General features: G+C 39.3%; 4 protein-coding genes across 5 annotated transcripts; 2 read left to right on the forward strand and 2 right to left on the reverse strand.

Moving 5' to 3' along the window:
* Nucleotides 1-3,714: 3,714 nt before the first annotated feature.
* On the reverse strand, nt 3,715-45,009 carry ttyh3a (tweety family member 3a). 2 transcript variants are annotated; one of them, XM_079457436.1, is made up of 15 exons: nt 44,079-44,954; nt 33,776-33,945; nt 23,425-23,536; nt 22,893-23,113; nt 21,122-21,217; nt 20,158-20,230; nt 19,742-19,817; nt 17,244-17,299; nt 15,217-15,309; nt 14,659-14,751; nt 13,420-13,556; nt 10,484-10,657; nt 9,274-9,349; nt 8,394-8,490; nt 3,778-6,346 (listed from the first exon to the last, which is right to left on the reverse strand). In XM_079457436.1, exons 1-14 carry the CDS (start codon nt 44,202-44,204, stop codon nt 8,410-8,412), a joined length of 1,584 nt encoding a protein of 527 aa, XP_079313562.1. In that variant the 5' UTR covers nt 44,205-44,954; the 3' UTR covers nt 3,778-6,346; nt 8,394-8,409. The 2 variants fall into 2 exon arrangements, with proteins under 2 accessions (XP_079313563.1, XP_079313562.1); XM_079457437.1 differs by lacking the exon at nt 8,394-8,490 and having other exon boundaries at nt 3,715-6,346; nt 44,079-45,009.
* Nucleotides 45,010-46,328: 1,319 nt separating this feature from the next.
* On the forward strand, nt 46,329-54,071 carry snx8a (sorting nexin 8a). The gene is made up of 13 exons (XM_079457438.1): nt 46,329-46,468; nt 47,241-47,368; nt 47,506-47,635; nt 48,809-48,999; nt 49,683-49,803; nt 50,113-50,249; nt 50,698-50,778; nt 50,967-51,127; nt 51,419-51,548; nt 51,617-51,685; nt 51,974-52,123; nt 52,920-53,069; nt 53,163-54,071. The coding sequence occupies exons 1-13, from the start codon at nt 46,447-46,449 to the stop codon at nt 53,253-53,255; spliced, it is 1,563 nt and encodes a 520-aa protein (XP_079313564.1). The 5' UTR covers nt 46,329-46,446; the 3' UTR covers nt 53,256-54,071.
* nudt1 (nudix (nucleoside diphosphate linked moiety X)-type motif 1) lies at nt 53,482-56,046 on the reverse strand. The gene is made up of 4 exons (XM_079457440.1): nt 55,882-56,046; nt 55,360-55,516; nt 54,930-55,075; nt 53,482-54,835 (listed from the first exon to the last, which is right to left on the reverse strand). The coding sequence occupies exons 2-4, from the start codon at nt 55,509-55,511 to the stop codon at nt 54,663-54,665; spliced, it is 471 nt and encodes a 156-aa protein (XP_079313566.1). The 5' UTR covers nt 55,512-55,516; nt 55,882-56,046; the 3' UTR covers nt 53,482-54,662.
* mrm2 (mitochondrial rRNA methyltransferase 2) lies at nt 56,027-58,303 on the forward strand. Its single transcript, XM_079457439.1, has 2 exons — nt 56,027-56,703; nt 56,856-58,303. Exons 1-2 carry the CDS (start codon nt 56,424-56,426, stop codon nt 57,278-57,280), a joined length of 705 nt encoding a protein of 234 aa, XP_079313565.1. The 5' UTR covers nt 56,027-56,423; the 3' UTR covers nt 57,281-58,303.
* Nucleotides 58,304-144,179: the final 85,876 nt, after the last annotated feature.

The following is a 144,179-nucleotide window of genomic DNA, read 5'->3' on the forward strand; positions in this document are numbered from 1 at the left end:
ATGAGCCTACAGCCAGATATTTTAATCATGGTTTACAGATCTTAAGAAAAGCAAAGGTTTGTGCAAAAAGTTCTTCGTCGTTGCACAGACCTTAAAGGTTATATGTGATTTCACTTTCCAACGCTGTCATTTCCCGGATGATTTCCTGCAAGCTAGCATGAGCAGGTCTTTCCGACTGCTCGCAATGGAAAGTATCATCTTTTATTGAAAATTTAGTGCTGAATGACCATGAACACAGTACTTAATTGTATATGCCTGCCTATTCAGAAAAATGTTGCACTATTAAACCAGTTAGCCAAATATTTGTTTTGTTAAAGATTTTATTTCATGTCCTGATTTTGCACACTAACCTGTACTGTTCAAACTTATGGAAGGCAGTAAAGAATCCTGAATATGACTGGGAAATTCGGCCTCCCTGAGGTTGAGAATGCCTGAGGGAAAGTGATCGGTCGGTTAGTGCTTTTAAAAAGAAAGATGCAAAGAAGGATGCAAATAAGCAGCAAATGTTTTGAAGTTACAGATTTATCTCGGGGTTAACTGGATGATGCAATGACTGTCTAGTGTGTCTGTCTATCAACACACTGTAGTCTCTGTTGAGCAATTCAACCATTGGATCGCTTCACATCCTTCAAATGTAGGTGACAGGACTTAGTTATTACTATAAACAGACAACGGTTATGCTAAAGAACGGCTATGTTTGAATGTTATGACTATAATAAATAACCCTTTAACTGACTTTTCATGTGACAGCACAATTTGAGTCACAACATCCTGTTTTTGTACTTATTTTTCTTGTTGGTAACCGAACAACGGTGGTACCTATTCACTTGCATTGGTTTTGTGTCCATACAATAGATATCAGTGGGTACCACCTTTGTTTGGTTACCAACATTCTTCTAAATATCGTCTTTTGCGTTTCTAAGAAATAAATAAAGTTTAAATCGATCTGACTGGAGATCCAATGGTGCTTTAAAATAATTCATGTAATGTGAGGAAATTCGCTTGAATTTAAAATTGACTAGAAATTTAAATCCTTAAGCTCATTGGGGATTGTTGGGTAAAAGATTTATACATACAAATGCATTATAATAATATATATTATTAATTGTTATTTGCGTCTTTCACCATTCAAGGGATGTTTTACTTCCACTGGACACCAGAAGCCCTGAGCATCCTTTTACAGCACACGACTCATTTTAGGTTTTAAAGAACTCCACCGTCCTGCCCTCCAGCAAAATGCTGTTTTTATCTTCAGACTGCCTTCCTGCTGTTATTCTTTCTTGAGGAATTCTAGGGTATTCAGAGGCAGCGTGGTGCACTAATATAGGTTATACCTTGTTAACTTTCCCTTGTCCAACAGTGCTGCGCGGGGCAAAGAGTGCAGAGGTATATAAATCATGACGGTTCTGGGGAAGAGCCGACAAAACGGGTAAGAAAAGGGCGTAAGGCTTAGAAGAAGCATCCTTAGATGTTTGTGAATGGTGGGGCTATTGGAATACAGCATAGGGGTGGAATTAGAGAAGTTAACTGACAGCGATGGAGGAATGGCCAGTTCTCCACACCGTCCCTTATAAAGGCTAGAAAACAATAGGATCGAGCCATTCAAAGCGGCCTGCTCCATCATGCTGGTGTAGAATTGTGTTAAAAAAGAGCCACTGGGGTGTAAGGAATGTGTATGTAGTCTTGGTGAATACAGCTGCTCATCTATGGCCCTCAGCAAATCGCCCAACCTCCACGACTCCAAAATCTTCAGGATGCGCAAGGCCTCACACACTCACAAACTTTTTTGTGATGTGCACCTGAGATTAGAATTCGACAGAGATGTCATCTGCTCAGAAACCCCCAAAAGTTTCCAGACCGGCGTCATTTTTCAAGCAGACGGTTACTAATAAAAACACACAGGAACTGGCAACTACACCTACCATCAGATGAAACATTGATCTGTAAATAAGTGGAAATAAACGGTCACACAACCACAAAGCAAGAGAAACCTAAACTAAACATGCGGGCATCAAGCCCCATCTGATGAAAGAAAGACCACAGGGGGTCACAGGAGCCCGGCATCTCCCCCATTTCCATTCACTTAACCACTCAACTGCTTCGCTATGCATTCCACAGCACAACAATAGGGGCCAAACTCAATTTCCAAGAAACTAGGCTGCACAGAATCTTGTTATCTTGTAAGACGGTTGTTATCAAAAAATAGGTGTGACATTTTCTATTTGAGACAAGCCATGTTGTTTGATATGCATTGGAATATTGACACAACGCCCTCACCATCTCCAAAAATAAACTATTTACATGAACAATGGAGCGAGACAAACAGGGTGCGCACTGTGTAGAGGTCTTTCCATTTTATACTTGTGGTCGCAATTTGTTTTCCCTGATGTCCACGCTCTTCCCTTCCACACACAGACAGACAGACACAACACAAGCTTCAGAGAAGAGGCAGCTGCCTGGCTGACAGGAAAGGCGTTATGGTCCGTGTCTGTCCTGTTTGTGACACTGACCCCCTGACTGCCGTCCACCAGTGAGGTCACAAAAACAACACCGTGATATTCCCCTGATAGCACTCACTGCATCTGATTATCTTTTGACTAAAAATATATACTAGCGAAACAACCGATTAGAAATTATTTAGGATAACTTGAACTTTGTTACGTTTTCTGTGTGGCTATGATAAAACGTCCATCAATCGCACATGTTAGCAGAACAGAAGTCATTCCGAGTGCATGACTAATATTCACCCGAAGGTTCAAAATCTTGGCCTGTTTCTATGGAAAATGTTTTGCTGAATTTGCCGAGAATATTTTAGTGTGTTTTAAACACGAGGTTCAAAACTTTCCCACATTGAGGGAAAAACAAACAACTTTGAATTTGTTGGAAACTTTGGTTAGCTGTCAAACCAAATCACTAAAGCTAGTGTAACAGACTCAAACATTAAAGGCACATAAAAATCATTGTACACCTCAAAGTGAAGCCACTAAAGTTCACCTGAAATGTATGTTTGAAAGAATTTCAACAATGCAGATTTATATGTTCATGGCCTATAGGGTTTAGGATGAAATCATTGCTGACCACTATAAAGCGGTTGTGATGGAACCACAGGATTGTGAGGCTACGAACACAACAGATATAATTAGAAGAAGCAAAATATGCAAATCATTAAAAATTCAAGTATGCAATTTAAATCATTCAGCTAACCAGAAAACAGCCCTGCTTCGAGCCATTGCCAAACCTGAATGTTTTTTAAACGACACAATTGCGCCCTCTAGTGTCTGTGGTGTGGAACTGCTTTGTGGGAGCCCCTGGGAGAGATTTAAAGGAAAGAAAGCTTATATTAAGGCTTCTGTCCTTCTGAAACCCTGTAGCTCCATATTTCATAATCTTTGTTTTTGCAAACTAACCATTATTATAAGTCCTAACCTCACCCTTTATGTTTGTCACTGGGTGTTTGCAAACATCTAACCAATAAAAGTATTAAAAAGTGCTTGCCAACTTTGACAACACAGTATTTAATAATTTAAAAGTAGAGTGGTTTTTCCATTTCCTGTAAACAGAATAATATCGACGATATTAATTTTTGTTGCATACTATTGTATTCTGTATACATGTTACTTACCTTGAGACCATTTGCAAAGTAATGCAACGGAGTTTTTAAACACAATGAAACGTATACTCATATGCTGTATAAGACACAATAACACAGTACTAATAGGTCAAATCATGTTTCAAGCATGAAATAGTTTACATAATCTTATTAAAACGACATGTTTTGAATGGCGGCAATTTAATGTAATATAATAAAAACAACCATCAAAGTTTCAGTGACACCGCAGACAGAGGAATAATCTCAGAGATGAACACATATATCATTTAATGTTAAATTTAATCTGAAAACACGGAGATCAAGCTCATTAAAACCACAGGTTTTACATGTACAATATGTTAGTAACCGCAAATCATTCTAAAACATCTCAATAAAAGAAAAAAATCACTGAAATAATTCGCATGAAAAAGACAAAATATTTTTGTGCTTGCTAAGATTTCTAAAAAATATGCCACATGGACCGTAAATACAAATAAAAATGCAAGTAAAAAAGAGAAACATTGGAACTCGTACAACAAATTCATGTCCTCGACACAGGCCAATTTCTTTATGCAGACATTTGTTTTGTATGCTGTATGTATGTACATCAGTGTTTCAGAATGACATTTTCAAAGAGTGAATGCTGACATCAAAACAGGCTGCATCATCATCACAAACAGAGAAGTTTGAAGAAGGAGAAACATTTAGAAGATACAAGGAAGGTATAAAGTTGTCAGTCATTGGCACGTGAGGATAAAAACCCCGGCATTGATCACAAAAGCATCCATCAAGAAACCAATGCACAAGTCAGTTGCACACAACATGGTTTAAGTCCATGTTTTAAGGATGACCATGCCTTAGAGAAGTCAGTTTTAGATTATTTATACAATCCAAGCATCTTTTTACATAAACCTGCAAAGAATTCTCTTCTCTGTGAAGTTCTTGCTCCCATAACGTCACATTGGCATTTGCTTTTATTCCACGTCTGCATTTATACAGCATGCATGCATTCACGTAGGAATGAGTACACTGAATATTTTTGTACACGGAGCTTATTGACAGACGAAAAATCTTGTGGTGAGGACATGAACCGTTTTAGGTCTTTTGTACTTGACACGCTGGCAGTACAGATGTGTGGAAACAAGGGAGGAGTCACCCCTGAGGTGTGAACAAAGGCGAGATGTTTGACTTGCTGCCCGTGGCATGAGAACATTGCTATCCCAATGTGAGGTCGGAGAGCGGACACTAGATTCAGTTCACAACGTCCGAGAGAGGTCTTTTGAGGAGAACAGCACAACGCTCCAGCTGTAACCCTGATCAGATGCCAACTGTTGGCCTTGTCTCCTGTGCTCACAAAATAAGGTAATATTCCAAGTGACAGCGCATCACTTTCCGACTTCTTCAGGGAGGGTAAACTTTCCCCAACTTTGGGAAATAACGCAACTTGTGGCCGAGAGGCAAAAAGCCCAGGAAATTGAGTGATTTTTAACATCACACTCAATTACGGCTTAAGTTGCTAAAGCCCCTTCTATTTTGTTAGGGAAAAACAAAACAGACGCAGGAAATTAAGTCATCAGTCTCCACTGTCTGGGTTCACATGATGTTTCCAGTTCAACTGAAGAGCATTGCACGTAGAGTACAATGTACTTTCATTAGCATTTAGCACAATAGTGGCTTGAGCAGTCATTCAATGAAACACATACGCATTAAAACAAATCTAAGCTGGTCTCAGTTAAACCAAGGTTGAGCAGAATAAATGTAATGTCCCAGCATTCGATTAAGCCATTTCTGCTGTGTTTCGCATTTCATGGGTTTGAAAACATTTGGATGCAAACAGTAGATGTCCACATCATCATCATGGTTTTCCATTACTGGCAGTCAGGTTTGAGGCATTCGGCAGTCTTTAAGTGATTTGTTTAATGCAGTCCATGTGTATTAATAAAAACCTGAAATCCAAAAGCTGCATGGTATCTTTCATCCATCTCTCCTTGCACTTAAAGGCCTGCAAATGAAATGACAAAATCCAAACCATTTGCCTCCCGACGTGCTACAGTTCGAGGGTCAGACATACTCTATTCAAGTACATGAATGCAAAAGCTTTATGAGCCACTGTGTGCCTACGTCAGCATACTTGCATAGAGTATGTTCTGCCCTTATATAAACATACATAAGGACAATCGAAAATAAATCAGTTCTTCTATGGATATGTTACAGTAGACGCCACAGGTGTGAAGTATATGACAGGCCTGCCAGGCAGTGCATCCCGCATATGGCGAAGGTCACATTATGTCAGATGACCGGAGGACAGAGTCCACGCAGGAATGTAAAATGAAGGGCATTACACCCGTGGTCCAGTTCTGAAGTCCTCTGAACCTCCGGCAAGAGCACCATAATTGAGCAAGGGCAACACATGCATCGTTTAATGTATCTCTAGGCAATCGAAAGTTCATAGTCACTACAGATGGTCATGGGCAAACAGAGCCGAACGTAACCTTCGCTATCGCTCGTGAACTAGGTGCCTGTCTCTGGAACATTACTGTGACAGCAGTATTTACATAATGCAAGGACATCCTTTATCAGTTGGGCTGAAGAGCAAACTTCTAAGATCCTCATTTGAAGATGGATGGATGGGCCTGGGGTGAAACTATAGGAAACAAGATGCATGTGTGGTTTTGTAGTCATCTAGTTTGCAGAGGTGCTGCTGTTGGGGTCGGGCCGAGTGTTGGCCAGGTACTTGGCCCTCATGCTGGATGTGTACTGTGGGGAGACAAACATGGAGAAGAATGCATGTAATTGACTTATTGAGAAGTAGTAGCTATTTTATCACATAATGCAGGTAAGGGTGAACACGCTCACTGTAACAATACAACAACAGCACATTTACACCTGGAAATTACCAATATGTCAGGTGTCAACTTCAATTTGAACTCGTCTATGTCAGGATTTCATTGAGGGACGTGATTATGCTGTTTCAGGACACATTATTGTCCATCTCTGAATGTGGTTTGGTCACAAGATGCATTGGGGCGATTCACATTGTGTTTCACATTTTTTGCGCAAAAAGGGAGCGACACGGTCGCAACATGTTTCTAGGCGAGTCGGCACCGCACCGAGATAGAAATAGTTAAACTTTACAGAGTGCCGCGTGCGAGCACCGCGTGTAATGTCACTAGAGAAAGGACGCGGCTTGCGTTTTCCGCACGGTTTTAGATGTGAAACGTGAATCGGTTTTTAGACTACTTTAATACCTTTACTTAGCCCCATCCACACGTGATTGTATCAACAGCGAGCATGTGTAAATGAGACCTTAGTAATGAGTACAACAGACAACATAAATCATAACACATGACTATAACAGCAAACCCAGAATCATTCAGACAGCCTTTATGTTGTAGACACAGTTTTACTACGGAGAAAAACAAAAGCTAAACAATGGGCAGTCAAACATCACCACGCTTACTAAACCATTGAGAAGGTTTTTGATCAAGGAATATTCAATACATCTTAAAATCTCTCACAGCCAGATGCAGTGATCACAGTTTCCCACACACTATCCTGAACTGTACATAACCTCAGCAGATGTTTCACTGAACCCTGACATCTGCTCCTCAAAGACACAGGAACAGGCCTGTATGTGTGTTAAATGTGTCTCGGGTCATTCTGATAAGCCCTGATGAGTAGCACACAGTGTGAACGGCAAAACGAGGGAAAGCCATTTCCGCTGTATAAAAACAACATGACTCAAAGTCCATCGGGGGACTATGTAATGTATAAAAACAGCTTAAAAGGAAGAACAGATTATTTTTGTCTTCATCACACCCAACTGAAGCATTTTCTGTACTATAAAAGGACATACAGTATGAGAGTTAAATAAAGTATATGAATGAGATCTTTTGAGAGTTGAGTGCAATGAGGAGGGATTGAAGTGGCCTGACTCAAATGTTCTGCTGGTGCTGTCAAGTAGTCAACGGAAAGAAATGCTCTGAATTAAACTGCATGCAGGACCAAACCAGCTAAATGTACTGGGTCATGGTGATGCTTTATTTGAGCAGTTTAGACATAAGACTAGACCGATATCAATACTTGGAGTACTTTGTGCACTATGATTTACTACCAATAAAGTTAAAATGCAGATCATTTTCACAAGGGCTTGGTTAAATTGTGGCTCTATTCAAAACACTTAATGCGTAATCTTATAATATGTCTTAATCTACAAGACACATCGACAAAGCAAATTCAAAAAAATCTTTCAAAAGATATTTTTAAGACTGTCGGCATTTAGACAACATTGGCCCCCATCTTTCAATGAATAATGAAAGAAAGTCCATTTTTGGGGGAACCATTCCTTATATATAGAAATATCTCATTCCATATTTGTTCTGCTAAACACAAAGGAAGATATTTGGAAGAATGTCAGTAACCAAACAGATCTCAGCCCCCATTGACTCCCATAGTATTTGTTTTCCCCAAGATGGCATTAAATGGGGGATGAGATCTGTTTGGTTACCGACATTCTTCCAAATATCTTCCTTTGTGTTTAGCAGAACAAAGATATTTATACAGGTTTGAAACAATCTGAGGGTAAATGATGACAGAAATGTCATTTTTGGGTGAAGTATCCCTTTAAGTGCTAGTGGATGGAAATCAAGACCAGAAATACACACAACAAAAACACCAAAGGGAAGCATGTTTGGGTCAGAATGAGGTTAGTCTGGGGAAAAACTGTTCTTCCAGTTGCAAACTTTGCAACTATTTTTTGGGAGAGGGGGTCAGGCCACTATGTAGAAGTGGGGCGTTTGAGTACCTGATAGCAGAGGCTGTTACCAAAACGAGCGGCAACTCTCCGATGGCTTTAACTGCCAGCTGTGGCGGTTGGTACTGCCCGTGGAAGTCAAATACAACTGCGCGGGTTTGCAAAAAAAAAAAAGAAAACGACAACAAAGTGTAGAGCAGATACACATGACCGACACCAGCTGACGTGAAACACACATGCACCCCCACACACAAACCAAATAGATGGGTGAGATAAAACACATGACGCAAAGGTGAGGTGTGAGGGGGCTGATCAGCAAGCCAAGTTTTAAAGGGATAGTTCATCCAAAAATGATAATTCTGTCATCATTTACTCACCCTCAGGTTGTTCTAAACCTGTATACATTTATTTGTTCCAATAAACAGAGGATATTTGGAAGAATGTTAGCAATTTTCAGTTCTGGGACATCATCCACTACCATAGTGGTACTACCATCATTTGACTACCATTTAATTCTTCCTACTATGGTAGTCAATGATGTCCCGGAACTGAAAATTACTAACGTTCTTCCGAATATCTCTCGGTACAAAGTAATTTATACAGGTATGAGCGTGAATTTTCATTTTGGATGAACTATCCCTTTAAAGCCTCATTTACTTTTGTCTGATCAGTCTTGGCTTGAGGAGTCTACATTAGATGACTTTAGCTGTATTTGGATGGTTGACCTAAAGTCTCTGTAAGGACTTGCTATATACAGTGAGTATACTACAGGGGGCAGGTGATTCACACGCAATAAAATGAAATGTGTTGAGGTGACTTTTTAAGCACCCAGGGCTGTCAAAATGATTCTGTGATTTGTGCACTATACAGTGTTGGTGCCCAAGTGAGTGAGTGTTTATGTGTCTCTTATTGAGGGGTAACAGATACTTACAGATGGTGGAGGGGATTCTCTCTCAATGAGAGGGGTGTTCTCACAGCGAGGGTTCGGGAAGTTTGGATTCTGAGTCCTGTAAATGACACGGGTACCACAAACACATACTTTACAAACATCCAAAACCTTGCTGCGTTAATATTAGTCAACCATGTCTTTGTATTTGTTTGATTAAATAACAGAATGAGATTTCTAACATATTCCGAGCTGAGCCTTTGCTACACCTCATTTCCCCTCCACACCCCACCCGCCTGCAATCTGTTTCCCGTGTGCACCGGAGGGCCCTCACAGACAGCCACAGCTGGAGCGGGCAGCTGTTTTACCCCTGCAGGTTTAGAAACCTCTCAGAGGAGCCCTCATCCTCGACTCAAGACACTACACATATGGTGCAGTCTGTGTCAGAGCCAGCGCAGATGCAGAAAACATCCACCTGATCCCAGCGAACTAACAACATTCAGTTATAACATTTTAAAGCAGAAACAGGAAGGCACAGAGGTGAGAGAAATAGTGTTTCTTAAGAAAAATAATTGTATTTTTCGGGTATAAATGTATAAAAAAGTATTTTAAGTGCATGATGATAAATTTGAATAATTTGTCATTATTGTTATTATGCATTTAATAAATGAAAATAAAATTCAATAATTTATTATATCATAGAAATAATTTAGCTAAAATACATTTTAAACAATTATAATTATCATAAACATACATTACATAATATGTATTGTATAATAATATATAAATGTCTAATAACCACATCAGCATTAAAGGAATGGGTTACCCAAAAATACAAATTCTGATATAATTTACTCACCCTCTTGTCATTTTAAACCTGTTTGACTTTCTTCTGCAGAACAAAAAAGAAGATATTTGGAAATATTTTGTTATTAGCCCCCCATTTACTTGCATTGGTTTTGTTTCAATACAATAGAAGTGAATGGGGTCCAGTTCTGTTACCAACATTCTTTATAATATCTTCTTTTGTGTTCTGAAATGAAAAGAGGGTGAGTAAATGATGACATTTTTGGGTGATATATCACTTTTACAATAAAAATATAACTTCACTGTATTTATGCAATTAACGTCATTGTTTTGCCATTAAGAACCCATTAAATCCTCATTTAGTCTATTTCTCACCTGCACAGACACATTGACAAGTGTGTGTGTGTGTGTTGGTTGTTGATGGTGTGGCGGCGTGTGTAGAACTCACATGTACTCAGTGACGGGGGCATTGCTGAGAGCGTGTGCTCCTGCGGGGATGCTGGTCTCGCTGCCGTAGCTGCTGCCGCAGCTGTAGAGACTGGGCATGTGTACCCGATACAGATTCTCATGGTTCTGTCTTCCTCCATGAGCTATAGACTCTTCCTCGTTGTCCTCATCATTCCTGCACACATCATCATCAACACGGCTACTTATTCATTCATTTTAAAGATTGTTTCTTGGATGACTTCATCCAACATCTTGGCTGTAACCGGTTGCAGTTTAATGGACAATCCCTGGCGTGTCAAGTTCTCACACATCTCGATGTCACAAAACTGGTGAATTGCCTTGGAGTCCAAATGCGTGAAGAAGCGTGTCTGGGTGTTTCGCATTTCACTGTTACTCATGTAAATGACTTCCAGTTGTTTTGAAATGTCATGAAATAATGAAATATGTCTAATTATTAGCAACCTGATTCAATCGCACATTTTCACTTTTATAGCACTGTGCTGTACTGAGTACTATATCCAGCAGAGGGCGCTCTTTGCTTTGTAATGGCTGAGAACAAGCAACAACCCATTGGGCACAAAGAGAGACATGTGCTGCCCATTCTTCCCCTGATTGGTTTTAGCCACAAGGAAACCAGATAAACACATTTTCCCGTTTCCTTTTTAGAGCAAAGCCATACGATGTGACCAAAACAAGGTTTTTTTCCATGATTATGCTATAAATTTGACCTTTTATCAGACTTCCACCTGGGGTGGATCTCTCTGTATTCACGGAATCCATTATAAAGCAACAGAACAACACCACTGGAGACACAATGGACTCTATATGAAGTGCTTTCCCTTTAAGGACATTAAAGAGAAATATACCTATTTGTTTGTGAAACAGTGAGGGGAAATTGAATACGGATCTGTGGCGCTCCCTCGTGGGCACTGATAATACACATCAGGTGATAAATTGTCGAGTCTTTTTAGTTACAAAAACGAAAGGTTTACCCGAAATAAAGTTCAGTATTTGACTGCTGAAACGATCTAAAAGCATTTGATATTTGTGCCAGTCTCCAAGAGGTCACCAGCTCAATGTTAACATCTTCACTGTGAACATTTATTTTGTTTCATTTTTCGTATACTTGTAAATAAGGAAAACACTGAATGTACCTACAAAAAGTTATCAGTGCACCAACTTCAAATATCACAAAATATCTCCCCAAAGTGTTTAGCGCCACCCTTTTACTGCATGCCACAACTCGCTTGCATCCAGACTTTCAAATGCAGGAAATTATAATTATCTATAATAATGATGAGTTGGTTTGAATTGCTCTGTACCGTAAGCCTTCAAATGACATAACGGGCTTCATCTGAAGGTACAGCGAGGAATACTTAACTAAACCTGACACAAGCATGGCCTGAAAGAATACTGAGACTGTGAATTATTACAGTTTACGTAATTATAGAGATATAAGGTTCTCACACAGTTTAGAAAGAAGGGGATAAAGAAAAGCATTTACTCTCATTTAACTCTTGACCAATGGAGTGTGATGGGAATTATTTCTATTTACTGTACAAGGTATCTGTGTACTATGTACTGTACAATCCCTATTGTAACTACGACTCGGATTTTCATTATATATATATATATTATATATTCATTATATTTCATTATATATGCAGATTTCATTACAAGCTTTAATAAACATTAAGGGTTTCTCTTCTAGCACTTACTGAAACCTGGATCAAATCAGACGCTCTCCTATGATAACACTTTCTCCCACAGCCCACGCACATAAAGGAGAGGTGGATGAACCGGTCTACTAATCCCTAATGATTGGAAATTCAAGCAGCTAGCATCCGCATGTGACAACAGCCCCTTCGAGTCGCAGGCTGTAACTATCACCCACCCTGTTAAAATTGACGTCCTGGTCATTTATCGTCCCCCAGGTCAGCTTGGATATTTCTTGAAGGAGTTTGATGTACTTCTCTCATACTTCCCGGACGATGGTACTCCTCTGCTGGTACTTGGAGATTTCAACATCCACATTGAAAAACCACATGCTGATGACTTCAATAACCTGACTGCGTCGTTTGACCTCAAGCGAGCTCCCACTTCAGCAACCCACAAGTCTGGTAATCATCTGGATCTTATCTACAAACACCACTGTTCCACTTATCATGCCCAGGTTACCCCTACGCACACTTTCTCGCTCCCGCTTATCCTCAGAGGTCTCCTCCATGCTCACCTGAACAGCTCTCTCTACTGAATACGAACAGCGGCACCACCGACACTCTATGCTCTACTCTAACATCGTGCTTATGCCCACTTACACTAGACCAGCCTGCGCTAGCCCATCTGCCTCCTTGTTATCCGATGTTCTCCGAGAGCATCGCGTCAAGCTCAGATCTGCTGAGAGGAAGTGGCACAAATCAAATGATCCTTCTGACCTCTGCCTCTATCAGTCTCTCCTTTTCTTTCTCCGCTGATGCAACAGCTGATAAAAGTATTACCACTGAAAAATCACCAGCTTGCCCGACCCTTGTACCCTCTTTAAAACGTACATCGAGCAACGTATTGTGGAAAAGAAATCCTGGACGAAACTGGAACAATCTCCCTCATGCCACAAGATCAGCGGATTCTGGAGTTGTCTTTAAGAATCGGCTTAAAACACATCTGACCCATTAGTCTTCTACCTCTTTTCTTCTTTCATGCTTTTGGTTCATGTCTGTTAGCTTTGAAGCCAACTAAACTGTACACTAGTGTATTATGCTAATGTCTCTATTTTAAGGGAAACAGTTATTTATGATTGATTTTGTCCAATCACGTATTAATATGTGCATCTCGTTTTTATGTTAAATGTTTTGCCTTGTGAATAGTCATTCTCCATGAAATGTGCCTTTAGACATTATCTGCTATATTACAAAGCATGTTTTCCAGTTTGTTCCTCACCTTTTGCTATGCCACGTGTGCGGCACACTGCAGACGACAGAGGTGAACATGAGAGCCGTGATGAAAGAGAACAAAATCAGGTAGATCAGCCCCTCCAGTCCATCATAGCATACACCGGTCAATGCCTGTACATAGTCCTGAACAGAGACACACCGCATAAAAAACATTACAGCATGGCACAGAGATTTAAACCAGGACATAAACACAGCCTGCTAACCTGCCCCACCTCTGATGTAATAGATGTTAAACGCTATGGTTGTTTGGAAACTCAGTACTGTGCAATATAAATGGATTAAGGCCTTATACTTTATTTATATAGTGTGCATAGTATAAAGTGAAGATATGTAAACTTGAAGTATGCAATTTTGAACATGTCTTAAAATAATATTCAGTGCTCTCAGAGTCTCTATCCAAGAACTGCCTGCAGTAGACGGCACCATATGCTCTAGAGAAACAGGCATTTTAATAATACATGTCAACTGAACTGCAATCAACTTCACACATGCAGCCCTCCAAGAAACATGGCAGTATCGCCTTCCTGCAAATGACTGTCCTTATTAACAATGAAATTGCTCCATCTGTAATTACTCCCGGTGCTGTTCTGTATCTTCAGCACACACTCACATCCAGCCCAGATGTACGGCTCTGACAAAAAAGGGCTTGAACCGTAACGTGTGTTATTGCTTTTGCAGTACCAAAACACTATTAATAATGTATAATAGATTTCGGAAAGGCCATATTTTCTCCCTTCCTGTCTTGTTCTCAAGGGAAGGCTATACACTTTTTAGGACCACCCACGGAGCAGAACTTTTTCCCAAGACGTGAAGGGGAACTTTGTAATCTTGCTAAACTTGATTACATTTCCTTCATGTTGGTGAAGAGGAGAGGCTTTAGGCTGTAGAAGTACATCATATATGAGAAGAAATGATTGCTTGGTGCTGTCTATATGGGTTTAATAGACAGGGGTGCAGCTTTTAATGATTAAAAATCAAGCTGAAGCACAATGGGTAAAGAAAATAACTCTGCAAATAACTGCAATGTTATGTTTAAAACAGGGATGGCGATAGAGAGTCAAACGTTCCAGACTGCATCTTTAATGGTTTTAAATACAGACTGTCAGCAAATTATTGCTTGATTTAAACAAAGAATGAAACAAGCCATGCTCAGTTATTTTTACACAGTAGTTTTGCCAAATTATGGCAATGTGCACAAGATGGACTTTAAAACATTATTTCTTACCATGTGCAAACTGCGACAGTCTACAAGGGCTGTGAGCTGGTGCAGTCCGACTTCAGTGCTGTTTAAAGCTCCTTGAATTTGCTCAAGGTTCCTCTAAAATACACAAACAGGTTGCAAAACATTGAGCGCCATTCCTTTACTTTTAAACTGACTATTTAACACATCATTCTTTCTTTATGAGCCCAGCACAAACACATGCCAAACACAATCGTTTACATTCATTTCCTATAAAGGCTCTGTGATACGCAAGGTATAAATCTGCAGTGTTAAACAAGAGTAAAATATGTTTGTTGATTCAGTATTTTCTCTCAATGTCTTGTGTTTCAGGGGGGTACGGGTTTCTCTTTTCACATGTACAAACCGTCAGCCGCCATTTTGCCCCAGAACACACACAGAAGTTACACAATGACACTGAGGCCCAGAGGGACACACAGGGACAGATGCTACAAAAGAACTTGCAAGCTTTTGAATGCTTGTGCTTCAGGAATGTTGGGAAGTGGGACGTATACTGCACGCATGCCTTCACACACCCATGAATTGCGAAATACAAATGCTCACCTTTGTTTTGGGGTATTCTCTGACTGCAGAGCGCAGGAGTTCGGACACATCACCCTGCATTTCCACCAGTGCTTTGTGACCCCCAGATAGTTTCTACAAGACATAACAGACAAGTTACACATACACTTTTCATGTCTATTTTAACGGATACGTGTGGTGTTTCTGTAGTTCAAAGGCAGAATGATGTGTTTGATTTTCGATCTGTGTACACTGAAATGCATTTTCGCTCAGCAGCAAAAGCCAGGCTGGCTTCACAATTTTAAGCGATTGAACAAGTGAAGTGTTTGGTCCATTACAGCATTTCCAGATCTGGGTTCTTGAAAACATTAATATTTCAGATGCCAAATGGCTACCGTGTCTGCTTTGTCGTTCAACCGACCTACGGTTAAATGTAAAGTGACAGGCCAAAAAGTCCCAATGAAAGAACATGTTGTTATATGTGCAGTGCCTACAGGAGATTTAAGCCGATGGGATGTTACTCTTGTGACGGTGATGAAAATGAATCTGAACATGACACTCCGAGTGTGTTTTGTGACCGAGTGCAGGCGTAATACTGGCAGCAATGTCAAAAAACACAGAAACAATATACATAAGTTATGCTAACCTCTTTCCTCCAAGCACACATACATCTAGGAGACGTCTTTTTGGTTTGTCTAGTATGCATTTACATCTGCAAGACGTATTTTTCATGGATTGCTCATCTGCAACGTCTCATTGACGATTGTCAGACACTGTCAGATGTCATATAGACATCTAGATGATGTTTGTAAGACGTTTATGATTGACAATTTATGTTAAACTGCCTTTTCTAAGATGTTAAACAGATGTTCACACTACACAACTGCCTACAAAGGCATTAACAGCAAGACAGCTCACTGTGTGCCTGCAACTAATGTTTATTTTAATGAAGAAAAAAGTACTCGTTTCAGGTACTCCAACATTCCCCTTAAAACGTTCTTTAAAGTTTATGGGCGACATTTTAAGTCTAAAAGCAACATTCGCATGAGCTAATTGCTTTCCGAGATGCGAGTCGAGCTCAATTTCATCGGCATGCCGCATGAGAACCGGAGGAGGCCAATTTGGAGGCATCAGCTGACAGAGTGAACCATTCAATCTCCATATGGGCATTCGCCTTCATTTAAATGAAACGACATCAGGACAATGGAGCTGTCAGCGACATAATCCATCAATCATGATCAGTTAAGAGCTGTAAGGCCCTGAATTATGCACATGCATTATTCACATAAAGACTTAAAGAGTCTGACTCCATTAAGAACGGGGAGGGGTAGGAAGCCATAACAATCTGCAGATCCTTTTGAGTTGCTCTGAACGAGGACAGAATGCTAATGTACACGGACACTAAATAGTGGGCGGCACTTCACCCATAATGGAGTGTGTGGAGGAAATTGACCTAGTGAGCTCTGTGACTGTCTACTGTTTATACAGGGAGCATCCTAAGCGAAGTGAAACATATACGAGTCCATTGAGAAAGTTATAGTGATCAAAATCTGTCATCAATTACTCAACCTCTTGTTATTTCAAACCTTTATGACTTTTTTTCATCCTTTCACAATTTCTTCAAAATAAAAAGACATTTTGAAGGAAGTTGGTAACTGAACAGCACTGGTCCCCCTTAACTTAAATCCAATGCAAGTGAATGGGTGCCAGAACATTCTTCAGAATATCGTCTTTTGTGTTCTGCAGAAGAAAGTCATACAGGTTTGAAATGACAAGAGGGTGAGTAAATAATGCTAGAATTCGTAGATCACTTTAACTGTCCCTCACGCTCCACACGAACATCATCATGTTAAGACCACGGCACTCAACTAACATAGTGTTGGGTAGATCGTGTTACAGTATTTTATATTTTCCACGACGTTTTGAAACAACGTCTGCGTCAGAAGTGGACACTGAGTGTTAGTGGGAGTCTCTGTGTGTGAAGTGTGGGAGGCTTGGATGAAGGGTTTGGTAAATACTCAAAGGCATAAAGAGAATCATAGGGTGAAAGAGATCAAATCTATGATTACCTGCTGGAAGGGGTTGATCTGGCCAACACTGCATGTGAGGTAATACTGCAGAATATCTGTGAAGAGACAAGGCATTTTTTAGAGTTCAAGAGGCATGGCTTCACTGAAGTAGAGTTTATTGAACAGAAAGCATTCTACGGTACATCTAGAGAAGGCCCCCTCAAATAGGACATTGTTTTTCCAACGTACATCTTACTTTTACAACCTTTTTACTACACTGACAGGAATAACAAATCTGCGTTTTCTTCCTAGCCTCTTTACCTGAGGAACAGGATGAATATATTGTTTGATATCAGTTGTTGACCTTGGTTTTGAGGCACAACGTTGCCCACAGCACCCTGTAATAAAACTACATTTACAGTCACTTTTCATTCAGTTCGAAAATATTCTTCACCCAACCTATCTCCGTGCAGAAAAGATGCTAAAGATAAATAAATGATAACTATCGGTCTAAAACCCTTTTTCTTTTTCCATTTTGCATTGATTTAAAGAAATAATCTAAAAAGTCTGAATCAAGCATTATACAAACGTGGAAAAAATTAAGAGGCCATTTCAGAGACTGTTTTTTATTGTAAAATCGACTATTTATAGGTATGTATTTAGGTCAAATTATAATTTTTGTTTCATTCTGTGACCTGCAAACAATATTTCTCCCAAACTATGTATTAAAATGTTGTTTCGATCTGCATCTATTTGCAGGAGGAACAGGTGAAAATAACAGAAAAGGTGCTCTGTATTGTTTCAGATCTCAAGTACTCCAAAGAAAACAAGTTGATATTCACTTTTAAGCAATACAATATTTGTACATTTATCAAAAATGTGGAATGGTGTCTTATTTAACGGAGTCCACCATAATACACAAACAGTCCGAGTATTTTGAATTTGTCGTTCAACATATTCTCACAAGTTTCTCTGCGTTGCAAACAAACTCTTCACAAAATGCATTGTGAAACGGACAATAAATGGAGATATAAGAAGAATGATAATAGTATAGAAAAAGGAAACAACAAAGCTAATGATTTCAGCCTGTTAAACACGTTTGACCATGTTTAAATCTATCCATAATAAGACTCAAGTGCAGTACAGTCTTAAATCGGCCTGCAGTAAATCAAATCACTGACGTGTGAATGTAAAGACGTAGAGCACGACGCAGAGCCAGACTGTCATTCGAAAAAAGAAAATCCTTTCTATTTCTGCAAAGGAAATACTACTAATTCACACAGCCTACTGACAAACCTCCGCATGCCAACGCAGATGGAATCTTGGGTCGCGTCCACATGCTGGGGCTTGCGTAGAGGCGAGTCAAAAACAGACACATGCGTCAGACTGGTGGGTTTGGGGAGGAGTGATACTTTCATAATTATCATTACACAAATGCACAAGGTGGTGCTCACAGGGAAGAGTGGTCCTCGTAAACCCTGTATTAAACAAGCCTATTCTCTTCTCCTGTCCGACTGGCCTTTCTGAACGCCCCATAAACAGCGCAATTACGAAATTGACGATTGAAATAAACCGGATTGGGAATTATATCCATGGGTGACTGTATACAAAAGGACAACGTACTCATTTATAACACAGTAGTAAAGTTCATTGCTGTATTTAAATCTTGTAACAGTATTCCGCATTCGCATCTGTTATTAACTTTCAGTGAATGGATGCAACATCAAGCAATTGGTGAAGCCTGTATGAAACAGAAGGTGGAGCAGCCTTTAAAAAAATGATCTAATGGAGACGGATCTTCAAACAAAACACACGACGTTGTGAATACAAGCTGTAAATGATCCTGATTCATGATTCATCTTAAACCACACGGCACAAAAAAATGTTTTATTTCAATAGAAAGATGGATGCTATTTGTAAGCATAGAAATATCTAGAAATAATAAAACACAAATAGAAGCCTATTCTGAGGTTAAGCAGTACTGCTTAAGTGTAGGACAATGAAAGCCAGAGGGATCTCTTTGTCCGTAGTTTCCAACACAGATTTTAGTGCCACAGGTTGCATTACAGCACTAAATCTTATGTTGGAATGTAAAGGAGCATAATCTCCGTAAAACGTGTAACCAATTTAAGCATTTTCCAACACACATCATGATTCCTCTCTTTGCACCGTGACCGAACGAACAGAGGCTTGTGGACAAACGCTGATTCATAATGATTTAGAGAGAGCATCTGGCCTCCTGCGGATAATAAGGTCACATTGAAAAGGAACCGCTGCGTCGAGTGAGGCTGATAAAGTGAGGAAGTGAAAGCTCGACGTAGACGCATTTGCGGCATGCCGACAGGAAACTAAAGTCTTGACTGCTCATTCCAAGAGAACACACGTTCCTCTGCCACGAGGTGTTAAACACACAGTCTAAATTCTGCCAGACTCACACATGACTCAGGATAACACCTGCTACATAAAGCATCTTACTCACAGGTGGACGGAAATTATGCAATAACTGTGGGATTTCAAAGACGTCATTGGTGGTTTGTCATAACTGTGATAAAACATACCTTTCTTGATAAGTGTGTACTGCTCCGACACCTTTGTGATGTACATGTCAGGCGCCGCACAGAAATCACCGAAGCCCTAAAGGAAGATGGAGAGCAGCAAACGATGAATGTCAGACAACATAATACTTCTCCATGTTTCTCACGCTGTGCAATACTGACGCTTCGTGCTGTCAAAGTTACAGTATATAACACCAATTTATTTTATGTCAAATAAGCCAATCAAATCTGAGTTTCCATTACAAGTCACCTCACATGTATGTGCAAAATATAAGCCCAGCTTGGCCAGTGTTTTAATGAATGCTGCAGGTATGAGTTGAGAATGTGTGGGAGACATCACAGTGAAAGCTGGTCTGTAACCACACAAGCATCATCGCAATAATGGCCTGCCTCTGTACCGTTGCTATGGAGACACTCACCGAGGAGACAGACAGTTCCAGGCCCAGAGAGCCCCAGCTGATTACCAGCGCCAACACACCCAGAAAACACACCCTGAGAGAGACACAGATAATGATTATTCATGACTATAATTAACTCAACACAGTATCATCTTCTGCGAGGTTGAAAACCCTTCGCTGGGGAAAACCTTTTATACCATTTTACAAAAAAATTAAACATTCTCCATGACATCCATCAGCAATAAAACTCCAGATGAGATGAGAAGACTTTCTCAGATAAACACCAAGATGAAATGTTACGACTAACAGGGGTATTATGAAACGGCCTGAAGATAGAAATGAACTAAGCCTTAAAGATTTTCATGTAAAAATACAGCTAGGAAAATACGCTAAAGGGAATCTGTGACCGGCTGCAGCCCTTAATGTGAGTACATGCCCGAGGAAAACACACAACACATATCAAGCTGACAATGGCCAAAGAAACACACTGGCTGCATCTGTCCCAATGTGAATGACAGAATGTGACCCCACAATCACATGATCACCAAAAAAGTGTTTAAAATGATGAAAAAGCGTCTCTTATTAATATGCATAATACGTTAGTTTTGGATGTGTTGCTCAGGCACACTTAAAAGCACACTATTCTCTCCGGGGAGGATGAGGTAATGGTTTTGCTGTGACACAGCTGAATTTCACTTCCCAGAGGGGGAAACCGGAGAGAAAGACATATTACAATTCCTCAGCTCGAGCTAAAAACAGAAGAGGATAATAAAATGTAAATTTGAATGACATGGACAGTCAGGATTAATTTATCACAGTCTCATGTGGGGCGTCAAGTGTATAACTTCGCCGCAATGGATAAATCGGATTAGATCATACACTTTTATAATAAGTAGATAAAATATTGCTATTTTAGAGTTTCTCCAAGCATCAAAGCACTTTTTTAGTGTACTTCATATAATCGTAAGACAGACCCATATCTTACCCAATCAGAGTTCCTTTGGAGTTGCGGATGAGACCGAAAAGCACCAGCAGGCAAATCAGAACGTCAAACAGCAGCAGACCAAGATATCCCAACCACCTAAACACAACGACACAGAATGAATTAAACAACAGTTCCACAGAACCTTTATATATAATTGTTGGGATGCTTGATTCTGATTGGCCAGTCGTGACATTTGCAGCTTCGTAATTCCCAGATAAGAACCCCACAAATCTAACCATTTGTTAAGACAAATTAAAAAAAATATGTCTTTTAATAAAATATATGACATTGTTTTTACAAAAGATTAAACCAAATTGCATGTTCGTGAAATTTGAATGCAAACAGCTTTTCCTCGTGGAAGGTCTGCATTCTGTTAACATGGGCTAATAAAACATTTCTAATTCACATTTCATGTACAGTTTTTTTTCTCATGTGGCAAGAAGCCGTATAATAAGCGGGATAATGTACATGCAGCAGCCTGTTATCACGAGATAAGCCCCTTCAGTGTTGGGGCTTATTACTGCGATAACAACTGGCTTCCTGTGCATTATCCCTTACATAATATAAAACAACAATGTATAACAAAACACAGCAAAAATTATGACAACAGTCACTCATAACTTTTACTTGCAACTATAACATAGATGAACATCAAATATAATGCTTAAAGGTGCTGTGTGGGTTTTTTGGAAATATCTATTGACAGAAATGCAATATATTATACATAACGGTGCTTCATAGGTGTATAAAGACCTTACATAATGAAGCGTTGTGTTTTTATTATCTTAGAATGAACTATTTCCATCTACTACAAATACACCGTGGGTCTCCTTACATGGAATTCATCATGTTGTTTCTACAGCAGCCCTAAATGTACAAACTGCTCTACAGAGCGTCGAACGGGAGGGGCGGAGTGAGCCGTTGGTTGCCATTCGCAACTTCACCCCTAGATGCCGCTAAATTTAATCCACTGGACCTTTAAATGTTGTATATTAATTTTCTTACTAAATAAATGAATTTAAGTATTATAACATTCAAGGCTTTTTTAATTCACAGTGTAAATGTACATTGCAGTTAATGTACATACATTTTGTGAAGACAATGGTGGGGTGCTTGCTAATGCAAAACATAACTAGCTTTGTTACACAATGTTTCCTTACAGTCAAGATTGGCTTGTTGAAGAGAAATGTTGTGCTTTTCATGTTGTACTTGGCAGATGAAAATACCATAGGTTTTCACTAAAGGAGGAGCCTGGGCCATATCTAGGGACCAGAACATCATAGAGACTTGGGGGTGGAGCTTTTCAGAATTTTTGACCCGGAGCACCCTAGCAACAGTATGGCAAAGGACAGTAAATAACCTGCAACACTCTAGCATCAAAGCAGGAACTTTCGCATGAGCAAACACAACTCACTTTTAAAGAAAATCTAGTTTAACTACATGTTTTTGCAACTGTGCAAGTTTACCCTGCTTTGAAAAATACACAAGTTATTTTCACTTCTTTTTAAAGCTCTTGGGGGAACTAACAGATCCCACAGTGATATGAAAGGGGTAGAATGAACAGAATACTAATTTCCTCTTTCTCTAAGAGAGCTCTGTTCACGCCTGACTGAAATCCTCCCGACTCTTTTTTTCTTGTTATTTGCCAATGCAAGAAGAGTTTTAAACCTCCAGATGAACTAAAAACATTCTCAATAACAGGAACATATTTCTCAACCTTTATTTTCAGAGTTCAATTTCATCATGTGCCTGTCATTGCTCTGTAACGTACCTGTACCAGTCATATAGTTCGATCTTAACAGCCAGGTCCTCCAGGGAGATGCTGAGGTTGTTCCAGAAGGGAATCTCATCCATCTGACGGACCAGTTCGCCCCGTTGGTCCTGCAGCTTCTGAATGATGGACAGGTAGTCTGTGTGCGTTGCATACTGCTCTTTCAATAGCCGCAGATTCTCATCCACAGTCTTGCTATGAGCCGACGTACTGTCTGATACCTTCACACAAACATTTACAATGTAAGCATTTTTCATGAGCTACAGATCTTAAAGCATAATTTATGTGGGTGTGTGAACATTTCAGTAAATAGTGCATGTAGCTTTGGTGAATCAAATCTGATGCGAGAAGGCCTGTGTGGTGCACAACTGAACTCCAACACAGCTCTTTGGGTTTAACAAATCTTGAAGAGATATGTATTTATTTGTACACATAACTTTTAGAGGACCTCCAGGAGCAGATTTGTGTACCGTGTTCTAGAAGTGATGGAGTGAGATGCGGTTTAATGGTTATGTCGGGACAATTATCTCACCAGTCTGTGCACTCCTGCCACTGTGCGGTTGGCATGACGGAGGGAGTAGGTAAGCCGATTCACCCCATCACAGGTCTCGCCGTTCCCGTAGAAACCAACAGCAATGCCAGCGCTGTAAGGAGACAAAGAGACTGGGCATGAGAATGAGGAGAGTGGCGATGGAAGTGCTTTAGATGAGTCTTTGTAACTGTGAAAAAGGTCCGTAATGTCCTGAACCCCACATACAGCCGATGTCATAGTGGAGCCACACAGGAATGAACCGATTTAAAAATACGGAGATATCAGTTTCCTTTATTACCAACATTATGATTTGGGAAATTCCATACAATGTCAACCTTAAGATGAAAAAAGGTTTTGACCACCCTGATGGGTCATATGTCAATATTTGGTGGGCTCTATTAAAATTTTCAAATCACTTTTTTGTTTATAAAGCATCATTTTCCATAATCAGGTATGTGAACTGTCACATCCATAATGGAATTGTCACATCCACAACAGAATTGTCACAGCCATAACGGTCCACATTCCTTATAAATGGGAAGATGAAAATGTAAAGAGCCCTTATCCATTTGTTGAGTATTATTGCTTCTGGTTTGTACATATTCATTTACAAGAATCCTACAAAAGGTGTGTTCTTTTTTTGTCACATACATAACACATAGACTGATATTTTCCTGATGTCTGGATTCGATCTCAAAGAAAATACAAACCAAACCATGCTAAGTTGAACGACTTAATTCCTCTTTACAGTAAAACAAAAAACAAACTCAGTTTGAAGTGGAAAAAGAACAAACTTATCTTTGCATTTACACGGACCCTTTTAGTCCACTTAGTCCTGATCGTCTCTTCATTCATTCTTTTGAAATCAAGTTTTCTTGAATATTACTTGAAACGACTAAACACTGTATTACAACCTCTGTATGTGGATACACATTAGATTATAGACAGAACTGAGTGCTGCTGCTCATTCACTTTGAAACACACAGCACGCGCACGCTATACATTTACTAAATTAATGTGCTGCCTTTGAATACTACCACAAGGTCATTTTGTACTTCAATGTTAATACGATTTTTTAGTCCTACACAAATCAAAATGCTTGCCTATGGCACCAAAAGCACTGTGGTCTAATTCTATATGTGTGTGTACACTGTGCATACGTTTGTGTGAAAGAACCCAAGCAAAAGACTGTGGTTAGTTAATCGATAGCACTGTGGGAAACCCAACACTACTCTGTCAGTGTGTTTGGCTGCTGTACAAGAGCTGGGAGAAAAGAGAGGAAAACAAATCGATTGCGCTAACAGCTTTAACCAACCTGCCTGAGAATCAGGTCACATCAAACATGTGCTGCCCTACAAACCCACTGGGGCCATTCACAACATTGTACTCCCTACTGAGGACCACACGCAGCTTCTGTACTTGAAACAGTAGATGGCGTGGACAAAATGGACAAATGTCGCAAACAAGTCATACCCCTTTACAAACTGTAGCCTCGCCACTAGAGTTTGCAAGAAACTTGTCGCGGGTCAAGTGATTCTTTGACACTGTACCTTTAAGACGGCGGACTACCTAACAAGACACCTTTGCGACGGATGTCATTTCCACCCGCTTCAGCGGGAATCGGTCACACTCCCGGCAATAATATGTTATCTTGTCCTGTATTTAAAGGCTATTTTTTATATATCATCCCGCAGCCCGCACGCAAACACGAGTGTCTTGCTGCCCACACCCAAAACATTCCCTAGCATATATTTTATTTATTAATGAAGTCATCGACTTGTCGAAGTCGATGCGACATTATTCACATAATAGTCGACTTTAAAAAATCTGAGGTCGCTCAACCCCTACTCAACACCAGGTGGCACAATAGTGTCGAGAGGGCGAGTTTCCCCTCCCTCCCTCTCTCTCTTTCTCTCTCTGTCTATGTCATCCATTGTAAATCCTTCAAGAGCAGCTACAATCAGTGCCTCCCCACTTACAAGGGTTCTGCGGCTAAACAAAGAGCTATTCACCGCCAGGCAGACCCCGCAGCTCTCAGCTAGAGTACATGCATTAAAGACGCATTCCATGAGCTGACCAGACTGAACCTTGCGATGTGTGCACCCAAGCGCTGGCTGGAGCCTACATGTTAAGATTTCACAATTATGTGTGGATGGTTCAAAGACCCATTGTCAGCGGCTCTTAAAGGGAGTGAGTCACTTAATTTGAATTGAGTGCCGGCCGCTCAAACTAGCTTTAAACCAAGTGTAAACAAGCTGTTAGTCTTGTTCTTTCTGTGCATGCGCTGCGCTGCGATGCTCAACTGGGGCGTGCTGCGACACGAGCATGCAGATAAGAGAACAGATGTCACCTTGCCGTACCCTGAGGCCGAGGTCATGTGACCCATTAGAGTGGTCTCATAGGAGTTCCCAGCATGCCTACTCCAATGCAAATTTGGTGGATAATCTGCAGGAACACATTTACATAAAGGGCTCTACCACACGATAAACACTCATGTAAGCATGATATGAACTAAATGATCAGAGAGAGGGAGGAGAGATACAAACTAATTTCTTGATTACTACACAACCTATACATACAGTGCTTTAACATTTTTACCTTTCTCGTCTTTTTGTTTAAAATGTGTACACAAGTGGCCAAAATTGACCAACTTCAGACAATTGACACCTTTCCTCGCCTCTCTGAAACGCAAGTTTTTTTTAATCGCTCTGAAAAGCGAAGTGAGCTATGATTGGCCAGTTAACCGGTGTGTAGTGATTGGTCGAATTGTATTTGGAACATCAGGTTCCAAAGCAATTGTACTAACAGGTATGCTGATCTTACTTGCGTATACATTTGACTTTTTGCAATTTAACGTGTCTAATACACGCATGGGCAACTTATAACATACCAAAGACACAGAAAAACATGTATTCGTGCCATTTGACCCCTGTAAAAATACATTATTATAGATTGAAGTATTAAAAAACTTGAGGCATATGCGGAAGCTTACTTCTGAGAGGAATTTAAAGAGGTTTGGGAAAAAAGTTCATAAAGACAGCTCAGGAGAATGACTACACAAACTTTAATAACAGATAATAGTTTCAGTCAGTGAATGCTTTTGTTGCCAAACAATTTTGTTGAATAAATACCTTGAAAGTTAGTTTTTTCTATTTTGTACCATACACCTCGTATTTTGATTGTTTAATATAACCTAAGGGAGCATTAAAAGCAAATATTGCACAACAACACCACCCGGCCGTGACATCACTTTGAGCCACTGTTGTTTTGTAATATTTTAATATTTTAGTGTCAACATTTATTACAGTTTCATTCATTTCATTTGACTACATTTTGTTTTTTATTGATCACCTAGCAGCACCTTATTTTTATGTGTCTCTAATTTTATGTATAACGCTTCTGAAATATTGCAATGACACACAACAATACCAATAAAGTAGATATACTGTATAGATATACAGAAACACACAATGCCTTCAAGAAAGTATTTGTAAGTATGAAGGGGAGGCGCAATAATGAAGGAATTACATTTCCCAATTCGGCCAGTTTGGGGAAACAAATTCGTAGTGCAGGGTCTTTTAAATGAACTTTCAGGTGCTGTTCCATTATGAGTTTAATTTTCCTTGGAGGTTAAAATTGCGAAAACCCATTTCCTTGGAAGCTTAATTTTAAAACAACAAAATAGGAGTAGGTTATAGGAAAGCCTGCCATATTGGAGGAAAAGCAATAAAACTCAAAGACAACAGAAGGAAAAAGAGGCTAGCAGTGAAGCTCATTGGGTCATACATAAAACTGAACGCTGACAGCTCAGATAATAGGTAGACCGAGAAACGGTCTCTGGCCGTGGGTCAACATATGACCCAAGGTCAGATGAATGGTTCACTGCGAATGGTACATTACAGATAACTCAGACAGTTATTCTGTCTCTGTTATTGGCCACCGCTGTTTAATACATCCGGCACATTGATTCAGGTCCGTACAGGTATACTGACAACAAGATCCCTCATGTAATGACGCAGACTTCAGGTGCCTAACATACAGCGTACAAAATGAGCTGTGATTGTTGTTCAATGTGAATGAGGTTAAATACTCCTCAGAGAATAACACTTCATTGACTAGACACATCACGCTGAGCACTTTAGCAGGGCCGATCTCATTTCTCATGCTACCCATCCCCCTGAAGAAAAGCATCCCGGGTCAGAGGGGATTTGGTTAAGTGGAGTGTCACATGGTTATGATGAAATGGGTTTGGTCACTTTATATGCCTGTAAAGTGAGCAGCCTTTGGTGTTTTTTGATGTTCCTATGATCTCTTCTCAAGTGAAGTAGGCAGGGGGAATGTGTCGTCTCTCTTTCGAGGCTGGGATGTCTATTGACTCCACTACTGCTGTTTCCTGCACAACAGGAAACAGAAAAGCTTCTGTAGATGGATACTTTGACACAGGTTCCTGTAATAAAGTTGAAACTTACATCGGTGTAAATTGGTGCAACAAAGTGCAGCAAAGTAGATTCAAATCTGTTCTGTGATTCAAAAGGCTGCAGGTCAATCCTTGAGCTATTACTGTCCTTGAGTAACACATGACCTCAAAGATGCTTCAGGGAAACTGCTTAACATCTGGGAAGGTCGCAGAAACAAATTCCAAAAGCTCCAGTCACTATTTATTTTGGGTTCATTTAAAACTATCTACAATGAGATTAAAAGTTATTAAGTTATATATACACTACATGGTTGACCATTCTGGGACCCCTTCTAATACTACTGTAAATCCAAATAATCCGACACCATATAATGCCATATTAAATAACTTTGTCTCCATCTTTGTTGCAACAGTTTTGGAAAAGCCTTTGGAAGAGTCATTGATAGGTTTGGGTGATGAGTGTTTGGCTCAAAGGTGTTCAGCTGGGTTTTGATCTGGGTTTTATGCAGACCAGTCAAGTTCTTCCACACTAGACTGAATCAATCATTTCTTTTTGAATATTGTGCTTTGTGCACAGAGACATTGTCATGCTGGGATAGAAAAGAGCCCTGCCCAAAAAGTAGAAGCACTCAATTCTCTAGAATGTCATTATTCTCACAGAATAGACTTTCGTCCATACAGCGTATGAGGTACAGCTGGACAAATTTATGAAATTGTAATTGTAAAAATGTCATGATATTCCCCATATAATTCCCCAGTGAACAGCGGATGAGCTGAGGAGTGATGCTATCAGAGACTTCGAAGTGGCGTCAATGTCAAGTCAAGAGCTGATTACAATAACCACAGTTAAGGTTTCAGAGACTTGTTTGGATTTCCATAATCTTTATTTATGCAGTGCTACAGTTAAAAGGGAATCATTTTGAGGTTACTGGAGGAACTGAAGGTTAAAATTATATCGTCATACTGGTAACAGGAAGCATGATCAAATTAGTCAAAATGTTAGACAAATACGCAATCGGCAGTGTGCAAGATAAATATTGTTCCTGTTATAAGACTTTAGATATTTGACCTGTGGAATAAGTTTCATTTTAACATGCAAACACAAATTGAATCAAAGAAAAGCATTTCAGACGTCAGGAATGTTTTTTTTAATGTAACATCGCAGTTTGTTCTTAATTCTTCAAGCGTTTGACTACTACATGCAATATGGTAGCTATACCCTTTGTCGATATACAATGCTCAACAATAGCGCTACAGTAAAAATGTGCTCTGAAGCAGACTTCGGAAATTTGAAGTTCACTCATGCATTTTGGATCTTTCGGGCTGCTTTACACCAAATGCAATAATATTACACAGACTGGGTGCTCTTTAATCATTTATACATATAAACCCTCATGATGGAATGTACAGTTTATAGTTGTTAACCGTCACTTCTCTGTCCTCTCATAAATCATTAATGATGGACATGTGATTTCACATCTTAACTGCACTTCATTTTGTAAAACATTCTCATGCTTTCTGGTTTCAACACGAGTGCTTCTGTATTCCTTCAAATGCATCCACCGAGACTTCTTGTAAGCTCTCAAAAACACTTGCTTCCTTCAGCAGTTCTCAAGAGATAACACTAGCAAATTTGCTTCCAAGAAAGAATCAAAATTGCACAACCTTACAATTCCATTGCAACGCATGTAACACTAAATCTGATGACATACGTTTCCTTTCTCAGGTTCAGATTACAAATGGTAAACATTATAAGAGTTTCTTGTTAAACCGTCAGGACGTCTACCTCCATAGAGTCCAAAGCCATACAGTTCACAGGAAGAATGCCATCAGTTCATTTCCTCCTTATACAGTTCCTCCTCATCCTCCTCCTCATGCTCAAATGATGAGCAAACCTAAATTGAATCTTCACGCTTTTTTTAAGGGTTTTCTGTGCTGGTTATGTGTGTGAAGAAATCTGAACATTTACACGGAACAATTTTGAATGCAGAAAAACATATTACCTGAAGGTTAAAATAATATCGTCATATTGGTAACAGAAAGCATGATCAAATTAGCCGAAAAATTTAATAAACAAATACGCAAGCGGCAGTGTGCAAGACATTGTTCCTGTTATAAGTCTTTAGATATTTGACCTGTGGCATAAGTTTCATTTTAACATGCAAAAACTAATTTAATAGAAGAAAAGCATTTCAGACCTCAGGCATGTTTCGTGTATAAAGTATTTCTTTAATGTAGCATCGCAGTTTGTTCTTAGGACTAGAGTACATGCAATATGCTAGTTATACCGTTTGTCAATATACAATGCTCAACAATACGGATGTAACGATTCATCGTGTTATCAAGATTAATAAAGTATAATGGGGAAACAGATGGGGAACAATAATCTTATGTTAACTTTTTATTACTTCGGTCAACTTTTAGACCAAAAAAAAAAGAACAAATACAGTATATAATAATATATTTCCTAATATTATTGAGTTTTGCATCATTTTGTTAGGCCTAATCCTGCAATAGACTGAGTGCGCCGAGTGTTTGTTGCATATGACTTATCTTTTAAAGAATAAGGATTTGTATATGCCACTCGGGAACAGGGCACAACGAAAAACATTGCTGATAGTAGAATTAATATTTTAAATTGATGACACACTATTTCATTTTGTTAGTGTCTGTACATTAATTTCACTATTTGACCCAAGATGAAGCAAATACACAATACATTTCTTGCATTATTAAAGCTACACTTGCCAGAATTATTTAAATGATGCGCCATCCCCGATGTGAACATCTTAAGTTTGTTCTCTAACGCTCACACCCCATGGAGAAAATGTTCCTTTGGAGAAGGTTATTCAATAATTTGGTCTTCTTTTCAACCATAGTTTGTTTTTCGTTTTCCAATCCTCCCATGTTGTCTGTTCCATATGACGAATTCAGATGAAAACCCCTCTAAGTTCGTAAAATGACTTTTCGTTAAAACAAGCCTTTTTGATCATGCTATTTTTTCTTTTACTACCAGCAAAACCAGATATTTCAGAATGGGCAGAGTGTGGTATTTAGTGGGTTTTGAAGCCAAATGATTTGAGTAGGCTAACGTATACTATGTGTGGAAAGCATTCACTTAACATCATCTTTTAGAGGGTTTTGCATCTGAGCTCTTCACAGCCTATGTAGCCGCCCACCACGTGCGCAGAATCAGATTGGCAAGCGAAACACGAGCAGAATGTTTTTAATGCGAACGGCAAACGCAATAAGAACTTTAATTTATCTTCAAAGTGAACTATTGTCACATACTGATTTGATATGAAATCAAGCAATTCAAATTTGAAGCAGTATCAAGCCCTTTATCCCAACCTTGAAAGCACCGCATTAAAAACCAATCATTTTTCAGGATTTCCAGTATAAAAAATGATAAAGGACCAATTTTGATTTCGTGTTGGCTATAAAGAGCATTATGAAGTGACAGCCGCCATTCCTGTGTGTTTCAGCCATGTCTTTGTACTCTTTGACTTTGTACTTCACCTCAGCTCGAGAAAAAGGACCAAGGGCAAGATTTACAGCTCAGTGTGTAACTCACAGAGACCATAAAGTTCACACCTGTCATTTCGGCCAACAGCTAAACTATGAATGTACACAGAGAACCACATAAAAACACAGCATGCGTTCCAGCAGTCCCCCCTCCACAAGCTTCCGAACGCACGTTAGCATGAACTGAACATGAGGAGCAGTCATGAGATGCAGGGGGGGGTGTGTTGTGGTAAAGGGTGGTGGTCTTTTTTTGAGTCTCAATGGTCTATAATGTCAGGAACCGCAAGGTAGGGATTGCCGGGAAAGGTGCTGCTATAGCAACTGTCTTTACTTGCCACAGGATGTCGGGGCGGACAATAGCCGAGCCCAAATTCCCAGCAAATTCCTTTCGTTCGCATTGTCCTCCTGTCTCGCTCTAAACATCATCATAAACAACAGCATTAACAATTCAATATGTATGTTTAAGGGATTTGCGTGTATTAAGATAGTCTAATTAAAATCTTTAATGGATTTGAATGCACTTTAAACTAAGACAACAGCACTGTGGTTGTGGTCGATTCAGAAGACGACAAAGGGGAAAATAGTTAAAGGGACAAAATTGCTGTGATCACTCAGGTATTGTATTTCGAAGAATGGTTCTTGGCCACCATTGACTACCATAGTAGGAAAAATGGTATTTTACCCCGGGATAATCTGCGATCAAAAACAGCTTTCCTTTTCTCTGAAAGAGTTCTGCTCGTACAACGGACTTAAACAAAACAAATCCTCTCCAGCGATGAGGTTTACTTGTCAACTTCTATCTTTTGCAATGTCCTATGCTGTGATTAACACACAGACAGCTCGTCTGCCAATATCTGATTCGCGCTCTAATGACTCATTTGAACCGATTCATTTTATTAAATGGTTGAAACAACAGAGATAACACTGAATTCACATTCTGAATCCATCAAGTGTGCTAGGGCCCTTTAGCAAAAGGGGATAGTAAGATTTAGTCTAAATCGACAGTAAAATATATATTATAATAGTTAATCGTTTTTATTGATATACTGATAAAATAATCAAGTTCTGGGAAATAAAAACCAAGGAAGGCCAAAATACCACTTTTTTGCAAAGAGGGCAAGAATAAGGAAAATGAGAGTGACGGGTAATATCTGTGTCACGTTATTTCATACCCCATTGGAAAAGGCTGTAAAACAAAAAAATAACACCTGAACAACATGAATAGTTTTTGCATTTATATTGGATTTATTGTCAGTATTGGATTCGCAGTTCAAGTCGTCACCTACCACCGAAAACCGATTTTTTCCCAGGAAAACTCCAAACCGTTCTGGAGCACCACCGACTAGCATTGTCATTTTTGCTACTATGGTAGTCAATGGAAGAACTGTTTGGTAACAAGTACTTTAAATACTTTCAATTTTAGGTTGAAAGGTTCCTTCAGGAACTACTCCGTTACTATAAAAACAGTTAAGGACAGAATACTTTAGTCTTGAGTATTGACTTGCTCATGCACAAACTCACTTGATTCCTGCACTTGTCATTGGCGACACGCTCGGAATAGAAAACACTTGTAATAGCTAAAGACACAGTCAATGTTTGTCCTCAGCAAATGTCAAAAAGCGATCAAAAGAGCTCCTCCTGTGATTCAACAGAGAAGTGTGGATTGAGCCACAGGGAATTCTCAAAAGCACATTTTCTCAATTTGCTTTCAAAATCCAATCTCATGCCTACCAAATGCTGCCCACCAATGTGATACAGACAAGGCATCCAAATGATCTTGACTTGATTTACGAAGTTTACTCCAAATAATTAAAACCAAGACAGTTAATCGTGATTGATGGTCCAGCAGCAAAAGACTGCATTGTAACTCAATTTGGGCAATGCGTTGGACCAAGCTTTTATTTTGTGCGAACTATAGTTATAATTTAATACGGGTAATTTGAAATGCTTTGAAACACTCTAGAAAAATACTAGAAGTATTACACTAACATTAGCTCTTGCAAACTCATATAAGGTTACAGGTGGAGTTAAACCCACCTGAATTAAACCAGCGGTAGCGGGGGTGTTAATTCAGCATTTAAAAGCTCAAGGCAGCCTCGGAACACTCCTACTACATAAAGATTATTGCAGAAATTAAACCCTTCCCACAATGCACCACCACGGTTACACTTCAACAAGCAGAATGGCTTTTGGCTGCGGGGTAACATTTGATAAAAGCAATTCATTGGGGAACAAACTGCATGAGCTCGTAGACGGATCACAGCGGTATAGATCTCAAACAAAACAAGTGACTACATGCGTGGTCCTCAGCCGGAACGAGAGTCTGATAAAGCGGTTACAAGGAACAATGTGACAAGCTCAAAACAAGATACCCATTAGCTGGAAATAGAAAGACATGTCCAGACTCACCTGCAGATGAGAGTGGCGATGATGACACACCAGGCGGTGCAGCAGCAGTCTGCGTTCGGCTGTTCCTCACTCTTCTTACGACGACAACAGAGCCAGCACGAGTAGAAGAGGAGGAAGATGAGGTCCAAGGCCAAGCATGCCAAAGCTATGCCACCCAGTAACAAGATGGACTGCAAGAGACAAGACAAAAAGCTAATTTGTTACACACATGATGCAGAAGAATGCAAAATATTTATTTCTATCAACTTAAACTTTGTTTTGATTATTGAATGGGACTGGACAACGAATGCTGACTACAAGCCGACAGCTCAAACAAATGAACATTACTTTCACATCTACCCACATTATACAATCATAAGATGTTAAACAATAAGCAGTGACTGCCTCCACATCTTCAGATAATGATGTATTTTGTTTCGATTTATTAGTGCTTTTACTGTTAAATATGACATAAACTGTAAAATACCAGAATACTAATTCCGCAGTCAAACTAGACCAGGGGTCTTCAACGTGGTGCCCGTGCCCGTTGACAAATCTGTGACTATACCGATCAGCCAAGTGGTACGAAGTTCATTTTTAGTAAGTGTTATAAGCTTTAATATATTCAAGTGCAAGTATATCTGAAAGAAAACTGAATTTGGTTCTATGAGTGTAAAAATAAGGCTTCACATGTTTAAAGTTTGAAAGTATGTTATCAACAATTAGCCCTCTAGAGGATTTTAGATATTTTGGAAACCCTCGCTTACAAAAAGGTTGGAGACCCCTGAACTATACTTTTAGAATACGTACGTTTTACGCACATCCCTATATTTATTGGTAGAAATCTGAAAAACCTTTGATAAATTGCGTTTATTATTGTTGTATTTTTTTTAAAGCTGTATTGTAAAAAATTGGATAGATTGAGCACTGGCATATCGATCTTTTATTGGTCACAAGTCATGATACTAATATGCAGGTCAGAGTTCACCAAACTTGACCTTTGAAACGCAGCGAAATGCTAACTTGTTTAAAAGGTTGTGCTTATGATCTATTGCATTTGAATACATATGAAGGGAAGTCAAAGGAACAAAAGTCTAGTGTGACTACGACGTAAAACAAACATCATAATGGGTTGGGTACCCAGGGAATTTCTGCGCTGCCTCAGACTCTCGCCAAAATTATGTTGGGTGTCTTAACAAATACACTGCTTGTATTCTGTCATTTGTAACTGTCAGTAATACATAACAGAATTGTTAGGTGACCATGATTCTTCCTTATGTAAGATCTTTATACACCTCTGAAGACATTGTTTTCTTTATATTACGTTGCGCTTGCTTCAATATAGCCTCCGAAATATTACACATTGGACCTATAACAAGGAGAATAGCGAACAGAGTTTAAACAGAGTCTTCCACTGAAGCTCCCATGTGTCAAATAACCTGTAGGGGAAGTTTGCTGTATAATGGGGTCAAAGCTATTCTCGGTTAAGAGCCACACTTAACTCTGACAATCTTGTTGTGACAACCACACTGGGATTAGGTACTTTAAGATCGTCTGGACTCAAATTCTTCTTCTTTAAAAAAAAACCCCGACCCAATTCCTCCCCCTTCATTACCAGTTGAAGAGGTCAAACAGAAAGACTCATGATGGGCTTGGCCTGGTATCCAGTCGGTTAATCTCTATGGACCCAATGAACGCATGCAGGCATTTCAAATCTCCCAAATCGCATCGTTTCCATACGGCTTTCAAGCCAAGCCAAGCTGTCAGTCAAACTCACAGCGTGTGATCACAGTAAAGCTGGGAAAACTATTGTGTTGGGTAAATAGGCTGAAGCAGAATGCTTTGCCCAGCAAGTCAGACTGGACGGACAGGCAGATCTTAAAAGCACAGTCGGGCTAGAGGCATAAGCCAAAACATGACTAAACTGCATTTTCAGTATAAGAGGGTGTTTCTTTTTTGGCCACACTATTAGCAAACTTATTCTAACACTCACCAATTATAATTTTAAGATATCAAGCTTAATGCAACCAAACAACAACTCAAACCCAACAACTGTTCAGTTCACCGCTTAAGAGAGATGCTTCACTTTTTCTAAGGTCTACCAGGAAAGAGGCAACATGGTAACTTGGTAACCTCAGGAGTTAGCACACTTAAAAGTCAATCTTTAACTCACCTGCTGTAAAAATAAATATTTAAATCCCTGTCCTGTTTGCCTTGCTATTCAATGACGAGAACATGTTCATCATTTCATTCTTTACTGACATTTTTGCGTGACAGAGAAAAATAGAAAATCTATACCACAGGCGAATGGTTGCCAGAGATCTAATTTTAGAAACGATTATGCCTTCTGCTGTATGGACTTGAAAACGAACAAAGCACAATGTCCACTATTGACAGTGGCACATCAAGAGAAAAGAATCTTTGCTGATATTCTCATTAGATTTATGATGCAGTCGTGTGATTTGCTTCTGACTGAAGAAATAACAAATTTTTGGGTTAAGTGCTTCTTGGAGGTGCATCGAGAATAAAATAACAAAACATTATTGACAATTATCCAAGCAGCACATCACATAAACATGAACCAAAAGCATACTGATGCAGTTATGTGTTAAAATGTCAACAGTAATCCAACATTATGTATTATTTTTTATTATTAATATTTCAACATTATTCCAAAACAGTTCAATGAATAATCTTAACAAACTCAAAATCACAAGCCAATGTCACTTCATCCCCCATTGCATCTATTAGAACAATGGGCCCAAGTGAGACGTGATCTGCTCAATTGAGGTGTGAATTATGTTGAAGATGGAGGATGTGGAAATCTATGACTTGCCGCCAAGCCTATCTGGGAAAGTGGCCAGTAAGCGCTCTTGATATAATTAATCAGTGCTTAAATACCCTCATTTACAAAGAATAACATCTCTTGGAATACATAGCTGACCATCTCTGATGTGTTTAGAGAAAGTTAATAACAAAGTCTTTAGGCCCATCAAATCATTATAGTATTTCTACAAAATCTCCTTCACCGCTATAATAAAATGAATTAACTGCAACAGTGATACATCCAAATGAAAATTATTGAACGATCTGGAAACATAAACACGGAAACCTGAACCAAAACCAGATAATAGCCATTTTGAGATCAGCCTTTGTTTGGAAAAAAATCTAGCAATCATTTTCTATAAATGATACAATTACATATCATTGAGTCCCACCAATGTTTTGAAACGACTGTTCATTAAAACAAGTTAAAATGACATTGTTTCTCATAGTTTACCCTTCGCCATACAATTCATATATTGCAACACATCAATAACTTAAAATCTGATTGGTTCTTGCATGTCTTGTAGAGAAATATAATTTGACAACTAGTCGAAAAACATACGAGAACCAATGAGATTAAAAGCTACCGGCACGTCACAATAATTTCATATTTTAATTAGGGTTGCTAATTAAAAAAAATGTATTACGATTTATTTGCCCATTGATGAGATCACAATTATTTAACACGATTACTCATTGAATTTGGAAACAAAGTAATTAAATGGAGAAATCATTCATAAATAACTTCCAATTTAACTCTGGATTCAACTTCATTTAACAGATAAAATACAATATTAATGAATACATTCAACTAAAATACAATAAAACAATTCTTGCAAAATGGAATGATTAAGGCGAGGACCTCAATTATTCTGTTTGAAAGCCAAAATTGAAACTGAAAAACGATTACGATAAATTGCACATAGATTTTAAATTGAGCTCAATACATTCTAAATAATCGATCTCACAAAGAACACATAGGTTCAATTCAAAATCTACTAACCTACTAGCAATTTGGATTACTTTTAACCTGTGCATGTACATTAAGTAGTGCTGTCAATCGAATAAAAAACAATCTGATTAATCACACATTTATCACGATTAATCGCATATAAAATTAATGTTTTTAAACATAATTTATTGTTACATTCACTTATTTCAAATTTAATCTCTAAATGAATGTAGAAACAACAGATTTCTTTAACAACATCATTTTATTTATGAAAGGCAAAATTCTGATATTAGTAGGTACTGAAACAGATGTCTCCTTTAAATTGATTATTTTTTCTTTATTTTGACATTAATTATAGTCCTTCAACATTTAAGTACAGTATAACAGAGCTCTCATGTCCAACAGGTATGAAATATACAGATATTCAAGTTCTCAAACCCAAACAGTTTTAAATGGTTAATTATACATTCAATACAGAAGAATTCTCATTAAAGCTACAAAATACATTGAATTCCTATTTTCTTTTTTTCTTTGATTAACATTAGGGACAGGAGCCACAGCAGTAGGTTTAAGAATGCGGCCCAATTAAGAGCTGTCTGTCTACGCAGATCTGACGCCTCTCCCATTTTCACAACGCTGCATTCATTTAGGATTTTCAATGCTCCAGTCTGCGACTAAAACGCTTCCAAAAGGCAATCGTTTTTATATAACGTGCAAGGTAAAATTTCACAGGGTCGCGTAAAACGATTTTAACATTTAATGTGATTTATGAGTGGTGAATAACGCGCTTGTGATAGGTGCAGGAAAGAGCGAGCAGAGAGCTTGTGCACTCCCTCTGTCTCCAAACTAAAGTGTGTGTTTGACTTCATTCGGTATTGCGCAAACTGAGTGGCATTAAAGCAACACGGGACAGAGTACTCCATATGCTTTTAAAACACTCTCAAGGAACATTGATGTCATATTCCGATTGTTGAAAAGGTAAATTGTAAGTTGCGACCAACAGAGAAAGTGGATCGCACAAGTACGACCACTGGGAAATATTAGTCCAGAGCCCTGTTACATGAATACGAGCGTGATTATACAATGCAACAACGCTAGACAAAGAATGACAAAACAAACGTATTCTGCGTTAAATATTTTAAAGTGTCAATCTGAATAAAATGTATCACAGGCATTAACGCTAGGCTTAACGTGGACAGCCCAAATATTAAGTGACATATTTTTGTAAAACATTCGGTGTTAAAGTGAAAAATTTAAAGTTGGTACTTTGTTGGTACCCGTAACAACTACTTAAACATTGTTTAACAGAACTTGTTAATTTGAACTGATTCCAGTCACACAAACACATAGCTGGCATGTGCTAAATCAGCACGCCCATGTTCCTGTGCTTCCTGCGAGAACCCGTGCCAAAGAGGTCAATGTAATTACCCAAATTTCTATTCTGCCACGTTTCTCCACTGCCACCAACAGATTTGAGGCACGAAAAGACCCAGACTCAGCCTTTCTAAACACACTGTAATCTTCAGCAGATTATCTTAATGCATCTCCTCTTTCCATTCGCTGAACAAGATCCCAACATGAGAGAAACCCTTAAGGGCATTACCACTACCCAAGATCAACATCGGCATTTCAAACACAAGGTCACTGTGCTATCGTGCTCCTGGCTGTAGGCCATTTTTCTGATATTTGAAAAATATGTTCCACCCTTTATCCTGTCACGTTACAATTAAAGGAAGTATACTACATACACAAACGCTTTCAGGGCTTGACTGAACAGTGCATCTCTCCTAAATCAACCGCCTCTCTTGAGGCTATTCATTACTCAAAAGATTAGTAAAATGAATCCTGATTTGTTAAGTGACCGTTTAAGTTCATTGCTGTCTGCGAAACACTTTATTCTCCGATATGAACTGCGAGGTTCTTTAACTGAATGTGGGCCAGCAGTCGAACAGAGAGACTGTTTCATTCGGTCTGACAGCATCTGAAGCACAAGAGATCATTTGTGGAATTAGACCTTTGCAAGACTGATCAAGGACTGATCAGCATGAAGCATCAGCGAATTACATTCATTGGAAAACCACACAAGAAACGTGACAATCGTGTGTAACTTTGATCCTCGTTGTAGTGTTATTTTCACAAATCATATAAAAATCTCATGTAAAAAACCTAATATTATCCAAAAACATGATTGAATTCTCCTCAGGGAGCCATAGGGAAAAATGTGAGGCTCTTTCCTTTGCGACTGGAACAGCGAATGGGGACAAATCTGGGTCAGACATTTCTTTGGGACACCAGCAGTAATCTGGGGAGGAGCAAGGACTCACTTTCAAAGACAGTGTTACAAGCAATTCAGCCTTTGAAGCCAAACGGGATAGCAATAAACGTTGCCACACACATACACAGGAAATCGGTAGTTAACAACCAACTGTAAACTACAGAAGTAAAGCCTCAGCAATAACAGTCAACATTTGGAGTTGAATGAAAATCTAAACATTGATATTTCACAAAAGCTTGATTCAGACCATTTCACGAACAACTCCAACGCAACTCCTCGATAACCAGACCGTCATGTGATTCATTTCTTGGCCGTGTGCCACGGAAAGATAGACAGCTTGTGTTTCCTGCCTGGCCTGATGACAGGACAACCTCGTCGGTCTGTGTCGCTTTACGCAAACAGCCTGACAAAACAGATTAGCAGCATCCCCGCTCTCACTTCCTGTGCGTCGAGTGACATATCCGTGAATAACACACAGATGTGGCCAAAATAATTCAACGGCACTGCTAGAATGAACAAAACTGGAAAGGTTTCCAGCACTCCCCACACAACATGACAAGGCCAGTCACGAATTTCTCTAGCCTCCCCCACAGGAGCTTGTGTAGTGGGTGTGGGAGTGGGAAAGCATGTAGTTGTTTCTCAGATTTTCATCTCAGACTGTGCTCTCAAGCCCACATTCCCACAACTAGAAGACAGACATTTTAACCATTGAGGCTCTTCTGTAATACTTTTAATAATGACACAAAGACTTCAGAATTCAAAGAAAAATAATTCAAGTTTTCATGCTTTTAGTTCATCTATATACTAATACCGAAAGGGTGACAAAATGTACTTTTTGCATTTAAAGTCACCAAGAAGCAGTACATAGCTTCAAGCAGAAAAAAAAAAAAATTTGCCATGTTTTAATGAAAACACTTCTCTTGGTGCCTCAGATTGAACATCCTCATAGAATTCAACCCAACGCCAAACACAGCAAACACAAAACTGTGCTCTATTTGAGCTATAACATAGCCATGTTTTTTTTACCAAAACAATATTGATAATGAACTCATGGCAGTCTACCCAATGGCAGAACACAAGTTGGCCTTGTATGCACTTCTCATCGGCTGGCCGGTTGTCTTCACCCAAACAAACTTGTAGCTCCAGTCTCATCCATCATCCCGCTGACTGGACCTCCCTTTCTGAGACTGGCTTTGATCCACGACGCCTTTGTGAGAAGCACTGCTCAAACTCCCAGTCTCAGACTTAGTAAAACACGCCAGTCATGCTTTTCTCAATGCAATTTCCATTAATAATCCATGACGAGGGCTTGGGGATGGGAAAGGGTAGGGTTTGGAATATCAGGCATTGACTTTGCATGCTTGTTTTAGGTTCACAAACCTAATAATGACAAGATAAATTAAAATTTAAGGTCCAATATATGTCTTCATTACATAATGAAGCGTTATGTTTTTATGACCTTAGAATTAGCTATTTCTATCTAGATACACCACGGGTCCCCTTACATGGAATTCTCAATGGCCTCAACGGACAAATTGCTCTACAAAGCGCGTTTCCCAATATAGCCCATCTCTTTCGGCAAAGATGCAAATACGTGACCACATCTTTGTTCTGTGTCAGCCACCGTAGTGCTTGGAAAAGGAGGGGTGGAGTGAGCCGCAGGTTGCAATTCACATCCTCACCATTAGATATTGCTAAATTTCATACACCGGACCTTTAAATGTAGGATTTAAAGTAGGACAAAAATTTAAACTGAGACATCAGGAGTGAGCTCAACTCCTATCTAGGGGTCAACCAATATGTCATCTCCAGTTAATTCAAATACTGTGAATAAGCACCATTCAGTGAAGAGCAGGTGTCCACTCTCCCCCATCCTCAGCTGTGCTGTCTGTTTTCATACACTATGTGCAGTCTGACCCCAGAACAAATGCTACGGACAACAGTCTGCTCATACAAGCTGTCTGTGCATCACGGACTCCGCTTCTCTGTCATTTCCAAATGTGTCTGACTACATGGTTATGTGTGTGACACAAAACCTCGTAAGCATTAGATGAGTCAAACTCTGTGAAATTATCATTTCAGAAAATGGATTCAATCTTATCTTAGACATTAACACTTGTCAGTTAATGACAGTCAGTGAAGCAACCTGTTGGCATTTTAAACCTGCGTGCTTTTTCTTTCTTCAGCAAAACACAAAAGAAGATATTTAGAAAAATGTTGGTAAACAAAAAACATCGGCCCCCCATCGACTTCTAATGTATGGACACAAAACCTATGCAAGTCAATGGGGACCAACGGTTTTCTGTTACCAACATCTTCTGTTTTTTGAAGAAAACAACCAGCTATTTTATTGTATGATCTAATAAATGCATAAAGGCATGACTACTGTAGGCACAGACTAAATTATAAAGTAAAATCAAGTGGTTAAGAGTCAGTCTTTGTGGAAAGAGTGGGAAGTCAATAAGTGACAATGTGTGAGACAAATACAATGTCTATATAACTGATATAATGGCATCCAACAGGGGAAACAGAGACCATACCACAACTGTAAAAACAAAAATTTGTAATGAATCTGTTCTGTTTCTACAATGCTGTGTTTAAGACATTCTTTCTTTTCGTGCTGGTTTGAAAGTCACCAGTTAAACAATTTGTAGTTAGCTGACAAACTATCTAAGCTTTATGACCATACAGACTCGAATTCTTCAGCTTTAAACTCCGTCTCAGCGGTCTTCATCAGCAGCTTTCAGTACTCCTGTACCTATTTTTTGTCTAGATTAGGAATACCACCCAAGTATTCTCACCCTGTCTTAATTTCCTTTTTTTCTGGGTGGTAATAATGAGGACCACCGTAGAGACTCATGAATACCATGTGTGCCATGTGGCGCTTTTTCTGACACGGTTGGGCGCCACCTGCCAACTACTGTGTCTAAATAAACACCCGTTCCTGCCTTGATCTAGTTCTTCAAGACATTTGGAAGTCTCACCAAAACGTGAACACACAACAAAACAAACACACCAACAAAACATCCAAGTGTTCCTCTTCATGATCCTGTGGCATTTCAGAAAACTGGTGTTAAAGAAAGCAGAAACGCCACTTTTAACAATGTTGACTTAAATGTAATGCACAAAGGTAGAATAGGGCCGAACATTTATAAAAACTACACTAGATGCACATGTTTTGTCCGATATCCAACTGCAAAACTAGGCCAACTGTGCTTCATTTATGATTAGGCGTCACTTTACAAAAACATAACAAAAAATACTATAGAGGTGATTATGACCACACCATCTATGTACCGTACACACATAACTGAACCAAGCGAACACCTCATTCTTTGATAAGAAAATGTCTCAATTTAGCACATCAATGAACTATGTTACCCACCATTAACTGAAAACGGTACACACACATTATCATTAAAATACATTGAATGTTCCCCTAATCTGAGTAGCAAAATGTTTTGTGCCTCACACGTTCTTCTAAACCGACTCATTAGTTTCATTCTTATCAAAAATGTGTCATTCAAAACATGCGGGTTGCATTTGCCTGGGCTGATTGTAGAAGACAGGTACAATTCATTCCCGGCTCAAAAAGTGAGCCACAGTAAGGCCATCTCAGACTGCCAAACGTGCTTTAAGGAGCTTAAATTAAAGGTACTGTCACTGGGCTTTTGGCAGTCTTTGGCTCGTAGGGCATCTGTTGTCTGTAATAATGAAAGTCAAAGGGTGCTCAGAAGCTTGCCTTTACCAGCCACGCCTGGATGTTTTCACTGGAGAGACGCAAAAACTAACAATAACAATTATGAAGCCATCATAAAAGTTGATAGATCTTTATAACCCCATTAAATAACCGAGTCACTTTTATGACACAAAGAAATGTGCAAAGAGAAACAAAAAGTGTGTAATTCACAAGATAAACTAACCGCCCTGAGTATACAGACGAAAGATTATGAACCACCAGCTCCATCCCATTGATTTAAACCATTACAAAACATCTCTATGTAGTGCGTTTTGATCCTTATTCCAGTTAGATCTAATGGTACCAGCTACCAGATAACATCCCACCAACAGAAGTAGAGACTCCAAGGCCATTATACAGTAGTTCATTTAAAGCTATTAGAATATATACGCACAGACACAAAAACGTGATGTTAGATAAGGTGGTAGATAAAAGACGAAGATTATACACACGAATGAATGTATATTTCCAACATTTAGCGTCAGCATGTACATGGGTTACTCTGTATAGCGCTATAAGAGCACACATTTACCTGCTGGTACGATGAATCCTCCGGACGAAAGTCACTACTGGTTTGCTCAAACCGAAGGTTAAAGTGAGGCAGTCTGTGAAGCAGGTTCACCCACCACGGAGGAGAGTAATTCACGACGGCTGCCATGATCTTTTTATGGCCAAAACACACCAAACATACGAAAACTAAAGCAGGAAGTTGACAACTTACTCGAGGTTTTTACAATCTGACACCTAAAATCCGTATTTCACGCATGGCGTGATCGAGTAGACGCACTGAAATAAAAGTAAAAAACGATTGTTTTTAAATAAAACTAGATTGGCATACAGCTAGTTCTTTAGAGCAAAATGAGCGGATAAAATAGATCTCGTTCCCTATGCACAACACCGGCTGTCGTAAACACCAGCGTAACGTGCATTTCAGATCATCCGCGAGCTACTTCCTCCTCTCTCTCTCTCTCTCTCTCTCTCTCTCCAAGCCAACCGCCTATTGTTTGGATGCACTAAACTGCACGCATGAACACCGTAATCCTGAGATCTGCATGCGTTCAGAGCTAAATCCTTAAGAGGCGAGACACACACCCCGGCTGTTTAGTCAATGTATTTCCTTTGCTTGATGTCAGTCGTTTAACGATATTAATGTCAAGGGCTCGCTCTGCGGTTCCGTCATTCCCACGGAGGAAATCCACAGTTCCTTTGTCCCTATTAGTCCTTAATGACCGTGGAAGGTATATGTGAAGTCGAAATGTCCGTGCGTGGGTCACCGGACGCCACGCAACTCCTCCCTGCGGAGAAAACTCGATGAGATGAGGTGCGATCCGGTGCGAGGGTTGATTTAGCGAGCAACGATGATGCCCACCGAAACAAACCCACGTTGATAGAGGAGGTTTCTTGCAACAGGAGCCAACTATTGAAATACTGACCTCTAGTGGTTAGATACAATGTTGCATCGCACTCCAATACACGAGGCCTACTGTACTTATAGACAACACAGTGAATTCCTTTCGTGAAGCTAAACTGAAAATGTATGCTTACTTTTACATTTACATTTAGTCATTTAGCAGACGCTTTTATCCAAAGCGACATACAAAGAGTTCGGGGAGCAATAAGCGATATGTCTACAAAGAGCAATAGGTGCTAATACTAGTTTCTACAAAAGCTAGACCACTACCTGTTGAGAGAAGAGGGTTAGTGTACGATTTTTCTTTCATTTGTCTGTTAAGTATTCGCCGAAGAGGTGTGTTTTAAGTAGTTTTTTGAAGGTTGTGAGAGATGCGGTTGACCGGACCGTATTGGGAAGAATTTTCCACCAGGAAGGAGTTGTGAAGTAGAATGAGGGGGAAAGGGATTTAGTGCCCTTATGAGAAGGCATCACAAGGCGCTCGTTTGCTGAATGCAGGGTTCTTGATGGGCTGTAGGAGTGTAATAGGGTGTGAAAGTACGCCGGCGCAGATCCAGTGATAGTCCTGTATGCAAACATCAGTGTCTATACAGTATTTTCTATGGTTTGCTGCGCATGGTTAATTCTGTCGATGGGGTGGTTATGCGAGGAAAGCGGTGTCTTTGGCTTTCGTGTTGCGCACACTCACATTTATAATTCACCAAAAGCTTCAGCCCCTGGCCTAACCTCACAAGAAACTGAAGTTGTCTTGCCGGGGTGTGTTTCAATGAACACGATTTACTCCTTATGTGTAGAATCATCACGGTAATTATAGTAGTCCTTACAATATGAGAAATTTAACTTTTATAAGGACACAGTAACTGATAGGAAATTTTGGAAATGGACGAGATCCACTGGAGGAACTATAGATGGGGATTATATTTTTAACCACATATTTGCTCGTGCTTGTGATGATATTACCAGAAACTTTTCAGTTCCACATTTTCAACAAAAGTCAATACTGCGTTACGTGCATTTAATAAAGTCTTACGTCATAAAAATGTAGTTTAAAAACATTAAAAACTGTGTGGTTGTGTGCATGTTTATCTTTTTGTATTAAGTAAACTATTGAATAAACTAAAAGGAAGTACAATTATAAAAAAGAGAAGTAGGAAAAGAAGTACAAATTAGTTAAAGGGTTCCAAAATATTCCCCTAACTGCCAAAACAATATTTAGTTGCACGTTATATTAGGCTAAATATTCATTTCTAAAAGAAAGTTGTGGAAACAATTTTCAAAGGCAATTTTATCCACCTTTGACCTTCCAACAACAGTCTGTGATAGAAAGATGCGTTTTAGGGTTCAGAGATCATGCTGAACCTGAAACTCCTCCCACAAACTGAACCACGTGTCTCCACATACAACTCGAAGAAGGAAATTCCTTCGTTTTCTTTTTTTTCTGCAGGAAATCACATGGAGGTGCCATCGCACTCACATGACAGTCTGAACTATGGAAGGGGACATCAACGAAGGCAAGTGGAATGCATTTTTTAAGATAGTTTTTCGCCCTTTTAATTGTTTTGTCTGCTTATTGTTTACTTTCGTCTCGACCTGCTGATGCTTTTTAAAGAAATGTCGCTTTACTAGAAAAACGCGCTCCTTTAATGAAAAATCACTTCATTTTGAACGTTTCGAGTCTGTTTCTTTTTATTTGCTGTTTTCGCCTGTTGACTAAGAACAGTTAATCTGTTTAAATTTGTCACCAGACACGGAAACTGGACGGTTTTAAACGCGAATGCAATAATATCGATAACAACATATTGCATCGATTTTGTGAGAACTTTCACTATTTATTATTCCACGCGTCGTTCATGCCTTGCATAGCCTATATTCTTTCCTATATGCTTATCGTTGCCACTATCTCCATAGATAACGTCAGTCGAGAAGACAAGACTTGTTTTTAAACCAATCAAATCACTTTGATCGTGAATATATTTACATTTTGTCCTGATGCTCAGTCGAAATATTGCGCGTATTGCGCAATCAGCCATTCTGCATTCGATGTGTTGAAAATGAAAATAAGTTCTTTATTCTCTGTTGATCACAATAAACAATTATATTTAAAGTTTAGTTATCTATACAATAGCCTCTAAATACCACAAATGTGGTAATCATTCAGTCTCATATATATATATATATATATATAGTATTATCATGATATTACTATTTGTACACAATCATTGTCAATAAATACAAGCCATAATTCAAGCATGTAGTGAATCTTAATCTCTGATGGTACAATAGGGTCAGTCCCCTCATACTATCGTGAAGTACACCAGGCAATCTGCAGCAGAACTGATGAAAGGGTGCAGATCAGTGTATTCCAGAGACTTCTGAGCGGAACCGCACTCTCCATCACTGTTCAGAAACAGGTGAGCTTCAACAGTCCAAGACTCGTATGTGCGGCGGCACCAGACATTGCAATTATTTCAATGACATAAATAATATGAATCAATTTCACTTTGTTGTTGATTTCCTGACTTTTATTGAATTTACATTCATGTTCTAGATAACTGAACATGTGAACAGTGCTGATGGATTCCTCAATAAAGTGTCACTGTATAAAGGCTTGGCTCTGATTGCGTTGGCTCAGCAAGGAAAGCCACCGAGTCCCAAACTGTTGGAGAATTTCATACAAGGTAGGCTAAGGCAGACACATTCCTCAGCTGACCATAAATGTGTATCTTAAAAAGGTGTCATTTTAAAGTCATTAACCCCGGTTACTAGTCATAAAATTGTTATCTATATATGTTTCACGTGATCCCAAACTGATTTAAATGCAGGGCACATTTAAGTGTCACCATCTGTTTGCCGGGATACACATGAATAAAGCTTTGAGAGTTCTTTCTCACCGTTCAGTATGCAAAATTCAACACTTTTACATAATCTATTTTATTCACTGTGCCAAGACAATAGACAACTGTACAATCATTTCTGACTAAACCCTGAATTTATATTTCTGACGTGAGATGCAATACGCAACCTTGGGAGAATGTGAAACTATATGTTTCTTTCATTTCAGAGCAATGTAGGATTAAATCCTATTTAAAGGGACAGTTCACATAAAAACAAAAATTTACTCACACTCAAGTTCTTTCAAATCTGTATGAAAGTCTTTTTTCTGTTGAACACAAAGTAAGATATTTGGAAGAATGCTTGTAACCAAACACTTCTTGGGCACTGTTGACTACTATGGTTGGAAAAGAAACAGTTTGCCCCAGTAAAGTTTAGATTTTCCACATTCTTCAAAATATCTTCTTTGTGTTCAACAGAACAAAGAAAATTATACAGGTTTAAAACAACTTGGAGGTGAGTAAATTATAACAGAAATTTCATTTTTGAGTAAACTATCCCCATAATCATTTTTATTCTTGACTTGAATGATGGTTGACTTTGCACTTTAATAGTAACGTTTCCTGTTTTCTCCTCTAAGCATGAATACGTTTCCTGTCCCATCTCATGCCAACTGCCACCTCAGTGGACATATGTTTGTGTTCCACCAAACAAAACAATAGTTTCTGGTTAGACTCTGCTGAGATAGCTCTTTATGTGTTTTGCATAGTCATGTTGTTTTAGCCAAACCCAAACCAAAGTTTTTTTAGACATTGTTCTTTACTTGTTCCTTTATCAAATTGATTGCTGACCCATGTGGAGGGAGCAAAAACATATCATGTTTATTTTTCATTTCAGTATACATCATATATTAAATATGTACATTAAAGACCTTCCAAGTTTGATGCCATAACTTTCTTTATAATCTGTTGAATTTAGTTGTCATGCCTCTCTGTTGTTTGTGTAACATTTCTTTTTAGAGCTCCCGAAGCCTAAGCTGGGAGAACCAAAGGAGCTGCAGAGTCTGAGGATGCAGCTGGTTCAGGAGAATCCTTTAATCTTGTCTTTGACTCTGGCAGAGCTGCTGATGAAGGACACCATCAACGTTGAGCTCATTCCCGAGAAGAAGGGATTGTTTCTTAAACATGTGGAATATCAGGTGACCAGTGAGGTGAGTGAGCAGAGAGAATTCAAGCTGGAGTGTTTACTTTTTGCACCACTAGTGTGAACAAATGACATTGCAAAAATAAAGATCTTTCCAGCAGTTTGCCCAAACACTCCTCCGTCCTGTGTCCTAAAAACATTACCTGCTTATGTAACATCTAGTAAATCATTGCAACCAAACAAGGACTTCCACCAGCTTTACCAGCTAAAAAACAATGTAACAAAGATCCATAAAAGGGAAGGAAGGAGGCAGGAACCGGTGAACATTCAACAAACTTTAATCAAATAAAACAAACAATAACACGGAAGTAAAGGACCGGCAGCCACCTCACGGTCGACTGCCGGCCCCAAGAACATAAACACAAACTCGTCAACAGTCCTGCCTCTCGTCCTCTTAAGCTCCCGATCTCCTCCGTGAGATATGCAGGACCGGTGCGCGCACAACTATCACTCACGCCACCGGCCCCGCCTGACGTCTTTCATCCCACCTTCCTCACCACAAACAACAACGGTTAGGTCAAAACATGCACTTTTAGTGTAGACACTAACAAAAGAAAGATCAAATATGTACCAGTTTTAAACAGGGTTAAGAAAGCATTTAGTCACTGGACGCGTAAGGCATGTTTTAGCATGTCATTGCACTGGTTTTAGTTGCATTCTTGATATTTACGTCTTATATGTACTTTGCAGCGTTTTAAAGTATCGGTCTACAGACGCTACAGTGATTTTGACGTCTTCCATGAGCTTCTGCTGCAGAGATATGCTTACAGAATCGTGCCTGCACTACCTCCCAAAAGAGTGTTGAAAGGAGGTATGGCCTTATTTTATGCACTGTAAAATCTCAGACTGTTTATGCTGGTAATGAAACCTGTAGATTATAGTGTAAGTCAAATTGAACAATAGTGGGACGTTCCATAATTTCTGGAAAAACACCAAAAAAAACAATCACACTTCTGCCAAGGAGTAAACTTCTCTTTTTTTGTAAACCTCAGCAAGTTCAAGTTGTACTTTCATAGTAACTCAGTGTCGGTATCAAAAAGTCCCTCGTTGTGTTTTAATTATAGAAAAACAATGTTTTGTTGTTTCTGGAATTTTTCTCTGTTCTTTGGCGCTGCTGCAGTGCTGACCTCTGTGTCAGAACGGGAGTTCATTGAGGGGCGAAGACGGGCTCTGGCCAGGTTTCTGAATCTTGTGGCACGGCACCCATTCTTCTCTGAGGATGAGCTTGTCAGGACGTTCTTCACTTTCAGTGGCTCGGTGTGAATCTTCACTTTTTAATTTTCCTAATCCTAATGTGTCTCAACAAGATTAAAAAGATTAAATGTAATGTAATGTAATCTTTTACTCAACTACTTGTCATTTCAAACCTGTATGACTTTCTTACTTCTGCACAACACAGAAGAAGATATTTTGAAGAATGTCGGTAACCAAAAAACGGCAATACCCATTCCCTTGCATTGGTTTTGTGTCTATACAGAAGTCATTCTTTCAAATGTTCTTTTGTGTCCACGGAAGAAAGAAAATTATGAAGGTTTGAAATGTCAGGAGGGTGAGTAAATGACTACAGAATTTCAATTTTTGGGTGAATTATCACTTTAAATATATGAGAAGAGAATGCTTTTGAGTTTTGTGGCATTTGCAATACAGACATTCTTCAGGTTCATCAAGAGTTTATATATTTATTTTCCATATTTGTTCTCCACAGGATGTCCAAACTAAACTTCGAGATGCGTGCAAAAAGTTGGGTGATGAGTTTATGACATGCAGTTATTCAACGCAGGCCAAGGTTTGAATCACATATATTTAAATTTTATGTCGACCAGTTATAATTCAACAGTAACACAAAAGCAGTGCAAGCCTGCTATACATCACCACAAATTTTTCAACCAATCAAATTTGAGAATTATACATATTGTTATGTATAATGACACATTACCACATTGTGTTTACTTGTCTGTATGGTGACTTCTGCAGGATTACCTCCCAGCTGATATCCAGGCTCAGTTTTCATCCAGCCGGGAACTGATCAGAAATATCCATAGCAGTTTTCAGAAGTTACGGGACAGGGCAGAGAAAATGGCCGAGCGCTCGAAGGAGAACGCCACAGATCTGCAGATGTTTGGGAAGGAACTGAGGTACCAGCCTATCCTGAGTGTTGTGTCTGCTACTCTGCTTACAGTGTCTCTCTTGTTTTGAGCCTATTTCTTGAATATAAACTCTTAAGTGTCCAGATCGCTTCTTATAGCTCCTGGGATCTTAATGTACATTTACTTAAATACATTTTCTCTCGCATAAAAATGTGCATAACATCAACGTTGTTACAACAGTCAAACCAAAACATATTTTGCATTGGCTGGAAGAATCAAATTGATCTTTATGAGTTGCCATAGCTTTGGTCTTTTAGCTTTCGTTTCTTATTTCTCCAGCTGCCTGGGATCAGATGAGACATCTGTGCCTGTCCTGGCATCCGGCAAGAGTCCCTGGGTCGCTCTCAAACAAGCTGTCAAAGGGCTCTCTGTCGAGTTCTCACTTCTGTCTGAAAAAGCTGTGGAACAGGTAACAGACGCCCACATGAAATTCTTGCACGCTGCTTTGCAGGAGCTGAATTTATTTATTTAAAACAGGGTAGAAGAGAGGAAGACGATGTGGTGGAAAAACTCAATCTGTTCCTGGACCTGCTGCAGTCGTACAAGGTGAGTGTACTTAAACATTTCTTCCGAGGTGAAAATACCTTTTTTTAATGTTGTTTATACTCTGTCTAGGTAGAGTTTTTATTATGCTGTAAAAAACCATGTGCACACACATTGAACACACACACTGATAAAATTTATAGCTTGAATGCACTGAAAGCTGCTTTGGACAAACTGATTCGTCTTTAAAAGCAGGCTATTTTAAAAGTGGTCCAAAAATCTTCTGATGCCAGACAATATGTTAGTGTAATGGAGCTGCTATAGCAGATTTGTTTTTGATTTGTGGTACAGGACTTGTGTGAACGGCACGAGAAGGGGGTCTTGCATGAGCACCAGCGAGCACTTCAGAAATACGGCGTGATGAAGAGGCAAATGATGAGCGCCACGGTGCAGCCTAAAGAGCAGGTTTCTGTAGAACAGCTGGAGTCCCGCATCGTTCAGGTCAGTCCTCAAATACACACCTACACACACACACACTACAAAGAGCTACAACAGCTCACCAAGTTGTGTTTCGTGCCGGCAATTGAAGTTATGGGCTTGAAACTAAAGCCCTTGAGCAAGATTTGTATCCCTAATATCCCTCTGGAGAGGCCTCTGAAATAACATATCTAGCTGTGACGGGATAAAAGAAGTAAAAACATTTACATGACCAGAAAGCAGCAGCGACTGTGACATATGTCATGCTTGGTAGCCCCGCCCACGGTGAAGTTAGAGTGATCCAAACCCAGCATCAACTAACTCTAAATTAAACATCAAATGTTCTGATTGGCTGGACATTTGTGGCGCATCACACTGCTTTAAATTATTACAATAAATTATATTGACAAATTCACATCTTGGCCGGCTAGGACACACTGTATGGCTTTAACAACCAGCTGTATAAACAAAGCTCTTGTTGGACACATTTAACAGACAGTCAGTAATTTCATCACCGCAACTCATATGACGTCTTATAATGAAAAACAATTTGTTTACTAAATTTTAGTTTTCATAGCCAAGTATTGGCAACATTGCATGTTTTATACTTTGTCCTTTCTTCTGACTATACGGTAAATGTCTGAACAGCTTGCCAAAACATTTTAAGATGCATTAACATTTAACCTTCAGAAAACGTGTTATCATCCTCTCTGTTTCATCATGAGCGAAAGCAGTTTTACAAGCTCTTCATGTAGTAGTTATAGCTCACAACAGGGATGATGATAGCGAAAAGAAATTCACTTTCATATCTGACTCACAGCAAGAGAATGCCATTCAAGCCATGGAGCTGCGCAACTACTTTTCCCTGTTCTGCCTGCACCAGGAGAGCCAGCTCATATTCACATACCTGCCCATCACGTCTCACATCCTGGGGTCATTTGTCAACTCCCAGGTGCAAGGACACAAAGAGGTGAGCTTATCTTTTCCTTTTATATTCAGTTAGGCTTTGACTAGTAAGAGAGTCATTTAAGTGTGTGCCAATGACTTTTGCTTTTTGACCTAGATGGGTGAGGTCTGGCAAGATCTTCATTCCAAGCTAAAGTGTCTTTTTGGGGACAGTAACGGACTTCAGACTCCACCTCTGAGCCCCAAATAGCGCCAGTCTTTGTGTTTTTGCAATGAAGAATGAATGAAGAAACGAAAAATCTAAGCTGATGTTGTTTTAAAGCACCTCCATGCATTGCAAAGAGCTAGGGGAAACTGATTCTCTTTAAATAGATATGTGAAGAGAGACTTTGTTTATTTTCTACACTTATGACCAAGCTGACACTAAAATATGACTATTGCTGCTAATATAGATAAGAAGGATGAACATTGTATTTCTGACATTGTTTTTACTGTTTATGTATACAAATTTGTATTGCAGACAGAATAACAGATGGAAAATGATAGATGCTTTCTAACAGTTGGTCTATTAAAAATAAACGTGCAGAGACTTTAATAGTAGCCCTCACCAGAAGTGTGTGTCAAACATTGAACGGACAGCTGAATTATGTAGATATTTTGTTTGGCTTTGACACCGAGATGGTTTTGCCAGACTAAGATTATCTATTTTTCGTCCTTTTTGTTCAAATCATCAGACTTGCACTTAATGTGACTGCAGTTTTGTTTTCACATTTCATTTTATAGTCATTTATAAGTTAAAAAAATGCTTAATAGTTCTGCCAAATGTGAAAGGTATTTTGAAATCAAACTTTAATGCTTGTTATCTCATAATTTTGATTATGAGACATTAACCTGGTTTTCGCAGACTATGGAATTTTCAGACTGCTGCTTAGCTACTATGAATTGTTTCCTTGAAAAATTAACATAATGCTTTTTTTATTTTTAATACACAACCCTGTTGAAATTGTTTTTCATGCACTTTTTGTCTTCATTGTTTAATTTTCTATTAAACACCTGAACAGAATTTATTATAGTTGTTAATTTATGCTTTTATGTTTACCAGTTTTAATCAAGAAAGATGATGGCCAAATTCCCCATTTAGAAACTGTTGATGTTAACATTCTATTCTCTCATTCATCAAATCCGCCATCTGCTGGCGCAATTGGGAATTGCATGTTCCCCTCATCTCTATTCTATTCTAGCAGTTGTGTTACACTGCACTCTCATTTATATTTGACAGGATATTACAGAGACATTTTAAATGTGTTCAATATGCTGCAAAATGGACAAATGTAATAAGTCTAAACACCAAATGGAATCCTATTTAGTTTCTCCAAAATTGTATTGAACATTTTAAGGGTAGTTAAAGTTGAACAAACTGGTATATGTGTGTGAACTATTGTGGGTTAAACCGCTGTAGGAATGGGGAACAAACAAACTTGTAAAAAGCAAAACAAGTAAAAACTTAACACATCATAACAATACAGATCAGAGGTTTTTTCTCTTAACCAAAATAATGCATCACAATAATGAAGGGCACCATTTATGTTTGCAAACCAGACTGTTGTATTATTTCCACTGATACAGTGGCAATATCCATTCATAGTGTGACATCTGATCAAAAGTTTTCCACTTCCTCCAGTTTATGCTCCACTATGACATCATGACCCTGGAATTTAAAATATCCCAGGAACTTCCGTTTCTGAAATATTAACGGGAACCACAAGACATCATCTGCCCACATCTGGCAGAAAGGTATTTGATCAATGTCAAACCACTGAGGTCTCATCTCTGAAATAGAAAACAAACGAATTCAATGGTATGCTATAAGGTCAAGGTACGCGTCACACAAACTGGATTAGAAAGTAATGCCGAGCTGTATTACCGTCTGATTCTGTTGGCACTCCTTTATAGCTGTCAGCTCTGAAAATGTGAACATCCAGCAGTTCTGTTTCCCCAATAAACTCAAATTTGATATTTCCAATCTTGTGGAGGATGTCAACGGTGAGACCACTTTCCTCCAGCAGTTCCCTGACAAATAAAATGGGATTTTGTTTCAGACGGAAACCAATAAAAGAAGGAGAGATTGAACATGACAAATTGCTGACAACGTTATAGAGTTCCACAGACGAGTAAATAATATCAACATTCCCACCCATTACAAGGTTAAAGACTTCATCTTGTGGATGGTTTTCTGGAAATATACACTGGGGAATAACAACGGCAGTTTAAAATGCTTAACAATATCATTTAATATTTTATTGTGACAACTGAAAACAAGACATTTTGCTTTTCTATTTCACTGTTAAACTTACCGTCTCGCAGCTTGCTCTATGGCCTCTCCTGGCTGGACTTTACCTCCGAACCCGTTCCATTTGCCCACTCCAAACCCTCTTTTCTTCATACCCAGTAAAACCCGGCTGGGCTCCACCACCAGCACCAGGGTCAGCAGTTTAGAAGTAAACATCACCCCTATACAAGAGTAAAAAAATATCTATCTTGTTGTTCATATATTGCATTTTGTAGTCTATAAAACTGAATGTAACGTTTACATTTATGCATTTAAAGCATCTTACAGGGCATTTAAATCAATACATTTTTTATCAGTAACGTTATGTGTATTCCCTGGGATGAAACCAATGACCTTTGCGCTGATGCTACAAGCTACAACAGCACGAAACGTATATAGTATAAATCATGTATTTTGTGATAATGTATGTATCACTCCAGTATTAGAAAAATGTTTGCTCTACATAATACATGGCAGATGCAGAATAATCAATGTCCAATATCAGCACACATATAAAGCAACACAGTTATGGTATCGATCTGCTTACTTGGTCCAAAGAAAACCGGTTAAGAAATATATACAGTATACAATTAGATGTTAGTCGATATCAACCAGGAAGGCTTCTTCCCGCGTGTTGCTCGGCGTAAGACAGTCACATGGCGTTATGAACGACAACAATGAAGCTAATCACCATAGTGATTGACATCCATATGCAGATTGTAGCAAACTACATCCAACATATGCCTTACAGATCAGCGGAACGTCATAAACTCCGCCCGGTCGACGCCGGTGTGCGCCGGTGAAATGATCTCGACTGAAATTGTAAGCGAAAGGACTAAACACAGAAACTCTGTCAAGAAAGCGCATTGATATCAATTAAGCCCCAAAACAAACACTCGTGTAAATACCAATATTTATAATGAATTAATAAAAAACTCGTTTCTAATGGAAAAACTTATTTTCGCCCGGGCTGCGTAAAGTTCGCGCGGTTTGGTTGTCTAAAGCACACCGCAGACGCGGTGCCCGTGTGTTTTCCTCTACTCGCCTAAACTCTGCAATTTGTTGCTCCCACGTAGCAAGTCTTTCTACATGATGGGGAAATGTATACAGAAGTCGTGTGTTCACGTCTCAGCGGCGTGTCTTAAAAAAAAGACCCCGGCAGAAAAACGCTGGCTGGCGCGGCAGCTCAGTGACCCTTTCGTCAAAGCTGCGCACTCTCAAGATTACCGCTGCAGAAGTGCTTTTAAACTCATCGAGATAGATGACAAATACAGAATACTGAAACCTGGCTTGAGTATCGTCGATTGTGGCGCTGCACCTGGTGCGTGGAGCCAAGTTGCAGTCCAGAGAGTCAATTCAACCGGGGAAAGTAAGTGATGTGTGCTTTAGCAACATATGTATGTAAGCAGAGTCTTGGAATGCTGTTAAAGTTAGTCTTGATGTGCCATCCGTGATGGTTTGCTTTGAAACACTTGAAAGTCAAACACTTGAAAGTCAACATCACACCTTTGTCCTTTCCAGGTGCAGAACTTCCTAAAGGAAGTGTCATAGGTATAGACTTACTACGCATAGCCCCTTTGGATGGAACCCAGTTCCTGTGCAGTCATGACATTATGGACCCTTCGACTCACATGGAGCTGGAAAGGCTCCTCCCTGAAGCTCAGGCCGACGTCATCCTCAGTGACATGGCCCCCAATGCCAGCGGGCTCAGGGAACTGGATCATGAGAACCTAGTCACCATGTGTCTCTCAATGCTGGACTTGGCAGAGAGGGTTCTGCGCCCTGGTGGCTCTTTGGTCTGTAAATACTGGGATGGCTATCTGGCCCATAACCTTCAGCAAAGACTTTCTCTCATGTTTAAGGATGTTAGAACTGTAAAACCAAAAGCAAGTAGGAAGGAGTCGGCAGAGCTGTATTTTCTGGCGAGGATGTTCAAAAGGAGATAAAGCCTCTCTTTAGATAATAAAAACTATTGCTTGACCAGAAATCGCTGGTTTTTGTTCATATGAAACACCGGCCTCGTCCGTATGCAGAATAAATAGATCTCTGCGTTTATGGGACGGTAAGATGTTTGGAGGCTCTGAAATCAGATATGCATATCAGGGTGTACTCACATCTTTCAAAGATTTTGATAAAGAAATGATTGCGTGCATTTAAATTACTTTATTGTAATTCTATATTTACAGTGTATTTTGAAATACCTCCTTCGTCGAAGAAGCACAGAGAAAACAGTAATAAAAGGCAAAACGTTAACTCATTTGTTTGATGGATTAGATTCATTTATAAGCTTATTGAAGTCGGTATGTTTTAGGGAAGATATACATGTTACCAGTGGATGGCGCTCTTGAGTCGTCTGTCTGAAAACATCAGTGGGTTCTGAAGTGAACCTCACAGGCTCAGATACCAAACAGTGTGAAGAGACAGCGTGGACATGCTGTTATAAGGAACATTGCTTCCCAGCTGTTTTAAAGTTTAGTGTTTGGGAGTCCTGCATTGCGAGTTTGTAACCTTAAAACATTGCTTATTTGACATTTATTTTGTGTTCTATTAACCGGAAAGTGAAATTGTTTGCATGATGCAATGCAATGCTAAATCCGTTTTCCAAGTGTGTAAAAAGATGCAATCGTTCTCTCATTAGAAGCCAAGGAGCTGCAGAGAGGATGGATAAGTGTCTTGTGAGCATGACTAATGAGAGGCCTTTGCCCCTTAAGCAAAGCAGATATTAGCCTCACACGTTATTAATCCAGACACTTCGGTTTCTACAGTCCAGATATAAATGACATCCGGCGCACGTAGTCATTTTTAGAGCTTTTACATCAAGGAGTCTTTAGTAATATTTAGAATAAATGTTTCATTGAGATTTATAGAGTTCATCCTTTTAATAAACACTGGGGTCCAAAAGTCTGACATCACAAGTAAAAATGATATCCCCTCTTCGGTTATACCAATCTGATTAAAAAGGTGCACTGAAAATGAGTGCCCCTGTTGCTAATTCTTTTTTCAACATGATCTGAGAACGTTACAAAGAGCTTATTGTAACATCAATAGGGAATGTTATATCATTCGTACAAAGAGGTTAACAAATTTGCTTATTTAGTGACCAGAACACTATATGTCAATTTTCCTTTTTAGGTTATACTTTTTGACTTTTTTTTATAATTAGTGTAGACAGTTTTTTATGACAATATAATGAACACACGGGAATCACTAAATGTCCTTAATAAACTGAGACAATAATGTTCAGTACTGGACTGCTGTAAAATTTGTGAGACTCAAACGCACCTAGATTAATTCTGCCCACAGTTCTAATGCTTTCATATTTGACTGACCTACAGAATGTACTGTACAATATGGAAATTCTGAAACGTTTTAATCTGAGTGCCTGTGTCAGCAACATGTTTCATGTGTGCTGGCTTGGGTCAATTTGAATACCGTGGTTTTATATAATCACATATTTTAGAAAAAGTAGACTCGGCGAACAAGCCGGTCCTGCATCAATGAGATGTCAGAAGAGTCTTGAGAATTCATTAAAGTAGATTAGGGATTCATTTGAGAGCTTAGTTTTTATGCGCTTTTTAACAGTTGTAAGAGTGGAAAGTATCTTCAGGGATTCAAGCATATTGAATGATATGGAAATACACCAAAAGGCTTTTGTGGTCCCAAAGTTTTGCCAGAATTTTCAAAGTGTTTTTTAGGGTTTATTGCTTTTAACTAAAGAGTGTCAGGTTTAAGTGTCAACTTCTTAAAGCTCAGTGCTCAGACACTTAAAGTTCCACACATTTTAACATATTTAAGTATATAGGGGATCCTAAATAACAAATATATTAGGAAAACTTCTTTCAAACTTTACCCCTTACAGATATATGCATCATCCAGTTAAGAATGTCTTTAAAAAAGTACATTTGAATTGAGAAACACAAAGCAGAATTGAATGCAGGGAAGCAAGACTGAAATGAAATGTAAAATATCTGCTTCAAGTGTCGTTTTTTCTCAGTTGTTTGGACATTACAATCCATTCTAATATCCAAATGTTCAGGCTACAAAAGACTAGCATTACAGTTACCTTTGACATGATAAATGTGACCCTGGACAACAAAACCTTTTTTTATGGGTCCGATTTTTGAAATTGAGATTTTTACACCATCTGAAAGCTGAATAATTAAGGTTTCTAGTGATGTATGGGCTGTTAGGATAGGGTTATATCTGGCGGCGATACAGCCGTTTAAAACTGGAATCTGAGGGTGCAAAAAATCCAAATATTGAGAAAAATGCCTTTGAAGTCGTTATTCAGAGGCAATGTAACAGGCCATCCATTCACAAAAATAAAGTTTTGATCTATAAAGGGTAGGAAATGTACAAAATATCTTCATGGAACATGATCTTTACTGAATATCCTAATGATTTTTGGCATAAAAGAAAAAAAAGATAATTTTGACCCATACAATGTATTTTGGGTTTATTAAAAATGCAAATTTTGTATATTTGGATATTTTGTCTATAGACACAAATTACAGTGCTTTCAACGTTTTATCAGTGTGTGTGTTTCCTGGCATGCAATACTTTACCAAGTGAACCACAGGTACACAGTTTTTCTTTAACTGAGAAATATGACACTCTTAGGTAATATTCTTACAGTATTGTTCGATGAGCGGAAACACACGAATGTCTGAATGATGAATGTCTGCTGAGTTTCAAGTTTAGATTTTGTTTTAGTTTGGCCAAGGTTATAGCGTTGGCCTCAGTCAGGATTTGAAACCTGTGCTCTGAATACACATTTAAGAAAATCAAGAACTTGAAATGTTCTGTCTAGACAAGAGGCTACAATCTCTCGGGAGACCGAGACTTTACCTCGAAAAGTCTGATAAATGCCATCATCTAGTGAAACTAAAATGGACACTAAAAGGCTATGTCTACATTCCCAGTGTTGTACCAATGCAGCTGAAGATGCTATAACACCCAAACACAAGCTTTGAGTGTCTTATTTGCTTTTACAAAACAGATACCATAAGGTAAAGATATTATATTTTCATTTAGAATGTACCCTGCTTGACATGTTAACAGTAAGATAATCCTGCTTGGTGAAGACGTCATAGCTGTGCTGTATCATAAATAAGCAAGGATATTGACCAATCAGCATCAAGGACTGAATGTAAATTTGATAAGAACTTAAATTATATCGAATCAGTAGCAAATTGACAGTCAGTGGTCATTTCCTGGTATTGTATGCTAAATAGATTCATTTTAAATGATCAGCGCTTATTGTTTTAGAAGTGATGACCTTAGCTTGGAAAATATGTTGAATCACCTTTAATGAATTCCTAGTTGGTTAAATCTAATGATGTATTTATTTAACACCTTCATCAAACATGAGTTGGACTTATTCATTTCCTCTGTTGTATGACTGTGCTGAATTTCTTTGAATTTTGTTCAATACATTTCCTTTTTCCTCATTCCAGTTCAAACCTGTTGAGAGGTGCGGTCATTTCAAATGAAATGACACTTATAAATTAAAATGGACCCAGTCATTCAAAATTTTACCAATCTTGCCAATTTGTGGAAAACACATCAAATCGGTGCTCTTCACTATTTGTATCATTTGATTCTCTATTTAACTGGGACAAGCCTGTTTGATCCATGGAACAAAACATTTGCTTCTGTAGCTGGTCCTAGTGGAACTTCTGCACCAAATTCCTCATGCGTCTTAATATATTCAATTAACCAACCCGTTCTCATCAACCTGCGTATAAATAACACGACTTTACACTTTCAAACTGCATATAATGCAAACGCCAAAGCCCAATTTTGCATGCATGGGATACGCCAATCCTTTCCATTAAGTTCAGTGTGGAGCAGATGCGTCCAAATACCACGCTTCATCTCAACGGCAGTGACGTCACCAGCGATGCTCGGTTCGCTCAGTTCACCTTATGCGCGCCATCTTTAAACAGGTGAGTAAGGGCAGCACACTTTGTAAAGGTTTTCGGTAAGTAAATTATAATTAAGGTTAATTATTTTTGTGTTTCTGCATCACGTTACATAGTGCCATGTGTCAAAAAAAATAGGTAAGTAAATTATAATTTGCGTATTCTTTATACGCAGTTTGAAAGTGTAAAGTCGTATTCTTTATACGCAGTTTGAAAGTGTAAAGTCGTGTTCTTTATACGCAGGTTGATGAGAACGGTTGCATTAGCATACTGCCCGGTTAACCTAAAGTCCGTGTTGCAGACTGATTAGATCCCAAAATTTGGGTTTTTGAAGTCTAATAAAGGCATGAAATCTAATATGTAAATCTGTTATGGAAGAATTTGCATGGATTTTTTAAATTGAGAAAAGTACTGCACGGTGGGTGTTCCATTATAGCCCTGGATGTGACCCAAACAAAGGCCACACAAAGAGACGTCTCTTATTCTGAAATGACCGTATACTCCCACCAGTTCCCTTCTTTAATGTTTTGATCACATTTTATAGTTCTCCCATGGTAATGAATGCTATTATATATTCGTATTTAATCAAGCAATTCCCTGGCAGTTGCCTTGCTGTTTCGCACAGGTGAGAATTGCACTCTTCAATATTAAATGAATCTGTTCCAAAAGCATTCCAGAGGGATGGTGCACTGTCAGGTTAATTTACTTTTGTTAGGACAGCTGGTGGCTTGTATAAATATCAGTCAATTAAATGTAAGAAAATTATATAAAGTACTTGCTCAAATTTAATTAGGAGATTGAAGGATCAACTTTTTAATCTTGAGGCTTTGGGCAAAGAATGCAAAACAAACCCGGGGGAAATAAAGTAAACTTGCTAAAAAACTTTAGGTGCTTTTGGATACAGATATTAGTTGTATTGGATGGACTGCAAATGTAGATATGCTGAGCGTTGCTTTATATGAAGTCTGAAGCTGCAGTGGCTGACAATGAACCATTCAGATATGAACAGACAGATACTTGCAGCTTCCACTGCTGAACGAACACAAATCTGTCATCTGTGGAGCTGGAGGAAAGAGCTTAGAATGAGTTTGCTTCTTATACAGGTTTGTCATAAAGTCTTTTCGAATGGGAAATGAAAACCAAAGCGAGATTATTTTAAAAGCGTTTCGAATAACTGAATGACACGGACATGGTCATTCATAACAGAAAACGTGATGTTTTTCATTGCAATGATTTAAAGGTTCGTATAGAATGGTTTTAAACTAGAGTACATACATTTAAATGTTTTTGTGATTTCAAGCAAATCTTTGTGCACTATTTGTGCTGGAATTTCAGAAAAGACTATGTTTTTGGATCAACAGGCGGTTCAAAATAAATGGCTGTACTAACCCAAAACTAAGGCCTTCTTCGGCCTGAAGAAATGAGAAATGAAGCATGAGCGTGAATATTCATTTCTTCACAGGCTTTAGCTTGCTAGAGATGCGTTCAGGTGGGTTTCTGCCCGTGAAGAGCTTTTAAATTGTGAAGAGGTTTTCTAATGAAGCTTCTGGCTTCCCCAAGATTGTGAAAGTGCTGCCGGCATTAATGCTTGGTCATAGAACAGAATACATCCAAAATAATCGAGTGTGTGTCCAGATCTATTCTCCTTCAGAATGCGATAATATATGCAACACCATACAATCGCCGACCTCTATTACAACTCTGTGACCTCTATGCATATGAACATGGGCCAAATGTCATCCGTAACAATCCATCAATCCTTTTCCATGCAATTTTAGAGAAGATAAAGGCAAAAGTGAGCACACGCATTCAATTGTCAATGACTTTAATTCATAGATTGATAGTCGTTCATCTTGTTCATGATGTATTATGTAATGCTGCAATTTGAATACGTAAAGGCTAACCTCTCCATAATGTAAATTTGAGGAAAAAGAAGAGAACCGAAATGAAGACAAGGATGCTTGTGAAAATGGAATAACATCTTACTTTAACTGATAATACATCCCATTTGTGATGATTTCATCATCACAGCCCATCAATAAACGTATGGCCTTGTTTGATGGTCAACAAACCAGTGACATGTCCAACAGTATTTGAATGAATCAGATTGGATGGTTCATGGTTGGTACGATCCTGCTGTAGCCATAGAAAAAGTTATTTGGACTACATATTTGACTACATAAACGATATTTTTCCATTACATTGTGAATCAGTATTGTATACTGCGTGTCAGCAGAACTGGCATTTTCTGTGCCCAAATATATGAACATACCCAATCAGATAGCTGCTTTCTGACTAAACATTAAATGGCTTATAGAAGTGGTTGAAAAACCTCCTTTAACATTTGATGGTTCAACAACTCACAAACTTCAGGGTCCTCCAGTTCCTCTTATGGTTTAATTAACCTGTGCAGGAATAGGTGTGTGCAGGTGCATGAGATCAGGAAACAGAGCCGCTGGTGGGGAACAGATAAATGTCAGTTCCCCACAGAAATGAGAAGAGAGGGCAGAGTGGCATGAGACAGACAGATGGTAGAAAAGCTCATTCTGGGAAGTCTTTATTTAACTTCTAACCTGTCAAGCAGGTGGAACTCATCTTTACTAAAGGTGAGAATTAAATGTTTTTGTTAGTTGTGCAGTTGTTTACAACGATGAACCACAGGGCAAGAAGTTCATTTAAAAAGTGTTCAAAGTAAAGCTTCTGCTTCTTTTTTAAGAATATATAGTGAAGAAGGTTAAAGTCCCCATCACACCTCTTTGATATCATCGTGTCAAATGTTAATGTCAGTCTGCCAGAAGCATTCAGACAAACTTGGAGTTTTCCAACCTCCTGAAAGAAAGGACAGATTGATCAACCACAAGCACTTTTTAAAGTCACCCATGTAGGGCTGTTAAACGATTAATCGAATCCAGAGAAAAAGTTTGTGTTTACTTATATAATATACATGTAAGTGTACTGTGCATATTAATTTTGTACTGTGTATACCTGTATATATTTATAGAAAAATATATCTTTATAATTTGAATAAATAACTACATGAAAATATTTCCTATACATGCACGTGTACGTATATATGTTTGTAAATACAAAATATATGCACAATACACATAATGTATTATGTGAACACAAACTATTATTTTGATGCAGTCAATCGTGAACAGCCAAATCAAACATCAAATATGGATGTGAATATTAACCCTACTTATAAATAATATGCATATATTTAATATTTATATCATTTATTTTTGTTAATATTTTGATGAATATATTATAGACAAAATAATAATACAAGGAATTTATTTATCAACTATTTTCTAATTTGTATTACATTTATATTTAGTATTGTATTTATATTGATCAATTTAATGAAATGTAGATCTAGAAAATTACATTTTTAGAAATAGTTCATAATGACAGCAATAACAATATACAAATCTGAAAAAATGTATATACAATATAAAGCCCTTTCCCCGTGCCAGACAGTTGCGCGTGTATGATTATATCTTTTAATATTTCACTGAAGCATGCCAGAGTTCATCACCCTTACGCTCGCATTTAATTTCAATAAATGATCCCTGAATTCATACCCCACAGAGTCCAACACATCCACTTAGCACCTCTAGTTCTGGCTGAATACTCCTCTGGGTTGCTTAAGGAGTCCAGATGAAGGCTGGGGAGTCTTTTTATAAGCACATGGTCATTAATCTTTCTAAAAATGCTGAAGGCATGGTTTGACACACCGCTGTACTCAGTTCCATAGGGGTCCTACAGAGGGGGAGCTGGGTTTGTCACACACTGAAGCCATGATACCTCCTGCTTTCAGTTAGGGGGTCTGGCTGTTTATTCAGAACACCTGCTGGATCCTCTAACATCTCCAGAAGAGTAATCTCACTGCAGTTCTCATTCTCACGACAAGTTCAACCTCACCTGAGGAGTGAGTGTTCAGCTACCAGCAGGGCCCAAAGACAAGACTTTCTGGTGAAGTGTCTTTTTTCCATGATGGATAACAGTGGGAAATATGCATGAAAGGACAATAAAGCTATGTTTGGGCCAAATGTTTGGGTTTTGAGTTATAAAACCTTTGTTGTTGCTTTTTTTACAAAAACATCTCATGATCTTTCATAATACTGCAGCTTTTAATAAGAAAGATTCCTATCAACTGATCAAAACAATGCATATATTGCAAATAATGCGAACACAAGCAAAATACCACTGTAAGCTCCAAAGCTTATTGAAATAGAGTTTTGAATATTAATGCCTATAACTATAGTTATATTATTTTGTTCAAACCGCTGTAGGCTTACTAAAAAGAAAAAAGTAATCTGAGTTGCAATTTCAGTTAATAAGCTTGTTTATAATAAATGTCATTTTTCAGGTACAAGGTTTTTGTAAAGTCCAACTGCCGCAGGCAATACATTAATATATAAAAACTGCATGTCACAACTCTAGGAACATGATGTGATTATAGTACATTCAATCGGTGGAAGTCAGATACCTACGAGCTCAAAACAATCATTTATTTCAAAACCTGAGTCTCAACCAGGGGTTATCTGCTCTTATCGGTTTTTGAGTATATAAAAGTCAGAGCATTCTATTACTTTGGTGGTGGGTATCTGCCAAAACGGATAAAAAAAAGAAAAAGAATGAAAGATCATCATTATTCTTTCTAGCGGGATAACATGATAGGACGACTGACATGTTCCTCATCAGACTGCCTGACATTTATCATGTTGAGATATGTTGTCTATAATAGTTCATTTTTCAATTAGGATTAAGTTGAACTATTGAACATGTCAGTGTTGAAAATGTTCGTGTCTGTAGGAGAACAGGCAAAGATATTATCTCCGACAGCAAGGTTGAGGATGAGAATGAAAAATGGAAATAAACTGACCCAGTATATGTCATATTTAAGATCATGGGCAGTACACAGTGTATTTTTTACTTTACAAGTAAGTAGTGGTTTTGTTTAAAGGCAGATAAACCTGGACCTGGAACACGAAAGGTATGAACATATACATTCTGTAAAAGAAATTTACAGAATTTACATCATCTAGCCATCAATGTTGTCTTATTACAAATAACCCATTTTCCCAATTTGGATATGGTTAAGTTAAATCTATACTGCAACTGCGATTTTTGTATAAAACGAAGCCTGTGCATGTGTGTGTATGTTTGGTCATGGATTGTACTTTTTGGAAAACCAGTCTTTCATTAATATTAATGTCCCAACTTTGATCGTAACCCATTTAAGCAAATTAGCAAAAAATATAAAAGTTGCTTAAATGGAAAAATGTCTGACTTCATATCGCATGAAAATGAGTGTTTGGTTGGAGGCACTACACTTTAGCCAGTGTGTCTCAACAGGCAATAAACTACAGTAGTGATATTGAAAGCCTGTCAGTTAGCAGCAACATGAAACATGGAGTTGTGTGTTGGGGACAGATATTTTCTAGTGATTGACATCATGTGACCAGGCAGATTCTTACTTTCATTATAGCCCAAACTAAGCCGGAAGGGTCAAATATCATCTGTCGTCAATGTCTTGGGTCATAGGCTGATGAGGCTGATCAATTGAAGTAGGTAAAAGCTTTTTGTTCTGAATTTAGATTTTTTATGGAAACTGCACTTCTACGTTACATGGTTAACATGTTGAAATGTATGTTGCTCTGTTCAATAGATTGAACTCAATTTTTTTCTGTGACACTGAGTTTGAAGTCTTAATTGTGCGGAAATGGCTATATTTACTTTGGAGTTTCTCAAAGCCCATGAGGCACAATTACTGTAGAATCCATATTCTTTTGCCAGACAGCTTTTGCTTTTCGCTTTTTTTACAGTGGCAGGGATGTCATTCAGACCCTCTGAGTAAGTGAGGTTCTAGCCTGACTGACGCTGTTTGGAGACTATAGCTGGTTCGATATACACTGGATGAGCGATCAAGGCAGGCCTGGGTTTAGTGCACCAATTAGACTTTGAGAAACAAACTTCACAAGCAGAAAATTGGAGCACTTATAGGGAATGCCAGTGATCTGATCTAACATTTATTTATTCTGCAGTCAAACAAAAGCCTTCAATTTGACAATGGAAGCCACCAAAACATCGTAAAATATCTATATTATAAAACTAAAACTTAAAAGAACACTTCCTAAACGCACTGTGATTGAAAATATTTAGGGGCTATTAACATTCAGACATAATAATATCCGAAGAAATGTTGGTATTGTTACAAAATTGAGGGTTGGTGCATTAAAATTGCTTTAGCAAACATAACAATAATAATAATTTCAGTCTAGGACCAAAATAAGACCAGTTCAATTGAAGGTGATAAATGAATGCAAACAGACTCTTGATCAAAAACCATAATTAAATGAATGTGCTAGTGAATCTATATAATTTGCTTCCATGCAACAATATATAAATAGTAATTGCATTTATAGGAGACACTTCATTAAATAATAAATTAAATAAGCAATTCTTGACTAAATTAACAAATTAAACTATAATTTAAATAAATAAAGCAATAATGAATGAAGAAAAGCTGTTTTGGATTTGTGTAATTGTTGGCAATAAATGCAGCATCCATCTATAGGTTGTATGACGGATAGTTCAACCAGAGATGAAAATTATGTCTGAATTACTCACCCAAAGTTGTTCCTGTTTGGTTGAACACATAGAAAGACTTCCATTGTAGAAATAATTATTGAAAAATGTTTGTTCTGTTGAACACACACACAAAAATAAATAAATAAATACAGTTTTTTTATTGTCAAATGTTCTGGGGCATAGTTAAGTGGCAGCCATTGATGCCCCAGAACTGCCAGTTGCTAACATTCTATCAAATGTCTTCCTTTGTGTTCAATTGCTCAAAGAAGTTTATACAGGTTAATACTGTATAACAACTTGAGGGTGAATTTTTGGGTGAACTATCCCTTTAAAACATGTCCGTCTAGCGCGTGTTTACACAGAACATCAATGGAAAAAGTAGCGCAGTGGAATAGGCTAGATAAACGTGTTCTCAGGCGTGCTTGAGTTCTGGCTCAGCTGTGAAGGCACATCAGCATCTGACAGCTTAATCTCTGACCATCTGTATAAAAGATTTTTTATGAAAAGTGCCCTGTACACTGAAAAGGGCAGTTGCATGATTCTAAAAACGATGTCGTCTACTTTTGTAACAAAAGCTCAATGGCCATGAGACAGAATATCCCTAAGGATTATGAAAAGATATTAGTGTTGACATCTGATCTAAATATGTCTGCTTGGTGATTTGAAAAACGTGATTGGTGTGTTTTGCAATAAAGAAATGTGCACGGGCCTAATGTAGATAACTAAATGCAATTTCCTTTTCCAAAATGCAAGATGACCCAAAATTGCAGAAGAACTCATTCCCAGTTGTTCTATTGTTTATTTTTTGTTCTGAAGTTCACCTGAGAATTTTTTGTTTCACACTCATTTCATGTCTGAGTATGTCTTATAGGCCAATCATACTTCTTGTTTGGGAAATCAAGTATGTCGAAGGCAAAATAATTTAAATTCCTTATGATAATATTTTGTGGGGTCAAAGCAAGTTATTTTCTATGTCAAGACATTAGTATTGTCAGTATAGCAACAGATGTGAAATGTGTTTTTTTCCTGAACAACAAAAGGATCTCTGATGGTCTCCAGATTGTTGTCCCTCGTTCATTCTGAGCATGTCTTCATGAATATGCATTTTGGTAATTAGTCCTAATTGAACACAAAAATGAGAAAGGAAAAACATCTCAAATGGTTCACTTCTCACAGGATAGTCCCCAAGGCACAGCTAAGCTTGTTGACAGGTTATCTTTATTTGGCCTGATTAATTTGACAGTAAAAAAAATGTTGACTGCATTTCTGTATTTCTAGATCTAGGAAAAAAATAGTTTTCCATAAATAATTATGAGACAATGCCTACAAATCCTATGACTAGTCTTTGACTGCCATTATAATGATACCCGCTTCACTCCGCTAGTGAGCACACTTTTAGTAATGTCTTATTATTACACTACTTTATTCTAATTGGTCAGCCATTGCCTTTTGCACTTTTATATGATTAAACTAAAAGAATAGTACATTACCATCTCAATAAAGCAATCTAGCTGTCATAGGTAAAGTCTGTCATCGCCATGCAAAGTGTTGTTGACCTGTTCCAACTGATCATTAGACGATGATTGAACAAATAAATTTGGTAATTTTTAGATAATGTTTCTATAACCTACATGAGTGTAACTCGGGGTCAGAATATTATGCCAAAGAATGTAACAACATGTGTGTATTGTCACAAGCTTAATACACGCCATTTCTAGACCCCGCATATGGCTAGATTTAATTTCCTAATTACAGCGCATCTATTAAAGCAGGAAAGATAATTCCACTTCCCCCATGACACTGACGTTAGTAGATAATCGTCCGGGTTTATGGATTTTCAACTGCGATTCAGTGTTAAAAACAGGCACGCAGTTGTGTCTGTCATTTCTGCGGTTTCTGGGGAAGGGCTGATGAGCTCTCAGAGACATTGCAGGGGAATCTGTGTAAATGAATTATGTATGCTGTTGCCTCCTGATAGGCCAAGCCAGACAAGAGTCGAGCAAGTAATTCAAAGGCTCTCTTTCTGTTGAAGCATGAAAGCAAAAGATAATTAGTGCCAGTGTCTGGAATAAACATGATAAAAGTTAAACCAGGAGTGGGCAAACATTTAGTAAGAAAGAATTCTGCATGAAACAATATTGACAAGGCTTTCAGATTTTTCATGCACCGACTGCAGAATGAACAGCTGTCTGAGAGAAATCAATAAACTGGGCGCTCATTTGTCTCAGGTAGGCCCGCTAACCATGAGAATGTTTTGAAGTGATTAGCCTATCTTGTCTTAAAGGACCTGACCTTTTATTGACAGTGGTTCATTAAACAACACTCTTTGAATACAATGCATAGGTTACTCATCTTGCGTCCTGAGCATCATTTGCTGGAATGAAGTGGGAATTGTTTGTTGATCGTATAAACGAGCCGTGAAAGCAATTCTATATGTTGTGTTTTTCATTGAATTGGGTTTTTTCTGCTTCTGTCTTTGATGACAGGATATTGGAGCGTTATTACGACTGGGACGTTCATTCAAGGTTTTTCAAAAGATTCGCACAGCTTTTGTTGGAGAACAATAATTATCTTGTATATTCCAGTGTTCTCTTTGATGACTCTTCACAGAATGCCCCTGAATATTTTGCCAGTGTTCCTTAAATACCCAGTCCAAAATACCCTTCCTCCACACAATTTTCATTGTAAAGGTCTCTGTCCTGGATCTGATCAGGCCACAAATGGGCATGAAAGGAATTGTTCAAAAGATAATTTACTCACCCCTAATTTACTCACCCCTGTTATCATCCAAGATGTTTAAGTATTTTTTTCTTTAGTCGAAATTAAATTAAGGTTTTTGATGAAAACACTCCAGGACTATTCTTCCTGTAGTGGACTTCAATGGACTCCAAACGGTTGAAGGTCAAAATTTCAGTTTCAGTGCAGCTTCAAAGGGCTTTAAACGATACCAGACGATGAATAATTTTCTAAAAGAAAATAAAAATGTATATGCTTAATAAACACTAATGCTCGCCTTGCTCCGTTCTGCAAAGCGCGTTCACGATTTCACGTATTACGTTATTACATTGAAAATGTCACGCTTAACTTAGGCGGAAGCTAACGGGCCTCTTTGCACCAGCCGTACAATTTGTTGTAACCAAGGGCTTTGCAGGCCTGTTGTTTGTAACTGCACCATCTGGTCACAAAGTTCTGCTCTCCATTAGTAATCCTTCAAATGTTTAAGTTCAGATTTTTCACTTGCATGCACTCATATTTCATTTATAGAATGTGTCTTACTACTATTTGACAGAATTGAAGGGCTTCGATTTACATTTAGTCATCTAGTAGATGCTTTTATTCAAAGCGACTTACAGATGAGGTAAACAATGGAAGCAATTGGAATCAATTTTTTTTCTCTTACATTTTCTTTTTATTATTTTTGAAAATATTTTGAAGAGAACATTTTTTTTTGAAGAGGAAAATAAATGTTTTTTAAAGAGAAAAAAAAAGTCTCAGTTTAAGATATTAAACTGTGTACTTTCCGATGCCTGAACTCTGGATAAACACTTAATTATTATTTTGCCCTCGTTGAATCCTCAACGGAATTCTTTAGCTTTCATACCTGTGCCAGAAATGAACAGCATTTAGTGTCAAGTTTATGATGAATGCTTTAGGGCAATCCTGTGAAAATGTCAACCTTACCATGAAAAAATTTTGTTTTTATCAATGGTTTTTACTATGGTAACAGCACAGATAACATTTGGTGATTCAAGTACCCATGTGAGATCTCTCTTCAAATTTGTAAAGCATTTGTTTTATTTTTAGTGCATGATTTTTCATAGTCAGGTAAGAGCTACATATTCCTCATAAATGGACACATGAAGTCCAGTAGCTATTTCATGTTCTATACAAAGGCATCCATTTTCCATTAATTGGGTATTATTGCTTCAGGATTGTACATTTTATTTAACGGAAATCCTACAAAGTTTGTCGTCTTCCAAAAAACACATCGTTTTTTGTCACATCCATAACTCATGTTTAATGTTCATGTTTAGACTCCATCAACAACGGATTAGTAAAATATAAACAGATGGTTCAATATATTCGTAACAAATTCGTTCTCTGAGCATTTTTATGTCACGTCCATAACTCAAAATGTCACGTCCATGACGTCCTCTCTCATATTGTTAGTCACCCACCAGGGCACACCGGCCTAGATGTTAAATGCATCTAAAGCAATGTTTAAAAGTAAGAAAGGAAAAAATGCTTCATTGGAGCTGTTGGCAAAAAGATATATTATAAAGAAGACACAAATATCTGTAATGTAATTTCCAGTGAACATTAGGTGTCTATGGCAGCAAACACACAGGAAGGAACTCATGGAATGAAGTGAGTTAATCACAAGGTGGAGACATTTTGTCCATATTATTGATGTGACACAAATCAAAAGCAGAACCGTTTTAATTATGGCAGTTCTCTTCTTTATTCAGTGGTAAAAGTTGCAATGACTGTGCAGTGATTTGAATGAAATTCTTTAATGCTTTAACAGTGCGCAAAAAACCCTTTGAGATTTTCAGATCCAATCTTTGGGTCTGAGCGTTCGCTATTTTGCATGCAATTAAATCAGGGGCAGTTTCAGAAAGGAGGTTAAGTGAAAACTTTGAGAATGTAAAATATGTCAAACCAGAGAAAGCGGGGTAACTCAAGCCCGTTTCTAAAAGAGAGGAAGCTTATTCTCAGAGTTAATAACCATAGTAACTTATTCTTACCTGGTCAGGAGCAGGTTTTCTTTGGTAAACCCAGAATATTTCGACCTCCTCTCATTTTTAAGCGCAAGTGGTGTACCTGATTCATTCATTCATTAATACAGTCATTCATTGCACACAGTTTGATCATACAGAGACCATCTCAGTGACTAAAAGGTAGTTTGCTTTTATAGAGGACCCTGTATGTGAAGAGGCTGCATTAATTCATAGAGATGTACTTTGATTTCAGCCGAGCAATTTTGGACCCGATTGGAATTTTGTCATTTCCCTGTGCAACTTTTCTTTAAAGTGAATTCGATAGAGCAAATATCATCATCCATCCTAACATGGCTGTGTATCAGAGCATATTCTTTCTCTTCCCTCACAAATGGTAGTTTTCGACGGAGGATAAGAAATTAGATTAGATTCAACTTTATTGTCATTACCCATGTACAAGTACAGGGAAACGAAATTTAGTTTTGTCTAATCAGAAGTGCAATATCAGCAAGTGCAGGATATGCAGTGGTTGCATAAGCGCAGGATTTTTTTTTATTATGGAAGTAGTTTACAGATGGGTATGTACAATGAACATAATATACAGGTGGCTATTACTATAAGCATGAAGTTTGCAGATGTGTATATACAATGATAAGTTATAGTAGTTATAAAAGTAGTGCAATGGATAGAGTACTACAAATAAATCATGGACAAAAGCTATATAACTGCAGTGGAGAAGTTATTGCATATTTAGTTGAAGTACCGGAGTGCAAAGATGCATGTGAAAACAGTAGGTACTGCAATGAAAAGTCAGCAGTGCAAATGAGCATACTGGTAGTGCAAATGAACATACTGTATATGTTATGTGTAGACAGTCCAGTAGAGCACTGAACAGGCCAGTAGTGCAAATAACAAGACTTTGCCAGGTGTGCAGTGAGGGGGGAGAGGAGAGTGAAGCGGTACATGAGGGCAGTGGGATCAGCGAGGGTCAGAGTTCAAGAAGGAGACAGCTCTGTGAAAACAGCTGATCTTCAGTCTGCTGTACATAGGCCGGAGGCACCCGAAACGCCTGCCGGAGGGCAGTAGAGAAAACAGTCTTTGGGCGGGATGAGAGGAGTCCTTAAGAATACTGCGAGGTCTTTGCAGACAGCTTTTCCTCTGGATGTCCTCAATGGCTGGAAGTCAAATCCCTGTGATGCGCTGGCGGGTTTTCACCACCCACTGCAGTGCCTTGCGCTCGGCAACAGAGCAGCTTCCATACCATACCGTGACACAGTTGTATCGTAACCGAAATACAGACAAATGCAGGAATGCAGCGATAATGGTAATAAACAATTAATCCGGACATGCAGCAGTTCCTACCCCTCTGATCAGTCTAAGAAGTGTCCTATATACCATGATATCACACATGCATCACTAGAGCAATGATGATGAGTGAGAGCATGATAATTTTTTTATTATTTCTGTTGTTTCATTCATTTATTAATTCATTAACTGATTAATGTGTACATTTATATATGAATTCATTTAAACAAGTCATTTTCAGCACATTAGAAAACATGCCACGCTCTCAAGCGCTTTCTGCCACCATTTTGCTTTTTTTGGTGCCGTTGCCATGGTGAATCGTAATATCGGACCTCCATTGATCATGGCTTGTCGTAGTTGAGTTGACAGAACTAACTCATTTCAGCTGTTCTGAAACAAAAAACTCAAATTTTCTCATTTCTAAGTGAACCAACTCTGAGTTCAAGGTATAACCTAGAGTTGGTTGAATCTCCTTATTGAAACGGGCCCCTGATCCGTTCGTCCATAGAGTTGTCGATATCCGGCATATCTTTATTGGTTGAGTTAGCATTGAAAGGAGAAGATGGACAACTGGAAATTTCCCCTCGTCTCATGTCGTTCACGACATCTTGCCACAACAGCTGCACAGGGCACATGAGAGAACATGTGACAGTAATGTTACGCAGTCACGAATGCACCGCATTTAAAACAGCTGACTCTTTCACTATTTACTACATGGATGTGAATGGATGAGAAAAGAGTGAGTGAACCAATCAGATGGTGTGTGAGTGTGCTGTATAGAATTACAGATCTGTCGAACTTTTGGGTTTTTAATTGTCGATGAAAGAACAAGAACCACGAGTTGATTTTTCAGAAAACTGGGCTTGTTAAAAAACGAATAACAGCTCTCTTGCAACGATAAATATTGAATGCTTTATCTCATTGCGGAAAGTCACAGCAAATCCATGTCTGTCTAGATTAGGCCTCAACCGTGTACTCACAAATTCATTTTTCTCAGCCTGTCAACAAATTAAAGATAAATAACATGATGACAATATGCCGAAGTGGTGTGAGAGCAAAACTTGCTTATCATAATTGTACACCTGTTTTCTTGTTTTGGAAAAACACAGTTTGTAATTATTTGTCTTGTTTAATCTAAATTCTGCCAAATGTTTGGAATAGGGTTTGTCCATATTCAGAGAAACGTTTGTTTAATGTAAACACAGAATCCATTAGTGTCAGTTCACAACACACGCTCAGCTGGGCCCTCCTTCCAATCCATCATTGCACAGACTGTGCTGAATGGATTACTGACACAAATTCACTCAAACTTTTGCATATGTACATGTATTATTGACATGCAAGTGCAAGTTTAGACACTATACTAAAACATTTTCTTTATCACGTCTTGATCTTGCATTCCAGTTAAAGTATTTGAACATGCATAAAATTAACATAGAAATACAAACTTGTTTTCAGCGAATTTATCTTGAAATTAGTTTTTTTTTACTTACCACTTTGGATGATTGTTTATTATTCATTTTTTGTATTTATAGAACAATTTTGTGAGCGGTGTTTACAGGCATGTTCCAGAAATTCTCGCGCGTTCCAGGTGCATGCAGCTTTTTTTCAGCCGAGACATTGCAAATTGACTATCATCTTGAAAATAGAATGAAATGTCAACAGTGATCAGTACGATCTTGGATTATGATAGAATTGCATTAATATGGAGAATAGCACATGCAGAATTATGTTTTGCAGCCCAGTGGCTCACACAGCCGCAAAAGCACCCGTGGTCCTGCACTTCAAATGGTAAATTGTTTTTGTTTTTTAAATGCCTTGTCAAATATAATATTGTAGGTGGGATTTGATGGATGTTTTTCTTTGGACTTTACAGCTGAAAATGAAGCAGCACAATCCGTGACAAAATTGAAATGAGCTTAGCCTACATCACAGCACAAAATGTGCAATCCAAGCGCAAAATTGCTAAAGACCAAATCATTAGGATGGTGGTTGAAGCCAGGCTGAACAAATACATTCTCATTGCTACTGCGAAGCGCACAGGTGTTTCTGGAAGCTTATCTCAAGCATGATGTGATTGAAAATGTAAAGATGGAAAAGTGGTTAAATCCCATCACATAAACTTCATGTCCCGCAACGCTTTGTGTTGGAATCCACCATCTGTGCTTGTTTCTCATGTGGCATGAAATGATCAATTTTTTTGTAGGTTTATAGATTCATGTTGGGGGATCTGGGGGCAAAGTCAGTATAACAAAATATAGAAAAATAATTGTACTGTGTAAATGTTCAATTTTTCTAAATGTCCAAATAATAAATATCTAACACTGTCCCATGATATGAACATATTTAAAACTTTAACAATGTGATATCATGTGAACTTCAAAAATAGAAGTACAGCAAATGATTTCCAAATCTGCTCTTTTGATGACTCATTCAGATAAAAACATTCAGATTTATTTTTTAATCCTGTATGGTTTTTGTCTGGTCATTTCCCCTCAGTCTTTTGAAGGCTTTGAAGTCATGCCCAAGAGGGTAAAGGATGTGCTGGAAAATAATGATGGCCATACAATATATTGACACTTCGGGCCCAAATGGACATTTTCACTCAGTTGTGTACTCACTTTTGTTGCCAGCGGTTTAGACATTAATGGCGTGTGTGTTGAATTATTTTGAGGGGACAGCAAATTTACACTATTATACAAGCTGTACACTCACTATTTTAGATTGTAGCAAAGTGTCATTTCTTCAGTGTTGTCATATGAAAAGGTATAATAAAATATTTAACAAAATGTGAGAGGCGTACTCACTTTTGTGAGATACTGTATGTGCACTCCCAAATTAAAAAGATAATATAGTATTTACTATAGTAAACTGCAGTAAAAGTTCTAGATAGTGTAGTATGTTTTATCTTACAATAGGATACATAAAAGTTTGTCAATTTACTATAATTAATACTACAGAATATTATGGCTTACTAATAATACTACACATACTACACATTGTATAATTGCTGCATCATAATTGCTAATATTTGTTGCTATAATATAAAGTATTCACGTGGACTGCCACAAAATGTGCAAATTATATTCTGGTGACGATAATTAAATTGAATTCACATTTATTTGCATAACCCATTTTCTACAATGCATATTGTTTAGAAGCAGCTTTACAGAAAAAGTTTTTTTTCTATGTTACCAACAATCTTGAATAATCGTAATATGTGATGATATCAGAAAGCTTGGTGGTAAGGTAGTGGTATACAGTAAAATATTATGTTTACAGTTTGCAAAATAAACATTCCTTTTAAAGTACTGAGACCGTGCTAAAAGATTTCTATATATGTTTTGTATGACGATCCAGAACTGGTCATCTGGAGTCCTTGGACAGAAGGTGCACGTTGAAAGAATATATTAAAATCCTAATGTATCCTACACCACAGTCCCCTGCAATACCACTATAGCTACGGCTCACTGTTTGGGAAGCACGACCCTTAAGTCTTTCACCATTTTTTATTCCAAAAAAATGACCATCCCCTGTTAAATGCTAGACCATTCAAGTGTTCAAGTTGATAATTGACATTTTATTCCCTAAATGGATTCTCAGAATGGCAATAAACTGGTGACTTTCCCGTGGCTCAGTGGTTAGAGCATGGCGCTAGAAACGCCAAGGTCATGGATTGGATCCCAGGGGATTGCACATAGTCAGAAACAAAATATATAGTACAATGCAATGTAAGCCTCTTTGGATAAAAGCGCCTGCCAAATGCATGAATGTAAATTGTTACACACTGCCAACTCCTTCATTTACTCACCATCACATTGTTCACAGATCTAACAAAGAAATAGTTCAATATCTTGTTCCAGATAAAAAAAGCCAACCAACTTTCAAGTGTCGTTTTATTTCTATAATTAGCTGCAACTTGCTTGAACCTTTTACCAGCAGCAGACATGCCTTTCTCTGTCTCAGTAACTGCTGCTCTACATGCTGGGCTGCTTTTTTACTTTATATTGTAAAAGCTCCATGTAAGCGCACTGTACTTGTTGTAGCTCCCTTTATTTCCATGCATCAGCGATGGTTGTGTTTATAATGTGTCTGCTGATGCCTATGTTAGGCATCAGCAGACACAGCAGGCACTTAGTAATAAAGCAGGATGGTCTGCATGGACTACGTGCGCACAGACATCATTAAACAAAAATTACCTGCACTAAGCAGGTACTGATAACACCAGTTGCACCCTCAGCACCATTGAACTCATCATAAAAGTTCAAGAAACTTCTCCTCATTAGGAACATTTACATGGTTTGAATGAAAAATGATGTGGCATGCATAGAATGTTAAAGGGATGGTTCATCCAAAAATGAAAATGCGGTCATCATTTACTCACCTCACCCTCAAGTTATACCAACCTGTAAAAATGTCTTTCTGTTGAACACAAAATAAGATATTTTGAAGAAAGTGGGAAAGCAAACAGTTCTGTGACACCTTTCACTGCCGTAGTTTTATTCTTTAGTATGGCAGTCAATGGTGCCCCAGAACATTTTGGTTGCAAACATTCTTCCAAATATCTTTGTTCAGCAGTAATGCAATTTATACAGGTTTAAAGCAAGTAGATGGTGAGTAAACAACAAATTGACGGAATGGGTGAACTATCGCATTAAAGTAGTAAACTAGTTACTTCTGCCTATACATTGCTGCATCTGTTTGAATCCTAAAATAGCAGGCTACTTATTTATCTTTCCATTGGTTTACTGGAAACTCAATTCATAAATCTTTATTATAGGATTACTGTTGTGAATCAGGGCAAATTAAAGTCATAGTTCACCCAAAAATGAAATAATTTACTCACCGTCTTTTCATTTCAAACCTTTATGACTTTATTTCTCTTGCAGAACACAAAAAAAGATATTTTAAAGAATGTTGTTAACCGAACAGCACCGGTCCCCATTCAGTTCTTTTGTATGGACACAAAACCAACGCAAGTGAAGGGGGCCAGTTAACAACATTCTTCAAAATATCTTCTTTGGTGTTTTGCGGTAGAAAGAAAGTCATATAGGTTCGAAATGACAAGAGGGTGAGTAAATGATTTCATTTTTGGGTGTACTATCACTTTAAGAAGACTATGATCTATGATAACATTGATCTTTCATATACTTTCTCAATCATTTTGCACATTTTTATTAAAAAACTTTGCTCTGATCTGCATTTATTTCTGTCCACTCATAGGTTATTTCCTGCATGGTGTTAAGACTTACAATAACAGCTGTTTATCTATGTTATAACAACCTGAAGCTTGTCTTCTGCCTCTTGGTGGCTACACCCTTAACTATTTATAGCTCTCGCCTCTGAGGATGTGTCTGAGCATTGAAAGCGGTATTTGTCTCCAGGTTTGATTTGATGAAATTGAGCATGAGCCATGGTGTTTCATTTTCACTTTCTTAGCTCAATCAGGATATGTTTGTTTCAAAGTCAATATCCATTCAGCTGATTGTGCGCAACACTCCCGCCACAAATAAAGAGCTTTTTGCGTGCCGCGTGTTTCCGTCGGATCACAGATGAATGATGCCTTTTAACCATTTGGATCCGTGATATCATTTTTTCTAGATCTCATTAGAATCTTAATCGGTTCGTATCTTGTGACTTTCAAGGGAACGTTTAGCCTGTTTGTATAGCCCGGACGCGTAGAGGTTATAAATTAGCTTGTTTTTCCCGTTATTTTTAACGGGCGTGTTATGCTGATAAAGTCGGTCTAGACTCGTTTTGCTATCAAATGTTTGGCACGGGAATCAATTTATGAATTCTCTTAGCAAATTGCACTTCGGCAGACCTCCGCAGCAGGCTTGATTGCGAGGGCTATATCCTAATTATTGCTCACAGTTAAATAACCTAATGTCAGCGAGGTGCCGGGAGTTGTCAAAGGATACAATTAAGAGAAGAGTATTTATACGTTTCCTCACATCTGACATAACCCTGTGATTAAATATAAGCCGTGAAGAAGAGCAATGAATGTGAAATGCAGTCGAATCAACTATCCATTTTTTTTCGCTTCAAGCTAAGGTTTTAATAAGAAGAAAACACGTATTCCTGATGCTGTGAAGTGGAGGACTCAGTTCATGCATGTGTCACTTTTAATTGTACAACTGAGTCTCAGAAAGAAAGTCTGTCTGTGTCCATTGCCAGAGATGGGAATTCAGTGTCACATTCATATGTGAAGGTCCACTTTGCTCCATGACCAAAAACAACTTGAGTTCTTTAGATTTGCATACACACGGCTCCTGCTTGAATTGAGTTACCAGAATGGAAATATGCAGGTGTCTTGGAGTTATGAGGCAGCATGTAGCAGAGTCTGGGAACAGATTGCTTCAGCGGGTCTAAAGCGGATTAGAGTTAATTAAAGGGATGTTCCTACTTGTCATATCCATGGATCCACTTTCTATTTACATACTAATGCTGAAAGTGGGTGAGGGAGGTGAGTGAACCAACATCACATTGCAGTGCGTTAACAGATGGTTTTGAATGGTTTTGCACTTCATCGATGTAAATGACGTCTGATCACATGTTTGGGCAGTGTTTTTCATTTAACGTGTACTGTCGTCTTCGGATCACAATGCTCCGAACTTCACAGAAGAGGCCAAAATGGAGTAATACAGTATGCTTGTTGTGTTATTGTCATGACCACGGGGGTGAGACACGGACAGAGGACCCAGGTGCAGACAGTGGGTAAATGGGGTTAACAGAAGACTTTAATATGAAAGATGAAACAAAACCCACGAGGGGGTAACAGAACACAACATGGTAATATAATGACAAGACAGAACAGGACTAAAACTAACTACACTTAAACAAGACTTAAATAAACTCTTGACACGATCTACAAATAACTAAACTAACACAACACAGGAACTAACCCAACAACCACAATGAACCGGCACAAGACAGAAGACACAAGGGCATTAAATAAGGGACCAAATTAATAGGGGAACAGGTGTAGGGCATGAATCAATAACAAGGTAACGAGAGGATGGGAACAGAGACGAGACCGAAGAGAGCATATGGAAGGACATAACTGCCTCTCTCCACACAAGACATGACACTCTGTCATGATCCTGCCACTAAACCAAGAGAGACATGACATGATGCGGCAGAATCATGACAGTTATAGGTGCTACATTAAGTTGCCAGTCTTAGTGAAGTTATAAGTGAAGTTCTTCTTTAAAAAGTAATGAAACATATCTAGACACATTGAATTCTTTGATATTCATGCATTGCATTTGTAAAATTAGTAATAGTTTCATCTTAATATTCTTAAGAGAACTAGTTTTCAGACAGAAGGCATCATAACATCACACCTAACAACCTAAAACAAAGTCTAGTGAACTTTTGAAATAAACAACCGGTTATTTGATTACCACTGTTCCTTTGTAGAAAAAAGGAACAGCAGATTTACAAATTCAATTAAATGCAAACCTACACACACAAGACTGAAGGACATAAGAGGCTTTGAAGAATATGGAGTCTTCACGAACTGACCAAAGTAGAAAACCACCGCATTTGGACATGCTTTGATGACTTGTTACCACTGTATATTGCCTTTGAAACCAATTTTGAAGGTTTTGCACACAGCCTCATTTCAAAGCCTCATTTCCTTTCACTCTTTTCTGAGACGCTTTGCGCAAATCTGCTTCGGCCAATTAGCGCAGACCGTCATTTTCACAACGATGCTTTGTTTTCAGAGGAGATGTTTTGAATATATTTGCATTTCACAAATTGCCCTTTTTTACATTACAGGGTGAAAATAAGAACGGGTGCTCTGTTAAATGTAAGTCTATTTCAGACGACAGTCACCCAATGCCCTTTATTTTAATGTTCCTGCCATAAAACCCCATTATTAAACTCCGATTGTGTAGAGACGAAGTCAATTAACTTCCGCCAATATGCATTCTGAGTGAGACCTTTCTGGCTGTTAATTAGATATTGTTGTTGTTAATGTTGCCGGTGAAAGATGACACGAGAGACATCAGAGGGAACAATTTTGAGTAATTGTGAGTATCAAATGCGCCTTCTGCTTTCTGTTTGTATCATCCAAAGGTATAGCCACTGTTCCTCTGTACACACCGTTTCAGTTTTGAGCTCAGCACGTATTTAACAGACATATTTGCTTACAATATTTGCTTATTGACTTTCTCAGAAGCAGTAATAAAGGACATATTTTCAAATGCAGAAATGCATTCATTGAGATTTGTTATTATATTCATCAACCAATTAGAAGTGTGGACAGAAACAGTTTCGTGTGTTTGAAATATTATTACACAATGCTATGAATTTCCATTATTCTGATTGGTCAAATGCATTCGTTTTCGTTAAGATATTTCTTCCAATATAGACAAAATATCTCATCGTTCAGTATTGTATTTTCCATACATAAATGAATAAATAAAATAAATGGATTGTTCAATTCATTATAGTTTTTTTCTGATATTTACTAGGGCTGCATGATAAATCTCAAGTTAAACACAACATTTCGTAATGTAAATATAAATCAATTTGTTTAGAGGGATTGCATGACTCAGTGACTGAAATGTTTGAGTTTGAGACGCTTATAATGTGAATTTACATTACATTTACATTTAGGCATTTGGCAGACGCTTTAATCCGGTGACTGAAACCTGAGTGAACTACTTCATTCACTACATTTTCACTCTTTTTAACCCACAATGCACTTTTTCTGAGTGTACATTAATGTAAGTTTACTCATTCACTATTTCCCATGATACAACATGAGACGGCCGCTTGACTAGAATCAGCTTGAGGACAGTTAATGCCACGAATGTATGATTATAAAAACGTGTTTGTTCTTGTTGACAGTTTTTTTTTTATACTTTTAAATAATATGCAGATTAAATGAATGAGCTAAAGTTGTGTTTTATTAGTGCAATAAACTTGACAAATAAAGTGAAAATCAATTTGAGTATTGTATAAAACAATCCAAGGTGTTATATAAGCGAATCGTTGTGCTCATGATGAATGTCTGCGACAGTACTGTCAGAAGCAGGCTATATACTGTACGTCAGTGTCCGAAATCACTCACTCATTTTCATTCACTTCTTCCCCATATGGTGGACTCAAATGTCATTCCCTAAATAGGGAATAGTAAACGAGGGAGCAGTTTCAGACATATGTCTTCTGCTGCATGTCTGTAGTTTCTCTGCAAGAGCGCCCTCTGTCTTTCAGATGCAGCAGCATTTAACCGTACTTCCCTGACAAACTGCTCAAAAGAATAGTGGACAAAGGCCAAATTGTGTGAGGTTTATTTACGATTTATCGTGCAGCCCCATTATAAATACTACTTGTACAATCAGTCAACCATTATCATAATGAAAATAAAGAAAATTTCTGGTTTAAAGTCCTGATCAGATTGTAATAACTGCGCAACAATAACCAAGTATTGGTTGGTATCTGATCTATTTTAAATCGATGAAGCACAATATTGTTACATGAAAGCCTTTTTTTCACAAGTGTTGCTATAAATATAAGTAGATAGAATTGTGGTTCTCATCAATATCTGATCTGTGTCCAGAATACGATAATTGGTTAGCAGAGTATAAAACACACAGTCTGGTTCTGAATGATCTCTTGAAGATTAGTTTTAATGAGTACAATTAATTGTGTTTTCAAGACCTCCAGTTAATGAGCTTTAATGGTGGTTATAAAGAAAAAAAACCCCACTCATTTATCAGAAACATACATTTTAAAACATTAACCAAGTCATTCATTCTTGAAAGTTGTTCACTGTCTATAATTTCCTTTTGGTTGTGGTTTATTTTATCAATTGAAAAGAAAAAAATGACTCTCAAAGGGCCAGTTATAAGATCTTGCTATCGTAGCCCTTCATTAAAATGTGGTTTTCTATGCCGTACGCAGTAATAGCGGAGATATTCCATTAGTAGCCTTACTGAATAATGCATACTGTGTTTCTGTGCTTTGTTGCCCTATACTGAAGGAGATTGTTATTGTACTGTATGTAAGATTATATATAGAGTTTTTTACTTGGGAAGGGCACAGTGTCCTAGCGTGGCTGTTTAATCTCTCACTTTGAAACTGTTTCACCCAAGGGTGGCTAACTGAAAAGGGCTTCCTAGGCCCCCGGGAACAATCACTCATTGCATGGAGGTGATGAAATGTTTTTTCATTTCATTTTTCAGGAGAAGTGATTTTGTGCATTGATGTATGATAGAATTCAATGTAAGGGATTCTGCTCATCTGTATAGTTTCTCACATTTCCCAATAATTATTATTCTTCAAACTGTAGTGACACTGTAACATGTTTATTTATCTATTATCTATTTATTTACAATTTTTTCAAACAATGACACACATTGTTGTTACAAAGCTTTGCGTTAACATAAAGAAAAACTTGCGACTGCATGATCCTTTCATTCTTTCACATCCCTCCTCCCCATTCTACATTTCCCTGCTTCTTTCTGGATGGACTCCTGCAGTTGGCCTTTGCAAATGGCCCTGAAGCTTTACAAAAGCCAAGTTAAAGCTCAACTTGCTGTATTCAATGGGTGCCGAACAGAGACCAGGCTATTATTCCACCTATTCCCTGCCTTTGAATTTGGTGACCTATTCCAGTGAAAGGCAATTTCAATAAAGGTCATACACATGACTAGGTAAAGGAGAAATGCCCATGAGGCAAGGTTTGCAAAGTCTTTTATCTTTTTATTGTTGTGAAGCAAAAATCATCTTTGGGTGACATAAGAGGTTGGGTGCCATAAGAGGTTGTATTAGGTGTTACCAGAATGTAGCAAAAATATATGGACATCATATTGCACGTCACAACAAAACTTACTGGCCAGTGTGTGATGTTTGATAAGTTTGCATTTGTGAAGTCTAGTGATTATTATGTGGCTGGTGGTGATCTGTTGGAAAAAATAAGCCTTTCACACGTGAATACTGTATCTGTGCAAAGTGGTGACCTCTGCGTGATATGGGTTAAGCTAGGTTAAGCTTGTTTGCTGGTCTCCCTGGCTTGTCTGTTTGTTGGTTTATTAGGGTTTTGAAAACCAGCCTGGCCAGACCGGGGGAACATTTACAACCAGCTATATGAAAAAAAGCGTGAAAATCTGTTTTTGAACACTTTGTTTAACTTTTTAGTTTGAAAGATTTGCAAAACAATGCCATTCCTCATTTTTACACCCATGCCATCTTTCTGTGAGGTCTTTTGGTTTCCTGATTGGGTTTTTTAAAATGTTTTTTCAGTTGACATATTTTTGAAACAACATTCTTTGGAAAATCACTGTTATGAGAAGCATGTTAACCAGCAGGTTAGAAAATACATGTTTTCTTTCCATTCCAACAGGCATGAAAATTTTATTGTATTATAAATAAAGGACCATCATCCCCTTTTTATGAACATGAACTGTACTTACATCAGAATTAGTATTAAGAACAGTATTCAAAACAGTTGCAGCTTGCAATGAAAGTTATTAAACATAATATCTGTCATAAATATTTGAGGAGATTGACATCTGGTTGAGAGTCCATCTGTTCGGCAGACAATGTGCCACCGAGCTCTCTGGTTCTTTCCCTCATGTAAAATGCATTCAGGCGTCTGTTGCTGCCATTGAATTAAGACCCAGAATGGATTTTAGTACACCCTCTGAAACTTCTCTGTGAACAGCAGCCTTCTTTTACTGGACTGTTCGAGTGATGGTGTTTTCATGTTTAGGTTTTCTGCCAGCACAGCACTTTGACCTAAAACTGCATTGGCTTGGAAGTGGAAAACCATTATTGAGGCTTGTTGCCATTGTTGCTGTGGTGCTTGTGTAAATGTTTTCAATGCTGATATTAATTCTCCTTCTGTTTCAACGCTGATTATTACCTAGTTTTTGCAAATCTTTTATTCAGACCAAAATACAATGACATAACAGAGTATGGAGTGAATGCATTTCCCTCCCATAAAATAAAATAGCACTTTACAAAATTGTACAAAATATCAGCACTTTTGCAACGCTGACAAGACAATTAAATTAAATAGACTGTTGTATTAAATTGATACAGATTAGGTCTGTCACAATATTAGATTTTCATTACATGATTATCGTGACCAAAATAATTCACTATAGCAATATATGTGACACTGGATCACAAAACCAGTCATAAGTGTCACAGGGACATTTTTAATAAAAGCCAAAAAAACATTATACATTTTTCTTTTATGTCAAAAATAATTAGGATATTAAGTAAAAATTATGTTCCATTAATATATTTTTTACATTTCCTTCTGTAAATATATAAAAACTTTATTTTTGTGAGTGGATGACCTACTACAAGTCCATATTTTGATTATTATATATTTTTTGCACCCTCAGATCCCAGAGTTTTAAACTATTATATCTCCGCCAGATATTTTCCTATCCTAACAACCCATACACCAAAAGAAAGCTTGAAAAATTTACCCATAAGACTGGTTTTGTTGTCCAGGGTCACATATATTGAAATAATAAGGTTCTGTTAAATTTGTTAAATTCTTACTTAATTTTACTTTTAGCCAATGAATCATTCTTGAAATTTGACAGGGGGTGAGAGGTAGATGTAACCACTTATGGCAAAATGATAAATGGGTGCAAAACTGCCTACTATGTCAACTATGTCGTAGTGTCAACCAGACACTAACGCTGAATTGTGCAGTTTTAACATGCAATCAACAATCATGGTAATTGATAAAGTTATTGTCAATACCAGTATATTGTGACACATGATTCAGGTATTCCATTTGTAATTTATACTGCATGTCTTGTAATATGCTTTGATCTTTCCAAGGTTCTGATGGATCACGTTACTTTATTCTCCAAATATCGGTATTAGTCATCTGGGACCAGAGCGACCCTTCAAACATTTATAGATCGCAATTAATTGATGAGTTATTTGTCTGGAAGTAAAGGCTCATTAGTGTCATGAACTGCTCCGGGACAGGCAGGTTAGATCCAAATGCAGCTTTATTACAAAGAATGGTCCAACAGGCAGAGGTCAAATAACAGCGTCAGCAATGTAAGGGAATATCCAGAATCAGAATCAGTAGCAAGCAGAGTTCGAGGCAGGCTGCAGATAATCACAGTTAACATAAACAATCCAAGATGATACACGGTAGAAAACAAACACAGGGAAACGCTCGGAAATGCAGTGTGAGACTAAACAAAACTTCCCAGTGTGTGAATGAGTGAACATGGTATAAATAGACTGAGATTAATGGGGTGATGAGACACAGGTGAATGCAATCAGTGAGAATGAGTCCGGGCAGTGAGTTATGGGAAATGTAGTTCGTGAGTGAGTGAATAGTCTGATGTGGAGTGCCCTCTGGTGGTTCTCAAGGGCACTCCTGTTGGTGACCGTTACATAGCTCCCCTTTAAGGAGCGGATTCCAGACGCTCTTAAAATTGTCCAGGAGGGAGGAGGAGCGGAGGCGGCCCGGTGGCGGGATGGAAGGCCAGGACCGTGGAGCGCAAGAAAACCTGGAGACTGAGGTGGAGCAGGCGACCAGGGCGGAGCAGGCTGAGCAGGCTGAGCTGGCTGAGCAGGCGACCCTTCAGGCAGCCAGTGAGGAGACGACCCTTCAGGGAGACCAGGCAGACCTGGCGGTTCAGGGGTATTGAGCGGATCCGACGGTTCAGGAACCGGGTCAGGAACAGGGGTGGATTTGCACATCTTGTCCGAAGACACAGGCTTGGAGTTGGCCATCTTGTCCGAAGACACAGGCGTGGAGAAGGCCATCTTGTCCGAAGACACAGGCGTGGAGAAGGCCATCTTGTCCGAAGACACAGGCGTGGAGAAGGCCATCTTGTCCGAAGACACGGGCCTGGAGACGGCAATCTTGTCCGAAGACACGGACCTGGAGACGGCAATCTTGTCCGAAGACACGGGCCTGCAGACGGCAATCTTGTCCGAAGACACGGGCCTGGAGACGGCAATCTTGTCCGAAGACACAGGCGTGGCGGTAGCCAAATTGGATGAGGCCAATGTGTGTGCAGCCCACACACACATTATAGCTGTGACCATTATAATCAGTGCCTCCTCCTCAGGCACAGGAACAGATTCAGGCTTTTGAACAGATTCAGACTGGGGAACAGGAACAGATTCAGGCTCGGGAAAAGGCTCAGACTGTGGAAGGGCCGACATGACAGAGCCAGACTTTGGAAGGGCAGTGGCCATCTTGTCTAGGGGCTCTGGCTGGGCAGACGTGGCGTGCGCAGGCTCTTGCTGGGCAGATGTGGCGTGCGCAGGCTCTTAACATAAACAATCCAAGATGATACAGGGTAGACAACAAACACAGAGAACCGCTCGGAAAGGCAGTGTGAGACAAGACAAAACTTCCCAGTGTGTGAATGAGTGAACAAGGTATAAATAGACTGAGATTAATGGGGTGATGAGACACAGGTGAATGCAATCAGTGAGAATGAGTCCGGGCAGTGAGTTATGGGAAATGTAGTTTGTGAGTGAGTGAATAGTCTGATGTGGAGTGCCCTCTGGTGCTTCTCAAGGGCACTCCAGCTCGTGACCGTTATAATAAGCAAGTTGCAGGAAGATGATTCCATTGAAGTTGTTCTGCATACCAAGACATTTTAGACAGGTAAGTCTATTCCTCCTTTAATTTGTTTAATTACTGTCCTGTTGCATAACGTAATATGAAAAATTTTAAATATTACACTACATGTACCATAATTATTCTTGTGCTGTTGTTCCATCCCCCTTCCTGCATCCAGGAGCTCGCCTTCGTACAGCGGTATCTCTCTTTTATAAATTTGATCAAAGTAAATAATTTTCGAAGATACGACATATGCAATACTACTGTATAGGTACTCAAGATTAATATGAGATTTGTCGAAACTGTGTGTGTTACCAAATCTTGAGTCTGCAGAAACGTTGTTAAAGGGGTCGTTCACACAAAAATGAAAATGTTGCCTTTTTCACTCATCCTCATGTAAGACTTTCTTCTTCTGAACACAAAATATATTTTGAAGAACGTTAGTAACCAACATTGACCAACATTTCTCAAAATATCTTTATGGTTTCCACTGTAAAAAGATTTGAAGGACATGAGGGTGAGTAGATGTTGACAACATTAAAATTTTTGGGTGAACTATGCCTTAATCGCATTGATTTTTCATGTCCGTTATTCCCCAGCACAGTGTGTGATCTTGTGGTATTAAAGAGCTTTCTGTTTAACCACAGTGTTGAAAACACAATCCACAAACAACACGTCACCTTGTTTCCCCACACTGAAATCTACAGTACTTTTAAAACATGTCAACTCCTTCAAAGCCTGCTTGTTTTGAGCCGAGTTGTTTACACTGTCATATATTTTCTTTATTTCTCCTTGAGAGTCGTCGGAAAGAACATCTGAGATCATCTCACCAGAAGTGTTCTACACCTCTACAGACGACGTTCGCAATTTTATTTTCAGCATGTAGACATATGGATGATTCCCAGCAAGTCCTTCACTGCATATGTTAGGAAGTGAAAGAAAACAATGTGTTGGCAAAGTATGTTAAATCGCGCTATTTAACAAGCATCCATCATTTACTTACCTACTGCTAAAAGACAGCTTGTCCGCATGGAACGCCTCGGCAGTTAGGCTGGGATAGCTTTCACAGCTTACATGTTATTGTTGTTGGCAGGCTAATGCATTAACAAGGATGTAGCACCAGGTTTGTTAGATACGGAGTGCTGGAAAGAGGATAGTCAAAAGGCAGACTGTGAATGTAGATGTCTGTTTTTTTCGCTATTGATTCTTATTGTCGCGTGGCTGTTAAACCGTCCGCGGAAGGACAGACAAAGTTATGGCGCTCTTAGGTTGGGAATCTGCGGAGGCCCTGAGAGAGAGACATTAACAGGAAGTGTTTTGTCTGAGATGTCTTTTAATGTCGCCTCTCTTATGTATCGTAAAGCTAGCCCCTATTTAAGGATCTTGCTGTTATGAAGAGCTTCCCGCTCTCAGCTTTTAATGAGCTCAGGGGAAGTGCAGACAGATGGAAATACGTAAAGACTAATAGATTTATTCAGAATAGTGTAGCTTACAGCTCGGCCTTGAGTTCCCTAAAACAACCAGGCGATTAGGGCTATTAACATATTTCACAATATAATTCAATGCGAGATGGGCTTCCTCGTGGATTGCAGAAGCCATTGAGCTTTTCTGGGCGGTACGTGAATGGAGGGCTAAGTGTCATGGCTGCAGTGCCCGATGGTACTAAATCATTGAGTGCTGTGGAGAGCTCAAGGCCTGCCAGGTTGTCTCATTGTTCTGCACTGCAAGACCCACAGTAATCTGAAATGTTGTGAGATTCTCTCTTTGACTGTTGACTGAGAACCAGAAAACCACAAAATATATAGAATGATATAGAATGTGAATCAGGGTGTGATGTTTCCCTACTGATTTACCCCGTTCGATATTTATCAGTGTAACATTAAAGCAACATCACACAAGCAAGAATGTGGACATCAGCACGGCAAAAAACAAAAAAACCCACATATGTTGTATTAATATTTGACACATCCTTTTTGAGAGTGTAGGCCTATATCTGTTTTGGCAAAAATCCAAAATTGTGCATCCCTTTTCTATATTGATAAATGTCTAATTTCAATATTTATTCACAAAACAATAAATACTGTGGTCACATGGTTTTGGAACTTTCGAGTGAATCTTAAGTAAAATGCCATGAGAGAAAACTATGGGAAATCTATGTAAAACCTTTCTTGTACAACTGCTTTGTATCAATGAAAATTGTAAAAAGGGCTATATAAATAAAGCCGACTTGACTTGGATCACATGTGATATATGTCTTAACATTATAATTACTATTTTATTATTATACATGCTATTTATAGGAATAAAATATAGTCCTTAAGACAATGAAAACAACATGTAGCGTGAGACACACAGAGGTAATTGAAGGCAAATCATAGGCAATCGTACAATAAAATAAAACAACATTTTATTCAACGTGGTTTAAATGACAACCCTGATGGAGCATGTCATCCTGGATAGACCTGTTTTCACCCCGAGATAAGGCACGCTCAAAAAAGCTTCGCAGAGGTTTTCCTAATCAACTAATTTGTGCGGCTTCTTCCTTCCTGCGGGCAGCACAGCGGATTGTCAAAGCCCGCAATGCATAAACACAATAGCAATCATGTGGCAGAACGCTTGATAGATTCAGAGCCCTGGGATGTAAATGACTCCACTCATGATTGCAACATTTCTGTTTCTGACTCCCCGTGCTTTTAGATGACAGGCATGCACTGCATTTTCTGAATGATACCGAGTCTTAAAATCAATCTGTTTGGTTTATTACAGCAATAGACTGATATCAGAAAAATTGTAAAAACGTGAGTTTACGTGTGCAAAACATACAGAACCGAGGCAACCTTACAAAGGATTTATCCATTGTGCAACTAAATGTATAAGTGCTAATGTATGGATTGGAACAATCCAAAAGTTTCTAGAAATGTGGATCTAGCATATTATTAATGGATCCCCAAGTCATTTTGCAAGTACATGGACGTGGTAAATGATATGTCTGGACTGAAGTTAAATAGCTTTCATAATAGCAGACGATAAGCTGCTTTCAACCTTTGTGCTAAATTAAATTCCTATCAAGTGAAGCATGGACAATAATGTACACAATTGACAGGGATGGTTGCTTGCTAAGCCTTTGGTTAGAGTTAATCTAATCCTTGGCACTCGTGATTGTGCATCTAATTATGTTGTAATGATGCCAGCATCCAACAAGTCAAACTAAATAGGAACCCACCCAGAAATTATTATGCAGTCTTTGTTGATTCAGGAAATCTCTTGTGTGTTTTTTTAAGCGTTTTCATTTTTTGTTCTTAGTGTCCAGAGGCTTTGGAGGAAATGTTCGAAATGTGTTTAAGCACTTCAGAACTTCCCGGGTAGACGTCAAACAGACTTGAGGACAAATGCTGTTCTGGGTATGGTTGACATTTACCATGAATATTAACGATTGCCCTCTGCTATGCAAGTGCACAGTGCATTTCTTTATTTTTATGCAGTTTCTCTCCTGCTAGAACACTGTGGTCGACAGCAGCATCACCTCGGGCCCGCGAATTGTTTTCATGTCCGTTTGAGTCCCGTGTTCCAGGTGCAAATCCAATTTGAAAGCCAAGTGGGGAGTGAGGGCCGGTCTGGCCCTGGTGCCTGACTTTCTGTACTGACCTCTCTCAGGTGAGCTTTGCCCGTTGCAAGGTCACCTGGGGCTTGGTTTGCTTATTACCTTCCCTTTAGCTATGGGCAGAAATCCGCCACACGATTAACCCTGCAGCACGTAAGGTCAGTGATAATCCAACTTTGTAAAACAACATGTTTGTTGAAGTTAATCAAATTAACAACAATTGGCAACTGTTTGCTTTTTATATTCTTAAAATTAAAGGGAAAGTCAATCCTTAAAATACCAAATCTTTCATGTAGTCTCCCTCAAGTAATCATCTGTCAGTGTCATTGGTGTGGTCATACGATGGAAGTCAATGGGGGACCAATTTTGGTTGCTCATCACCGTTCTTCAAAATATCTTCTTTTGTGTTCTGCAAAAGAAAGTCAGTCATACAGGTGTGAAATGACAAGAGGCAGAGAAAATAATGAATTATTGGGTGAACTATTGCATTGACAGAAATCTGAAGAGAATTTATATTGAGTTGTTGTGGCCGAAAGACAATGGAGGACAAGTCGCCCTCGTGCCAGCTGCCATGATGGAACCTTGAATATTGACGGCATATGTGCTCACTGCAGAAGCTGGCACGTCATAATTTTTCAATTGACTTCCTCGCCTGCAAATCGCTCATGTGTCAAAAGCCTCTCTGTTCTCCCTCCGCTGAAATCTCAGGCAGGTGTCGTTCGATCAAACCAGGTGAGCACGCTCCTGCACGAGCGCAACAGCTGATGATCTGTCATTGTTAAAAGGTGACATCAAGTTAACAGAGAGGTCGGCAGGCACTTCAATAACCTGCTCGAGAGCAGCAGGCGCAGATCCATATTTGTCGGAGCGTGGCTGTAAAGCCATGCATGGCTGGGCTCGTTCTTGGCCATGGTTTGGCTAATGATAGACACTATTGCTCATATGCTGTAGTTTAGAATCGCAGCTGGAGACCAGAAGATTGTTACTGTCACCAAAAACGAAGGCAATGAGAAATTCCCACATTATTTCCACACGGCACATTCCGAACAGCTCAACTTAATGTGACGCATTGGCCTTACCCTATTGAACAAGATCAAACCAGGCTGATCTGAATTCTGTCCGTGTGACGCTACTTTCGAACACAAAACAAATAGTCCAATTATTTCGCTGACCTCCTTTTAAATACACGCTTTTATGGTAACTATTTGCATTTATGTTGTATATGTATTATACTGGTCTATAGTCAGAGAGAAATCAGAATAGCGGTCCTTTAGCTTGCTGTGGAAACAAAGCTATTACAAGATTGGAGGATAGAAGAACATCTGTTACACAGTCCAAGAACTGCCGTCATGTAATGTCTATAGACTGAGCGGTAAATATGGATGGTTGTGTTGATGGATGTAGAAGCAGAGGGCTCTGTGGATGTTATGTTATTTATTTAATTGGGTTGTGTTGAAAGGATTTCTCAGGAGTCTGTCTGCACGCCTCACATGAGTTGCCCTGAGATTTTGATGAAGAATTGAAATATCTATAGCTTGCCCTTCTGTCCTAATGAAACACTTTTACGTGATGTTCGTCCTTTCGAGAATTCCTCCTCAGATGTGAGTACTTAGACCATCTATTAAATGTAGATTTTCTAAATTCGAATGTTTAGTAAGATTAGGCTTAACACTCTGGGCATTTTTTTTGCCGTATGTGAAGGTAAACCGATTACAAATATGGAGCTTTGTTGAGATTTGCTAGTGAGTCTGTGATTTAACAGCAACTTAAACATAATATAAAGTTAATATTTTAAGCTTTACATATGCTAGAATTGCATGGCACCAGACATAGCCGTCATGTTTTCCTATTAGGATAAAAGGATCTTAATTATGTTTGTTCTGCGTGTCCGGTTGATTCTTGCATAGGCCTATCATATTTTGGACGTAAAACAAGTGCATTTAGATAAGATCAAAAAGATACCAGGAAAATAAGGAATTTTTCATATAATGCATTCTAAAAAATAAAGGTGCTTAAAAGGTTCATTCGCAGACATATAAATGACATATAAAAAACATTTAGTCAAATGTTTTTTCGAAAGAAACCGAAAAGAACCGTTCCTTGCCTCTCCAGTATTTTGAATTTAGGCTCCGATACCAGCATCAACTACTCAAATGCGACCCAACTACCGGACCCATCTAACAAATTGTTTATTTAATAGAACAAAATTCAACAAATCATTTATTGAATTCAATTATTATACAGTAAAATAATAATACAAATGAATATTAACGTAAATGTATTATTTATTAAAATATTATTAGACACTAACCAAACACAAGCCGGAAGTTAACAAGGGGTCAGTCGCGTCAAATGAAATGGTCTATTGAACCATTTTGACAAAAGCTTCTTCTATGGCATTGAGAAGCATTATGTACCTAATAATTATGAGTACATTTAAGTAAGATACTAAAATTTTAAGGGCATTTTTTTTAAAAATTCTATAGCAAATAAAAAAAGTCTTAAGCCAGCACTAATGTGTTCTTGAATACTTCAGTATGGGGCCTTTAGCTTTGACCAGTGGGGAGCAGATGAGGTCTCGCAAAGTAATAAACCAGAGCCTTTATTCATTCCGAAATATAGATAAAAAGTACACACCAAGGGCGTTGCTAGACCCTTTTTACTGGTGCACGTGCCACAGTATAAATTTGGTGTGCCCCAGGATAAATCTCAAGTAAAAGATTTAACAATTTACTTTATTTGTAAATGACTGGTTTCTTGAAATTATAAATTCTTGAAAATATGTAATTATTAATTGTTATCATCGTGCAATGAAGAAGACTACAAATATGCAAGATCAAAGGTCCCCTGCTTAAATTTTTTCCATGCAGTGTATGTTGTTATGAACGACTATGGAGTCACAAGGAAAGAAAAAACAAAACAAGAGTCACAATTGTCCATAACAAGACACTGCCAAGGGCGAGAAAACTCAGTATTCATGGGGGGCAGGTGACAGACTCGGTTGGAGAGGGATGCTGGTTGGGAATTATTGGCTAGAGTGGAGGGGCACACACACGTGGACTCCAAGCACATGGCAAGCTGTCAAAACAATACCATGCGCTCAAAACAAAACACTGAGTGGAAACATTCAATACAAGCAGGTGATCAAATCCGGGACCTGACAGTAACCCCCACAGGGGTGACACCCAGCGTCCTTGGGGGGGCTCACATCGTTTCCGGTAGAAGTCCACAATCAGAGACTGATCCAGGATGTCCTGGGACGGAAACCAACTTCTCTCATTTGCGACATACCCCTCCCAGTCCACAGGATACAGAACACCTCTGCCACGGCGATGAAGTCTAGTAATCTAGTAGGTCAGAGAACCATCCACCAGACGGGGAGGAGGGGGGGCAAGTCTGTTGCTGGAACACAGGTTTAAGCCTGGATGCATGAAAGACAGGGTGAACCCGACCAAGGGAGGGGGGAGTCTGAGCTTGACAGCCACCGGTTCAACCGGGGGTATGGGCCAATGAACCTCTGTGATGGAAACAAGGGAGGATTTTACCCCAAGGACCACTCAAATGGGGACATACTCTAGCCATGAGAGCTGAGAACACCAAGCGCTTGGGTTGCTGGATATCAGACAGTGGAGCATTCTACCATGATCCTGCTTGGCCCACTCGCTTTGCCCGTTGGTCTGGGGTGAAAACCTGATGACATTGAGAGAAAAAGGCGCACAGGTGCACCTTTCAACTGTCCAATTTTGGTGAGCTCCTGCAAATTTTAGCCTCTATTTCCTATTTGTAGTGGAGATGAGTGGTACCCGGTGGGGTTTTCTGGTGTTGTAGCCCATCCGCCTCAAGGTTGTGCGTGTTGTGGCTTCACAAATGCTTTGCTGCATACCTCGGTTGTAACGACTGGATATTTCAGTCAAAGTTGCTCTTCTATCAGCTTGAATCAGTCGGCCCATTCTCCTCTTACCTCTAGCATCAACAAGGCATTTTCGCTCTCAGGACTGCCGCATACTGGATGTTTTTCCCTTTTCACACCATTCTTTGTAAACCCTAGAAATGGTTGTGTGTGAAAATCCTAGTAACTGAGCAGATTGTGAAATACTCAGACCAGCCCGTCTGGGACCAATAACCATGCCACTCTCAAAATTGCTTAAATCACATTTCTTTCCCATTCTGACATTCAGTTTGGTGTTCAGGAGATTGTCTTGACCAGGACCACACCCCTAAATGCATTGAAGCAACTGCCATGTGATTGGTTGATTAGATAATTGCATTAATGAGAAATGGAACAGGTGTTCCTAATAATCCTTTAGGTGAGTGTATAATGAGAGAGATTACCAGGGCACATTGAGAGGGGCACGCTTGACGTGGCTTTAGTCTCGAGTACTCAGCCATGGAGGTGGAGAGGGTACCTGGTCGGACATAGGTCGAGAGAGTGGCCCAGGGGAAATGAGGCAGCCGTCAGAGGGTGTGAACAGAAGAGAGCCTCCTGTCCTACACAGGAAACATGAGCGGGAAAGAGCAGTTCACAAGAGCACAGTCCATGAGAGATAGTTCAAGTGGGTGTAACCCACGCAATTGGTCCTACTTAATATAATCCATAAGAGAGGTTGGTTTGGGGTATAACCTGTTCGAGGCAGAGAGAGCTCTCTTGTGAGCGGCAGTGTGGCTTCATCGAAGAGGATGTAGAGGCGCCGACGGAGCTGGAGTCCTGAGGACAAGATGATTGCCACACCAGAACAGATAACAGCGCTGTGGTCATCGGAGCAGAAGCTGAAGGCATAGAAAGGTTCGAAAGCCTTGCAAAAGCCAAGACAGCACTGAAGCCTAGACAAGACTAGGCAAAAATGTGACAACTATAGATAACAAGACTGGGCAGTCAGAATGGTAAGAAAACTAGCAGTCTAACACCAGACAGAAAAATTAAGTAGAGAAACAGATGATAATGAGAGTGGAATCCGGTGTGTAGTGATAACCGAGAGAGGATAAGAGGATAACAATAGTGCGGGGCACACACACGCGGACTCCCAGCACATGGCAAGCTGTCAAAACAATACCATGCGCTCAACCAAAACCTAAACGCAGAGTGGAGACAGATAAAACAAGCAGGTGATCAGACCCAGGACCTGACAGTGTGCTGTGTGATTCTGTCAACAATGGGTATTTCCGATATATGATTCATCAAAACACATGTTTTAAAAAAGGGTTTATGAAACACTATTTTCATCATTGTGATTCTCTTTTTTATGTTAAGTGTGAGTGGTTGATAGATATATCATCCATCGTAAACTTCCATGGTGTATCCAGATTAAAAAAACATGACTTTGAATTAAGTGTAGGACACAGAAATAAAATTATAAACTTTTTTAGGACTAAACACAATAGGTGAAAATAACGTGCTATTTAAATTATATTTTATCTGTAGTTTTGATGTAAGGGCCTAGCCTATTAAAGGAGTTTTAAAGTAACTTACCATCCATTCCCATGGCTTTTCTTTAGCATTCATGTCTTTATTAAAACAGTCCTGGGGGTCATAAATCACTTTGTATTTCTCTACCCCAATAATTAGCCACATGTCATCCATCGGTGCTGCCGTTTTGTGTTTTCTAGACCACCTGCTTGTCACTATCTCCACAGAAGCACCTTCATCATGCAATATAAACAATGTAGAATATTTGTACTACACAAAATTTGAATCTGCTTTTATTGCTTAATTAAACAAATAACATACATTAAAAAAATGTTAGTAAACTGCATTTATATGCATTTATGGTGCAATTACTGCATTTCTCTGTCAATTCGTGTTCATTTTGAGCTATCACTTTAAAACAGATCTATTTCTTCTTACATAGACCGCGCGTCCTCTTGCATGAAATTCTCCATGTTGCTTCTACAGTAGCCCTAAATGGACAAACTACTAACGAGTTTCTCCTTCTGCAAATAAACTAAAACATGTATCTTAGTGTCAGCCGCCATAGGGCTTTAAAAGGAAGGGGTGAGGTGAGCCGTTGGTTGTAATTTGCAAGCTCACTGCTAGATGCCACTAAATTTCATACACTGCACCTTGAAGACATGCATTTTTGTCTGGGACAAGGTCTAAGCCTTTCTTTGAAACCTAAATGTGTGAACATGGATTTATTTAAGTATGTGAGGAGCTTATTAGCGCCATTTTACTTGCCAAATATGCTTAACCCAGTTGACACTTACATAACAATTTGTCTTTAGGAATCTATAAGGTTGAGAGAGGCATGAAGCCATAATGAATGGGAAAACATGGGATACAGTTTCTAATAAGATTGGCCGAGCTTTGTGCTAAAATGCAATGCTAATAATTTGACATTTTTACAAATAGTTCAGCCATTAAGATGATGTACAGTTGTCTCCAGAAAACCACCGAAAATCTTTCATCAGAGGTATATATCACTTAAAACAATAAACTAATAGGGAAACAATATCCAATGCTGAGCTGGATATGGATAATTTCAATTTGCCTGTGACTGCAATTGATTTTAGTTGTAAACTTTCAAAGCAATTGTGAAAATTCAATTTTGAACTTTGAGGTCGGAGAAAATGTATCTTCTTTACAACCTAAATTGATAGAACATTGCTGGTGGGATCTGAAAATTGTTGCCTATCTATTATGAAATCAAACCTATTTTTGATGAAATTAAAGTTGTTGTTACAATTGCAACAATCAACTTAAAAACAGTTTTAAGCCTATTGTAATCGGACCTTTGCTAAAAAGCCACTTTATGATGCTTTTCATACAATATCTTTAAATTAGGGGTTAACTTTTCATTTAAGTAAGGGTAATTCACATACCATGCACCTATAACACAAAAGCAACAGAAAAACTGCAACAGGCACGCATTTAGTTTTCACACTGGAAGCACAACCAAATAAAATAAAGTGAATTAGCACAATTAGCTTGAAACTTGAAGTCATATATAAGTCATTAACATAAAGAAGGAGACCACATTGATATATTGGAAATTAATTTACACATAACCATTTTCCCAAAGTATCCATAAACTGCTTACTCTTTATTCAGTCAGATGTGCTGAACAGAAGTCTCTTCTATGTGTGACTCATTGTGTTAAGCTCAGACTTTTCAACTTAAAGTTTAGAATTTGTTCACTGCAACTTTGCTTTTCCAGTAGCTCGACTGGTAGAGCATGGCATTAATAACACCAAGGTCATGGGTTCAGTTCCAAGGGAATGTACATTCTGACAAAATGTAAATCCTGTAAGTCTCTTTGGATAGAAGCGTCTGCCAAACATGTGAGTGTAAATGAAAGTGCTGGTGAATGCCTGTACCTCCTTGTGGAACTTGCATCAAGCCTGACACACATTTCTTTACACAGTGTATAATAGCTGACGCCACGATTTTGCTGCGTTGTAAAAGCTTTTCTAAAAATTGCATCGACTCATTTTACACTGCGTTTTAAGGTGGTTAGTGTATATCCTGCTTCCTGCTAATAGAGCTGTCACAAGAAATGTGTACCGCCTTTGTGTTGCAGACGCATGATGTTTGAAACAAGACTTATGGTCAGAATTGATTGTTTGTTGTAAGTCTTAGGTTTTTTAAAAGAACAACTGAAAATTTAGTTTTGTCTCTGGCTGAAGAGCAAGGTGAGCGCTCATTGACCTGTTGGATTCAGAAGCATATACACAACACTTTAACTTGAGTATCCACGTGGATCTCATCCAACTCGGACCATACAGCATGGCTCTGTTCCTGTAACCCTCTCTCACTCTTCAACTTCAATGCAAAACAAATGAAAAAGAAGATGAAAAACCTATTACGCTCTATCACTGAGATCCACATGCCTCTTCTCTGTTAAACAGGCAGTTAAGATGCTTGGTTTAATCTCTTTTGCCAACCCAGGCTAATCTTATCTTGCTCTGCAACCTGATGCACAGAGACCCAAACACTCCCAAACGTCTTCAGAGTTTCTCGGCTATATAGTGCACTATGTTCTCCAGAATTGTTGTAAACGAATGCTGTGTTTGAGCTGGATGGCAGCCATGTGATAGAACTGCTGCATTTTAAACCCCCACACCCCCGAGACGATGTGCACAGACTCATATGAACCTATGGGCCAATGAAGTCAAGTCAACAGAATGGATACAGAAGGGATATGCTAATTGAGCTTTATTTCACCCCAGTTGAGTCTAATCAAGATGCGGTAATTGAAGTCATCAATCACCAATTTTTAATTAGGCTGTCTGCATATTGTTTGTTTGTTTTTTATGCCTAAAATTTGCGACGGACTAATACAATTAAATTATTGTGGCATTAGCCTTAACAACAACGTGATATGCAATTAAATGGTGCTCTTAGCATACCCAAGCTGCCGTCGGCAATAATATCCTGAATTATCAGGAGAATGTATGTGATGCTTTTCTAAGTGTTATTTTCCCAGCCTTGGTCTCATAACTATTTTCCCATTCCTTTTCATAGTCTACTTTGGTCGGTTAAGTGTTGTTTAAGCACATCAGGGTTCAACATAAAGGACTGCCCGATGGCCCAGGGCCAGCATTGGAGATCCTCGGGCAAGTTGAGAGAACTGTCACTTGCATCAGGCCAGTGCTTTATGCCAGTGACATTTTTGGCAGGGTCAGTAAAAATTGGAATCACTTGCCCAATCGGGCCAGTAGATAAATCCTTAATGTAGATTTTTGATATACTGTACATTTATACATACGAAAGATACCGTGTATTAATATTCAATATAATATTCAATATACAGTTTGTGACAATGTCACAAATTCCTGTGAGACTGTGTTGCAATGTGCGCAATACCTGCTTTTCATCCGGTGCGTACTGCCGTTCCCCTTCAGTCAGTCTCTCGACGTTGTGAGAGACTGACTGGGGTTTGATCTTGAGAACCTACCTTCTCCGAGATAATTAATTATACAAACGCCAATGGGCTTGGCGAATGGCACGCGCCAGTCTCCGCCCCGTACATACGGGTATAAAGGAAGATGGTGGCGGTCATTCACTCATCCTTTGTTCTTCGGAACCTGTGTGTTTGCTGATGCTACACGCGATACTCGACTTTGAGAAAACTTTTAACCTGCTGGATTTACAACGCGGAGCAGCAGACTTCTCCTTTCGGTGGACTTCCCCTGGGCGTTTCGGCAGAAGGCTACAGACCTTAAGAGGTAAGTCCCTCCGGCTACGAGCATGTCTCGTAGCTGTATCCTTGGGTGCGACAGACTCGTCCCGGAGTCTGACGGCCATGATACCTGTGTCACTTGCTTGGGGCTCAAGCATGCTGAGGCAGGTTTCACTGATGCGGTATGTCCCGTGTGTGCGGACATGGCAATCAGGGTGTTGCGGTCACGGTTGGCTACGTTCTTTTTGAGCGCTGCCACCACCCCGTCTGTTTCCCATGCATGTTCAGCTGCCGTTTCGGCAAGGTTGACCGCTTTGGCGAGCGGCGGGGGTGATTTGGGGTCTCCGAGAGATGTTGCACCGTCAGCTTCACGCTCGCGGACCATCCATACCCCTTCACGCTCACCTGGTTCGTCCCCTACGAGCGGCAGACGGCCGTCTCATAGTGGTAAGACTTCGCACATGGATGATGACGCTATCTCTGTCACTGCGTCGGACAGCTGCCTGCTGGCATCAGATGCGGAAGACTCCTCTGATCTCCTGTCGTCAGGCAGTCGAGCTCCGGAGGAGAGTGATGCTGAGATGTCGGCTATGCTTTCCCGGGCAGCCGTGTGCATCGGGTTACAGGGTGTAGCCCCACGACGGGACGAACCTGGGGGAGATTTTACTGTTTCCATTGAGTCTGGGCCAATGTGCGTGCACAGTCGGTGCTGAGCTGTCTGAGGTTGATCAGGCGGAATCCCTCGACTCCGCTGAAGAACTTTCAGGGGCTCCTGGAGCACATGGCGTCCTTGGCAGGGGTAATCCCTCTCGAGTTGATGCACATGCGGCCACTCCAGTACTGGCTACAGAGTACAGTCGGGTTCCCTGGACGGCGTGGCACGCCGGCACCAGGCGAATTACGATAACGCCTTAGTGCCTTCGCACTCTCTCACCCTGGTCAGACATGACCTTTCTCCGAGCAGGGGTTCCACTCGGACAGGTTGAGGCGTGTAGTGGTAACGATAGACGCCTCCCTGCAAGGGTGGGGTGCGGTGTGCAAGTGGGCACGTAGTATTGGGTCGGTGGACGGGTCCCCGACTGCGTTGGCATATCAACTGCCTAGAGTTGCTGGCAGTCCTTCTGGCCGTTGTGTACATCAATCGCAAGGCGGCATACGCTCACCGCAGTTATCACAACTCGCCCGACGCCTCCTCCTTTGGAGTCAGCAGATGAAATCCCTGGCAACCTGAACCAGACAGCCGATGCGCTCTCTCGACAGGGAACTCCCGCGGAGAGTGGCGACTTCATCCCCGCGCAGCCCGGCTCATATGGGAAGCGGTTCGGCAGGCACAGGTGGACCTGTTTGCCTCCCCGGACTCCACCCATTGCCCGCTCTGGTATTCCCTGACCGAGGGTCCCCTCGGCACGGTTGCCCTAGCACACAGCTGGCCGCGGGACAGGCGGAAGTACGCCTTCCCCCCAGTGAGCCTCCTTGCACAAGGTCAGGGAAGAGGGGCATCAGGTTCTGGTAAGTGGCGCCATACTGGCCCAACCAGACCTGGCTCTCGGATCTGGTAGATCTGACGTCGCCCCCCCCGGCCCATTCTCCTGACGAAGGACCTTCTGTTGCAGGGGAAGGGCACGTTGTGGCACCCCAACGCAGGCCTCTGGAACCTCCATGCCTGGCCCCTGTACGGGACGGGGGCTTGCCGTTAGCGGTCCGGGAGACTATCTTACAGGCTAGAGCCCCGCCTCTAGGCGGTTATACGCTTATAAATGCCGTCATTTTTGTCCTGGTGTTCTCCCCGGGAGGAGAACCCGCGGAGTTGCCTGATCAGTGCTGACCCGCAGGTAAGTATCTCCGTCAGCACGACCTGGTCACCAGGTTCCTCAGGAGCGCGAGAAGGGTGTATCTGGCAGACATTTGTAGAACTGCGGGTTGGGCTACGCCCAGTACCTTCACGAGGTTTTACCTTCGGCGCCAACGTTTAGGTTGGGCTCCTGGTTTGGGCATACGCCTGCGAAAGCGCCTTCTCCCCTCCTCAGGTGAGACTAGTGCGCTATTTTTAGCCTCCCTACTTTCCCCTCTCGCGGCGAAGTATAGGCATTCCATCCATCACTAAGCATTGGCACTTGGTAACAGACTGAGCGGAACCAGGTCCAGTATAGGTAGAGTCATCCCTACTCAGGTAGACCCCTGTACTAGGGCTAGTGCCCCATACGTAGTGACTCCCCTCTGGGTAGTCCCGTGTGTTGAATTCCTCACTCATGATTTCCCGTTGGTGAATCTGTGACCTCCCCGCCGGTGGTTTCCCACCTGGATTTTTCCCCCTACTCGGGCTGACACCTTTTTTCGCATGTTGTTCTCCCCACTGGTGAGACCATGTTAGTGTCTCCACATGTAACCTCCCCTTCGGGTAGGATGTGGCCTCCGTAACACACTCTTCAAAGAGGAGAGCAGTGTTTCCCCAGTATTCGGCTCCGGACAGCTCCCTGCTACTAGAGGCGTACGCCACTGTCCGTGAGGACGTCAGTACAGGCTTCTCAGTATGACCAATACTATGTGACTGGAAGATTACATCTCGCGGTAGCACTCTTGTGACTTGCTAGCCTAGTCAGGGTCGCTCCGCTGGAGGTCGTGATATCGGTGCAACTGAAGGGGAACGTCTCGGTTACGTCTGTGACCTCCGTTCCCTGATGGAGGGAACGAGACGTTGTGTCTTCATGCCACAACGCTGCACCGAACCACTGCAGTGACCGGGAGTGCCCTCTCAGGTTCCTCAGTACACAGGGTGAGTGAATGACCGCCGCCATCTTCCTTTATAACCGTATGTACGGGGTGGAGACTGGCGTGTGCATGCCCTTTGCCAAGCCCATTGGCTTTTTATAATTAATTATCTCGGAGAAGGTAGGTTCTCAAGATCGAACCCCAGTCAGTCTCTCACAACGTTTTGTAGTCAAGTTTAACAACTCTCAATTTTGAAGACAGCATTGCATATTTCGTATAGCTATTTTTTCTTGTTAAGCAGTGCATAAAGAAACGTTTTAGGTGGAGGCAAGATGCTTGACATGATGTCACTGCTGGTGGGAGGGGCCCCATTTCGTGCTTTGCGGGGACCCTCACATATTTGCGGTACGCCACTGCTTGCAACCCCATTTCATTTGAGCATGCAGATGGAAACTGTCAGTGAAAATAAACGGATTACTGTTCAAGAGCCTTCAGACCATCTCTGATACCAGACTTAAAAGACATTTAGCACAACAGTCTATCTCCAGTTTCCTAAGAGCATTCCTTTGAATTATTTTGAAAGCGAGGAGAGATAATTTTCCATGGAAATCTTTGCATTGTGCTTGGGTGATTCAAGTGAGGTTTATTAGTCATGCCCCAAATGGTATGAAAAAAAGCTGCTAATGAGTCTGGTGCGACTTTCATCACCTTCCTATATTGTCGAGACCGTGAAACATGAGTTAACTCACGACTCTGTGCTTTATCTCTTGCAATGGCCATGTCAATTTTTAAAGAGCCAGAGCGGAGAGCCTTTGACAGCGAGAAATCCCACTGGTGTGGTAGAGTAATCCTTTTAAATAAATACAATATATATATATATATATATATATATTCTCCTGAAAACCAACATTAAAACGATTTTCAGATCCTCTTACATTTGTAAAATAATTTCATGTTTAATATGCTGAATAGATTCTGTTATATCACATTATGTGGCTAATTAGAGTCGTTTTTCTTGGGCTACAAGTGAAACCCCTGTGTCCATTGGGAAATAAAGCATTAAAGTGGTTAGAGCGTTGGGCTTGTGATCAGAAGGTTGCCATTTCGAATGATTTGTTTGCATACTTTGGTGTTTGACTCCTTATTAAAATAACTTTCCTAAATTCTAGAATAGACAAATGAGAATTATCTGATTCCTGCGATAGACTGGCCATCTGTTAGGCCTCAGCCTAAAATGCTGGAGGCTCTAGGATGAAATTTGAAAGAAGTATCCATTTATCAGTTCTTTGCATGGATTTCAAAACCTCACACTGTGTTTTCTTCGGACGTGATGTTGTGTAAAATTATACGAATATATAATGTTGTTAAGAGTTTTTGCCAATACCAGTCATGACGGCTCTATGCGAGGAGCTACAAAGGATTCTATAATGTTTTATGTCACACACTGTGTGTCGTGTCTGAAATGGTCAAGCTATACATTTATACAACGACGATTCCATTCCCTTATGGAAGAGGAAGAACGTGTCACCTGTAAGCGGTCAAGGAATGACGGCCCCGGAGAGCCATGCGCTCAGCCAGGGCCATTCACCAGCTATCTGACACAGACGGTCTGTCATAGACGTCCTCCTGCACAAGCGCCCAGCTCTCCAGATGACCTGTATCTCTGTCTGGCAACAAAGTTTCCTCTCTGCAGAGAGCTCAGCTGCTGCGCCGAGATGATCTAGGAAGATGTACGATGACATTTTCACTTACTGAATTTACACAAGGAGGGGATTAAGATGATTTTGACAGCAAGGAGCTCAGGCATGCAGCGATTTCCATAGATGATTTTCATCTCACTATTTTGTTTGATGAATGCTGAAAGGCAGTTGAGCTGAGACCAATTACCCTCTGCAAAATCTTTGGAGGGAGAAAAGTTAATTTAACCCCCCCCCAAAATCTTGAAAAGCAATTAATAGACACACAGGCTGTTTTGATAAGTGTATTACCCCTCATATACACTGCACACATGTGCGCCGCGTTACGGCTCCGACACGGCCACCGGAGCTGATCGCAGTCACTCTAGTCAATGCTGATGTTTATACCAGCCACGCAGAAGCATGTGAGCTGACATCCGTTCGTATTTCACATCACATATCACTGACTTAAGACCATAAATGGATGACGAGAGGTTCATCCTCAAACAAAACCATGGTTATTTTGCTGTAACTATAATTCTATAATAATCATGTTTTTTTAAGCGAATAAAACATGGTTCATTTTCGAAAGGGAACAAGCATGACTCATAGCAATGAACACAATAATATACCAGACAAACATAACCATTTAGCCAACTTTCTTATGGTATAACCCCAAAAAATCATGAAACAACACGACATTTATTGAAAAACAGGGTCGGACAGGCAAATCACTGTGTTTTGCCAATTCAGCCACATCGCGTTTGCTGTACAATGGCACCGCATTGACGATGAGACAAAACTTCGCCGGGGCCGTAACGTGCCGCAGATGTGTGTGATGTAAACAAGGGTTAAAGAGGAAATGAACCATCCAGTCAAGTTAACATCATTTATTAAAACGGTTATTTAGGTAAATAGGTTAATATATGTCCTCCACTGTCCTGTATTTAACAGTGTCTCTCCCATTGTGTCTGATGAACTCAGGGAAGGCAACCAACCTGGTGACATCACTGTTTGATTGAAGTGGAAACCTATTAAATAAATAATGTTCACTTGAATTAATTTTGTTAATTTCCACTTTAAATCGCTGAAGCAGAGGAAACTTGGAATTACAACTCTTTGAAACTGAGAGAACTGAAAGGCAAACTCATCGTTGTTTTAGTTTGTTGTATTGATTTATTCTTTTTGGTCTGTTTTTGGTAAGGGACGAATGTTAAGGCTGGCTGGATAGCCCTCAGTATGGGAGACCGTTCTTTGGCTTCAGGCTTTGCACCTCAGTTGATCGATGAGATGAGTCAGGAGTGTTTGTTCTGCACAGTACTTTCTGTTTGCAAGACAGTCTGAGTATTAAACCACATCTTTTCAAAGAAGTGATTATCAAATAATTCCCAGTATTTGTTGCGTAACCACCTTTTGATGATTGATGATTTCTGAACTTGTAGTAGTGTTCACTTCCAGTATGTGATTTAAAATAGTTAAAAATATCTTTTGCGTATTCCAGAAGTTTTGGATAGAATGAGGGTGAGTAATTTATGACAGGATTATTTTTGGGTGATCTGTTCCTTTTATTTGCAAGTGGCAGTACAAATCCACCCAAGCACGAAACAACGTGCTGCAAATGCCAATGGTCGAAGCCTTTGGGCACATGTTGGCAATTACCCTTATCTAAATTACTGTGAAAGAAAATAAACAATAAATAGCACTTAAATAGCATAAACAGTCATTGTGTGTATTTATTTTTTGAGCTGCCCTCTGGGCTGAATGCAGGTTTGTATTTTATTCATAAGATCAGTCTGAGGGTAAAAAGCGATTGCGACAATATTGTTTGCAATCACAGCTGAAATAATAGAGCGATTATTTGAAGAGGTTATCAACACCCACATCAATCCACATATACAGTTGTCTGCAAGAGCAAACCATACAGGACTATACTTGTTTTATTCTGAAGAGCTTCATGTTTGTTTGCTTTCACCTTTCACTTACTTTTATTTTTACCGGGGAAAATAGTTTTTATTTTGTGCATATTTTGCTTGTAAATCACTGCTATAGAAATTACTAAATCTCCTATAGAGTGGTGTTTGACATTAAAATGAATTAGGCGTTTCATTTCTAATATAACAATAACATTTTTTTAAAGTAGTTTTATTTTCTAATGAGATAAAGACAATATATATGGCTTGTACAGATCTTATAAATGAAGAAGCCATATGGCTACCTTTCCCCAAGGTATTTTAAGCTTGGAATATCTGGAAATCTTGGGACATCTAAAAATCTTGGAATCTTATTAGACTGTCTTTTCACCTTTCAAGGAATTATTATTAGATTTTCACAAATGAAAGCAATAAAATGGTGTATGGAGAGGGTGGGTGCTGGATGGGTAGGTGTCGATTTGGGGTTTGGAATGAAGAATTTAACAGCAACAATGTAGAATATTCAACATGGGATGAGAAGCAGAGAAAGATGAATGGTTGATGAAGGCAAGTCCATATGTTTGTAGGTGGTGTTTGGGTATTAGAATTGAGTGCTTTTGTTATGTGTGTGTTTGTAACAATGCCAAATGGCAAACATTTCCACTATTGCAAATCAATTGCAGATTGTCTTAATTCTACATGCTTCACATGCTAACAAACAATCTAACTAAGTCTAAAGATGATTCATTATGAATCAACCTACTGTACAAAAATGTAGCATGGTTTGCCATGCTTGTTTACTTGGCTATTTAATATATAACATGACAACATGTTGCAGCGACCTGCAGAAACACAATTTGTCATGCAAGTATTTACATTCTTTTTTAACATACATAGCCGTGATAATTCGACAATAACTCTCACCCTAAATAAGTGTAATGTCATTTGGTAAAACGGTAAGGCATGCTAGACTTTGACCCTGTGGGTCTGTTGCCCTGCTTTGACAAGCAACCCCTTTATTAAACTGGCCATAAAGGAATAGAAGATTAAACAGCTCAGAGCCGAGCACTAAAACAGGATATTTATGATTTAATTTGCAGAAGACCTATACTATTTCTTTGTTTGCTTATGTTTGCTGGGATGAAGTAACATTTAATTTTTTGAAAGCTTGGATTTGATGAGTGCCATACATCTCCCAAGACACACAACTTGGATGCTGGCATTCAATCGATGGATTAAAAAAATAATGACTATGTTTTTGTTGGGGTGCATTTTTTTTTGTGACATTTCAAATGAATAATGCAAAGACTGAACTACCTGCATTCATTGTTTTACTGATTTAATAATTCATAGTCTTTGGCTTTTGGGTGCACAGTAGGGCGACCGCTGTGTGTGCAGCTTTTGAAAGCTAAGTGCCTTATTAATATCACAGGTGATGGAATCCTAGGCTTTAATGAGGCTTACTGTCAGCTTGAACTTTATAGATCAGTTCAAGGAGGGTCTCAGGGGGCTTCTCGAACACACCCGCAAGATTTTTTGTTACAATCAGGGTGCAGAGAGAGCCTTAAAATTAATAAAAACATGCTGAGCTAAGTGCACCACAGATTGATTACAATAGCATGCACATCATGCATAATGGGTTAAAGGACTTGCAACACGATCTCCACCATCACCATCCAATTCGGCAATTCCACAATCACTCCCTCCAAATCAGCCAGGAACCTCGGGGTCATATTTGATGAACAGCTGTCCTTCAATGATCACATTGCAAAGTCAACGCGATCCTGTCGATATGCCTCATTCAACATTAGAAATGTAAGACCCTACCTCACTGAGCATGCGGCACAACTCCTTGTCCAGGCCCTGGTAATCTCAAGGTTGGACTACTGCAATGCTCTACTTGCTGGTCTTCCTGCAAAGGCTATCAAACCACTCCAGCTGGTTCAAAACGCAGCAGCACGCCTCATATACCAACAGCCCAAAAGGGCTCATGTGACACCCCTTTTCATCTCTCTCCACTGCCTACCGGTTGAAGCCCGGATCAGATTCAAGTCAATGATGTTTGCCTACAGGACTATCACTGGATCTGCGCCGGCATACTTTCACACCCTATTACACTCCTACACCCCATCAAGAACCCTGCGTTCAGCAAACGAGCGGTGCCTTGAAATGCCTTCTCATAAGGGCATCTCCTTCACAACTCCTTCCTGGTGGACCATTCTTCCTAAAGCGGTCCGGTCAACCACATCTCTCACAAAACCGCTAAAAAACGACTTCAAATACACCTGTTAAATGACTAAATGTAAATATCTCATAACATCGGGCCGCTGCACCACACTATTACTCCAACAAGTACATGGAGTGAACCACCCTTCATGATAAAGTGTAATGCATAGTACAGAGTGTCTCACTTTTCTATTATGTAAGTACAATAATGCTACATTAATCTGACATTTTTTCGGGACTGGTAAAAGGAGAATATTAATCTGAGTCTGTTTCAATGCTTTAATATGTGCTTTAACATTTTGATTATAAGATGAAGTACTGCAGATGTACAACCCCAAATGGCTCAATTTCACTCGTGGATTGTAGAAATAAGTTGAGTAATTCTTTTTATGTTTTCCCTAACGCGATTGTTATTAGTTGAGCATTCGTGAACCAGGGTTCCTCTCTGTAGGTGCCTGATGGCTTTATGGGTTTCACCTCTTGTTGACCAGATCTATTTCATACTGAACAGAATTGCTCTGTTCAGTGGCATGCCAGCTTTGCTCTAAACTTCAAATCATTTTGAAGGGCACATTATTCACATTGCCTACGGGGACAATTTCCGATGGATTCATTTATTTATCACTGCATAGCAACTTTGCTGCTCTGAAATAAACAAATTAAACTGAAATGAATTAGATTTCATTCTTATTTTCAGAGAAATGAAAAACAAGAGAAAAAAATATGAACTGTTTGCGCCTTTTCTTTGCGAAAGCATTGGCATTAGGGTTTTTTGACAAGCACAGTTGTTCCAGATTAAAACTGGGAACATTTATTTTTAGAATAGTCGAATAGAATAGAACAGAACAGAATAGAATAGAAGTGTAATTATGGAATGGATGTTAACATCATGTTTTATTAAAGACTGCTTTGTTGTTAACATCACGAGACCGCTATTTGTATTTTGTATCATACTGTACCTATCACAAGGGTCTCAGCACTTAGTACTGAAGGGACAGTGAGATGCTGAACACAAGTCATGTGATTTGCAGATAATTATGCCCGCTCTGAACAATCTGGAAAATTGCAGTAGTTTTGCCAAGATGACTGATTACAGTGCTGAAGTATGTCCATGGGGTGCCTGAAAATAAGCCAAGCAGATGTTTCAAGTACATTTTGTCTGAGTCAGGCTGGTGCTTTAAAGAACAATAGCAGTTATGTGCAGCCATCATGTTTTTTTCGTTGCAAAACTTTGGCATTCAAAAAAACCCAACCTTTGCGTTTTTGAAAGGTCATTAACACAAAAAGTTAAATTACTTATTTGGGGTAAGTAATATTGCAGTTGCGGTTAAAAAGTCAGATTTCATCTTGGTTAAAATACTTTTTTCTGTCATTCTTTGCAGAATGTTTAAGGTTTATTGTGTTGACTTACCTGCTTAACTTGCTTTGAAATGTGAGTTTAGTAATGCTGATTAAACAGTGATTATAAATTTGTTCTCGGTGGCTTGAGAACAAATTGGGGCTAAACATTTCATTCTACCCCGAGCTGCTCTCCCGGCTCTCACTGTGCTTATTACATTATCAAACCAAATGGGAAATAAAGCTGTAAAGAAAAATAACTCTCAGCACACCGAGCAACACAATTACAAAATGAAACAAAGCAAACCAATAGGCAAAAAAACCTTACAAGAGGAACCAATACAAACAGAATCTCATTAGGAATGACACAACTTTTAGGTTGTATACTTTTGATACACTTTGGTTGTTTAAACGTTTTACATGCAACATGATTTATACTACTTTTGTAGTACTGTATGATTGTAGTATAGTTGTAGTGACATGTCAATGCCAGTATGAACAAGACCTGGCAAACTATGCCAGTGTCTTGCCAGGATAAGATTTATAATGCCTCTTTTATTGTCATTTTAAAGGGATAGTTCACCCAAAATAAAAATGATTTTGTCATCATTTATTCATACTCATGTTGTTTAAAACCTGTTTATGATTTTTTCTTTCCTTGGAACATAACAAATATATAGTTTTAGAAATGTTTTTTGCTTTTGTGTCCACTTGAAGTCAATGGGGCTCCAATCTGTTGTCTGTGTAGCAGTACTGTTCTCTGTCATTGGGGTTAGTAAAAATGAAGAGGGTTTGCCCTTTAATTGCGTCCCTTGCGTATAATTGCGTCTGGGTTCATCTAAGCCTCTGTTGGAAGTTACTGTTTGCTGTCTGCATTGTTTTGCTGCCTGTTCCGCGATCATCGTTTACAGTGATTAAACCTCGGGTTTAAAGTGGGACGGGATTGTTCTGGTTGTGACTGCCCTATTCAACCGGGAGACATCAGTGTCATTAACTCCAGTTTGCGCGTCTACGCGCTGTGCTTGGTCCCTCGTTTATCTCTTGCGTTCGTGGTGCTGAACGCGCTCCATCAGCTGGACCGACAATTAGGGGCCTTTGGCGGAAAGCTTTGAGTGTCGATTATGTATTGTGAGTAACCAATAGGAGTCAGATCAGCCACGTAGCGGTCAACATTCTTTTCTGCAGTTTTCTTTAAACATTATTTGATTTTCATTTGAGTTGATTTTCGTTGTGTGGTTTATATATTTTTCCTTATTTGATTTGAGTTGTGCCAAGTATATTATCCATTACATATTTTGTGTGGGACTCAAGTATTTTGTTTTATTTATTTTTCTTGTGTGGGCGACTAAAGGGTAGCCTTTGGAAGGTGGTTCTTTTGTTTCTTTTGTAATTTTGTTTGCCGTTTTACCCATTTCTGTCCATCCTGTCATTGTCGGGGTGACCGGACGCGGCACCTCTAGTTGATGAGCCAAAGTGATATGGTGAACTCTTTTAAAAGTGTCTCTTAAATTGTCTGTTGTTCTGTTTAATGTTTTTGTGATGGTTGGAATTTCGTGTTTTGTTATTTACTTTCTTCTCTCTTCAGAATTTGGGCACCCATTTGCGGAAGATTAGCATCTCGTCCCGATTGTGGTGGTGGGTGCTTTTGCCTGAATGCTGTGCTCACGGTGAGGTGTGGTGTGAGTGTGCACGTATGACTGCCCCATTCTGAAGTGAGCGTTTGTGGATTGTTTTGTGTATAGATCATTTTCTTTGATTTATCTGTGTTGTCGTGCTCAATAAAATTTGATATATTTGTATTAATGAGAAAATAAAGTTTCTATTGTTTTATACCCAACCCATGTCTGATACCTGACTCTGATATAATGAACCTCTGAGCCTTGCTCTTTATATTCAGTGCATTTCCCCGGACAGAGGTCCCGGGGTGGCGTAGTCGGTAATTTTCCTAAATCTTTAGTGTACCTCAAATCAAAGCCGCCACATCTGCAAAAGAAGAAGTACTCCTTCCCTTCTTTGTATGAACTGAAAGATTCCTGCGTATATGCAAGTACTGTGTTGTTTGTTTAGATTTATCTCTCAGCAACTTGCTATCACAGACAAAATGCTAATAGATTGCAAAGCTTCCTTCCTGCAGAGATACACTTCTTTTACCCTGTAAAAAGAAATTGTACTTCTTTTACCCTGTTAAAAGAAATTGTACACTTTTATTACAAAGACAGTGACAATTGGTATTGGTTCTCCTGTGTCATGTGAGCAAATAGCGCCTTGAACTTTGGTCTGAATCCTCACAGAAAGCAATATAATGGGTTGGAATGTAGAGCATATGTGCTTTTGGCTACTTCTTTAGTGCTTTACATGATTATTATATGGAAATTGGCATTCAGTAGACCTCTTTATATCTTTCATTTTCTGTTGTTCTAAGAGCGAAATATTTCGAACATACGGTGAATGATGACAGAGGTTTCTTTTAGGTGACCTGAAGATTGAATTCAATATTGCAGCCCTGTAATGTGTGTGCTGCCAAGCCATAAAAAACAATAGAGTTTTAAAGCAAATGTCACGTTTGTTTTATCATTAGAAACTTTTACATTTTAAAACCACATTTGCAAAAATAGTTATAATTTTTATATTCACAAAGTGAATTTCTAAACTTGAAGAATACATTGATTTTACAAGGTAATGTTGACATTGTTGAAGCAATAATTATGGTTATGTGCTGCTTTTCTCATATATGAGCCAAAACTGGTAATGATTTTGGACTTAACAAGCTGTTATATTTCCCTGGCTTGTCTTAACAATGAGGTGTCTTCGAAACAACAAACAACAGAGTCGCTCCAACATTTGTTAGAAAAAAACGTTTTGTTTTTGAGAACGAGGTAGGCTTATCACTGTAATAAAGTTCCATAGAAGGGAAGGAAGGAGGCGGGAACCGGCGAACATTCCAACAATAAAACTTTAATTAAATAAACAATAAACACGGAAGTAACCGGCAGCCACCTCACGGTAGACTGCCGGCCATAAAACATACACAAACTAAACATATGTCCGGGCCCGGTCCTCTCTCGTCAACAGTCCTGCCGATCGTCCTTTTAAGCTCCCAATCTCCTCCGTGATAATATGCGGGACCGGTGCGCGCACAGCTGCTTGCACTGATCACTCACCCCACCGGCCCCGCGTCACGGCTCTCGTCCCGCCTTCCTCACCACAATCACATAAATAATTTCTCTACCACAGGTAAATTAATGTTTATCAAAGGGTTTCTTTGTTTTGTCAGTCACTAAACTTTTGTTATAGCACCCACAGATGTTTCAATTGACAACATAGGATACTTTTATTTGTCTTTATCTTTATTGTTGCATAATGTTAAATTTGCAAGTTAAACTGCTTGACTCTACTGACTGCTATAGAATTCAGTATAAATATTTTTTTTTAAGGTCGTGTCAATATTTGTAGGAAATATTATTGGTCTTACACCGTGTCTGCAGCGGACACGGCACAGTAGATTGCATCAAACCCAATTACAATTTTACATTTCGTCCACACTGGATGCGGCGTTGCGCGACACGATAATCCAATTGTCCCACCGATGTAATGATAGTAATATGTACACAGAAGTTAATTTTACTAGTTACTGTGACTCAAAAATACTCAAGTGGTCTCAGCATACAAATGTAAAATGTTTGTTAGTCTACACAGGTGAATATACCTGTTAGCCATACAAGTTTTCACGATGTGTGAAGGGATTTGTTTCAGAAAAAAACAATTCAGGACATCACAAAAAAAACATTTCAGGACATCACAAAACAGACTTTCATGAACTGTCACAAGCTGTTCTTTCAAAATGTTATCCTGAGACGACGAACTGTGAACAGTCGATATTAGAGCTTTGCATCATCACATGTAGTTACATCTTCTGTTCATCCACATTTCCACTATGCCCGACTGTTGACTCTAGCTTTTCTTATTATTATTTTAGATCAATAGTCTCAGTTGTATAACATAATTGCAATTTTTGTGATTACCCTGTTATGTTACTATATATAACAATTCATCAACTCTGCTTCCATGACATTAGGATTCTCCCCAAACTGTGTCAGTGTAGCCTGCACTATAAATCTTGTTTAGAGTCCATTTAAGCAACAGTATATAAATAAAGTGTCTGACAAAATGAGGGATACACAGAAATGTAATCAGCAAACTCTCATACAAAAACTTTCACAACTTTATTTTGCTGACACTATTTATTGTTTATGTTTATTAGTATTGATCCCAGTGGCCTAATTTTGCAGTAAAAGCCTCAAGAAAATGACGATGTATCTGCAGTTCTGTTTGTTTGCATATATTCATGTTTAAACATTTTAACTTGTTTGCTGCCCCATGAGAAGGCCCCGAATTTTTTTTACATTTCTTTGAACATTTACATACTTCTGTAATGGGGATTTAAATGTGTTAAACTGTGTTAAACAAAGCTGAAAATACACTTTCATTAATAGCAAATTTGACAAAATACCTTAATAGTAGAGGTGCAGGGGATGTCTCCAACATGTCACCTGCTTACTCTGTGTTGGCAAGAAGGTTAAAAAGTTCAGGTTATCTGGCATTCTTCATACTTTACACTAACGTAATAACCAACCTCTGCTCATTGAGGGAGACAACCTTCTCTGACACTTTTTTACATTTCTCCATTAAATGATGCTCACGGCAACCCATTTTGGCATCAAACCATCCCAACATCTCCAATTAGCTGATGCAGTGCTTATGTCAGGTAATTGCAATTAGTCATTGTCTATGGAATTTATTTACTGTCAATTTAACTCATCCACTTTATTTTTTTAAATTATGGATACTTTTGGCTTAGTTTTTGTATTTCAATACTAATTATCTTACATAAAAAGTACATGGGTTCATATGCAAACAACTGCTAAAACCAATACTGCCAAACAAATCTAATTAGTGTTTCATTAGAAATAATGATTTACATGAAATAAGAAGCTATTAATTAAAAAAGTAATTTATTTCATTCTCTTATTTCTTTTCATCCAATCAAGAGTGAAGGGAGGTGCCTAACCTTTTAAGGTGTTGATTTGACACTAAAAATTAAAAGTTATCTGTATTATTTATTTTCTAATAGTTAATCTCATACATCTGGGATCCTCTAATGCTTTGAAGGGATAGGTCCCACCAAAAATTAAATTCTGTCATCGTTAACTCACCTTTGAGTTGTTCTAAATCATATTTGTGTCTTTAAATAAATGTCTTTGTTCTGACGAACACAATGAAAGATAGTTGGAAGAATGCTTGTAACCAAAAAGTTATTGGAGCCTTTTGACCACCATAGTAGGAAAAATTACTTTAAAACTAATGGAACATCAAAGTGGAAAGTGCAGCATCTTTTCTTGTCAGGGACTGTCAGCCAAAAGTCCAGAAACTGATTGTTCTAGATCATTCTAACTTCCAAAGAGACTGCATCACCCTCTACTGTCTTTGCAACCAGTTCTTCACTGTCTCTGTGAATCTCTGTCTCTCTGAATCTTGATTAAAATGATATACTTTCATTTCAACACATTCTTTTTCTTAATCTCTTTATATTTTTGCACCTCGTTGTAAAACCTTCACACTGTCCATGTTCCCCGGTGAATGACAGCCCACAGAAATGTCACTCTTTTTTAACAATTGCCAAAAAGGAAAAAATCACTTCTCCAAAAATGCATCAGCTGTATTCTTTTATTGCCATGAGACTCAAGGTCTCTCTGTTCTGGACGAGTCGAGCATTTCTCAAGCGTTTGACCCCTTAGGCCTTTTTTTTCGGTTTCGGCTGATAGATGAATTAAAACAGAAGTAGTGCTTACACTTAATGCTGGCACGCAAAGACAGGTGATAGCCATGTTACCACACTGCACCTCTGTCATGTGTCTGATTAGTCAGTGGTCAGTCTTGTCTTGTACCTGTCAATCAAACACAGACTCAGCACCACCTACTCTCACTCAAGGTCAGGGGCACGTTTAGCATTAATATTCCAATACAATAGTGCTTCAAGAACATAAGAGAGCTCGTCTGATGTTATACAAGTTTGGATGCTGAAACAATGTAGGGTCATCTTAAAGACATTTGAAGTGTAATACTATGGCTCCTTTAGTGCCTTCCTCCACTATGTTAGATGTGTTTCAACATCTAAATAAAGGACAGATATTCAATTAATGGCAAGCTTTTTAAATTGAATGGAATTTCAAGACACCAAGTCCAACAGCCATTATTAAGCTGCAACTTCACAGGGAACTATGGGCACCAGATGAGTAGAGGGGGTCATAAATTATACTATATACAGTATACTGTATGCTGTTACATCATCAGATCCAAAATGTGATCTACGATGAATCTGTAATGAATCCGAACCTATTGTGCCACATCATTTTACTGACAGCACCACTGCAGAGTGGCCCAGTGGATACGGTGTGATCGCGCAGTACTACTTTCCCATCAGCCGCCATTAATTTACTCCATAGAGATTCCTCTTTGAAAGAAATTAATTAATCGCCGGCAGATTGGCTCTTGTAATAAAGCAGCTGTGGTCTGGTTCCCCCCAAAGGAACCAGTGATATGAAATACAACCTCCCTCTTCGGGGCCACTTTGGGCAGCTAATGAAAACACTAATAGAAACTAATGATACGGGCTTGGATGCGGCCACTGCTACAGCTGTGTATGTATAGCCATTTCAGTGCTCAGTTATTTGTTTTGGTTTGCAAAGATTGTACCTGGATTTAATTAATGACCTTTTTTGCCATTTGTGTGCTCAGTGGCGTCTAATTTGACCTGACTGCGTGTGCAGGCAGTGTAAGGGAACGGGTCTCATAGGTATTGTTAAGTGTTGTCAGTCATTCTGCTTTGTTAAATCAAAAGGTACTTACATGGTCCGAGAAGCAGAGCGTCTACTACTTGCATAAACGGATGTTGTGAACAGAATTCCCGCTTGTATTCATTTACACAAGTGTTTGTATCTGAATAGTCTTCAGACACGACCAGCATTGAAATGGATCTGCTTTCCAGTCATTCAGCTTAATTTTTGCGGTTATTGTGGCTCACTTGTGTTTGTGTTGTGCTTTGTTAGCTGATGTGAAGCTGAATTTAATGATAAGAACATCACCGATGCAAAGAGCATGTGTTTAACCGTGTCTAATGAGGTCTCTATCTTCTCATCCGATATTTTGGACTTGTTTGAGTGTCTTGTTTGCTGAATTGATTATCTTGCGTATTGCAATTCACATTGACTTTTGTGAATATTTTAATTGGTCTACTGGGGCCGTGATTTGGTAAGCAACACATTAGCATTAAGCTCTTCTTAAAGCTGAAGTATGTCATTGATTTGTTGTTAAAATACTTTAAACCACATAAGCATAACATATACGTACAGTATGTAGCTGTGGAAAACATTTTAGAGACTTCTTCAACATCATTATAGTTAAATAAAACTAAAACTATTAAAATATTTCTGTTTATTAATTAAGGGATAATGTAAATACATACAGTACAGCCGGTTGTTATCGCAAGAATAAACCCGATCGTCTGATCAGGACCCGATGCAAAGCGAAGGGTCTTGAATATCACTGAATGGGTTTATTCTGTGATAACAACCAACTGTCTGCACATTATCCTGCTTATCACACGGCTGAATAAACCACATAAGTTAGGTATTTAAAATAAAACAATTATATGAAATATTTTATTAACTCATTATGAACGAATGCAGTCAGACCTAAAATAATACAAGCAATTCTCTTAATTCTGGTCTCTTATTTGTTCCGCAGCTGCACTTCCATTTTTCCTATATGACAAGTAATTACGTTTGGTGACAATAATTTTTACTTTTATGTGTTCTCTCAAAGTTCTATGTTTGTTATTTGACATTTCAGTTCAAAAGCAAATCACTTTGGGGGTTCAATTTACCTTCTGGCACGACGGTTAGTGGTAAAATGCCTCAGTCTGGATTGAATCCTTAAGGCTGTTGACATCAGGTTTTGATACCCGTCTCTGAGCCCGAGTTTGCCTTTGATCTTTACTTGTCCGATCCAGAAAGTTAAATGTGACTGGGAGACTGCACCTGTGACCTGGCTGGAAAGATTATTCTGGGTCAATATTATTAACCCTGGGCCATTTCTATCAGTAAACTCAGTGTGTCACTTTATCTACAGGTGACATGGCCACACGGCTACACATTTAATTTTCATATTTAAATGTGTGTTCTCTCAAATGCACCCTGTTAGCACTTTTAAATCGCAATGTCCTACTCGGCTTGTTCTGAGTAGAGGAAAAATAAACAGAAGTGCGCATGTTTGCTCAGAGATACCAAACAATCTGACACAGTTGCTGCTCCGCAGGGTGTCAGTTGTGGACCGACACTTATAAACTGAGATTATTTATAAAATCATTTCACAGTAATTTTGGAGCAGTGTTGATTGTATTCTTGAGAAGATGAGGAAGGTGCCTTATGAAAAGAGGATGAGAAAACTAAATAAACGAAAAATAATGTTCAAAAAATGTAGTAGCATGATATTTTTAAACCACAATTTTAAATAATTATGTTCAACAGTGACATACTGTATGAAGATACATACTGTAAACAGCCGGGTTTAAAATTAATTGACCATTTCAGAGACTGTTTATCCAATTTTAAGATTTACTATTTATTGGTATAAGTTTAGGTAAAATTATATTTGTTTCATTCTGCGACCTAACAATATTTCTACCAAATTTCTAATTAAAATATTGTTTCTTTTTTCATTAATTACAGAAAATGAAAAGTGGAGAAACAGTTCAAAATAACAGAAAGGTGCTCCGTATTTTTCAGACCTTAAATACTGCAAAGAAAACAAGTTCATATTCACTTTTGAAGTATACAACAGTAACATTACATGTATTTAGGAAAAGCTAAAAAAAGATTTGAAAACACAGATTTTTATCAGTTTTCATGTGTCTTGTCATGGTGTCAGTCTTTCACATTGCTGTTGGATGACTTTATGTCACTCCTGAGGTTTGAGTTTGTTGAAATTCAACAGACACTGGACTGAAATCTAGACATGCTGTTTAGACATTTTTTCCATGGCAATAGATAAGGGAAGCAGTGTCTCTTGTTGAACAAATAGAGCAGACTGAGCTAAAACTGAGATCATTTTAAACTATATAACTTGGTTCATCATAATGAACTTGAACTGAGAATTTTGGGTTTTCTTTGTGCAGATCATTTGGATTTTAACTGTAGTTTTGATATGTATTATTTTAATAGATCAAACATACTGTAATGTTCCTCGTAGTGTTTTAATACTGTTAGACGTTTATTGTTTGCGTTCCATATACTGTGAACCATCAAATGAAACTGAAACACTGTTTCGTAATGCAGTAACAAAATGTAATGTCAGATCATGTTAATCACGTCCTCGACAACTCTGTCCATATGCTGTTGGCATCTTGTGAATTTTTGAACAGGTGGGCACTTAAACTAATGTGTGTGCACTTTAACAATAAATGCAGCAGCTTTTAAAAACGCCACCTTTAGTGGGTGGTTCCGTGTTTCCACATGTCATAGATGAAAGAATAAGCCTTTGGTCCTGGAGAATACAGCAGAAGAACACCAATTCATATTTAACGACAGGACCCGCTTAACCTCTGCTGGGCTCAGTAATTGCCTCTTTGGCCTACGCACCCCTTCAAACAGCAGCAGGTGGGAATCTAGTGCGAAAAAGTATATGCAACGACAAAAGGGTATTTAGCATCGGATTGTTTTGCGTTCAATAATCGAGCCCTTTGAAAGCATATTAAAGACAGCGAAGGGAAGTGATTAATCCCGGGAAGCTTAATGCTTCGCCTCGCACCTCCTAACGTTTGGGCTGATTCCTGCCAGGCTTTGACATATCCACTCTTCTCCCAGCCCCCCCATCACCAGCTCGGCTTATAGACACTGACACAAGCAGTTAAACATCACCGGAAACTTACTGCAGCAAGCCATGGTGCCCATACCTTTCCTTTCTGTTTCAATTGTTCAAGTCTTACAGGTTCAGCGAGGAAAGTGTTTGAATAAAGTAGATATAAATCTGTTAGGTCAAACTCTGCGGGGGTAACAAGCCCTGGTCTGACAGTTTACGAGGGCGTGTCTGTGTTTGATAGCTCTGCTTTCTGAGGTCACTGATTTTCAGCTTTAAATTAGCTGAGGCACACCAGTAAACCTGTGGCCATGAACTGCTGCGGGCCAATCTGAGCCACACTTTCTCTGTTTGAAAGTCATAAAGAAGAGAATTACACAACACTGTTTGTGGTCCACAGGTGCTCTGAAGGGGTTGTGTGAGTTTGGAATCTGTTCTTGCATATTCTGGTAAAGGCTAACTCTTTCCTTGTATGTATTGTACAAGTCTGCTGTTTTTTAATGATAAACTCTGCATATTTGATCAATTTTCTGTGCAGAAAAGGCCAGGTTGGGGAATTTCTTTTTAATTTGAATATTGGCTACATATGAAGAGTTTGTTTCAACAATGAATTTTAACTAAACTTTTTCAAAAATCATATTTTTATTGTGTTTTACCGTGAAAGTTAGCTTTATTTTTTAATTATTATGGCTTATATAAAACCAAACCAACTGCAGTTTGATTGACATTAAGTGGAATGCACAATAAATAAAAAAAACATGATTTTAGGTTTTTTAGAGTTATATCATTTTGGAAATAAACTCTTCATAAAGAAAAATAAAGACTGTACCATAATTGAATTAATTGGAACACTGTCCTGCAACATTTTCCATCTATTACTGTTCAAGTAGGAGAATATAAGAACAAAATGAGAAAACTTAAAATAGTGTATAAAACTGTAATAAAATGTGTGTACTTGTGTATTGAACTTCTTAACATGTGAATTAAGTTATTTCCATATTTGTACGATTACAAACAACTTCCACTTTATCACATTTATTTTGACAGACATCACCATGAAAGACAATTAATGGCTAAAAAGGCTTAAAGGCACAACTTTTCTCTTTCAGATTGGAAAAACAGACTTGCTCTGTGTGAACTACTTAGTGAGGCAATTGATTGTCCTGTGTCATCACCTTCCATAGGCTGCTAATCAACTTTGTCTTTGATAACTTCAGCGGCATCAATCAGAAAAGTGAAGCCAATCGATCCGGACAAACAGTCCTTGAATTCGCATTTGGAAAGCAACACAAGGCAGTCCGATTCTTCTTAATGTTCCAGATGTGTGCGTGTTGTTTTAATGGCTTTAGTTTCATAAAAGGTAATCAGGCAGCATTAACCGTTGCTTCTCATCTAGCAAACTTCTAACCTCAGATTTACCGCACAGTTTCTTCTCAGAGCAACTAATGCTGTGTTTTTCCAACACTATTTTTTCTTCCATCATTCACTAAGCCGAGACCAAAAGAGCATTTGGATTTAAGTTGTTAATGTGAGGCTAGCCGAGCTTGAATGGGTTGCTGCCTTGAGAAGCGATCATCCGTAGATGGGCAGGAAAATTGGTGCCCTAACCATGATGAAGTGTTGGTGCTGTGTGACTGTTACTGAGCTGCCATAATATTGAGGTCTGCTGGAATCCCTGCTGGCTGAAATTGCAGAGATATTGGTCAGAATGATTAACACATGACACCTTTGTCTGTAATGTTGCTATATATCTGGAGCTGTAGTTTGTGTAGGGCTGTCGAATGAAAATGTTTATTTACAGAAGTGAAAATAAGATTATACAGTAAAACATATTAAAAACATACAATATACATACATACATACGAAGAGTTTGGTTCCAAAATGAGATATCTCAGTTTTTTAAATTTTTCTAAAATCATGTTTTTTTATTGTGCATTCCCATTACTTTCAATCAAACTGCAGTTGGTTTGTTTTGATTTAAACCATAATAACAAAAAATACAACTAACTTACACAATAAAACACAATAAAGACATAATACATTTTGGATCACATTTTGGAACAAGTCATTTTTTCTAAAGTCCATTCCATGCTGTATCTGCTGCTGTAATGCAATATTTTCTGCTTATAATGTCATGGTGCTAACTTATTATTTTCGGGGTAATTCACTCTGTGCTGTAGAAACCCAGACTGACTTTATGTCTGTCACTCATTGTCACGAAATGGCTTAGGACAGAACCCAGATGCAGGAAGACGAAGGGTTAACGTAAACAAACTTTTATTAAATGAAACATCCACAATGGGAAAAACATGAACCAAAAAACAAGGCAAACAAACACCTCCCACGAGGAGGAGAAAACAAGGGTATTAGTAAAAATGAACTAATAAGTATACAAACTGGAACAACATGTTATCCAATGACGGACATCAGCATTGGGCATAGAGACAAGAGACAATAGATAAAGACAATGCACCAACACTGAACAGAGAGAAACTGAGACCATATAAAGGGAGACACTAACGAGGAGTGATTACATGGGGAGAGTGGTGACAGCTGATGGGAATGAAACCCTAACGAGGTGAATTACAAAACAGACGATGGGAATGAAACCCTAATGAAATTACAGGAGATAGGAGGGTGGGGCTGAGAGACATAACAGGAAGACACGTGGCATTAAGTAACAACATAAAGCCACATGTCTCCACACATAACACAACAGAAACCCGAAAGACGTGGCAATGTCATGACTCTGCCCAGGGAGCTAGAAAGCTCGAGACAGGAAGGACAGAGTCCTAACATTACCCCCGCCCCCAGAAACGCCCCATGGCGTCTCAAGGGAGAAACTTCAGCGGGCCAAAACACCAAAGCACAAAGACAAACACCACAAGCACAACACAGAACAAACTAAGGGGAACATAAGGGAGGCTATGAAGGGGTTCGTGTGGGTCAACAAAAACAACAAACATGGGAGGGGGGGTGGGGGAATGGGAGGCCAAACCTTGGGGACACCAGAAAAGGGTGGGACAGGTTGAGGAGACTTGAAACAACCGGACGAGACCGGCGGGGACTTGAAACAACCGGACGAGACCGGCGGGGACTTGAAACAACCGGACGAGACCGGCGGGGACTTGAAACAACCGGACGAGACCGGTGGGGACTTGAAACAACCGGACGAGACCGGTGGGGACCTGAAACAACCGGACGAGACCGGCGGGGACTTGAAACAACCGGACGAGACCGGCGGGGACTTGAAAAGGCTAGGGAGAGGTGTGTGTCCAAGGGGGAAAAAAGTTTGAGGTGATGCCGGCCGGAGAACTGGCTGAGGCACCGGCTGGAAGTCCGGCTGAGGCATCGGCTGGAAGTCCGCCTGCGGAAGGGCAGGCCTGGACGCCTGCTGATGGGCAGGTCCTGAAGCCTGCGGAAGGGCAGGTCCTGAAGCCTGCGGAAGGGCAGGTCCTGATGCCTGCGGAAGGGCAGGTCCTGAAGCCTGCGGAAAGGCAGGTCCTGAAGCCTGCGGAGAGGCAGGTCCTGACGCCTGCGGAGAGGCAGGTCCTGACGCCTGCGGAGAGGCAGGTCCTGACGCCTGCGGAGAGGCAGGTCCTGACGCCTGCGGAGAGGCAGGTCCTGACGCCTGCGGAGAGGCAGGTCCTGACGCCTGCGGAGAGGCAGGTCCTGACGCCTGCGGAGAGGCAGGTCCTGACGCCTGCGGAGAGGCAGGTCCTGACGCCTGCGGAGAGGCAGGTCCTGACGCCTGCGGAGCGGCAGGTCCTGACGCCTGCGGAGAGGCAGGTCCTGACGCCTGCTGAGAGGCAGGTCCTGACGCCTGCTGAGAGGCAGGTCCTGACGCCTGCTGAGAGGCAGGTCCTGACGCCTGCTGAGAGGCAGGTCCTGACGCCTGCTGAGAGGCAGGTCCTGACGCCTGCTGAGAGGCAGGTCCTGACGCCTGCTGAGAGGCAGGACTGGATGCCTGCTGAAGGGCAGGACTGGATGCCTGCTGGATCGCCCACTGGAAGGCCGGCTGTGAAACCGGGTGAAGAACCGGCAGGAGAACCGGCTGGGCTGGTTTACGTGCCCCCCTCCGTTGCCTCTTCCTCTTCTGCCGAGCCAATCTCCTGGTAGTCGGCTGGAGGAATGAGGTGAAGGACGGGGCTGGCTCCGCGTTGGAGGCCTCCGAAGAGGACCCCCAGGACTCTCTCCTTCCACGCTTGCCCTGAAGACTGGTAGGTGGTGAAGAGGTTGCAGGGTCCGAGGCTGATGGTGCGGTGGTGGTCACCACCCCAAGCTCCAGGGTGTGATCCTCGGGGATGGGGCCCAACGGAGAAGACAACCTCGGACAGACGGAGACACTGGGCTCCGGTCGGCTCATGGCGAACTGGAGCACACCCTCGAAGCCAAGCGGTCTCAGCCTCATCATCTCCGCAGGCGATAGGGGGCCCCTCAGTCCGCTGTTGAACGCCGCCGTCACCTCTTCCTCCCCGAAGAGCTCCTCCACTGCGGCTTCCAGGAACCTGTCCAGGTACTCGTCCCGGTCCAAGTTCCCCTGGCGAATGCTGGAGAGGGGACCAGGCTGGCGAGGCCTTGCAGGGAAAATCGCCACCTGCTGGGTTCTTATGGTTTGGTGCATTCTGTCACGAAATGGCTTAGGACAGAACCCAGATGCAGGAAGACGAAGGGTTAACGTAAACAAACTTTTATTAAATGAAACATCCACAATGGGAAAAACATGAACCAAAAAACAAGGCAAACAAACACCTCCCACGAGGAGGAGAAAACAAGGGTATTAGGAAAAATGAACTAATAAGTATACAAACTGGAACAACATGTAATCCAATGACGGACATCAGCATTGGGCATAGAGACAAGAGACAATAGATAAAGACAATGCACCAACACTGAACAGAGAGAAACTGAGACCATATAAAGGGAGACACTAACGAGGAGTGATTACATGGGGAGAGTGGTGACAGCTGATGGGAATGAAACCCTAACGAGGTGAATTACAAAACAGACGATGGGAATGAAACCCTAATGAAATTACAGGAGATAGGAGGGTGGGGCTGAGAGACATAACAGGAAGACACGTGGCATTAAGTAACAACATAAAGCCACATGTCTCCACACATAACACAACAGAAACCCGAAAGACGTGGCAATGTCATGACTCTGCCCAGGGAGCTAGAAAGCTCGAGACAGGAAGGACAGAGTCCTAACACTCATAGTCTGACAAGCTGTGACTGAATGTTGAGCAGATCAGACATATTTAAGGTAATGAAGGTCATCAAACAGTTCATTGTGAAGAGATTTTAGGGTGATGCTGACAACATATTATGAAAATGTAACATTGTTAATCTGATTTTAAATTAAGCATATCGATTTTCAACAGATTGGTTTTTCCAATAAATCTTCATTTATGGTTCGACAAAGCCCCACAAAAACATCTGGAATGAACAGAATGAAATAACTACAAATAAGATGGATGAAAATGAACATGGATAGAATTCAGCATCATTATGGTTGAAATGTTTAAAGCTCCAGTGTATGAAATTCAGCAACGGCTCACCCCAATCCTCCCTTTCAAAGCACTACGGAGGTTGATACAGAAAATAAGATGTTTTTGCTTCTTTGTGGAAGGAGATAACGTATTTACGAAACACGCTCTATATAGCAAATTGTCCATTTAGGGCTAGTGTAGAAACAACATGATGAATTCCAAGGTAACAAGAACACAATGCTTCACTATGTAAGGTCTTTACACACCTTTAAAGACATAGTTATGTATATTATATAGCATTTCTGTCTAAAGATCCTCCATAAAATGACACACTGGACCTTTAAGTTAGTTTCAGCAGTCTGAAATGTCTCAGCTAGTCTTGTTATTTGAAATATTAACACTTTTGGAAAGGCTCACGTGAATCAAATTATAGGACCAATCAAGTGAACCAGAAAAGCTCAATGTGCAAGTCAAGATTGAAAATTGAATAAAAATGACAAGCAATTTCGATTTTTCGAGCTGTCCAGCAGAAAAGGCTGTAATAGTATGTATGTGACATGGCTGAAAGCCAGAAAAGACACATGTATTCACACACTCTTTCTCACAAACTATTTTAGAATGCTTACAAACAGCCCAGGTCACTGTTATTAGTTCTAAAGTGACATTTTGTGTTGAACAAACATAATATTTGAAAAGAAAATACATAGTACAGAAAACTACTATGTGTACTTTGTATATGTTAACCATGGCTTGCATGAATCTATGTCTGTGCATTATTGTTTTTTTTAATGATTCAGTGGTCTGTTGTCATTTTAGTAAATTCCACTGACATTCAAGAGGGTTTTCATTCTGTAATTCTACAATATGTTATTGGGCTTTTGAAAAACGCTTGTGGTGAACATGTATATTAATGAACTATAAATACTTATATCTGATGTAGCTTCTCTCATTTCTCTTTGTTTAATGATGCAAGTGTCTGTGCAGAACAGCCAGCAAAGTTGCACCATAATGAGCAGCTACTGCTTTCAATACATACAGATCCTTTCAAAACAAATTCCCTTGTTCATAACCTTTAAGTGATAATTAGTTTTCTTTTGTGAAAAATGCAGTTGACTCACATTATGACAAGTGATTGAGAAATAGCGAGTTAATTTCGCAATCTGTCATAGTGACGGCTTCTTGGCATTTCTTTTAAAAAACGTCCATTAAATGTCATATGAGAACATTTTGATTGATTTTGTTTTAGATTATGATAAAGCCTTATGATGTCTGACAAAAGTTTATCGAAATGACCTTGACACGGTAGGAGATAATTTGTTTCTTAAACGAACATTTTCATTGGTTCATTGGTTTGTTGAGCCATTACTCTTCAGTAGACACAGTTCCACTCTAAAGTAAAAAGAAACACATAATCCCTAGTGACTAAATATGCAATAAAAGTATTTTTCTGTATTTTACTTATAGCTGTATTACACCAAGCACAGTGCAATTTTCCATTGTCTCAATGCACCAAAGCAACATGCTTTACAACAGAAACATCCAATATCCATAATGTCACCAAGAGTAATGACTTGTGAATATACCGTATCAAGAAAAGCTTTACTTTGATTTACTTTTGCAATTGCAAACCCAACTGCAAGACTCAATGATATATATTAAAATCAGAGCTTCTTCATTCCCATCTTTAAGGTTCCTTAGAGCCAGTTTATTTGCAGCGCCAAGATGAACATGGGCTTTATGAATGTTCTGTACGAGACAACTATGCAGACTAATTGCTCGGTGTACAGGTCAAGCCACCGTGGAATGACTGGAAGTATCCCAAGGGTTTTTGTAGAGAAATAGGGGAATGATTTCCCTGTGCACTCTGCTGTGGTGTCCAGAGACCTGTTACTGACTGATCCAAGCCGTGGAAAGTAATAACCCTCCAGCTGTGTTTGCTTTTGGGTCCAGCTCATGTGAAATTGAAGGGAGGAAGAACATTGATCCGTGCAGGGATGGAATAACCTCAGAAACAAATGTCACTAAAAGTCTTAACCCTTGAACTTCTGCTTAAAAGCTGTTTTTCTTGGGATCTCTGCACGATCCCAGTACAATGTTTCAACTCCAGGGGCTTTGGTTGAGGTCGGTGCTTAAGCCACAGTAGGAACACGGTCGATGTGTCACCTTCTAGAATAACATGTCTGTCTTTCCGTCCTTTCTGTCTCTTGGGTCTTGGGGTCGGACTAACACAGACATCTTTCGTTCCTCGGAACATTTTTCAGATAAAGACGTGAGCTTCAGAAGCAGGGCTGAGACATCCACCCCTTTGATTCATTTTTGTGCCGCTTCATTCTGCCATTCTTAACTGGGGCTGTGTCGGCTCTAGGGCCACAATATGGATCAGCAAAGGCGTGAAAATGCAAACGGCCTTATTAGAATTCCATTTGAATTCCCCTGCTCTACTGCACAATGCTATTAGGTGTGATTATTTCCGGCGTCCGGTTGAAGTGCTTTCGCTGGACCATCTGTCGATCACGATAGCGGGCGCAGCGCAAAAACACTTACCCTACTTGCCACTCAGAATCGTTGCTAGATGTTCTTTTGTATTTATAAGGTTTGATTTTTGCATTCCTCTTATAGAATTATGTTTGTGTTCGATGGGTACGATAGTTTGAAAAGCAGAAATGCAGCCTGTGGGCATCTCGTGCGTATTCCTTTCCAAGCATCACAGTCTCGCCGTGGATTTATCTCCTGCATACGACTTTGCAGGCTTTAGAGAGCCGGCATTATCATCAGACATCTTGGCTTGAGCACCTTGTTGAAGCCACTGGAAGTCCAGCTTTGTAATGATGAGTGTTGTATCAGCAGGCCGCAGATGTCGGTCCGACAGGGTGTCAGAGAGCAAATAATCAAACCTCTTATGGCTGCCATAAAGGAGGCTAAAGCGGTGAGCTTAAAGCTACTTTTCTTTAATCATGACCATCCTGTGACACAAGGCTTAGCTTGCGCCGCATTAACCTGCCAGTTGGGCACTTTGATAAAGAACACGCTCTGTGTAGGGCCGCGGTCCTCTTAATGGGGTCTTTTGGGCTAACCTTCCATGTCCAGCTGTGGGAGTGAAAAATGCATTCTCGTGATCATTAATGGAGGACTTTTTCATGTAAAAAAAGGCAGCGATATGTGCCGTGTGAAGTGCGAGCTCGTCTGGGTCGTTATGAGGGTGGGAAACAGTGTTTCAGGGCACATTAAGAGCCCAGTGGACGTGGCTGTCCTGTTGTTTGTTCATTCGGCTAATGTTCCCACTTATTGTACATCGGTGGAGCCGGAGAGAGAAAGTCGCAGTGTTCTATTATGGTGCTTTTCAATTAATCCATTAGCAGCCTGTGCAGTCGACCATAAAGATTGCTAAAAAAACTGCTCTGAAAAACAGACTGAGTGTAAAAATATAAAAGGCATAACATGTTTCGTATTGAGTAAGACTTTTCAAGATAACCATTGTTTGACATTATTGGGCAGATCAGAGCGGTTGTCAAGAGTTTGATTAATATTTTTTATTTATTTTTTGATGCATTTGTGTCCTCTGTGTGTCCCTCAAAGCAACCCTTGTGTGTATAATATCACAGGGGTGAGGGAAACTCTCACTCGAGAGAACAGACATCAGCATTTGAGTTTCTGATTTATCCACATTAGATTAGTTCTGTATCCTCAGTTATACTCTCAAACCATAATATTGCTTCCTTGGGGGAATGGCTCTGGGTTCAGTGGTATATTTGTGCATTTTTAGAATCTCTTATTCATGATGGCAGAGAGACTACAACACATTTGTGTTTCAGAACCATTGCTGCGTTGTGCAAGGTGAGACCAGGTGGCGTGTCTGATATTCACAAAGGTGTTGAAGTTGAGAGAGAGATATGGCGTCTCCTCTGTATAATTAATTCCCAGCATACAGTTCAAGCACCATCATCATCCGGCATAATGCTCCTCTCTCCGGGTTACCTGCACACCCAGCCGCTCTCACATTATTACTCTCCAGCGGAGGTTAATGGAAGCGCTTATTCCATTACCTATCTTCTTATATTCTGGTAATAGTTGTTTATTGTACATGTATGATATTTGATATGTATATTCAGTATTTATCTTTTTTTAATCATTTTTTTTATTCTGTGTTAGTGTTATTTGTATGCACCATGGGTCTGAGAGTAACGCAATTTCAATCCTCTATACTGTATATATGTACTGTACATGTGGCAGAATTGACAATAAAGAAGACTTTGATTTTGAGGTGCAGCTGACCCGGCATCACTGCCGTAAACGTGTGCTGTGAGATTACAAAGTGCAACAATGGTCCAATACAGTAGTCAACATTTGAAGTGGATTAAAAAATTTTCATCAAAGTTGTCCTAAGACAAGAACAATACCCATTCTTGTCTTAGGACAACTTTGATTCACTTTTTTGATCCACTTCATTGTACAATTCAGTTATTGGACAAATATTGTAAGATTAGTACTTTGTCTAGGTATACAGCTTTTATGAGTTGAAGGGTCTAGTCGACGGAGCAATCAGAGGAACGTCTCGGGTTACTTGGCTGTAACCCTGTTCCATGAAAAAGCGGGAACGAGATGCTTCGTTTCAAACGCTATGGGGTTGTGAAGCACGTGTGTCAAACACGGCAATTTTTTTTGGCTTTAAATAACCCCGGCAGGTGATTTGGCTAATTACACCAACACCTGCTGGTTATAAATACGAGAAACGCAAGCGCGTCTTCTGGTTCCAACTTTGTCTGAAAGGACGTTCACACACTTGCTGCAATGGGACACCTCTTGCTAAGGCCATAGAATATGAACCCACCTTGTTGAATGAGCTCTGACACCTAGAGGTGAAGCTTGACCGTGGGCCTCATAGGCCAGAGCGATAGCATCCCTTACCCAATGTGACATTGTTTGCCTAGTGGCAGCCGCACCTTTGTCGTGGCTGCCATAACATATGAAAAGCTGCTCAGATTTACGCCACTGGCTAGTGAATGTAATTCTGAAGAGCACGTACTGGACACAGTAGGTGTAATTGTTCCTGCTCTGACGTCGTGAACGGCGGAGGACAGACTGGATCCACCCGAGACTGTGTGTCTGGTCGGGACTTGGGAAATAGTCTGGAGTGGGTGGCCGACACTCCAGACGCTTGGGCACGATGGGGGAGATACCTCACAAAAGCCTCCTCGTGGCGGTTCACCTCCCGTAAACTGGTGACTACGGTGTTAACCGCATCCCCAAACAGTCCGGAAGGAGAGATCGGGGCATCAAGGAGGAATGCACGGTCGCGGTCCTTGATGCCCATGAGGTTCAGCCACAAATGTCTCTCCTTGGTCACTAAAGCAGCCATAGAACGGCCGATTGTACGTCGCGCAGCAAATCAGCCTGGTATTCCTGCAAACCGCCATGGTGTGAGTTGCAGCACCAGCCTAACCAACTGCCTGAAAAGCCTTCCCCACCAGTGCAGATGTAATCCTGCAAGGCTTGGTGGGGAGAGAGGGCTTTTTCAAAGACTATGATGTCCCAGGGGAGAGATAGCTGGCCATTGTCTTTTCCACACTGGGCACCATCGTGTACCTCCGTGGTCTCGTGCCAACTAAATTGAGGTAGACGGCACGAAAACACAGAGGAATGAGTTTTTTGCCCTTACCAAGACTCCTCGGCGTGGAGATTCTCAAAAAAGGGGAGGGCCCGACTTTTGGGCTCGTCCATTTGGCCACCCGACAGATACCTGTCGTCTAGTTTTGAGTGCTTGTGGGTCTTTTTTCCTGCTGCCAGTCGAGCTTAAGACGGTTGACTGCATTCGTCACCGCCCCGAAAGGCTCATCTAATGCTTTTGCGTCGCAAGAGGAACGCCCCGAGCCGGAGCTCTCCAAGCCCGCAGAAACAAGGGATGCCCTACTTTGCGTTATACTATGTCTAAACGCTATCGCTATATAAAACACACATGCACACAAAGCGGTCCTTAAAGACAAAAGAACCTGAAGACCATTCGCGCCATGCGTATTCATGTTGGTGTTGGTGTAATTAGCCAAATCACCTGCCGAGGTTATTTAAAGCCAAAAGAATTGGGCGTGTTTGACACTAGTGCTTCACAACCGGTCGAACAAAGACGTTCTCCCATAGCGTTTGAAACGCAGCATCGAGAGTAGCTTTTGATAGGGAACCGGATCCGGGACCGTGTAGTTCACTCAAAGTCAAAGTTTACTAAAGATGGGTTCAATATATATTATATATGTATAAATGAGGAAGTGATGAACATATCACTTATTTCTGAACATTTCACACAATAACAAGATAACACAATAAATCTGACATTTGTTAGGTCAACGTGTGAGAACGCCGACATAATGGAGATCCCTTAGAACAAACATATATCTGTCCTTGCCTGTTGGAACATATATATTCACAAACAAATGTCAGAAGGGCCTCACTGTATAATTTTGCCTTCTGCCCCCAAAGGTTTGTCCTCTGACTGTGGGTTTGTAAATTTGTCTAGGTCTTTGTGCCACATATGGCTTGTTTAGACCGGATTGCACATGGTTGGAATGACAGAACAATGGCAATAAAGCAGCTTCACTCTGTGACTGATAACATCTTACTCTAGGGATTCCCAGCCTGGTGTTTGTGTACCCCAGGGGGTTGTTTTTCGATTTCACTTGGTTTAAAGTTTAATGTTATAAAAGAGATATTGTGACCAAAATTATTGAGCTGACCGCAAAATATTTTTTGGTCCTTGGTCCCAGGTTGCTCAATAGCTGCGTTTGATTAATGATACAGCACACCTTTTCAATTAAATACTATTATTATCATCACTGCACAGAATGTGACAGGAAAATACCATTTGTTAAATATAGCAGAACTACAAATGATGAATGTTATTTTTATGTGCTACTATATTAAAGCAATAATAAAACAATCATATTTCATATTGATTACATTGAAATATTCATATTTATTATAACAATAATACTGTGATAAAATATTGTGAATAAAGTATAAAACATATTTATTTATATTTTTCAGTTCTTTTTTAATGAATTGGTTATTTTAGGTTACTAAAATTACAACTTTGAAAGCGTTTTTGTTTATTGAAGTAAAATTAAATATTGGCCTAAAAATCTTTAGAAAGAATTTACAAATATTTGAAATGTAGCCTAAGATATAACCTGAAATAAGTTCAAAGAAAACCATTATAATAATAAACAAAACTAAAACTAATTAATATTATATAGCAACATAAGAAATGAAATATAAAAAAGACAATATTTAGCAATAATTTTTTAATTAAAGAAATATTTTATAAATAAATATAATACACATTTATATAAATAATATAAACATAATAAATAGTATTTGAATATAAATATATATAAATCCACATAATAAATATTTACTGAAATATTATTATTAATAAAAAACATATTCTGGGTTTGATGTCATATAGAAAATACTGTATTGGGCTTTGACATCATAGAGAGGTAACTGCATGCTGCTTTCCAGAAATAAAAGTTTTGAAATTGAAAATGAATTGATCTCCTAAAAAATCTCAATTTCACCTTTCCTGAAAGATCCCACGTTCAGTGTCCGCCGAGTTTGTGCAGCCGCAACGAGAGATGAAGAAAATGTGTGAGAGACTTTTCCTACATAAAACAGCAGAGCACATGTGTGTTTGCCCTTTGGGGCAGCAGGTGGCCTCTCCCAACAGATGAATTAGTCGGGACGTGATTGTGGTCTATCACATTGCTGGAGCAGGTGTAATCGCTCCGTGCCCGTGTGCTGCCATGCAAACAGACATTGGAAGGACCTCTGTTACAAGGAGAGATAAAGTAAAATACGATAGATTTCACTGCCAAATGGATAATAGAGAGAAACAGGCAAAGATTGAAACGTGGACACTCTGAAGACGACTCAATTATTCAGCCATCAATCAGCTGGGCTCTGATTGGTGCTGTAGACAGGCCAGGAGTGATACTGTGTTGGATCGATGTTCCACTAGTTTCTCTCTCTTGGTCCCAAGCGACTAACCCACCCACCAGTTGCCCAAACGAGAGCTCCGGATGATTAACAGGTTATTCTAGTCAATGTTGAAGTCTGCTTCATTACACCTAGGGAAAGACTGCTTTATCCTATTAAACTTTACTTACAAAAACTGTCAATGAGCAATGGGCTTTAGAGCAGACCAAATTATATACAGTGTCTGTCTATGAATGATATACGGTGTTAAATTAAAACAAATATTAAATACTTTCTTTTTTAAATAAAAAATCACTATTTTTTCCTCTCACCTAGTTGCTTGCCACTTACAATTGTAAAATCATAATCCTAACAGAAAGGCTCTTTTGAAGTCCTTAGCATTACAGTGCCTTCAGAAAAATTGCCTTTTTCCTTTTTCTTTTGTCGCATAAAAATGGTGGAGGCCTGGTCCTACGCTGGCTTTACTGGTTATTATTTAATAGATACAACAAATAAGTATTGAATTGTTTGGAGAGGGGCGATGCCCTCCTACCCCCCTAAACCTGGCCCTTGTGGGGTTGAGAAAATTTGGTTACAAATCTACTTACAGTATATATGTTTTACATATATGTATAAATACTGTGTTGTTACGTCTAATTTGCAATGGACTGTTTAACATAATTTTTTGAAAATTTTTGAATTATATACTATTGCAAACCACTTAAACTTCTGCACAGTTCTTGTGAAGAGCAGCATTGCTGTTGCATATTTTGGTGACCGATAAAAGATTATTGAAATATACTGAAGAAAGAATGCATTATGTGCAGGGCTTCTGATATTGTTTTTTATTCGATCATCTCTACAATCATTCCCCCAGCCTTTAGATTAGTCGGTACTATTACCCACTATAGGTTATATTATTGGCTCCATTCATTTCCAAATGGCAAATTGTTGGTTTCTTTTGAATCACAGAACAAGAGTGTATATTGAATTTGAATCACATTTCCGTTCCGATGTAAACTTTGAGTTTTAAATAGATTCAATGAAAAAGTTACTAAATGTTTTGTCCCATGGTATGTATTTATAAAAGCGAAAACTGGCTCATCGTGAGATATTACTCAGTAGCAGTTCCACCTTAGAAACCAACTTAAATCTGCTCAGATAACAAACATTAGGCTCCCTCATCCATTTCTTAAGTTATTGCGAGAACTTCATGTCTTCATACATTAGTCATTGACGATGCTTTTAGTCCGAGATGGTTTTATCAGTGCCAGTTTGAAGGCCCTTGAAGAAAGCTGCCAGCAGCTTTAGTGTGAGGTTTCAAAGAGCAATCCATCATAATTTTCCACCCGCACACTTACAGAATCTGATGTATGGAAATACAAGTAAAACTAATGTGACATACTGCATACAGTACATGTTTAACATTGGTCAATGATGTGTAATGACCACTTATATAGTGTATGACCAATAACATCAATATTTGTATTAAATTAAAAATGAAATCTAATATAGTGTATAATAGTATATAGTAATATAATTTTGTGGTTAAAATATGAATCTCTAATACATGATGTCCAAGGGATTTTTTTTTAAACATCTATACCTCTATATGCGATTTTCAAGAATAAAATGAGGAAATGGTTGAATTTCAAAGGAAATACAGAAATCGCTTTATTCACGTTGGAGGTTGTCAACTTTTGTTTGCTTTCTTAATGTAATTTCGCACCTCCAGGCGCCACCGGAGTTCAAAATAACACAATATATCTTCACTTGACGGAAGGCGATTAGTGGGGTGAGTTGCCTTGTTGCTGCTTTTCAAACCAATGGGGGCTAAAAGGCAAAAGCCTTGACATTTGATGTGATGCTCATAAGTGTTCCTCCGCAATTAACTTGTATCATAGCTGCAGGTGGTTCAGAAATGTGCCTCTTAACATCCGTAACAATGATATCAGTCGACTTGTAATCAGTAATCAGGCCAAATTGTCCCACTAATCAATGCAATACGGAAGCATGAAGGACTGTGATTGCGCGAAAGGGTTCAAGCAGACTGGTTTGTAAGCATAGAGTGCCTCCCGTTATTCTGTTCATTCACCCTGAGACAGCTGTTAACCCAACATTGCTGAAATGGGTGTGCGTTGTGTCATGCTGAATAGCGTCGCGTATCTTGACTACGTTGTTCAGTACGGCAACGTGAATAAGAAACCTTGATTATGATGAATCATAGTATGCCACTCTAGGCCTCTAAGAGAAAACAAGAAACGGGAGCTGATGAAATAACCCTATTTATTACACAGCGCTTTGGAATGCTTGATTCTGATTGGTCATTTGTGGAATTCTGTTGTCAAGTGCTATAGTACAATGAAAGCTCAACTGTACAGTATATTTGACCGTTGCCCTAGATCTACGCTGCGTTACTTTTATATCTGTTATTCGGTCTCGGGCTTCACACATGAACAACTAATTCAGTGACCGTCAGTGTGGACTTTGTTTCTGAATGAGCCAGTAAGTGCATTTAGTGTGTGCCTACCCAGGGTTCAAAGTTCATGTTACAATAAAAAAAACAAGACATTTACAGTTTATTTAATGTGTAGCTGTGAATTTTAATCAAAGTGGCTGTAAAAAACTTTTTATGTTGATGTTGAGTCTTACATGAAAAGAGCGGGAGTGCAGCAATTATAATATCCACCACCTGGGGAACCAGAACAGTTATTTAAGTTATATCATAATTAAACATGTCTTATAAAAACAGTTATAAACAAGCAATGATACAATCCTTTAATTTCATAGAATTCTGCTACACTTAAGAATTGGGCTTTAAAGCAAAATATTTTCTTGAAAAAAAGTTCTCTGACTACTCTGACTCTTTGCCTGCATCTTTGCTGACGGACCCTCCATGCCTTTTGCTCATATCTCATATCTTTTCTCCCTTTCACTCAAATAACTTATTCTCTTTCTTTTTTGTGTGTCAATGTCATGGAGATAGCTCTGTTTCCTTTTCTGCAAATACTCTGCTCTGCGTTCAGGATCAGCATTCCAGTGACTTTGACTAAAAGCTTCATATGAAATCATGATATAAATGAGAAGATTTCTGATAATTGAAAAGAGACAGTGGACTTACCATGGGCTTCTCTTCATAGATCTCCAGGAAATTGGAAGAAGGAAGTCAAGTGATGTCATCAGTGTGACTTTTATTTAAAGATAGGAGCTTTTTTGTTAAATGGTAACACCAGTGACACAACTCCAGGGGACCACTACCTTCATTATATATTTTATAATATTTATTTAGCATTTAGTTTTTTTATGTAATTTACATCATATATTTGATAGTTATGGACACATTATTGTATTTTAAATGGAAGAAAACACAGTTTTTTACCTCAAAATAAAGCATTTTCCCTCTCTACATGACTGTGGGGATGAGCACTTGGTGCTTGGAATTCTAATTAATGAATAAAAATCTAATATTGCCAAATTGATGGCTCAAGAAGGTGTAATTGTTCAAATAACATATTGTTTCATTTTAAAATATAAAAACATTGTAACCCTAAAGTGTTTTTCAAGTGTAATATTTCTGTAAAGGCTAGGGACAGAAAAATTGACATTTCCGTAGAATGACCCATCTGCTAGAACTGACGCTCAATCAGACCACCAACATTTCTATTAAATTCAGTCTAAGTCAGTGAACACAGACCGTGAGTCCATTCCACATCACTCATAAAGCCTATCGAGACGTTCGCTGTTGCATGCCTGCTGTGCTAGTGCGGGGCATTAACACAGACGTCTGCCGAAGCTTTTTCAAATTAGCACATTACATGCATATTTTTTTTTCATGGGCACCCCATGCCGCCCGTGGAAGATGCCGCCCTGGGCGGAGCCCATGTCGCCCATGGCTAAATCTGCCCCTGTTCATATTCATGTTTAAACAACACAATACAAAATGATTTCATATGCATTTCAGGATTAGTTTATGATGGAATAAGTCTGTTTTTTAATGAATCTTTGAATTCTCTTAGTCTTTCACATTGCTTTTGGTTGACTTTGTTATTTATTAGGTTTGATCCTGTTGAAATTCAACAGACACCCTACTGGAATTGCCACAACGATTAAATACAAAACTGGTGTGCTCTCTTATTTTTTATCTGTGCCTGTATATTTGTTAGATTTGTTAATGTGCATTGCCATTGGGTATGCCATGAGGGCGGTAGTGCTTTTCCATCACCACTACTTCCTGTTGTTGTCACCTTTGCCATCAGTAGTGCTGAGTGCTGCGCTCAGGTCGGCCCCTCACCTGCTCTTCACTCAGGTAGAGGATGTTGAAGGGAGCCTGCATCGTCCGCCCTTGCCATTCTGCCACGGTACAATTTCGTTCAAATGACGGGGTTCAGGCAAGCCATATTGGCATTCGGCTTATGCGGTGAGGCTGCCGCTCTCATGTGTCCGAGATTCATTGATGAGCGCACAGTTGCTGCATTCCGCGCTTATAGCTTTGGAACGTGGCCATATGCCGGTGACGCACAGCCAATTCATTAAAGACTGGCTGCCTGCCCTGCGTTCAGTGCACTGACACACCTGTGTCGCTCAGAAGAAGTCTGTGCCTTACTGAGTTCGACAGCCTGAATGTGGGGGGATGGAGCCACAGTCACTTTACAGTAGCTCGTACTTCACTTACACTGATTGTCTGAGAGTATTACTCAGACTTTTTATGCCACTAGAGTTTCTCATAATGGAACTCCATTTCTGCTGCACAAGCACAAGGCAAATTAGCATATAATACAAGTTGCTCATACTAAAGAAGCCAGAAGAGAAATGTGCATGTCAGCATAAATTTGACATGTATTCAACAATATTAATGTATTAGACACCAAAATTAAAGACAGAAATGTAAAATCAGAAGAGAAGACAGCAATCAACACAAATGTTCCCATGATCATATATAATATCTCTGATATATGACTTCATTGTTTCCTTATGTAAATATACAGTAATCATAATAATGTGTAGTCCTCACAACTAGATTCTATGATGTCATGCTCACTTTGTGAGCATGGTGTTCATAATATAAAACTTAAGCACTCCACTTTATTTGTATTTATTTAAAATTGTATTCATTAACTTATTTGGTAAGTAGTTGTGTAATTAGTTGTGTAATAATTTACAGAATCCCCATTATGCAACCATGCACTGGCCGCCATAAGGATAGCTAATAAAAATGCAGCGCCGTTAAAGTTTATATACTTGTTTACTGAAGTGTTTCTAAGTTTCATTGTTAGTGAGAGAGATTGTTCTCCATACCTCTATGCATTCTCAACTAAAACTAAGTGCTTTGTGTTGTTGCTATAGTTACTTGTAGTAATGAAGTGAAGACGTGGTGATTCTAGCGGCATCTCATGGTGAGGTTATGAACTGCAAACAACGACTCGCACCAGGCCCACCCCCCCATTCGTAGCACTATGGCTTCTCTCACAGGACAAATACGCTGTCACTTTGACACTTCTTTGCCGAAGGAGATAATGTATTTATGAAGCACGCTCTGTAGAGCAGTTTGTCCGTTTAGGGCTACTGTAGAAACAAAATGGTGAATTCTATGTAAGGGGACCCGCGGTGTATGTAGATAGTAATAGCTCATTCTAAGATAATTAAACATGAAGGTGCATCATGTAAGGTCTTTTTACACCTCTGAAGACATTACAGACTTTACACTGTGTTACACTGCTAATTGATATTTCAATCTGTATTGATTTAATTATCAATTTTTATGTAGTTTTAGTTTTCAGTGACACTCATTTACTGACTTCAGTTTATCATTTGTAGGTCCACCGTTCCCTCTTTGTTAGACGACACACCACCTGTCAAATGATTGAAGAATATTAAACCCCATGGTGACAGCCACCTAACCCGAATCAGGTAGCACTTACCTACAGTCAGATACTGCAAAATAAACCTCTTCAAAATGATACAAGACACATCCTGAGTCTTCATCTCACGAATCCTTTCCACGTAAGTTTGATACTGTTTCAACAATTCATCGCACTGTAAAATAATAAGTTAGTGAGGTAAGTGAGGCACTGGGCTATTGCACTCATAAGGCCAAATGCAATGTGAAGTTGTCAGGTTCATCTGCAGAATGGATGTGACCAGCACTGGGTTCTGTAGCCAATAATCGCATTTCACTCTAAGTGATATTTACAGCAAATGCCCGTAAGTACTCGGCACCACAGCAACAAATGAAGGTGGAAAGCGTGATATATTTAACCATAAAGGTGTATTTTATTTCTAGATCAATTACGCATTAATTATGGGAAAATACAATCTCTCCAGAGCCAAACAGACCTGTCTACTGCCCTAATGAATGTTTTAGTAGTTGCTGACTGGACTAAAATGGAGGGAGTAATATTCACAAAGTTCTTGAACTATTTCATACGTTTTCACTTCTTTGGTCTCATTGAGAGTAAGATCAATTTTTGTATGTGAAAATATTGTTTAAATATTTATAAATTTTTGCCTCGATGATGTATTGACAAAATGTTTCAAACCCTGTTGATTTTTTTTGTAGTCCCTCATAAGAGCTACAAAGGAGAATGAATGTATTAAATATTGGTACGCTCGAATGTAATGTTGTCGTGATTTATTAACTCTCTAGTTGTTCTAAAAATTTAGAAATGTCTTTGTTTGGTTGAACACAGAGAAAGATATTAGGACGAATGCTTGTTACCAGTTCTAGAAACCATTGACTACCACAGAAGGAACAATTTCAATGGTAGTCAAAAGTTCCACAGAACTGTTTGCTTTCCTACTTTCTTCAAAATATATTTTTCTTTGTGTTCAATAGAAAAAATACAATTATAAAGTATTTTTTCCTAGTATGCTAGTTAATCTATATTGCTTATTAGCGTTTTTCAAATATCTTTCTCTACAATACTTTTATACAGATTTCTACAGAGATTTGGAACAACACAAAGATGAGCGAATGAAAACCAAATTTTTACATCCCCTTTAATATCATAAAAAGAAAAGTTTGTACCTGGCTTCAGCTAAACTCTGTTGTATATTTTATAACTTTACCTGTAATTGTTGCCATGGCCTCAAATTACCTTCTCTGGCGCTAGGCAGGTTTCCTACAGTTGTGGTGAGCAGTTTAACTTTTTGGCCTATCAGTTCGTCTCGAGACAGCTCGTTGCCCTCTCGCTGTCTAATTGACACGTGGGTGAGCGACAACTTACAGTAGAGACTTTCGACAGGCAGTCCTCCATGAGGAATGCCAAGGAAGGCTAATCAATATCTATAGCAACAGACTCAAATTAGAGGAGCTGACGGTATGAACGAATTGCTTAACAGTCTGGGCATGAGTGCGTTGCAGGCACTGGATTGGTAACACTGAGATTTTTAATAGCTGGCAGTCAATATGTGCTACCTGAAAACCATGTAGAGTTTGATATTGGATGGATAAGATCAAAACCAAAAGTAGCATATGCGGTGCTGTGGGAAACGAAATCTCTTTTCTTCAGGGGAGCCATTTACACTGAACTAAAATCTGTCTGCAGTGCATTAAAGATGTCGAATGTTTATCCAGTCTTCTCTGAACAGCAAATTTGTGACTACGGCTGACTCCCTTGGATTTGACAGAATTCTCATTAAAACACAATGTAACACAATTTGACATTGTTTGGAAGTGCGGGATTAGTAAAGCTTAGTAAGAGATCAGCAAGATTGGAAAAAAGCAGATTCTGCTCTATTGAAAATTCTGGTTTAAAAGGATAGTTTGCCCAAAAACAGAAAATTCTGCCATCATTTATTCACCCTCATGTTTTACCAAATCTGTATAAATGTATTTGTTCTGTTGAGCACAGAGAAATATATTTGGAAGGATGCTTCTAACCACCATTGACACATATAATGGGAATAGTTGCTTTATATGAAGATATTTTCAAGAATGTAGTAAAGCAAACAATTCTGAGGTACTTTTGACCATTGTAATTTCTCCTACTATGGTAGTCAATTGGTGTTGTGATCTGTTTGGTTACAAGCATTCTTCCAAATATCTTTCTCGGTGTTCATCAGAAATTTGGAACTCGGGGTTGAGTATATGATGACAGGATTGTCATTTATTGGTGAATCATCAAAGCGAGTTGCTAGTTGCAAAAACCTTCCCAAACAATACAAAGTTAGCGCAGCATCAGTATTCAGTACAGTGAAAAGTTGTTTGACAGTTTGCGATGCTTGCCAGATGGATGCAGGTTCTGCCAGCACCTTTGATCCAGCAGTTGATGATCTTTCCAGGTCTGGCACACACATGCTGTCCACTCCATCATGCCAGGCAGTGTGTTTCAAACCATATACACTGCGTCCCCAAACATCCAGAAGGAAAGATACCCTGCTTCTGTTAACACCGTGCTGGGGCTGTCAGTGTTGATAAAGGGTCTGTTTTACTGTTAAACAGCTATGGCTGAGAGGAAAATGATGGATGTAGGTTTGTTTGTACCCCAGTGGGCATTCTAACAGTGACGTTGCAGGCACTGCATATTTCTTTTCGACACTAAGGCATTCTGTGCAGCACCAGCCTGTGAGGCTTAACTAATGCTGAATTTGTTTGAAGACTAATGCTTACAGGCTTACTTGTGGTGCTCATTATACAAAGGCTGGAATTTTAAAAGTTCCTTGTTTACCGGCTCTCTAGTGCACCTTTGAGTCTCCAAGCTGTTGTGGTTCAATTAAAACACTGGCTGGAAAAAAGGCCTTCCTATATCTGTTAAGATTTCCCAAAGGAATAAACATGCTTCACTCCATAGCAGCTCGTGCATTACATTATTTCTGGGTGGTATACTGGATACATGGTGGATTTTACAGGAGTAGTTGACGTATGGAGCCGGTTACGTGAGCTGTGTTGCCATTTGGTTTCTCAGCTGTTCGGCGAGATACACCTCAGGTAGGATCCCATTAATCTTTCAGAGTCTCGGTCTCACAACATGGCTCTGGCATTCAATACTTCTTGTTTGATGTGGAAATAATTAGCGAGGGGCTTGAAGTTCACAAGGCTCTTCAATATGTTTGTACCACAAGGAGCAGTTGTGCTAATCAGCGACAAAAAGTTAGCATTCACAACAACATGATGTTAGCGGCAAAGATGATGTTTACTCTACAGATCACCACCAGTTGATTTCCTAACAGGGTTTCCATATCTTTTTTTTGTTGTTTTACATTGTACGGATCCCAATATCTGACAGATATGTCCGACACAATTTCCAGTGAAAATATTAACACGAAGCAGACAAAGCTACGTTTTGTTTTATTCAAGAGAATTCCCTACAGAGAAAAGATGTTTGAGGTTGCCTTTACTGAAATTTTATAATATTCAATAAACATTGATGCACAATGCATAATGCTGCCCGTCATTCTGACTAATCAAAACAAGAAAAAAATATTAAACCTAGCCGAGACAATGATTTGTTATGCAGCCCTTGTGAGTCAGTTGTCAATATTTTAAATCTTTGTTTTTAAGATTCGTGTTATTTTATTGTTTTCTCAAAGATGGAATGCCGTTAAAAAGTGAAGTAGCTATGAATTACCACAGTTAAAACACAATTGACATACTACATCCCTGCAAAAACAATAGAAACCATAAAGAAGTTACAATTGTTTTAAAAGGATTTGCATTGGTTTAAATGGAAAGTGTAATGGTTCTACTGGTATGTTATGGATTCTATTGGTGGGATGTTAAATCCTACTGGAATAATGCCCAAAACACTACAAGAAGGAATTTTCATAATAGTTCA

The sequence above is a fragment of the Barbatula barbatula genome, assembly GCF_947034865.1.
Source record: "Barbatula barbatula genome assembly, chromosome: 5".
Lineage (NCBI taxonomy): Eukaryota > Metazoa > Chordata > Actinopteri > Cypriniformes > Nemacheilidae > Barbatula > Barbatula barbatula.

What these genes read in the sequence shown, in the direction of transcription:
- ttyh3a (XM_079457436.1), bottom strand. Translation starts at nt 44,204, where the DNA reads ATGGCAGCCGTCGTGAATTACTCTCCTCCGTGGTGGGTGAACCTGCTT. An exon ending in GAACTATATGACTGGTACAG is followed by an intron (nt 21,218 to 22,892) that starts GTACGTTACAGA and finishes CGTTGTGTTTAG; the next exon opens with GTGGTTGGGATATCTTGGTC. An exon ending in AGATCAACCCCTTCCAGCAG is followed by an intron (nt 15,310 to 17,243) that starts GTAATCATAGAT and finishes TATGTCTTGTAG; the next exon opens with AAACTATCTGGGGGTCACAA.
- snx8a (XM_079457438.1), top strand. Translation starts at nt 46,447, where the DNA reads ATGGAAGGGGACATCAACGAAG. An exon ending in ATGTTTGGGAAGGAACTGAG is followed by an intron (nt 51,128 to 51,418) that starts GTACCAGCCTAT and finishes TTATTTCTCCAG; the next exon opens with CTGCCTGGGATCAGATGAGA. An exon ending in TGGAGTCCCGCATCGTTCAG is followed by an intron (nt 52,124 to 52,919) that starts GTCAGTCCTCAA and finishes TCTGACTCACAG; the next exon opens with CAAGAGAATGCCATTCAAGC.
- nudt1 (XM_079457440.1), bottom strand. Translation starts at nt 55,511, where the DNA reads ATGTTTACTTCTAAACTGCTGACCCTGGTGCTGGTGGTGGAGCCCAGC. An exon ending in ATAGAGCAAGCTGCGAGACG is followed by an intron (nt 55,076 to 55,359) that starts GTAAGTTTAACA and finishes TTTATTTGTCAG; the next exon opens with GGAACTGCTGGAGGAAAGTG. An exon ending in AGTGCCAACAGAATCAGACG is followed by an intron (nt 54,836 to 54,929) that starts GTAATACAGCTC and finishes TTTCTATTTCAG; the next exon opens with AGATGAGACCTCAGTGGTTT.
- mrm2 (XM_079457439.1), top strand. Translation starts at nt 56,424, where the DNA reads ATGATGGGGAAATGTATACAGAAGTCGTGTGTTCACGTCTCAGCGGCG. An exon ending in AGTCAATTCAACCGGGGAAA is followed by an intron (nt 56,704 to 56,855) that starts GTAAGTGATGTG and finishes TGTCCTTTCCAG; the next exon opens with GTGCAGAACTTCCTAAAGGA.